The 107637-nt window shown below is 39.2% G+C and overlaps 2 protein-coding genes across 3 annotated transcripts in view; one reads left to right on the forward strand and one right to left on the reverse strand.

The window, feature by feature from the left end:
- Positions 1–3572: 3572 nt before the first annotated feature.
- On the reverse strand, positions 3573–70749 carry GAK (cyclin G associated kinase). 2 transcript variants are annotated; one of them, XM_058043481.1, is made up of 28 exons: positions 70467–70749; positions 64280–64341; positions 62800–62859; positions 60882–60996; positions 60307–60449; positions 57922–58047; positions 56707–56796; positions 50650–50785; positions 49926–50038; positions 49274–49385; positions 46953–47076; positions 39097–39146; positions 38862–39010; positions 35011–35133; positions 32120–32253; positions 30944–31138; positions 30271–30388; positions 27795–27874; positions 27259–27452; positions 25238–25396; positions 24002–24463; positions 21859–22029; positions 15054–15188; positions 14601–14720; positions 11817–12029; positions 10259–10407; positions 9034–9210; positions 3573–7468 (listed from the first exon to the last, which is right to left on the reverse strand). In XM_058043481.1, the coding sequence occupies exons 1-28, from the start codon at positions 70606–70608 to the stop codon at positions 7367–7369; spliced, it is 3954 nt and encodes a 1317-aa protein (XP_057899464.1). In that variant the 5' UTR covers positions 70609–70749; the 3' UTR covers positions 3573–7366. The 2 variants fall into 2 exon arrangements, with proteins under 2 accessions (XP_057899464.1, XP_057899463.1); XM_058043480.1 differs by having other exon boundaries at positions 24002–24466.
- Positions 70750–97671: 26922 nt separating this feature from the next.
- Positions 97672–107637, forward strand: part of TMEM175 (transmembrane protein 175) — a 12888-nt gene continuing 2922 nt past the window's right edge. Inside the window, exons 1-9 of the mRNA XM_058044242.1 lie at positions 97672–97778; positions 98108–98146; positions 99064–99161; positions 100249–100300; positions 101134–101169; positions 102573–102656; positions 103268–103432; positions 105191–105269; positions 107544–107637. The exon at positions 107544–107637 is cut by the window's right edge and continues 48 nt beyond it. Of these exons, the coding sequence (XP_057900225.1) occupies positions 97776–97778; positions 98108–98146; positions 99064–99161; positions 100249–100300; positions 101134–101169; positions 102573–102656; positions 103268–103432; positions 105191–105269; positions 107544–107637 (650 nt within the window). The 5' untranslated portion in view covers positions 97672–97775. The remainder of the gene's footprint in view (positions 97779–98107; positions 98147–99063; positions 99162–100248; positions 100301–101133; positions 101170–102572; positions 102657–103267; positions 103433–105190; positions 105270–107543) is intronic.

Consider the following 107637-nt stretch of genomic DNA (forward strand, 5'->3'; position numbering starts at 1 on the left):
TAGGAATGCTGTCAGCAGTGTTTTGGAACTTCATAATGAGACTGACAGTACTAGGCTAGCAGGGATCAGGAGAGGAGCAGACCCAGCAGGAGTACCAAATTCAACCCTTATGGAACACTCAGTGCTTCACAGCACACACAGCAACATCCCTGCAATGCAAACCAAGGCTTGTAATTTAAATCAGCTTCCTGAGCAAGCTGGATGAGCTTTCTTCACATTTCTTCTGGCACGTTAGAAGCACGCTGGACACATTGCACGTGGTCAGAGCTGCAGTGCACTGACAATCCCATCTCCTGCAGAGCAGTTGTGCTGTCCTGCTCCTCACCAGAGCCATGCACAAAGAAACAAGCACTGCAGTTCACCAGTTAATAATGGCTGGGTCTGCCAGCACCATTTTATCCCAGAAAACTTCACAGCCACTATTTTGTGTGTGTGTCCAGAGCTTTGACTAGGAGCTGAAGCCACTCCAGGAGAACAGCCAGCAGCTTTACCAATTAAGGATGAGGAGTTCCTTGTAAGTTTGTACTAGAAGGGATCCTTCTAGATCAAGTCTTCACCTACCTACATGCTTCATTTTCCCATTTTCAGTGTTTTTGCCCAAAAATCTACCAGAAGTCTTTCTCTTACCTCATAAGAGAGGCAGTGCTGAGGCAGGGCAAAAATCATATCCTCTCCAGCATTACAGTAACCAGGTCAGGTATCTACAATTGCAGACTTGGAAGGCTTTGATTGCTACAGGCTGCTCTGCACACTACAGTTCACAGAACATTTCTGCTGCCTTCTTTTAATCCTCATTCACTTTCTTTTGTGTGCTTTGCTTGATATTGAATTTGTGGCCATGCTAACTCTTTGTAATGCATTCTGCTTACCTGGTGTAATTACTGATGCTTGGTAGGTTGACTCTTCAGGATTTCTATTTGCTGTGTTCTCCCAACTCAAGTCTTTCTAAACTCGCATCAGAGTAGCCAGAAGCCTTGCATACGGCATAGAAAGATGCACTTGACTAACATTATCCTCCTTTGCTGCAGAGGTGAAGGACCAGAAGTAGGTATCAATACATTTTCAGCAACTTTGCATGTTTGGAATAAACTGATTAGCAGCAGAAGTTGTAGCATGTTTTGTAAGTGATACAAGGAGAAAGGTCTTTAAGCATTTTGGCACTGAGTAATCTATCATAAAGTCTTGTAAACCCATCAGATTATTCAAAGTAGTAAGCAGAATATGAAAAACGTTACTGGATAATTTGGTCATGCCTGTCCATTCTCTTATTTCCTCCAATGTTTACCCTTCTCCTTGGGGAGCACCAGTGGTATTCCTATACTTTTATGGTTTTAACTTTTAAAGAAACTTTCTCAATGTCACCGAGTGGCTTGTTCCCACCTATGAAAGATCCTGCTGGCCCATTCTTGTTGCAGAGTATGAAGTCAAGATGCTTCTGGGCACCTTGTCAGTATGCTCCCAGCAGAAGCTCACCCTTTGCCATGCCACATTCCCTCAGATTCCTGCCATCTGCAGTTCTTCATTACCAGATGTGTCCCTCCACCATCCCTACAGGCTGCTCATATTCCCCTCTCCTGCCTCAGTCCTGTCCATGTGCTCCTGTTCTCTTCCCTTTTGATCACTGCTACACACTTAGGCCAGCGCTTCCCTTGGGCAATGGAAAAGCACTGCAGCAGCTCCTGTGCAAGAACCCCCTCAAACCAACACTGCAACTGGAAAATGCAGCTGCCAAACCCCAGGGCACAGTGCAGCGAACCTCTCCAGCAGAAGAGACACTTCTCAAGAGCCACTCAGCTCCTAACACGTTCAGTCAACCTGAATACAACGAGAATCACTTCTCTAACATTTGCATACTGTTCTGGAAGACACAGTGGAAATACTTCAGGTGTTCAGGCCGTTTCTCTCTCGGTAAAGAAGGAAATAGACAAAGTTATTTTGTTTGTTTTAATTGATCACTGGTTAAATTGTAATACATTTCAAAGCAAAATATTCTGTTCAAGGACATTGTACTAAACATTAAATCTACTTTTAAACAAGGCTTAATTTGACTATTTTACCTTATATACATACAGGTATAAGTTTCATTTCACTAGTAGCAAAATTACACATTACATTGCATTTCCTGAAAGATGGCAAAACCAGGAATTGAGTGTCTATTCTGTCCTTCTACACACTCCAAATCAGAAAAAAACACAGATATTGAAAGTACAATCACAACTACAGGTAGATACAATAAGGACCTCAGAGCAAGCCAAGACCTTATGAGAGATGACAATCACTTCTAGAAATCTACATTGCAAATATACAGTACATTCGACTAGAGTTCTGGGAGCTCCCACAATGCCTCTTAATCCCCTTTTGGTAATAAAAGCTTCTATGACAACACGAATCCTTCATAAAAAGTACTGAATTCATATTTTTGGAGCATATGTTGGAAGCTTAATGCAGTCTAAGCTGCAGTCCACAATAAGCTCACCCAAAGAGAGAGTAAGCAAGCATTGCAAGATTCATCAAGTTCAGAACCAGAGCTCAGCTCCTCATCATCGAGCTTCTGGGTGCAAGAGCTGCTCTGCACCAGGGACAGGCTCAAAGGGTGGGAAATTATACATTCCTTTTACAGCTTTTGCAGGTCAATTACCTGCAAGTTCTTGACAGAAAATGTCAACTGAGTCATACAAGATTAATTTGAACTTATTTACAAAGCAGCTGTTACATTGCAATTGTTAGACAATTAAGGACACAGCTAAGGAGCAAAAAGGTTTCCACATTTATGTTATTCCTGAAAACACTTCTGTGAGCAGCAGTGAGTGCAGAGGCCAGTGAGTATGCAAACACACTGGCACTGCTGGGAAAACCACAGTCTGGCCTCGGGAAGTGGAATGGCGCACAGAACTCAGCAGCCCCAAAGGCCTGATGAGATTTCTGGAATGCTCAAACTCCTTTGCTTTGGTTTGTGCAAAAAATTGACCTTGTGCATGAAGCTTTCACAAACCAACTGTTGCTCTGTGCTTGGCAAGATAAAATGGGAGGAATTGTCCAGAACTACCAATGAAGGTAAACGAGGCATTTTTCATGAGCACTAATTACCCTCACAAGTACAACACCAAGGACTCTGCCACCGTTCCAAGAAAATGTACTTCATCAGCACTTCTGGAGGTTTTCTGTTCTGTACTTGATGGAGAAGCTACCACTAATTAGCAAAATAGCTGAACTTGACCCAACTAACCATGCTGAGGAAGTTTTCCTTCCAGGCTTTATGTCTAATTAACCACAAACACTCTTTGCTGCTCCTAAGGAACTCTGACAGCACTAGGAAACACCAAAAAGGCAAGCCTGAGGTTGAAGACACCAACTGACTTCGTTCCAGTTAAAATACATCACTTGCTTCTATTAGGCAGACTCCAGCCACACACTCTTAACACCAATTCTCCTTCACAGATCTCTGTTTTAAAAGTTATTTTGCTGGAATCCAGATCCAACAGCAATGTAACACAAGTAATTTGTAATTTAAAAAAAACTAGTGGAAACCTGCCCAAACATTGTAAAAACCTGCTTTATATGAACTTTGGGGGGAAGCTAAGGACTTGGTACTCCAACTTGTTACAGTCAGTCACCAGTGTTCTAAAAGGGATGGAAAGGAGGCTGCAAACCAAACCAGATTCTCTCTGCTAGTCTACACCTGTTTTTAGCAGAGGTAGGTAGCAATAGGTCAGTGGAGAGAGAATTAGAAAACAATATTTCAGAATTTCAGATGTACTTTAGAGCCCTGGTGTTTTTCTCTACTCTTCCTTTAATCTATCTTGTGCTGTTTTCTTTTTCTTGCACTAACCATCTCAGCCTACTTAGTTTTGTAAAGTGAGCCCTGGTAGGCTGCAAACAATATATGACATTAGTCAGATGTTGCTACAAGACAGAGGAACAACCAACACAGGCCAGCAGGTGCCATGACTTGCTGCAAGAGTCAAGGAGGTGCTTCATAAGAGAACCTCAAGTGCCTCATGCATATCCTTGGAGCACATGCATGCATGCATGCAGAGTATCAACCTGCAGGTAACACCTGGTGACCTCACCTTCAAGCTTCACAGCCAGCAGAAGCAAATATAAAGTTCAGCTTTCAGGTTGTGGCTTCAACATTTCAAAACTTAACTGTGCAATGAACAATTAACATGAATGGAAAATAAACATTTTAAGCAAAGAGAGAATCCAGCTAAGTCTCTGATTAATCATTTTTTTCTGAAGCCTGCTCTATAAAAGCTTTTCAATTTGTGGACACTAAGAATACAACTACAGTGAAATATGTGTGTTCTCATTTGAGTGCACTCCTAGTTCATACAGCAGACAGACAATTAACGACCAAGTACAAGTCAAAAGGTTGAAAAGCCCTAATTCCCAGATTGTCTACCATTCTTTATTACTGTTTTAAGATGCATTCATAAAAGTGGTGGACTTTTTTCTTCCAAATTACCATCTCGTATAAAAGCAACATTAATTCTCAATAACATTTATATGAAATATACTTTAACTTCTCTCTTCCCAGGTTCTTGTACTTAATATATACACCTTACACTAAGAAACACCTTTGGTGGTCATCATGCTGCTTTGTGTTGCACAGAAAACAAAACTTCCATTTATTATGTTCATATTCACCACTTGAACTTTTTTTAATTTCCAAATAACAGTTTGCTTACAGAACCTTAATGAAGTCCCCATTGTTTGCACATTCTTGTACGTAACACAGAGAAATGACACAATTACAAAAAACAAAACCAAAATCGAAACATCCCACCCAAAATAGTTTCATTGTCAAGATTTATCAGTTTCCCAAACCAAGCTTCTCCCAGATTCTTAGCAGCAAAATTGAATTACATAGAAAGGAGCAGGGCAGATAAATCAGCCAGTTCCCCCACAGAACGAGAGCTGACTAAGCCATAAAATAAGCTGAGCAGCTCTGTCAACCCAACTGAAGTTTCAGTAATTATGTAATGGCTCTTGGAAGAATCCACAGCCAAACTTCCTGAATTTCCGTAATTTTTAAAAGAGAGAGCTAATTTCAAGAGATCTTCAGTTCCAGGTAAAATACCTGCACTCATGTTTTCCCTGCTAACTTAAAATCACATCTAAGGTTCTTCTCTGGTGTTCCAAGAAAATTTTGCAAGCAAGAGTAGAGAAATTTTAAAAAGCTTAATGTAGACATCATCCAGAAAATGCTACCAAATACACAAAGCAGAGGAAGATATTTTCCTCCCAATTTTCGTGTTTTAATTTTTAAACATATATTTCAAGAAAAGAGCAATTAAAAATGTATGCTTTAAAATAAGTTGCCTATACATGCTGAATGAACATGGGTTTTTAAAGCAGTCCTTCCTTATTCTAAGCAGCCCCCTTAGAAATGCTTTATCTCTCAATTGTATATAGCACTACAGTCAAAGTCATATATATCTGTGTTTGTCTTTTGAAACCTATTCCTAGATAACATTTGCCCTAGAACTGTAAAAAGGTCTCCCACAAACCTATCCTACCAGCAGAAGCCTTTAATTTCCATGGTTGCAGAACACATACACAAGGAATTAATGAAGTATCCAAAGGAAAAAAGATTAACTCTTACTTTAAATCAGACAGCAAGTTACATACATTTATAAAGAAATCTACTGAGATTTAAGACTGCTTCAAAGCAGTAACTGAAATACAACAGCAGCTATGAATAATATATAACCTTCCTGATTCATAACTGATCCCAGCTTCATCTTAAAAAAAAAAAAGAAAAATCACAGCAGCTAAATATATATGCAAATATACACAAACAAAACCTTTGATCAGAGGTTAATAAGTAACTGTGTTATATCAGAGCTAGAGACTAGACATTGCGAGTGTTCAGCAGCCTCTAACCCACCAGCTCTTGGGCTGGTGCAGCAGTGGAAAATCTCATCCAATGCACCTTTCAGGTGGCATTAGCATCTCATGTTTCCTGTTCAGATGTTGCTCAGCTGAACAGTTACCTCTGCTAATAATACGGCTTCCCTCTCAGTTAAGCATGCAAAATGTATAAAAAGGCAAGTGGTCAAAATATCCCCTTGAATGCCCAACTGTCCAGTTTCAGGAGACTGCTGCTGAAGATTTAATAGCTAATTTTCAACATTTTCAAACTTGATATGAAAATTGCATTTTGTTATTACACAGAGTATAACAGTCATTAGTTGTTTGCATCATCCACCCCAGCACTAGTGAAAAAATGCCTTCTGAACAGGGAATGAGAAAACATGGTAAGTTTTGTTACCAAGCTGTGTCTCTACTCATCTTGCACTACGCAGCGCATGGAAATAGGTGAGCAGAAAATCAGCAGTACACCAAGACACACCATGTTTTCTCATGCACTGATGCCACGCATATCTCAAAAATACACAAGTTCAAACATGCAACAAAATGTTTGTTAAAGCACTTTAAATGCTCACCAGATGAAAATGAGTGATTTAATACTCAGACAAATCAAAGTACAGTTAAAAGGTTTGTGTTTACGCTTCAAGTTTCAGAGTAAAATTGTTTCTATCAGAGTATTTGAAGTGCAATGAAAGGAACGTTCCACAGAACTCAGAAACAAAAGACACCATTTAAAGAACTAGGAAAATAAGCACAGGTCAGACTACTGCAATAAATAAACAAAACAGCAGGAACATGCAGACCTCAGAGTCAAAATTTCTTTTTAGATTCATGATATGCTAAAAAAAAAAAAAGTGAAAAGAAAAAAAAAATCAAGAACAACCCTGTCTGACTTTCTCACATGTGCTGTCTTTTTGGCTAAACAACTGTTACTCTATTGTAAAGATATTACCAGAAAACATTATTTACAGAATGATTAACAGATTGATTATATAAAATAAAGAAGAAAATATACACCCTTAGGTTTGGGATAAGCCAAGCAAATTCACTGCTGCTAACTAAAGCACTTTGAAGAATGCGACAGGCACCAAATATCAAAATTGAATCACAAAACTACTCAAAGTAACAGACAAATTTGGGACGGTAGAGGTACAGCAAAGATCATTTAAGTTGGAATGATTTATAACTAATACTAGCCTATCACTTATTACTTAGCTTCATTCAAATTCTATTTTTCTTATACAAAACTGAAGAGAAATCTTTACTCCCTGTGATTTCTTCAATAGATTGTGATTTCTTCAGCAGCTTTTTTCTTAATGCATCTATGTAATGCTTTGTACTCTACATCTTACAAAATACATCCCCACATTTAAGTGCATAACTAGAAACTGTGCTGAAATCGTGGAAAAGCGCTTCATAAATCTCAGGCGCAATAAAGTCATAACAACGATCAGCTCCAGTTCCTGGAAGCAGTTCTGTGAAAGGTGAAGTTTCAGAAAAGGGACTTCGATCCCTGGTTTTCAAACTCTGACCATGCATCATTCAATTCCATGAAGATCATTTTGGCATATTGCTCGTAGGGCTGTCCCGTGGCCTGGAAACAAAGAGAATGCATCATAAGCACAAAAGCATTAGAAATTGGGTCTTTAGAAAAGATCCCATCCCTTTCATATTTGCTGTCTTATTCAACAGCTACAGACTGCTCTGTGAATATAATTTTACAGAGAACTCTCTCTAACCTTATCCATGAGTATTTTTTAAATAAATCCAAATCCTTGGTTTCCTTGTGTTACTTTCAAGCTTTCAGTTCAATTCATAAGTAATTAAAATTTAGCTAAAAACAATTTTCAAAGCTGTTCTTTTCATAAATAGTTTCACGTACTATTATTTACTGATAAAATTAAGCAATTTTTGGAATTGCTTCCTGAAAGATCTTGCAGTAGTCTACAGGGATAAAATCTGAGTCCTCTTTAAGACAACTTCTTTTGAATGAAATTCCCTGGAAAAAAATCTGTTGCTGGTTGTAAATGGCACTAAGACTCAGCATGACTGGCCTAGCTCTTCCTGTGTGTTTGCTTCCATACTCAAGGATACTCCTGATTCCCTGCCCATTTCACAGCTGCCCTGACTCTGGGCCAACACAACCCAACGCTTGTGGTTAATAAAGTCCAAAAATCCAGTCCCAAAAGATGGTTCTCTCCAATAAAAAGATAAGCCCCAGAGCCCCCTCCAGGATTCTTCCCCTTCTCCTGCTGCTTAGCTTTTGGCACCTGCAGTACTTTATCAACGCATAACAGGTAAGTGGCAAAATAAAACAACAAGGAAGACAAATATGCCCTTAACAGAGCTGTGTTCTGACACTGATGCATTAAGGGCCTTACAGATAACACCTAAAAACCACCACAAAGGTGGAAGAAGTCACATACCCAAGAACCCTGAAGGAGAGGGGAAACTAAAAAATCAAAAATTATCATGTTTGTTATGGACACAAGACAACATAGGATTTAGACTTGCTCCCTAAACCACCAGAGAATGCAAACCTGAAAATTCAAACCAGGTATATCCAGTGCTTCTCTTTCTATCTAATACAAGAGCTCAGAACAAGAAGTTATCTTGATACATTGGGATGCATTAAGCATTTTAAAAAAGACAGATGCAATGTAATACTCATTACATATTTTTCATCTGATAACTCGTTTATTCTACTAAGTTTTCTTTTTTTAGTAAAAATGGTTTAGTAAATGGTTCAGCAGGTTTTTCCTACCAGTTTTGCTGTGGCAGCCTCTGAGTCTCCACACTAGTTCTAAAAGACTTGAAGTATCAGATCACAGAAATGAAACAGATTCCACTAATCAGCATTAAATCTGCCATCTGTCAGTCAGAACCCAGCATGATTGACTCTGGTGCTCAGTACAGCCCTCACTGGATCTTTCATTTGTTAACCCTTCTCTGTTGAATTCTCTGCTGTGACAGGACAACAAGAATAACCCTGTACTACCGGAATGCAGTAGGACACCATATCCAGAAGACAATGGAAGCACAGTGAAGAACATCTAGGGTGCTGATTGTGAAGCAAGGCATTTGACAGTAACCTGTATGGTATGGTAAAAGCAGTTTGCATTCCTCCTATAATAAAGAAGATCAGAGGAAAACACTCACCTTATCAGGATGAACCACAAGCACTGCTTTCCTGTAGTACTTCTTTACTTGTTCAGGAGTTACTAAATCTGCCATGCTGACTGGTTTCCACTTATTTTCCCCTTCCCAAAGCACTGTATGTAGAGTGGATATTAATGCTCTGATATTTCTCTCCTTTCCTTCAATCCATTCAAGAATCTGGGAAAATCAGAATATATAGAACTGAATGCAGCACTGTAAGCATTCTCAGACTCCATAGACACAATCTTCACTCTAGGCAAGACCATATAATCATGACTCAAGTGCAGCTGTCCTATTGCACTCAGTCTCCAAATTCAACTGCCTTAGCCACGCAAAAAGGGATACTTTGCATCTATCACTGGAGACTAGCTCATTGTTACTAGTTTACTGCAGAAATTCAGTCATTGCAAGAGAAATGGTTAAAAACATATGTTATATTAATCTTATCCCTGTCAGGGCCCACAGACAAGTTATTATTTGATTTGTACAAAAGCGTAAATATATTTTAAAACTTCCATTATAAGCTTTGTACAACAGATAGTGTCTAGTAGTAATTCACGTTTACTTAAGCAACCTGCAGAAGTGCATAGACAAAAGTGCTCTTTGAGATGTCCCCAAAGTCAATAGGGGGATGTTGCTCAGACTTAAACAGAAATATTCAAGCCAATACATAGGGATACAGTGTTTCCATTGAACCCTTACTATCACCAGTGAGAATGGTAACTAAATATCTGTACTTATTTCCATTTGTGGTAATTTCTGTTAAAATGTGTCGGCGCACTCTCTCTTCAGAAAGGACACTTTGTGAAAACAAATTTCAGCATTCCTTCAAAGCTCATTTACTAACTTTTCTGAAGCACCATGAAGACTAAAAATCTGGAAGTGTATTAATATGTGAAGTTATCAATGACTAACGGGTCAAAAAAATCTGAACAACAAGGAACATATCCCAGACTAGTTATACATCCTGTCTCTGGAACTGCACCTTCTAGCAATTTCTTAGGACAGCGGCAGCACTTGTTAATCAGAAAATGAAAGTACATGATCACCCTGAAGACAGCTATTAATTTTTAAGGTGTATTTTTGTATTATCAGCTACATCCATATTTTCTAAACCATGAGCCTTTAGTTTCTCTGTTGGCCATTGTATCCTTCTGCTCTGTTATCAGCAGTTCTAAGCATAAGATCAGATCTTCACTTGAATTAAAATCACTGTTAAACAAACCTTGAGTTTCAAGGGGTCCATATCTTTAGACATCTCTTGTTTTCTCATCTCAGCAATTGTCTTTGGTCCCTTTTTATCAGATTTTGCTGAAAATCCTTGATTAGATAAGAGATCCTCAAAGTCATTTTCTGAAACTTTTGGCTTTTGACCTATGAAAAGAGAAAAAACATTAAATGAGAAGTCTCACTGGAGAATACATTAACAGGGGAAATATATTGCCCTTAGATACACCTGGATGGCATTTATCACTGCCATGATAAATATCCTTCAGTGACGCCAAAAGCCACAAAACTAAAAAGGATAAAAATAAAAGGGATCACTAACAAACTTTCAGTCCAGCAGAGCAGACAACCTAACATGCTAACCTCTGCCTAATACTTGCATGTCATACTTCTTAGAAAAGAAGAAAATTAGAAAAATGGAGTAGATTTGAGGGAATGCACATCTATCTACAATTTTGGAAATTACTCCATTTTTCCATAGTAAGTTAGTTTCAAATGCCACGCAGCAGTTTTTCAAGTAACCATATACTCAACAGTATCATTGAAAGCACGTAGTCAACACCTAAGCATGTTGAAACTTATCCAGAATAATGACCTGATAAAATACCAACATGAATATTCATTACATAACCAACAAATTTCAGAGAACTCTGAAAAGGCCTCTGGATGTTGTCTAGTCCAATCCCCATTCAAAGCAGGGACAACCAGGTACATTTGTTGGGCCTCTGTCCAGCTGAAGTCCATCTGTTTTTAAGCAAGAGGAATTACAACAACCTGTTTCAGCATTTCATCATGCCAATTGATTTTTTTGCCTTGTTCTACAGATTTTCCTGTGCTGCAACCTACACTCATTGCCTCTGCATCCTGACACTTTTTTCCAGATATAGACCAACAGAATAATTCCAACTTAAAAAAGTACCTGCTGTTCACTTATATGTCAGTTTAAGGGAAGAACAATCCTAATATCAACACACCAGAAAATAAAATTTTCCAATAAAGTTCATACAGAAGAGACCAAGCCTAACCCTATAACTCCAGGTTTGCCTACTCAGTTGGAATACATTAAAGAACTGTATGATTCCACCTGGTCCGGTCCCCATGTCTCTTTCAAGCACAAGAATTTTCAGTAATTTTACCTTGTCTTTCTCAAGACAAGCTACTCTTCTTCAGTTAGGAAAAACAGTGTATCCCTTTATCTTTGTATCACAAACAGACTAACCTGAAGCAACATTATCAACCATCTCTCCTCAGATGGATCAAATTTACCTTTCTAAACTCACTGATACTAAACTAGTTCCCATGTGGGTGAGTAATTACAGCCTTGAGACTTTATGCCCAAACTCGTGTACACCTTTGCTATCATCAGCTTGTCTGTTATGTACTGGGATAGGTTTGGAAAGGCAGGATACCAGATTTGGCAAGTGTTTTTCTGTTTTCTATCAGACACAACTTAAATGTGAAGAAAAATATGAAGGTAGAAGAGCTTCTGCAGGTAACAGCACACCCAACTAATTTCACATGGGACATTATAAATAATACACATTCAAAAAACTTACCAAAGCTTGGGGCTCTGACTCCTCTTTCTTCTCGTCCCCCAATAACACTGAAGTTTACTGTGTAGTTGGGCTTAGCTGGTGTGCTGGACTTAGTCTGGGACTGCCATGAAGTAGTTTGTGGTTTGGAGGATTTCTGCCACTGATTTCCTAGCTTCTGAGATGGAGCAGTCTTCTGACTAAATCCACTACCCAAGAGTCCACCAGCAGATGAACCTAACAAAAAAAAATACTCACTTAGTTGTTCAGTTAAGTACCTGACAAGTAAGATAGTTTGGTCCTGACATATAACCACACAGCTCACAGTGTAACAGGAAAGCTTGGGTAAAATGAAGTTAAGATCTCATTAAGAAGTAACTTGGATAGCAGGAGCTGGAGGCTTTACTGAAAGTCTTTTCTTACACAACTCAAGGTTTCAAATGTCAGTTTTAGCAAAAACATGCACCCTTATCTGAAGGGTCAGGCACGTGTCAGGCTAGGAGATAATATGGCTGTGACAGTAGTTCTGCTTCCCACTTCCACTAATATGCAGTGCATAATAAACAACTAATTACAAAAAATGGTAACAGACTGAGATGGTTTTCCAATGAATGCTTTCAAAGTCTCTAGTGGTTCCTTGCACTACTGTTTAAGGAAGATGAGGAGACCATTATTCTATAGAAGCATTACCAGGGAATATACTGCACATGAGTAAGAAAAGCACTGCAGCCTGCAGGAGATCCTGTAACCAGCCTCCTGTGGCATAGGCCAAGCCTGTCTGGGTAAACATAGCAATGCAAACTTGATTTGCTCTTTCAAAAATGGCTCCTCACACTTCAGCTCTCCTGATGCCTCCCTTTGGAAGTGGCTGCTCAGACCTCTAACTCGCACAAGAGAATGTCTCCCCAGGGCTATGACAGGATACCATACTATATCTTGAAATATCGCACCTGATAAAACCCAGTAATGCAATATAACACCCAGTAAAATCTAGGAATGCACTGCTTTTTCATTAAATCACTCAGCTGCAGTCAACTCAGTTTTCAGTCATTGACAACTTGTGAAATTTACAGAAAAAAAATTGTCACTAGTCAGAGCAAATCTGCATATTGAAAAATTATCTCTTTCACCTATTCTTTCAAAGCATTCTAGGTTTTCACCTATTCTTTCAAAGCGTTCTACGTTTACTATTGCAGTTTTCAAGGCCAACAAATTCTTCCTGTAGGACAAGTCAATGCCTCACTGCTCACAAAAACTTTTCAACACCACACTCCTACTTTCTGAAAGAAGACCACTCCTAAAGAAGAGTGTGATAACACCAACCAGCACATAAAACTATCGGTATCCTACCAGTATGCTAATACACCAGTATTCATTACTTTAGCTGCTATTTTTAGGGGTTTATATAGCATTCATATTTAAGCAGCTTGTACTCTCATAAATTGTCTTTCAGAACAGCATCTTGTATGTGAAAGCCAAAAAACTCCTATGAAAAATACAACAGAATGTCGTATTCCAGTTGTATTCCAGAACTGAATTCCAGTTCTTGTGATGCCCTGAAAATTCATTTCAAGCCTGGGAACATTAACTAGGACAGTGACATCTGGCTACTTCTTAATGCAGTCATTTTTCCTATTGAAAGCTAACTGAAAGAGTAATGAATTGACCCAAGTACTGCTAAAATTAGTTTGATTTCTTTCATCTGATTCAGTGTAGCCTATACCTACATCTTCAAGTCAAGAATAAAGTGACTATTTTTACTGTCACATTATCTGTGCATTAAATAATCCATGTTAACCTGAATTATTAAACTAGAAAATTTTGAACAATTTTTTTACATCAAAGCAGCCTCATTGGTACTGCTTCAACACCAGAATTTTGCAGTGCTTATGCCCAAGCAACATCAAGAAGTCAAACATTGCATGCTATCTGGTGTTTCTACAAGAATTCCACTCAATTCAATACACAGTGCTAACTGCCAAGGCAACAGGGTAAAACCTCCATCAGCTCCAAGCTAAGGGAAAAGCAGGTTTGCCCAATTCAGTGACACTAGGCTGTTCTGAATCATTCTGTGTACTCGGGGCAGCTGGTCACATTTGTTATGGCAGTGTTGGTTCTGAAATGCGAGGACTGCAGCTCTCTTGTGAGTGCTACAGGACTAAATTCCTGAGTTTCAGGCCAATAAAACACCTGGGAACAAAAGTTATTCTGCAATGTTTCTTATCTTCCAGAACTCCTTGTGCCCTTCACTGCAAACTGAATGCAAGCATTTATAGTGTTTTTGGTACTGGTTTGCAAAGTATGGCCCTTGATTTGTGCTTATCTTACAAACAGGGTAGATGTGAGTAGCAGAGCTATGAAAGTCTACTGAATTCAAAGGAAAGTACTGAATTAACTGTTACTTTGGAACTAAAAATAATTAACTAATTCAATCCTGCTTTCATTTTAAATCCTTCAAGAACAGTATTAATCAATGCTAGGTAAGAAACCTCATGCTCGGTTACTAAATCAGAGACTCCTGGTTTCTCTTACCATCTCAACTCTATTCTCAAGCATTAATTACTTTTACTGTTTTTATATCACAGCTGTAGTTATCTTCTGAAATACTACTCTGGATGTTTAAAAATATCTGGAAGATTCAATCTTTTCTTGTTACTCACCAGCTCTCAGCAAATATCTCAAGCTCGATGTTGACAATTAAAAAGAAACACTTCCTTTGATAGGCTGTGAAAACCATTTATAGGTACAAGAAGCAAATCAAACAGTAGAGGCCCTAAAAAACATAGCCTATCAAAAGTAAGATCTTACCTGGAAGACCAGATCCCAGATTGGCAAGATCAGCAAAAGGATCAAAGTTCTGAGCTTTCGCCTGGCTAAAAGACAAACCTGAAGACACACTGGACTGGCTTCCGGTGGTAAAAGCTTGGCCTGTATAATAAGAAGACACATCACATACCTAGTCTGTTTGGAAATTGAGTGAAAGAATAAAAATAGTATCGACACAACATCTCATGCAAACTTCCCCAAAATTCTACTTCACAACACCTTTTCCCATTACAAGAATCACCATTACTGTAGAGAATTGAAACAATTTAATTTCTGTGTCTTGAACTTTAATCTGAAAAACTACACAAGTGTCTTACTAAAGGAGCATTTAAGCAGCAAAGCAAAAACGCACGAAGACACGTTCAGCAGTTTCAGGTGATTAAACTGACACGGTCTGGAGTATTCCTCTAATGGAAAAATTTAATATCATAATACCTTCACAAACAGGCTTCAGCTGTGGTGATGCTACACTGCTGGTTGTTGAGGAATCTGCCCAAGAATCCCACCCACTTAAGAGATCTGGGTGGCTTGTAGATGATGATATTTTAGGTGGTTCTGGTGTCAAATTGCCTACAGAAGAAAAAGTAAATGTTTTCATGTTTAAGAAAACCACAATAATAGTATATATATTTGCCAATACGAACAGAATGTGTATCACATTGTCAGCTACACAGCTTGCTTAAATCTCTTGGTAACAATCTCAAACAGGACTCAGAAGGGTTGTACCACTGGAATTCTTCCATTTCTATTTTAAAACATCCCACACACTGCATAGGTAAGGTATTTTCATGCACAGGCAATGCTATGAATTCAACAGCTTAGGTCCCCTGACCGAAAGGACTAGCTCGGGTACAGATCTAAGGCATACTGCTGTTCCTGACAACACAGCTGGTAAGCAGAAAGCAGCAGTGCTCCATGAATGGTGCTCTTTATCACTCAGCAGTCTGGGTGTTACACAGGTGAAGCCAGGTCACTTCAAAATGCAGGTTTACCTAACTCAGCCTGCTTGTGACAAAGGGGCCTCTTGGCCAACTAATACACTCTTTGAGGTGTAACACACAAATGAATGCACACAATCGAAGAGCAGGATACAGGAAGAGTGATTTTTTTCTGGGAAGAGGTTAAGAATCTCTAGCTGCATGGATAAAAACCACTTTTCTATACACCATGACATCTAAATGAAATTGTCGTATTTAAAAGCATGCAAGAGTGCTGCCACCAACTCCTGGAAAATGTCATATCCCATTTAAAGGTATTATAACTGCCATCCCTGACACTTCTGAATTATTCCCCACTTACACACTCACACAAACTATGAGGTGAGCCATCCTCAGAATGAGAAATGCTATGCATGGAACACTCAAAACTGCATGCCAGCTCGGAGCATTCTCCTTAGCAGAGCTTGTGGATACTCATAGTGAAGCAGGACAGCTTTTGAATGTAACTACTTTAATGCTATAACAACTGTCAGTGCAACAGGGAGAGGGGATATTTCAGTAAAGCACATTTAGTGGTGTTCTAAGACATTTCACAGACATAGGGTCGACCCAGCCATCCTTACAAAAGCAGTAACATTCTGAGGCTTTGAAAATCTCAGCTACTACAGGACAGCCTTTCACTTGTCTCAGCACCTCAGCTTTACATTCTAAATATTAGTATCAAATCCTCTTAATTAAGGAAATAATTAGAAGCAAATTAAACACCCCTATAGTACCTCAAGCTACTAATATAATTTATAATTAGATCTCACAGCTGCAAAGTGAGCACATCAAATACTGTGCAACAAATATCTGCCAAAAGCCTGTATTACAGCACTACTCTCTGCTGCATGTGAGGGAAAACATCAGAATACAACACAAGACGTACCCACCATTTCCAGCCCTTTCTCCACACCCAAGCTTCATCTCCCTGCCTCTGAAACCATGGAAGAAACAATACATATTGGTGTCAATACTCGGGACCCCAGCTATCCACTAAACCACAGTGTCGCTGGCTACAAATCAGCACCTGTTCATCGGCTTAGAACTTTGTTGTACCATATTCCACTCCCAAAAGTTAAGCGGGCCTTCAACTACTACTAATATTGATTTTTAGGCCAGAAATTATTTTGTTCTACAGTCTCTGCTATTAAAGGTCTTTTTACAGGAGCATAATAAAATTAACACTATCATATGAAATTAACTACTATGAAAACAAATTGAGAGAAATAAGAACAAATTAAATTACAGATGAATGCATTTGAAGGATTGAGAACATACTATGGGAATGAGCTGTTTTATAACAGTTGGCTTAAGAGAAGTCAAGTTCATTGCCTCCCCCACGCTGAACTAAGCAGGAAGTAGCCTACTGCTACATACACCGGTAAATTCACTATTAATAGTAAAAGCTCATATACAACCACTACACTTAACAGAAAAATCTGAAACAATGCAATGTACAATATACTGAACAGATAACCCATTCCTCCTGAAACTGTTCTTATGCTATCTTCTTTTTAACTCTACAGTGTGGGCATTTTGTTGGATTTTAATATCAAGAAAAAGCATTATCAACTTTTTGACTTTGATATTTTGACTTCTACATATTCTGAAAAGGTATGATAAAACCATGCTGAATCTCTATTTTTGTAGCTGACACACTGCAATTCATACAAGCACACTAAGAGAAAGGAGCAGAACTCCTAAAGAAATGGTAAAACATGAACTATAGCTCAATATTCCAAAAATGGAAGCAATGAAGATGATGAACATGCAGACCCAAACCTGGTTGTCTCATATTGAAAATCCCTAGCCATACAGCAATGAACCACTGGAGGTCTCGGCAAAGAACGCTGTCCTTTACTGGCACTGCTCAAACCAAGCCAGGATGCAAGAATAAGTTCGTGGTAATCAGATCACACTTTCCAGCTTCCCAAAATAAGAGACCTGCATTTTACTACACAGAGCTTCACATAAGGTTTTCTTTATTTAACTTGTCATGTCTACAGGAAATCTTTTAATCACAGACAAAAGGATTTTCTGTGAACCAAGAGGCTGGTTTAGTATGATGCAAGGTTTTTTTAACCTTATCTAAAGTCTGTCTGAGAACTCAAGTTCACAGAAACTAACTTCTCCTCAGGAGAAAACTACACTGATCACTCAGGTTTCTTTTGACCACCTTCCAAATCTCCTGCTATCTTTGAGGGAAGTATATCTTGACTCAGCCTGCATTAAAGATGATCTGCTACTTAAAAAATACAGAAGAAAATTAAGTTACATTGTTAAAACACAGCTGTTTAGCAGCAACAGCACAACATTTTCCTATTACAGGATAGAATGACTTAAAAGACCAGATACTGTGTAAGAACTATCTTTCATTTTAAAACTGCTATGATTTAAATTTTAAGCCAACATCTGAGAAATACAAGGTTAAAGTTCCACGTCTTGAATTTGTGTTCACTGAAACATCTTTTCTCCTGGTACCTATAGTAGTTTAGTAATCATTTACTGACAAATAAAGCTTATCCATCACTAAAATTTCATTCTAGACACTTACAAGTGCTCCAACAGTAGAGTCATCAAATTTCATTACTGCAGCTTATTTTGAATGGTCACTGCCATTACTACTAATTTATTTTTAGTTTAAGAATTTTATCCCTTTTAATGATCTTATGTTTTCACATAAGATCACTTCTGCTCACTTAACACAGTTCTTCTGAGTATGTCAGTTGAGAACTGACATATGTTCTTATTTTTCCTTTTTTCTCCAGTTACTAGTGATCCTGTCCTTTCAGTAGTCAAAAAATCACATTAAGTGCAACATAATCATTAATATGCCTTACTTACTTGATAAAATTGATACCTGTAACTGGATAGAATGCTAAAGGCTCAAATACATACATCCTTCAGCTAAACACACATAGCAGCTCTCATTTGAAAGATAAACGTAAAGGAGTATGAAATGTTACCCCAGTTCCTCCACTTCCATACAGTTTTTAAAGACTGCATTTCAATAGAGAAATATAGGGAAATCAACGTAAAAGAGCAGGCTGAAGAGAAAATGGGTACATTTTAAGTATCTTTTCCTATGTTGACAGAAAGCTTCGGAAATTACATTAAAATAGCAGGTATCCTAATACAGTTACCAGGCTGCAAGTTATCAAATAAAATTAGGAGTAAGCACAAAACAATAAGCGTTGAAGTCAGATGTAAAAATATTCCTTTTTTTCCTCTACTTGCTCAAATGTTGTTAACAACTCACTATTGATGGTGATCTCCTTAAGGTTGCAGATAAACATTTAGTGAACAGAAATCCATATTTTATTTTTCCCACTTTAATTTAATACATAAAAGGTTTTTCTGTGTCCTCTCTGATAACAGGGTCTGGTACTATTCAACTTGGAGAAAAGAACCAGGAACATTCTTATAAATATGTAAAAATATTTAATGTGAAGAAACAAAAAAAGACTGAGACACACTCTTTCTCTGTGCTGCCCACTGGAAGGACAAGAGGCAATAGGGCACAAACTTAAACACAGGGAACTCCATTAAAAAATACTTTCTTTCGTCTAAGATCTCCCCAAACCTGGCATAGGTTGCCCAGCTGTGGAGTCTATAGTGTTGGAAATGCTAAAAACCAGAAATGAAATGACACAGTCCTGAACAGCCCACTCTATATGACATGCTTGGAGCACATCAGCTAGAGAATCTCCTCTTGAGAGGTCCTGCCCCACCAGTGAGGCAGATTTTGGCTAAGGTCATAAAATATGCTGAGCTACCAGGGAACCACAAGGATCACAGTGTCTAGCTTCTGGCTCTGCATGGGACAGCCCCAAGAATCACACCATGTGCCTGAGTGTGTTTTTCAAACATTTCTGGAACTCTTGTCAGGCTGGTGCTGTGAACACTTCCCACTGTTCCAGTGCTCAGCCAGCCTCTGGGAGAAAAACCTTTTCCTAATATCCAACCTAAATGTTCCCTAACGCAACTACAGGCCATTCCCTTGGGTCCTGTCACTGGTCACCACAGAGATCAGATCATTGCAGACCCCTCCTCTTTCCCTCACAAGGAAGTTGATGACTGCAATGAGGTTTGCCCACAGTTTCTTCTTCTCCAGGAGAAACAGACCAAGTGACCTCAGCTGCTCCTCATTAGCCTTCCCCTTAAGGCTCTTCACCATACTCATGGCCCTTCTTTGGACAGTCTCTAATGTCTTAGTGTCCATTTTTATATTGGGGCACCCAAAACTGCCCCCAGCACTCGAGGTGAGGCAGCCCCAGCACAGAGCAGAGTGGGACAATCCCCTCTGTAGCCTGGCTGCTGATGCTGAGCCTGATGCACCTAAGGACATGCTTGGCCCTCCTGGCTGCCAGGGAACTGCTGATTCATTCAGGCTGCCATCAACCAGAAACCCCAGGTCCCTTTCCATGGTGCTCCTCCCCAGCACTTCATTCCCCAGTCTGCCTGCATCCAGGTTTCCGCATCCCAGGTGCAGAATCTGGTGGAAATAATGCTCCACAGATCAGTATTGATCAGATCTTCTTTTGAGCAAAATATTTATCTTTGGTAACCTTACACAGGGACAGCAATAGTGGCATAAAGCTGACACTATACAAGTACACAACTGAAACACATGGCTCATTCTATCTACTGGAAAGAACAAAAACATTGCAAAGGAGGCAAGTGAAATCTTCTCAGCAGAATCAATCACAGCTGGAATATAATGATTAATAATATGATAGAGAGGGCAAGCAGCTGAGTAGCCTTTTATTTCAAAGAGGAAGCCCTTCTCTCAGTCAGACAAATGATGCATTTTTTTCTGTATAGTTTATCTGTATCTAACACTCAGACTGCATCACTCAGATGCAGGGTCAACTAGAGCAACTGCTAAACAAAGAGGGGCAAGTCAAAGCTACACGCAATAAGCCCTGGGAAGAAATCACTAGATTCAGGAAAAGGTGTGTGATACCACCATTCCTAGCTACTTGCATGTTGTAAGTAGGTGTCTGCATGAGAAGAGACCTGGGCTTTTCTGTGAGACACAGCTAGCTCCAACAGACTGATCACAAGCCACAGCTGAGCTTCCCAAACTAGATGTCTTTGGGAAAACATGTTTTCCCAAAAAATACAGCACAGCAGCTGTAAGAGAAGGGACAGATATGACAGAAACAGCTCTGCAGACGTTAAGGTAGGTGGAGAAGGAGGGGGAAGAGGTGCTCCAGATGCCAGAGCAGAGATTGCCCTGCAACACATATAAAAAACCTTAGAAGAACAAATATTCACACTGCAGCCTGTGGAGTACCCTACACAGGTGGATATGTCCTCGATGAAGCCACAACCATGGAGAGCAGCCCACACAGCAGCAGGTTCCTGGCAGGACCTGCATGCCTGGGAGAACCATATCCCTTATAGCAATCTCTTCCTAAAGGACTGCATCCTACACAGAGCTGTGCTCTTAAAAGACTGTATCCTATGGGAAGCACCTATACAGAAAGAGGGACTGAGAGTACAGCAGAGAAGAGCCCTCACAGACTGATCACAACCCATACCCCTATGGAGAGAACCCACACTTTTCTTTGGAAGTCATATTTTTAAAAACTTAAACACTAGTAGCTCTACCACTCCACCATTTCTGCAAATGTCTGTTTCTCCTTAAAGAATGATGGGAACACTGAATATATCACAAAGATTTTTGTTTAAAGATTAACAGATTTTAAAATAAATGCATGAGGAAAAGGCTTTGCCAAGAATATATCAGAGAAATGAAACAAATAAGATTAGAGTATTACATAATGTACTTTGTAAGTATATTAGCAGAATACATTCAGGTCAGGAAGGTGCATGTTAGCCTCAGCCTGCACTTTAGAACTGGCTATATTATAACTTGACTTGCTTATTTGTCTTCCAAGGTTTCCAGAAAATCTTTAAAACCTAAATACAGTCAACACAGCACACTATCCTCTACAAATTAAGCTTCCAGATATTTGGGTATCCTCAGTTATTAGATCATTGAGAGGACACTCCAACTCCTAACATATGGTTAGCAATTCTAGAAATCCTGTCACATCATAAATAATAGCATGACATTATATAGGAAACACCTGCTTCTTGGTGCATTTACATCTGTACTTCCAGAGTACAAAGCTAATTAAAACAGCAATCACAACAAGTGGATCTATCAAGACACTAATCCACTAAGCTGAAAGACAAATGCACAGAAGAGAAGAAACTGTTGAGAAACAGAACACCAGAAGCACACTTACCTAAATTTAAGAAATCTGAGCTGGAAGAAGGTGGAAGTGAACTTTGTGTGGAAGGAACTGTATTAGCTGTAGATGTTGAGGTTGGATGAAGGAAGTCCCCAAAGAGGTCTGGACCAGACAGGGCTTGATTCTCTGAGCTTGATGACATTGTGAATGGATCAAATGGATCGGCTAAAAAATAAGCAGAAAACAAAATTATCTCATGACAAACTGTAGAATAAATGAAGTTGAAAAAGCCTTACTCCTCAGATGGCACAGACAAGAAGCAAAGCTCATGCTAGTAACTGCAGCAGCCTTCAGACAATTTTGTGTGGCAAAGACTAACCACCCATTCCTTCCTCTAGACAAATGAACTTTCACATGGTACAAAAAGGGTCCCTCAGCCATACATAATATGAACAGCTACGTCTTCTAAAGCATCAAGACTCCATACAATTCAACAACATTGTTAATTTCATCCATTTAAGACACATCTTAAGTTTGTGTGACCAGCTGACACACAGAAGAATTACATTCATTAAATACTCTATAATGCCAAATCTGCAACTAGGTTTGAAGAGAACGGACTATTACACTATTAAAAAGAATATGAAGTAAAATGTTCATACTACCATTCAGACTTGAAGGCATTGGCGATTCTGGGGCAGAAAACACGTCAACCCAAGAATGAAAACCAACAGAAGTAAGACTTCCGCAGGTCTCTAGTGATCCCAGTGAAGAAAAAACTAACTGGAAGAGTATTTATAGTCAGCATGGAGTAACATGTGACAGTCAGCTGGAATCAGGGCTTTAGATATTCCTGTTTCTGCTGCCCTCTAGGGTCAAAACCCCTGAAGAGCCCAGGGAGTCCTGCCAGATTCACTCAGAAGCCGAAGAGAAGGAATAATCCTGCTGTAATACCCCAACACATCCTCAGGTAAGGACCACATTGTACAGGACTCAACAACATTTCAAGCAAATTTACTACAGCATCATACATAAACAAAACCTCAAGTTTGTTGTGCATGCCAAAATACAACAGTGGCCATATATTCTCACTTCTGCAAGTATCTCTCTTAATACAATTCAATGAAATACACTGAATGAAAATGACTACAAGAATGTGATATACACATGAACTACTGATAAAATGTTTCACACAACACCCATGGCTAAAGAAAGATAACGTAATCAAGGTTTTGTTTGATAGAATTCTACCTACGTAAAAATGGTAAATTACAATTATTCTTCCCTGACCACAGTAACAAAGTTCAATAGTGAAGTGCCTCAAAATAAAAAAACATCTTAAACCATCTAAATGCTCTGTGAAAAATACTTCTAGTTGTCTATAGATTAAAGCTTTTAGTACCTATGAATTATCTTTGTGCAAACAAACAAAACCTTGTAATGGTTTCCTAGATTATGTGAGTAATATTCCCAGAAATCTCACCATTAACTTTAGGCAGAGAATTGTTATTCCCAAAAAGTGACAAAGAGATGAGCATCCACTGGTGAGAGGAACAGAATCTCTGAACTAAAGCACCCTGCTTAAATACCAAATAGACAGCACTACGTAGCATTCTCTTTAAGGATACAGACTTGCCAACAACATCATTAAAACCAGCAAGAAAACATCTTTTAGCAGTATCATTATCCTACTGATTTGAACAATAATCTACAGGATTTACAGTTGCTCAGCAGTCTCATGTGATTAACACTTAAAAATCCCACGCAGACATTTGACCTAAGCAGCATAGTTCTGTACATCTAATGCCATTGCTTTACATAAAGTTCAAGTTATGACAAGTCTATGCCCTAACAAGGAAAGTTATGGATTTAGAAAAGGATCGAGCATGCAACATTCATATGGGAAAGCTAAGAATTCCTTAAGATACTGAGTTCCTTTGAAATGGAAAATTCGTTACTTTTCCATTTACAAAAGTTTAAAGTTAACAGGATACTGGCAACATAACAGAATAGCTGGGTAACGTACAGGAACTTCTTCATGCAGAAGTAACACCTGTTCTATTCATAGTCTTGCTACAGACTGATATGTCTTCACCATTCACCATCTTGAAACACAGTACTTATTTTCTAAGCACAATGCAAGCAGCAGTTTTCATGTGTTGCCCACGTGACAAGTGCTGATATTAAACTCACATACCTGAAGACACAGCTGCTGCTGAAGATGAACCCTGAGTAGCAGCTGGACGCTGACTGCTGAAAAAGAAATCTGTTCCTTGTCCAAGAAGATCTCCAGTGGGCTCATTTGAAACCTGTGACACACTGCTCACAAACAGATTATTCAACAAGTCAGCATTACTTGATGAAGAGTTTATTTCTGAGACAGGTTGTTTCTGTTCTGCTGAAATGTCAGAGTCTAGTCCCAGCAAGTCTACATTCTCTTCAGGAAGAGATTTTTGTAATGGTGCAGATGGAGATTCAAAACTGGCTTCAAAAAGCAACTCTCCTTCTGGAGTAGAGTCTTTCTCATCAACTGCACTTCCTTCATCTGGAAATGCTGGGAACTCCTCATCTGAAGGATCACTCTCTTCTCTGTCATCAGACAGCTGAACACAATCATTTTTAGATGAGCTGTCTTCTATTCCACTTTCTGGAGTTTTTCCTTCTTGAATAGGAAAAAAAAAAAAAGAGTAACATCTTTAAATAACCAGCATTATTCTTTTGACTCGGGTAAGAGAAACTTTCACTGTGACAGCATACAAAGTTAATTCCTAACTAACCAAAACTCATATAAGAACTGATGAAAAAGGAACTACATGCTCCTGCTACCTCTTTGTACAGGACAGACAAAGGAGCAGCTGACTACCATATCTGACACTCCACAGATAGGTATTACAAATTTTTTCAAAAAAAGACTGACTTGGACATTCACCTCAGATCACTATGTCTCTTAGAACTGACAAGATTTCTCAGTAACTGATGAACTCAATAAAACCATAAGGAGCTGCTGACATTTTTATCAACAAAGCAGCAACCAGAAAAGAGAGTTACACGTGTGCGATAAAATTACATTTTCTTAGTCCTACTTACTGATATGGACCCCACTGGCTAATCTACTTTGTTTCCTCTGTTCCTCAGCCAAAGTGGAGCTGTGTGAGTGAAAAGCTTCCTTGCAGATCTTTAAGGTTAAGATTTTTACAGAAAAAGAAAAATTTAGCTCACCATTTAAGTTATACTCAACACCAAACCCCTTTACTTGGTGTTTATCCAAATGAAGGAGAATAACCGCTTGTGATTCTACAAAGCTCACTCTTTAAATAGCTCTCCTCGTGGTTAGTGAATTAGAGACTTTTACTGCCTAAGAAGGCTTAAGCATTCACTGGAAGGCATACAAGACAAACATAAACCACACAGTACTTCAGAGGAAAACCTGTACCTTTCCAGTCCAGAGAGTGAAAGAAGTTGTTTGCATCAGTACTATTGCTGTGAGGGGATTCTGTATCAGTAGGTGCACTTTCTGAAGACTGCTCCAACTGGGATGCCTCTGCTTCATACTGTGCAGTTGAACCTGGCTGTCTAGGCAACTCTGGTTTCCCTATAAAACAGAATTTAAGGCAGAGCCCATAGAGAGAAACTTCTCAATCCTCCACATGGCAGCTGATACTTGTCTTTCAAGCTGACTGCTGTAGGAAGACAATTATTATCTCCAATCTATTGCTCTGCAATTGCAAACTCCTGCCCCCACCATCTCTGAAATTAGCATTAACTTCTTTTCAGCTGCAAAAACTGGCAAAACCCAGTTTTGAACTAGGACGTTAAATCAGAATCATAAAATAAATCTCAAGCATTCTATTTACATTTGTAGGAAAATGTAATTAACACCTCACTTGTACCAAGCATCCCCTAGAACATTCAAGAGCTATGAACAGTATCTGCAATAAGAGATAGAAAAACACAAATGCAGCTATGGAAAAACCCAGAATATGCAAAGCCAGTGAAGAACATGGACTAAAGACAACTAAAGAAGAACATGGATAAAAAAGGGGTGGTACACTGTATGATGATATTAACTGCTTCTTATATTTCTTATTTTACTGAAATCAGGTATCAAGTGATTCTTGTGTAATATTCAGTTGTGCTGTTACCTACTGCTGTATGACCTCTAAAAAACCCAAGTTTCTTCAAGACAAATGAAGAAGACTTCCTAAATTAGTTAATATTCATCCACTGTTTGAAAAAAATGGATGGACAGCTGGGATAAACCTATTTGTCTAAATTTAAATACACAACTGGGAGAGCACTTTTTCACTCTCCTTCCACATTCTCAGCAGTAGCTTAGAGATTCTGAAAACATATATGAAAGATCATAATTAATGGAAGAGTAAATTCAATTTTAATGGCAAGTATATTTAAAATCAGTTCACAGCACTTACTTTTGTCCTATTCCCTTTCCACCAATCTTAAGAAATACTTTCAGTGTAATTTGAAATCCTTACATTTCCTGTATCAATCAGAAAATGGAAGCGACTTAAGAAAATAACAGTAACTTTACAGAACCCCATCATCAATGATGATGTAAAGTTAAACACCTTAGCTTTAGAGATCTGATAATTGTGTTCACAGTAGGATTAAGCTAAGTTAAATAGAAAATTGCCTAAATCATAATACAAACAACACATATCCTGCTTGAAAGAAATAAAGGCCAGCAGCAACTATCTTGTATGAAAAAAATGTACTTGAGATGTACCATATTAACAGCACAGGGTGAGATCTCGTATCACTAAAATCACCACAGTAATTTTTGTCATGCTTCTTTATCCTCAAAACACAGAGAAGGCTTAAGAGCCTGAATGAAAATGTCAAAGCTAATCATTGATACCAGGAGAAGAAGAAAGATACTGAACAGCATTAACTGCAACTAATGCAGGCGTCTACAGATAAAGACAAACACAGATAATAAAATAGTGTCTGCTGGAACATATTAGGAAAAGTGCAGGAAACTAATTACAACATTACATGGCTATGCATAAGAATGTTGATAAAAACATTCTTACCTAAAACCATTTGTGAGGAATGCTCACATAATTTTAAGTGAAATGATACTGGTGCCAGTTTAGCCAAATAAACCCTCTTCAAGACATTGTGCCTACAAATACTGACTGTTACAATCCCATTTGCAAAAAGTCCCTCCTGCAAATGGCCTATTCATAGCTCTGTAAGCTATGAAACCAAGCACATGTAAGCACAGTAGAATTAAGACAAGCATAATTACAATCCTCATTACTGGAGGATAACCTAAGCTCCTCCATACAATGCATATTTTTAACTGATATTTACAAAAAAGACCCTTTCCGATTTCTTTCAATTAATGGAACATCAAAAATTAAACAAAAGCTTCAAACACTAAGTACATTGAAAACCTTCTCACATTCTCTAGTTTTTCAATGGATTCATTACCAAATTTTGACAAAATCTCTTGCTGTTCCTCTCGGGTGGAGAAGAGGATCTTGGGATTCAGTCCTTTTATATTCATGTTATCCCAAGGTGGCTGTTCACAGCTGGGCCTATCTCTGGGCTCCACCTCTACTTCCAGATTGACTTGAAACAAATCAGGGTATTTCTCTTGTATGTCACAGGCATCCAGATCATATCTGTAAAGACACAGACAAGAAGTTTCTTGATACTGATGGCTAACTGGATTAGATCTACTACAGTCCAAAACAAAACTCCAAAGCAATTAAGATAAGACATTAAAAATGCTGTATTTGTTAACTTTTCCCATCTTAAACAGGTGGTATTTTTGTACATTGTGTGTATAATGAACAATACATCTCGTTTCCTTAAGGTGAGTAAAAAAAGACTCTTATTGCAATCAAAGTCATCTACTTCCTGAACTGACTATATTTCCTCTCCCAGTATATGTTGATGTTTGGAAGGTTAAGCAGTTTCAAAGACAACTTCTTCCAGTCTCCTACAAAAAGATGTCAACATACTTGGCAAATTTCACTGTAGTGGCATTTCGGGGCACAAAGCCTGTATGGAACTGAATCTGAAACATCTTCATTGAAGCCATCTGTTGAAAACAAGAAACAGGAAACTGTATAAATCCACACGAACAGTATGTACAGTGTTCTGCCTTTAACATAATGCAAAGTATTATCAGTATTAAAATATTTTGAAGTACTTGCTTTGCTACAAAAAATTCCATTTAATTACAAGTATACTTTATCTTGAAAGATTTAAAGGCATTTGAGATAGAACATAAATAGATCTATTACCAGCATTAACAAACCAAAAGACCTTCAGTCAGGTATGTCTCATCACTAACCTCAAAACAGACTATCACAGTCTAAAGTATTTACAGATCCTGTTGTGGAGGCTAAAACTGTATAATCCTTGTTCCTTTTCTGAACAGCATATGCTCAGGAAAATCCATTGTGCAATATGCCAGCCAAGAAATACATGTACATCACATACAAAGGAATAGATTTAAAACAGTTTTAAATGTACCACATTTAAAAGGACACTTCAGAAGGCATTCAAGGAGGGTTTTTGGACAACTTCAAGTCAGCCATTCATTCCAGACAGAATTGTAGGGCTTTTGTCAACTGACTCATTTTAATCACTCAACTGTTTACAGATAAACTACTTTCCCATGCCTGATGGGAATATGAGTGTCCAGAAACATGCTACTATAGAATATTCAGGTAGCTCCTGATCTTGCACAAATCCAAATTACAGCTCACTGATCAATGCAGCCTGTATTTGTTTCCTAGCCTTAGTCGCATCATCTGTGATATAGCATTGCCAGTCCTTACAAAGAAGTCACACAGTAGTAGTCCTGAAAATGTTATAACAATACTGAATTATGAAAGCTTCCCTCGTAAATGAGTATTTCCTGAACATCACAACCAGAAACGAAATAATAGAAAAAGCATTGCCACAGATTAAGGACGATGATTCTTCCCCTCTATTCAGAACCAGTGAAGCCTCAGCTGTAATTGCAATGCCCAGTTCTGGGCTCCTTAGTACAGGAGAGACATGGACATACTGGAGAGACCTCCTCTGATTCATCCATCCCTACCATCATTTTCCTAGAAGTTAAACTGAACTCTCTCTCTCTCTAATTAGCTGTGAGAAAGTAGAAGACATTCATAACATCTAACTCTAAATATAGTAGAAATCTTGAAATGTGGTGGTTAATCTCTGAAATAGATCTGCAGAGAACTTTAGGGGGCAACTTACAGCACCATAAAACTAAGGACACATTGAATATTGTTCCATCAAACCTCCAAACCCAGATCATCACACACACTGTTGATGCATCATTTGTTACAGCTGACAGATAAGAAAGTTCTAGTCTTTTCTATCAGCGAATAAATGCCAGAGAAACCACATCAAAGAAACTCTATCATGAATAAAAGTGAGATGGTACAAGAAGTATAACCTAGCCTTGGCTAAATTTGGTCAGTTTTATGCCTTTCTCCTGATGACCTTGAACAATACAGTAGTTATTTCTGTGCATTAAGGAATCATTTCACTGATTTTAAGTCAGTGAAAGTCATTAATAATCATTTCATTTTAGTTTTAAGGTATTCTGGAAGATCTTGTTGAACATGACAAGATTCGATACCTTCCTACTCACAAAGCAGACAGAAAAAACCAGGAAGAAACCAATTTCAGTAAACACTAACTATGTATGAATACACATATATGTCCCACATGTACCAAAACTGGCTGAAAAATTGTCTTGTCAATTTCCAGAAACCTCCAAGCTCTAAACTTTGTGCTATCTGTCCTTATCTTTTACATGGATTTCTAAGTTTAATTGGGTTACTTATCTGGAAAAAAAAGAACATGGCTGTCTTTTAAAAAATTTGAAGACAGGCTTCATTAACAAGTTTTTTGTGATCTTGCAATACAGTTGCATCCATAGTTGAATTAAAAAAGGAAATATGCATTCTCCCTAGTAGAACAAAGACAAGTAAGAAAATCAGCTACAAAAATGGAATCTGACTTTAGAAATAGCCTATAAAACCACATGGATTTTTCTGCCTGTTCTGTACCGGCAATCTCTGGAATCCCACTTTTCTGCTGAGTGGTATATTTCCTTTGTTTGGAGTTTGTGTGCACAGAATTAAAAAGTTCTGGCTTGTTGTGCAACTTAATAGATAATAATTCCTGCCTCAAAAAAAACTGGCTGGGGAGTTTCCCTAGAAATATAACAATTATCAGTATTGAAGTACTTTCCGGAAATGCTTATAAAAGCATCTACATGTACAACATTGGGAGTGGACAGTCTCAGAAGGCCTGAAAAGGCTGAATTCACAAGTGAATGAAAACCTCAAACATTTTTCTGAACAAAGAATAGTAAATAAAGCAAAGCACTCAGTAGATAACTAGTAGGTTACAAAACTGCAACCAAAAAAAACCCACATCTTCCATTCAGGCTCTTAAATTCATCATTACCTTGGCTTGTAGTCGTCCTCCTAGAGTTGACCTGGCGTGATAGATCACAATGAGAACATCTCCTTGGACTGTTATACCCAATGGGATTACCGCTTTCCCATCTTCAATTTTAAACTCCCTAAAGGAGAAAAAAAACATAATCATAGCCAATTTATTTTAAAAAGAGATTAAATATTGTATTGCTTTAGATTTAGCCTGCTTTCTCCAAGGCCTTCAGTAGCTGGAAAGCTACAAGGACTTCAGTATTCTCTCAGTTTTCTTGTCTATGATTACCCACATGCAGCAGTGTTAGTACGATTTACAATTGTGCAGACACCAGAGCTGTACCGGGGCTTATAAGCAGTCACCTTGCAGCTGACATGCCTGGGGGATCCTTAAAGTTTCCATGACTGAGACATGATGTTATGCTCAGCACAAGTACATTATGGATCAATGTTCCCAGTCTTGCATCACATGGAGTGAGAAGAGAGTCTGGCTCAGTGCCTTGTAGTGCCCAGTGTGCCACCCCAGCATCAGCCCCACTGTTCTGCAAGACCAGCTGCTCTAACAAGCACATTCATGATTCACTTTCGAGACCAGCTAAAAGGGTACACAGGAATCTAGAAACACGTAAATGCTAGAATCCAGAAAACCATAACTTGCTGTTTCAGAGCAAGTCATAATCTGTACTTACTTCATTTTGTCATATTCCTGGGAGGTAGTGGCTACTCTCTCATCTCCCACATAAACCTCACAAAAAGGCCTGCAGCCATTACGCTGCTTACTGAAAAGCGGAACGGGAGTCATGACAATTGATCTGACCAGGATGGGCTTGCTGTGAGGAATAATGGGTTCTTCAGCCATCATGTCACACATGTACTCAATGTATCTGCCAAAACCAGAGGATACTCATTTAGTCAGAGCACAAAATTCTAAGAAATGGGTGAACACATAAGCAAGTTACATCTTACTCAGTCACTAAGCATTGTTAACAGTGAAACAGTGGGAACATTCACCACCACCTCCAGCAAACAGATTTTCAAATCTGAAAAAGGTTCTGTAGCTTTACACATAATGACTTGTAAAATAAACTAGTCACTATTTCAAAAGGTCTTAAAATGCTAATGTAGGAGAACTATTTATTTTGTATCTTATACATAATAGATCACTTAAATCTCCCTAAAGGGTTTAAATTTGTCCTGATTATTATGTCTTATTTTGTGGAGAACCCCTTAAGTATACATTAAGTAAATGTGTACAAAAACATAAGCTGTCCTTTATACTGAATTAATACTTTATTTCCCATCCTTCAAAATCTAATTGTTTTTTTAAGAAACAACCTTACTACCACTGTCACTTGTTATTCATACTTTACAGTTATAAGCTCTATCAAATTAAGTAAAATAAACAGTTTAAAACATTTGCCAAAGTATGTGCAAGTCGCCTCTGCAAGCACTCCCAAAAAAAAGGCACACTAGGCATTTTTACTGCATTGACAAAAATAATTTCTGGTATTCCCTCAGAGCTTGCAGTGCTGTGACATAATAAAACCTATTGTAATAAACTAGGAAACATGAAATAAGTCTTACACATGTGGAAGAGGATTTTATAATTAAGAAAGCATTCAAAAGCTCTGCACACCCATGTTTTCACTCCTAACATTTCTTCTCCACAGGGTATATTTGACCTATTTCTGATGGGTACTTACAGGCTCAGAAAATTCAGAACTCCCTTTAATTCACGATACAGCAAAGTATTTGGAAACACATGTTTGAACACAGACATTATTGAAATAATTTATCTTTCTAAAGACATCCTATACCATATTCAGAATTGAATAACTACTTGCTTCATGAGTGTCTTACAGTACCTTTTATGAGAAGGCCAAATGCCAGGTGGACAGCGTTTCATACTGAACATATAAACAGCAGCTTCAGCAGTAGTGAAGAGACGACAAAAACACAGAAAAGAACAGACTACAACAGCAGATGCTGCTCTTCCATCCTAGTAAAAAAAAAAAAAAAAAGTAGCTTTGTTAGTAAATCTAGTGGTAAAAGCATTATCCAAGTTACTGAAGAACATCCCATTATGTATCCCATATCCTATCATTATTTAATGTCATGATGTCCTAAGTCTAGTGCTGTTATTTGATTTGAAGTTTGTAGCTGAGTGTGAACTAATTTCCACACCATACAAAAGATATTACGTAATACTTTCTTGTTCAAATGTGAATAACTACTTTAGCTTAACACTATTTGAAATTTTCAGTTTATATTCTTTACCTTACTGTCACTAATACCCATTTTTTAGGTTTGTTTCCCGGCTGCTATCTGAAATCCCAGAACACTGCTATTTTTGACTGATAGACATGGACTACTGCTACAAGAAAAGTACAAAGGCTCAGAAGAACTAAACCACACTAAACTCTTTAGACTGCTGTCTAAAACTGTTAAGAAACAAAGAGAAAGAGATTAAAACTAGCTTCTTTCTGCAGGAATCCCCGCTACACACATATCCCAGATACATCCCTGTATTATAAAAGGCGGAAGATTTTTGGAAGAGATAATGGTTGACAGAAGAGGCCTTCTCCAGGTTCGTTGGCTGGCATCATGGAACAGAATTTTTATCATTCATTTCTTAAAGTTCTCGTGTACACTTTACATCACATCTGGCATAAAGCCATGTATATATATAAAAGTTTGCCTCACATATGAGGAAAAGAAATGAGTTAAGTACCTTGAACAAAACAACTCAAGGGAAAGATGTTACAGAAACTGGTGCTAAATCATCACACTTCCTCTTATCTACTCGACCAGCAATCGTGTGACACCGAGGTAGTACCACATTAATACAGAATTAGATGCCTAACCTCACAGCAGCACTGAAAATTATACTGGCTTTCAGGAGCTGACATCAACTGGCTTTTTACTTTCAAAACACTAGAAAACTCACAAATATGGTTTGTCAGATTAACAAATCCTGGGTTTGACTCTGATAGTGATATTCCCTATTGATGGCTATACAGAATCACAGAATTTCTAGGTTGGAAGAGACCTTCAAGATCATTGAGTCCAACCCATGTTCTAACACCTCAACTAGATCATGGCAGCAGGTGCCACATCCAGTCTTTTTTTAAACACATCGAGGGATGGTGACTCCACCACCTCCCTGGGTAGATGATTCCAGTATTTGACCACTCTTTCTGTAAAATACTTCCTCCTTAATTCTACCCTGTATCTCCCTTGGCACAAGCTTGAAACTGTGTCCTCTTGCTCTGTCTGTTGACCAACCCCCACCTGACCACAGCCACCTTTCAGGGAGTTGTAGAGAAGTTGTAAGGTCATCTCTGAATCTCCTTTTCTCCAGATGAAATAACCCCAGCTCCCTCAGCCATTCCTCCTAGGCCTGTTCCCAGCCCCACACCAGCCTTGTTGCCTCCTCTGGACACGCTCAAGTGTCTCAAGGTCCTTCCCAAACTGAGGGCCCAGAGCTGGACACAGCACTCCAGGTGTGGCCTCACCAGCGCCAGTACAGGGGCAGAATGACCTCCCTGCTCCTGCTGGCCACACTATTCCTGACACAGGCCAGGATGCCCTTGGCCTTCTTGGCCCCCAGGGCACACTGCTGGCTCATGTCCAGCTGGCTGCGGACCAGCACCCCCAGGTCCCTTTCTGCCTGGGCCCTGTCCAGCCACACCATCCCCAGCCTGTAATGCTGCAGGGGGTTATTGTGGCCAAAGTGCAGGACTCAGCACTTGGCCTTATTGAACTTCATCCCATTAGATTCTGCCCATCCATCCAACGATTCCAAGTCTCTCTGCAAAGCCCTCTGTCCCTCTAACAGATCAACACACACTCCCAGCTTAGTGTCATCTGCAAATTTGCTAATAAAGGACTCTAAACCCTCATCCATGTCATCAATAAAAATATTAAACAGAACTGGCCCCAGCACAGACCCCTGAGGGATACCACTGGTGACTGGCCCCAGCTGGATGCAGCACCATTCCCCAGAACTCTCTGGGCCCGGCCATCCAGCCAGACAGGTTTTGAATGCTTTCCAGCAGCATTGCAAGTATTGCCACATAGCCACATTTTGTTTTTTACTCTCCAGCAAAAGAAGAAGGTCAAAATTTCACCTGCAATTCTCTTAAACAAATGCAAGAGTGACCTAATTTTCAAATTCTGAGCAAAGCATTCTTTAAATTTATTCCTCCCCCTACCATGTTTAACATGAGGAGGCTCTATAGACAGTTTTATTGCTTTTTTTAGTTATATCAAAATTAATAATACTTTGGAGAATAGTGAAATCTACAGAGCAATCTGCTGTCAGCAAAAGCAGGTAGACCAGAAGTCTTACAGTCAGTTTCTGAAATTCTGTAGGTACAGATTACATTCTAAATGGACAATAATGGGATATGCAGTGTACACCCATCTATCACACAGAAAACAAAAAATGGAGCAAATACTGAAACACTAGAGTGGATTTTTTTTTTTCTTCCAAAGGATACTTTCCCTTAATACTGCCTGTATACTGCCTTCCACTCTAAATGCAAGTAAGCAATGGCTACATTAACATACCAATTTCCCTAAGGAGAAAATTGACGCAAGTAACTTCCCTACGAACACAGCAGGAAGGAGTTGACCCTGGGGCATCCAGTAAAGAAAGCCAGTAGCAATCACAAACTGAATGAATACCAGCATCCTTCTTCACAATTTAAAGCTCTATTGAATAAAGCACTTCAGACATAAACCAATTTCTTACAAGGCAATGCACAATGCAAACATTTTTCTGGTCTTGTTTCAGCCATAAATGCATGTTCTTGCATATGCTATAGAGATTCTGAAGATTTGGTGCTCGTCTTGCTGGCCAGCCACATTCAGAAACCTGCAGTGAGAGAGACAAGAGATGTGAGAAACAGTATAATATTGACACATATACACAGCCTGGGTTATGCAAATGTCTACAAGGCAATTTTACACTTGAATGCTACCTTCATGATGAAATTAAGAAAGACACTCAAGAAAAGCAGTGTTACACAGTGTAAACATCACAAAGAAGTGCAATAAAACTTCAGTTCTGTCTACAAATCTGCTGCACAAGAAGTATAAAGAACTCAGATTACTACCTGAAATATTCTCAGAGCAAGGAGTAAAATAAAACAGCTTTCAACTTAATTTGTGCACATACACTTAAGCAAATAAAAAGCAAAAAAAACCAACCAACCAACCAAAACAAAAACAAAAAAACAAAAACAAAAAAAACACCAAACCAACAATAAAAAAAAACCACCAAAAACCAAAAAAACCCCAACAACAGAAAGATTAGGCTTCTTATAATATTTGTCCTTTGTTCAAAGAGCTTGAGTGGTTCATTAATATTCCATTTACAATTACTGCTTCAAAACACTAATAAAAAATCAGCTTCACTGCTAAGAATCTATATCCTTAAAACTAACTGTCCAGTAAGGATATAGGATATAAAACTTGATTCTTGGGGCACTGGAAACACCTAAAGAGTTAGATATATTAAGAATTGAAAAGCAAGTTACAAATGAAGCTTTTTGTATTTGTTTTTAGTCTCAACCGCAATTGTCAGATATTGAAGACCAAGTTTTCCTATCAGCAGTATGTCTTCCTATCTAGATAAAGAGTTCAAGGGTTATTCTGATATAAATTACCTGAACTGATTATCACAAAAAACTGTGTTTGTGCCAAGCACAGGAAAAAAGATGGAAATAAACAGTGCAAGTCTCTTCATTGTACTCTTGTATTTTAATTTAAAAATAAGGCCATTTCAGAAAGAATCCCTTTGTAATTGATTTAAATTGCACATTCCTTTTTTAGTGCAAGCTTATGCAAAGTCACCAGTAAACAAAGAAAAGCTAAGGCAAAAAGTCCTTTATATCCCTGTTCACCACAGGATTCAATGTGGGCTTCAGTACATCTCAAATATTACAACAGTAGTGTGTGCAGGTTTCAGCTGGAGTAATTTTCTCCATAGCAACTAAATGAGGCTGTGTTTTGCGAGGGAACCAATTTGTATTTGTGACGGAACCTAGTGTTGATAACACAGGGATTTTTTTTTATTGGTAAGCACAGCTTAGATAGAGCTAATGTCTTGTCTGCCTCTCACATCAGCTCACCAACAAGCAGGCTTGGGATGCACAAGAGGGAGGGGACACAGCCGACAAGTGACCCCAGCTAACCAAAGGAATATTCCATAACATAGGACATCATGCTCAACCCATAAATCTGTGGGAAAAAGAATGGAAGGGGAAACATTCAGAGCGATGGCATTTGTCTTCCGAAGGAATTATAATGCATGATGGAGCCCTGTGTTCCTGTACACCTGCCTGCCCATGGGAAAAGGTGAATAAATTCCTTGTTTTGCTTTGCTTGTACCTGTGGGTTTTGCTTTACTTTTAAACTGCTTTTATTTCAACCTATGAGTTCTTACTTTCACCTTGTGATTCCCTCCCCATTTCTACCAGGGAGGAATAAGCAAGCAGCTTGGTTGCTGGCTCAAGTTAAATCACAACACTCCAAAAGAATCAAATTGAAGTGTTGCAGCTTCAGACCAGAACACAGCCTAAAATAAGTGTATTCAAAAATGCAAAAAGTACTGACTTTTTTCCTTTTAATCTACCATTTACTTTCCACTCAAACACTAGGTTTCCTACAAGATGTAACAAAAACAACATTACCTTCTGTTTCTTAGCTGTGTTTACAGCTCTAAATGTCCTGACAATTAGCAGAATTATGGATAGTGCCCAAACTCTCAGAGCAATCCATTCCAAAAAGGACTCAAAACTATCAGAGAAGCTAGTTTCAAAACTACCATTAATTTTAACTATGATTAAAGAAATTTGTAGAAGATCCATACAGATAGAAAACAGCAAGAAACTAGTAATACATAATTTCAGAAATACCTTCTAAGCAAAGTGTCATAATTAAGAATTTTAGAAGCTGCTCTCCTCTGATCACGTTTAAAGGCTTGCCATAATCATCTTTTGCCAGCATTAAAGTAAACCTAAGCTTCTTTAGGTTCCTACATGGCTGCTATCATCCAGCATTGAACAATCAAGTTAGTCAGCATTGCTAAACATCTCGATTTCAACAGGCAGGTAAGAGTTCCAAATACAATTAGAGTTTGTTTCCAAGTAAAATAACTGCCTTCCTAAATACTCCTAGACAAGAAAGTGATCATGAACCTGTAATCTTTCAACTAATTATGACCTCCTATGACTTCTGAACAAAACCAAGATCATATTACCATTCTTAGTATCAACACATCAGAAATACCAGGTGTACAGACACCTCAGACTTGCATATCTAAAAAAATCCATTGGTAAGCAAATTCCCAGTCACAGAATTTATCATTCCAGAAGCAGAGACTGATCACTTTGCAGGATGTGGAATAAATCAGTTCACCACACCAGTCTCTGACTTTCCAGCAATCTAGTGCTAAAAAGAATTGCCGAACATTTTGCTTTGAGGTACCTGCTACAAAAAATCATGCAGTAGATTTCCTGTGTAATCAAGCTTTTTTGCCTTCCATCTTGAATAGCCTCTACCTGAACTTCATATTGAACCAGATACACATAAAGAAGCTGATTGCATTCATCCAAAGAGGCAGTAATGGCTTCTTTCAGGTGTGACAATACTTTATCTTGTTTACAAGGAAACAAAAGAAAATGATAGCACTAGGAAGAATACTTTAAATATACCTCACCCCAACATTTTAAGTCAGCTCTGGTAACTGAAACAATGCTAAGGATGGCTCTGTATAATAAGGCCCAAAAAGCTTTATTACTCTGTAACTAATAATGGTTCTAGACTCTCTTCTTGGCAGACAGTATTGTGTGGAAGGGGCATGATCACTACAGACAGTTAAGGCACTGGACAACTCCCTACACAGTAACAGTCCCAACTGTTGAGCCAGGACAGTCAAGTTTTACTTAGGGGCAAACACTGAAGCCCAGAATCTTGGCACCAAACAAGATGCTCTCAATACCTTGTTGCTGAATGTGGCAAATGCCTTCATATTAGTATCAGAGAAATTGCCAGGAAGGATAATGGAGGCTCAGCTAAATTACAACAATACTGAAGATGGTGGGAATAATCAGTCAGCTACGGCTGAGTCATATGGGAGTCAAATAGTATGTAATGGGGCAAAGAGAAACTCCAGTGAACAGGTTATGCAAATCACTATGTCCTTGACAGAGGAAAATGGTAGAATATAGGAGAGATTGAAATTTTAGTAAGACTTTCATTACTTTAAGTATTCTCTATTTAAAGTACTTAAATGTGAAACACATAATGTACATGAGGCATGTTTTCAAAGATATTACTATCCTAGAAAAAACAGACTTTAGTCTGTTTAAGATTAGTAATATTTTTTAAGAATAAAGATTAGTCTGCTACCAGTTAAGTTTGGTTTTAAAGCAAGGACAAGGAAAACACAGGTAACTCTTTGACCTTGTGTTTGTACTTACTCTTTTGTCATCTTTTTGATTAACCTACTTTAACCTATTTTACAATAAAAATCTAAAGGTGTAATGAAAACATTATGTTTCAAGGCCTTTTAGAGAAATACACAAAAACGATACAAACCCTGTTATGGAATCTTGAAGGCCTGTATGTTCTTGGAGAGAGATTGTACACAGCATAATGGCCAGGATGTTTAGAGTCCAGACACAACCGCACATCTTCTATATTATTTTTGATGGCAGATTCCACACCTTCAGCTGGAAAGGACATCACTGAAGATAGAACAAACAGCGAGTGAATTTTTTCATGTATTAAGAGCAACGAAAAATTATGTTTAACAAAGATATAGATATCATACCAGCAATTCTGGAAGTGATATATGATATATCCAAGTCTCCTTTTGCATAACTGAAAGAAAACACATTGGTTTTAATACTGGGAAATATAACCATTCAAGCCGAAAGTCTAAAAGCCAGAGCTCTCCAGTGGCACCCACCACTATGAACAATGTTTCAATTCTTCCATCTGAGGCTCCTTACATTCACATTTCTAGAATTTCATAACACAGCTTTCAGAACAGATACTGTGTTTAAGCAGTTGCTCATTTAAATTAGTTGCACCAAAAGCATCTGTGGGTTTTCGTACAGATACCCTTAATCTTTAACTCACTCCTCTAGCCCCTGCTCTCACTGATAAAAATGCACTGAAGGGTGTCAGTTTGAAAACCTAATGATACATTAATGTCTTTAATGAAGAATATCTCAACACCTAAAAGAAAGACTACTAGCTGAACATCTAAGTTTAAATTACATAATGCTGGCATGTTACTATCTATCACAGATGGCCATGCTGCCCAATATCCAAATTCCATATGGGCAGTGTTAAGAACACTTCCCTGTCTAGCCATTCAGGAAGGACTCTGGCAGTCACACTTGAGCCACTGCCAGACCTGTTACTGCCAGGACTGAAGCCCCTTTGCAGCTGGAGAGCCAATGGGTGTCCCGCTGGACTCCTGCACACCCCGCACTCACACAGGCAGACCAGGTCTCCTTACCAGTCGGACCCCAGGCTTCCCATGGCAGAATCCCAGATCTATGGCTGCTTAAAGTCATTTAATCCTCCTGCAGCAACAGAGTAAGAGCTGGAGCTGCTGCCTCTCAGGAGGAACTCCCAAGAAAGGAAATAGTGAGCTTTTATACTCTCACAGTTTATGGGTGCCAAAGTCTGGGCTCTTCCTGCTGAGTCCTCGGCTCCTGCAGTGCCTCAGTGTCCGGTCACCCGGCTGGGTCACAGGCCCCCGTGTCCTTTGCCTTTCCAAACATTGGCAATTCCTGACCTCTTGCTGCAGGCTCCCAGCCAGAGCTCAACCTGCAGCTCCCACTGAGCTGCACCCTGAACTACCTGCACTCAACACAAAGAGTACAGAATCTCTTTCCTTGTTTAAATAATTCTTACAAAAATTCACTTCCAGAGCTCCCATAAGTGAGCAAGGCATTAGTCAGTACTCATCTCTCTCTCATACAACTGTGCACCATTTAAAAGTGCAGGCTTTTCAAAAAAAACCTCCCAGTAATACTTAGGTCAATTCCCTGCACCTTTACCTAATCATCCACACTATGTCAACAATTAACTAATTTAAGACCACTATTACATTTGTTTCCATGGTATCTGCTATGTAGCAGAATGAAATAGCAACAGAAAAAAACTGAAGAGAGTCAGTGTAGGCCAACAACCTCGAGTATAACTACACAAGTCTGCACTCCTGGACTGGAAAAAAAAAGAACAAAACTCATCAACAGAATTTGATTTAGACTAATAGATGAATTTGATTTACATTACCTTAAATATCTCAGTAGCCTATTAACTCCAGAATATTAAAATGTCATTAAAACACTGTGATGCATATTTAATTAATTCAGAGGCACTAACAAAACTTCTGTATCACAACAAAATTTCAAGACACTGCTTAGAAGAGCAAATCTAGGATACTACACTCAAATTTTTAAATATCTAGAAAGAACATGAAGTTTTGATTCTTTGCTGCTTGTTAGTAATGGTGGAGGTTAGAGGTACTGATTAAAAATACATATTGTATATATAAATATATATTTAATATTCAAGGATTGTAAGGAAGATTTTGAGATTGGAGAAGAAAAATCTCCTGTATGCAATGCCATTTAACAGTATTTATGCAGAATGGCATAATCAGTGTCCTAGCAATGATAACAACTCACTGTCTCAAACTAAAACCACAAGGGAGTTTGAGTCTCACTAGACATAGCACTAAAAAAAAAATATCAACAAAACCCTCAGCCTTGAGAAACCTTGCATAAGGACATACACAAATGGGCACAATTTCAAAAATTTTTGCACCTTTGGAAGGACATATTTCATCATGTAAGCTCAGGTGGTAATCCTGCTGCAGCCAAACCAATTAAGGCAGAAATTTACATTCAGAGCTAATAACGATTGCTTACTAAAACTTGTGATGGCTGTAGCCCTTTACAGAGATGAGAAGAGTCAAATGCTATTTCTGGATTAATCCAACAGTTTCAAGTAAGAAAACATGTAATCATTCTAATAGCAATATTTTTTTGGTATCAAGGTAAAGGGCCAACTAATACTGCAGCTGTAGAACACAGAACCATTATCCCTTCAACACTGTAACACCAAGGTTAAGCAGCAACTTGTAACATTGGCACAAAATTATTCAGAGCAAAAAACCAACAGTACTCACACCCATTCCCTTGGGAAGACTTTCAGATAATGACTTCTTACTAACAACACCACTCAACTGAGCTTTGGTTTTTACATTTGTCTAAATTAAAAAGCAACATTAGGAGCATAGATCTCATCGCACACACACAGATGTAAGAGCGCAATTTAGTATGTCAACAACAGAGCACAGCATAGTCAACTTAAGCTCTATATTTAGTAGGAGTATTCCAAGTATGTGACTATTACACTGAAAAAGCTTCAGAATTTCTGCATAATTTTAATTAAAATGAAGCTTCTTAACTGTAAAATTAACACAAGTCTCAAAAAAATCACTATATCCTTGAATTCACTGAACTTTATTCTGAAGATTTCACAGCTATTTCAGTGGTAAGACCTGAACACAAGGTACTCCGTTTTCAGCAGAGTGTTGTATGTCATAATGGTAACTGAGATTTCTTTAAACAGTAAGAAGGTGAAAAAAGCATGTATTCTTCACATTGTTTAAACATTCCTATGCATTTCAAGATAAAATTCTCTGACTAAAAATCACAAATAAGGTCTTTCCTTTCATACCCTTAACCCTTAAGCAAAAATTTCATTTAGATAGCAGTTTTGCTGGCAGGTTATAACAGAAGAAAAGCATGCAAACATAGACATACATGAAGTGTTTTCAGCCTGTGGTTCAATATGGGAAAAGTCTCTGTGTTTTTAAGGGTCTAATTAAACTCAAAAAAAAAAGTATGATATGACTCCAACATTTGGTACTTATTTGATGATACAGACTTCTTCAAAACTGGGTGTACTTCACTGTGGGACAGGACTAGACTAGTCTAGTCTCTGTATGGAGGCAGGGGGTTATTTCCTTACAATATCTGATGGAGGCCTCCAAGAAAGCTGGAGAGGGACTTTTTGCAAGGGCATGTAATGACAGCAGGATATGAAGGAATGGCATTAAACTGAAAGAGAGCAGATGGATACTAGTCTGGTCTAGTTGAAGGTGTGCTTCCCCACTGCTCAGGGGTTAGAATCAGATGCTGCTTTCACTCAAAACTACTGTTTGATTCTATGAAATGAAGCAAGTAAGACATGAATTCTGATTTTGCAGAATAAATACCAAAGCAAAAATAACAAGTTCTAACCACATGTTAAAAACTTCTCACTGTGTAAACGGTTGGCATTATCATTCTTGCCAGAGACTAGATGCACCTAAAGACCATAAGTAATAAACAAAAGACCATTCCAACAAATTAAAAACAATGGAAATAAATTAGCAACTAAACTCACAAAATAAACAAGATAACATACAGAACAAAATTCTACAATAGTACCATCTCTTTACTAACAACTGAAGATGATAAAGAACTAAGAATGACAGACTAACCAGCACAGCTACAATGTGAGCATATAAACCATTAAATTAAATACTGTCCTAACACTAAGCAATCTTCCTCCAGACATCTCTACACTTACAAGATGGAAAAAAATATCTATCCATCTTTTTTTCACTTTATTTTTTAAAATCTAGGAAGAAAAACAGCAATAAAATTCACATCAATCTGTTCCCACTTGGTTTTCCTTCATGAAACTGAATTAATCATGCAACTACCTAGTGCAATGCAAATATCCATGAAATAAAATATTAAACAAGAAACAAAATCACCTTAAAAGCCAAGAAAGCAAGCATAAAAGGTAGCTAATTGTTCCTAGATTGCTACATTATAATCTTTTCAGCAAAAGAGATTGTTCTGACAAAGCAAATGAATACTGATCACAAGTTTTGCCTGCTGTTTTCAATACCAGTGAAGATTTGATCCTTAAAACATTTAGCTATATTTTTTGTAACCTGTATGGATGCAGACCTCAATAAGCATAAAAACTGGTACCCAAAAAAAGAGCACATCAGCTAGATCGAGGCTCCTGTCTGTGCAGATGCTGCCACTTCACAAAGCAATGCATATCTTCTCCATCTCCACCCTGGTACTTGCTTTTAAGGCAGTTTGTAACAAGAGGGCTGAACCTCCATTGCTCTTTGTCCTCTCGCCTGTATCTATAAGCTGCTGCGTCTGCCTGACCTGAACCTGCAACAGAGGTTGTGACACTTGCAACTGAGGTGGACTATGGGACAATGAAGATAGTCCTTATTTACTCTCCTGTTCCAAGCACCCTGTAATGTGTTTCAGTTCTCAGATTTTATCATTTATTAGGACTAATAAGAGACCAAAATCAGAATCAAGCTAAAGACAGCTACAGAAAAGAAAAAAATAAGTTTTTTTCTCACACCAACAAAATACTTAAATCTTACACTGTAGTTTGGATTCAGCAAGATAGAAGTCTGTCTGCAGACAAAGGAAGTAATCCTGTAATTCAAAAAAGCAATGATAAGTAGGAAGGAGAGAGCCTACCTAATGAAATGATAGAATCCAAAAGTGATTAAGTGGGGTGAGGAAAATGCATGACAAAGAAGAGACATTTTAATTTTTCCAGAATGTCTGCTTCTTATGTTGGTTGAAGAGTTTTGGAAAGGCAGTCAAAGATGCAACAGCAGAAGAGGTATTCTCACATCGCCGATTGTACCAGCTATATCCGCAACACAAGTTTGTGAAGGCAGAGAATGAATATGACAGAAACAGACATACCCTATAGCAGATGCAAACAAAGAATTAACAATTCAGCTTGATTAAAACACAGTTTAAAAATGCACAAGCCCAGTGGTGGGACTCTCAGTAGAACAGTGAATTTCAAATGCTAGCAATGTTAAAATACTAAAGGACTTAAGTCTACCTTAGGCTCTACAGAACAGTAAGTATTGGTCATGTTAGTTCATATTTTACCATTTCACTGTTACATACAGCAAGGATTCAAAATAAAAGGCAATACAAAGAAGGAGAACTACACAACTCAAGGCTGTTAAATAATATTGGTAAATTAAAAGTGGAGAGAGTTTGTCTTTCAGTCACTGGAAAAATAAGTATTAAAGTAACTGATTCTCACTAGCAGAACTACATGCTTGGAGCATTTCCTCTTTTCTTCCCATTCCTCAGCCCAATGACTAAATCCACTCAGATAACACAGGAAAAGAACCGAGTTGTATGGAGACAGAGGGTGCTCCACAAAACCAAAATTTGCTTATGATAGTACAGAACTTAAACAAAAATTTGACCGTTTCACATATTGTGTCAAAGGCGATGGTCAATAGTCACCTAAACAAAACCCTAATTCAACCAACTGAGTCCAAAACATCTGAGAGGGACTGACCTCCTCATGATCAATCTTGGGACATAGCATACGCTGTCTGACAGCCCTCTGTCAACCCACCATAGTCCACGTAAATGTGTATTCCTCTGTAGCTCGAAAAGGTCTCTGGCTAATTGATCTTATTTGGATACGACAAAAGGCTATGTACCCTCCCATTAAAAGCTACAAACTAGTATGAGATCAAACAATTACATTTTCAAGATACTCAGTTCTAGTAAACATCTATATGTGACTTACTGTAATTTCAACAAATGAGGTAAAAGTAGTGAGTTCTCCTTTCACTAATATTTAGTAAATTCCACAAGCCATGCAGTAAGCTGTTGTGTTCAGCCACAGAACACTAACTAGCAACTAAGAAGAGGCATACTAAGTCTCAACAATAAGACAGATGCAAGACTTATTTTGGGCAGTCACCATAATCTAAACAAACAGTTGTAGAGAAGAGCATGAGAACTGAACAGAATCTTTTCAGACAGCAAGTACTCACTGTCCAGTACTTCAGAAGTTGCTAGATGAGCTCTGCAGATGTGGCTGGATGTACAGTTACTGTTTTATTCCTTGCCCACTACACTTACTATGGAAGCAAAGGAAATCACACAAAGCAAAAAGCTACACACATCTGTAAGGTAAGAGAAATAAAAATAAGGTGTAGGCACAGCATAAGCCACTCCACATTAAAAAGACAATTTTAGACAGTCCTAATCCATTGCTAGAAAAGGGAAAAACTGCGCAAGATGAAATTCAAAAAAGTGACTAAACTTACAGCCTTTAAGGAAGAAACCACTTGCAAGAGCAGGAAGAGAAAACTGCTTCAAACATAACTAAGTGATGAAGGTGCACCCAGAAAGTCATGTGGAGGCAAGAGAATAAGAAAATGAAGTGTAGTAGTACTTCAGATGGATGTAGTGTACAATAAAAACACAGTAAAATCTAACACACAGCCATGGGAAAGTAAGGCTTGTAACTTTGTCAAAACTGCTTTTCATCATGCAACAGCTTGTTCTCCTTGTACACCTCCCTGCCCTGTGTCTGTCCATGTGGTTTTTCCAGGGAGAAAAGTTTAATGCCACTGTCCCAGTTACTTCTATAGAATGCTTAAGGACAAACCACAGCAGTGCAGCTTTTGCAACTTTTAAGAAATAGAGGACCTGGCCTTCCTAAGCCATATTTAGAAGTTTTAACAGACTAAGCATAAGAGCCAACAGCTAAAAACACACTTGAAGTGGATACAGAGGTGCAGTATCTACAAATCTAACTTATCTGACCATTATAAATACTTTAGAGCAGTATTATGCACAAGTAACACTTGAATTTTGAAAAAAAACCTACATATGTAATCATATGAATAATGAATAATATATGAAGAAACATATTTCACAAGCTGTAACACAATATCTAAAGGAATACAAAGCCTACAGTGAGACTTATCGTTCAGTATTCTTTTGGAGGGTCTAATTCAAAGTATTCAGTAGTGACTTACCTGCTCTTACTTAGAACTCTTAGTTTCTTAAAACTAAGAAAATTTAGCTCTTAATTTCTTAGAACTAAGAAAACTCTTTAACACTGCATAGAATTTTATTATGAGCTAAAATGTATAAATTGTACAGACTGGTTAATATTGGTCATAAGGAGGTAATAGAATTATTTGAAATGGGACTGATAACCTGATCAGAAAAAAAAAAAAAAAATCACACAATACGAATCCGAAAACATATACCTCTAAACATGAGAGTATTCATACATGCAATACAGGGCACAGGAGACAAAGAGTGCCTCTCACACTGTCTTGAAGACATAGAATTCCACCTGGAAACCAAACTGATGAGCTTATTTCCCTGCAGGTATTTTCCCCTTCTCACATCTATTCTCTTGATTTGTACATTTCACCACTCCATCTTTTTAATTCCTCTTTTATTCATGAAGGCCCTATCTAATAATTCAATTCTCCATGCTGCTTCAGCCCCCACCTGCTCATGTCTCAAAAGTTTTCAGTATTTACAGTAGGGCAAGTAGTACTTACAGACAGGCTCTTTACTGCAACATTCTCAATTCTAGTACATGACTGTTGAAGTAACTTCTGTATTAATATCATACATAAAATCTCAGGGAGTAGCTATCAATTATAACAGCTCAAACTTGGACAAATATGCTGAATATACCATTTCTGGAGTAAACTCCGTGCCTTCATTTAGAACTCTTATCAGCACAATTTTTTATTTTTTGTATTTTTTTTTTACTCACTTGGCCACAGACTGGATAACTTTAGAAGATGTATCCTTAATATTAGTGAAAAATCGCTCTGTTCCACCCCTCAGAATATCAAAGAACCCTCCATAAGTCTGGTCACATTCCGCAACGGTCAGGCCTAGAGTAGTTGAATAAAAATAATTGTACTTTATTATGGAGCCCATTTCAGGATATGACTTAAACTATGTTGCCTATGAAGCTGGAAGGAAGTGAATGCACATACAGGCTACACCTTGCTGTAAGGCTCGCAGTTCTAAAGTTCTCCTTAACTATGACCTATGCAAAAAAAATAGCACTTCCAGCAGTCAGGAAGTACCAGTGATATACCTAACACATTGCTTAATTTGCTGTCTGTAGTTATGAGAAAACAAGGTAGAAAATTCTGGAAGTAAGGCATATGCTTCATAGCGTCAATGCAAACATTGCCTTTCTTTAGTACCAGTTTCTAAAGTGCAGCTTATCATAAGCAGATCTACTTAATCATCTCCAGTAGACACATTTTAATACAGGGCTTCAGAAGCAGCTGGCATAGTTAAGCTTAAGTTTTAAGCACAACATCCCAGATAGCACAATATCACAGCACAATATACCTATTAATATGATTGTATACAACAAACAGTAGGCATTCTTGCACAAAACAGATGGCCAGACAGAATTCTGATTTTAATTGCATTAGGATGTTGGATTCTATCCCAGAAATTGATATACACGTAACTAGTGCAATAAATGCTACCCAATTTTAACATTTCCCCTGGAAAATTAATATCCCTTGTCTCATTGACAGTTCATCATAATTAATATCAAGCAAGAAATATCAAGCTAGAAGGAAAACTGAATACAATATAGTTCCTTGATATCTTCTACACTAATTGAAGTGCTCCATATTCAGATATAATAGTTAATATGGGTGCAGAAAGAATAGTAGAAAACCAGATCTAAATAAGACTATTAAGCTTATTTTCTTTACTCTATTAAGCATTTTCAACTGAACATACTCTGGATTACCTATTTCTACAGACTAACTATGTCAGCTTTGAATTGTGTCATTTTGGAGACCTTTTTTTGATTCCATTTAGTTATGCTAATCCAACAACTGTTTTTCTCAGATGGAACCCCATCTCTTCCTCTTCACCACTGACATCCTACAGTGCAACCCTCTCCTGAAGTCTGGCCTGGATAATATTTCCATAATTAGCTGGATTCAAGGCAGCACCAGCTACAGCTGTTCCTGAAAGTACTGACTGGATACCCATTAGACTAAATGCTGCCTTTTTCCTTTGAGGCTGTCATACATGGTTCTTCTGGAAGTGAAAAACTAAATAGCTTTAGACTACTGTCACTGTCAGATGCACTTCAAAATATCGTGTGTTAGTTTCTTGATTAGATCGGGCTTCAAGGTCTTTTTGGGCAGGAGAGAAAACAAGACAGGTAGACCCAGGTGCTTATGGAAGTATTTCTTCCTCATACAGGCTTTTTGCAGCCTAAAATAAAGACATACGAGGTCAGCAAGTTCCAAGCATTACTGAACTACTGTGGTCCATAGCCAGAATATCCCTACAATTTCTCCTGCATTTCTTTATTAAGCTCTCTGTATTCAGCCAGACATTAAGCCCATTTTAACATAAAGTGATAAGAACACACCGCAAATAGCTGCTATCTTTTTATGTTATAACACGTCTGATGTTAAATAGTTCCTCTTGAAAAGCAGAGGCAACTGTCGCTTTTTTTACCTCAGAAATTCAGTGTAAAACACAAACTCAGGCTATGTCCTGATTTCAGTACCTTCTGCCACAAGGTAACAACATTTCAATTAAAATACAGAACCAAAGTTTAAATTCAAACTCCTATTAAACGTGGCTCTTTAGAGAATGCACTTTCAAATATCTTTACCTCATTTAATAAAAAAATTTCAGGGTACAAAATAAGCTATTTTCACCTGTTTGTCATAACCTGAAGACTCTTCCTCTACAGCTCTTATTTGTTAGATCATTACTGCTTCTCCTAACCACACTTTCATCAAGTTTTAGTTCGCTTATGTCAACACTCCTGCCTCTACGGGTCAATAGTGCACTTTAAATTGTTTTCCATAGGAAACATAATTTTTATCTTGCACAGCAATGAACTTGAGAAATTCATACTTGCATATCAACATAAAACAAACCTTGAAAAAAAAAATACAAGGCTAGAAGCAATGATATAAATACCAAATAGCTAGAACTAGAGCAAAATATCTAAAATCCCCAAATTACTTTTTTTCCCCCATGGAAGATATGCAATTGTCTTTATACTAAAATGACATCTCTTTTTGAACATACCTGCATTGTACATATTGTTGAGCTGCCCTGCAGGCTTGGAGCTCTGCGAAACAGATGTCACAGATGTCCGAGGCTGAGCATTGTTTCCATAGCCTCCATTCTGCTCCAGGAGCTGAGGAGAATAACACTCCAGATGAGAATTTTCTTGCTAATTTAGCCATCTTGCTATGCTTGGCAAATTACTGCTCCTTGGTGAGAACAAGCAAACTAAACCTCAGGACAAAGCCAAAGAAAGTTAAGATACACTAATTAATGCAAATTAAGCATTAAACAGGAGAGGCCTAAGTGGTTTCAAGTTAGTGTAAGAGGAGTCCTCATATACATAACTTTTCTGTGCAAGTTAATTATGATAGAACACAGCATGTCAAACAGAATGCTAGCGTACTAAAGATTAAACCAAGAGGATGAAAAGATTTTCAAAAAGCAGTAAGAAATACTAAATTTCTCTTAAGGTCTCTGTGCTTTAAAGGGAATATTTTCAAAGATCCTACGAGTGATACTGACCAATTCAACTGAACTTCAAAATAAATCAGTGCAAAGTTTTCAAAATATGAACAAACAGGGGACCTGCTCTGAAATCTTTTACTAAATGCACATACACTGCAGAGGACAAAAAGGAGGCCTAATCAATTATACTCCTTAGACATTTTACCTCTGTGATGGGGGATTTAGGATTGACATTCCTAGCTGCTGCAATCTCCTGCAGTTGGTTCACAAGTTCAGTGATTGACAATCTCTCCTCTGGGTTCACTTTCAGAGTAGAGCCTAAAAAAAAAGGAGATCCAGACAATGTATCAAACCCTTAAAAGCTTTTCTCCCAGCTGATAATAATTTTCAATACATTCCAGTGCAATAAGCAAACACCTGAACAGAGTGGAGAAACTACCAAATCAATATCCAAATGTATTTCTCATAATAGTATTCATGAGAAAAAACAACACTACATAGAATCAATAATATTTCAAAGAATACACCTTGGGATCAGTTAATAAAGAACATCAGAGGTAACTTTGTGTCTAATACTATTGCAGTCAGATACATTTCTGGAACAATAATTAGTATTTCCAGTAACCTATCTGAAACCTGAAGCAAACAATTTTCTAATCAAGTTCAAAGAAACCAAATCAAAACACCAGTTGTTTCAATAGACTAATTCAGATATCAGGCAAGACACTTAAAGGAAACTAAAAAAGTAACTTTCACATAAAATTTCATAATTTTTCTATAATCAATTAGGATTATTAGTAAAATAAGAAGTTGATGCAGTTTACCTTTTTCATCTTCACATATCAATAACATTCAACTATCAGTAAAACAACTGTTAATAACAACATGTATCCACAAAGACAACGAATAAAATAACACTGTAAACTTACGAATGAGATCATGAAACACAGAGTAGCGGGTGTCATTTTGTGGGATGACATATTTGCCATTGACTATGCGAAGTTTAGCTCCATCTTCAAATGGGTGTTGCCTAAAGCATAGCAAGTACAGGATACAGCCCAGAGCCTACAGAGGTAAACAGAAATACTGCATCATGGGGACCTTTAGGCTGGAGAAGATCTTGACAATCCTCAGTTGCAGAGGTTAACTCAGCACTGCCAAATCCACCACTGAACCATGTCCCTCAGTACCATATCTACACATCTTTTAAATGCCTCCATGGATGGCAACTCAAGCACTCAACCACTGCACTGGACAGCCTCTTCCAGTGCACAATAACCCTTACAGTGAAGAAATCTTTTCTAACATCCGACCTCAACATCCCCTTTGCAACTTGAGGCCATTTCCTCTTGTCCTATCACTTGTCATTTGGGAAAACTATTCTTGTCAATTTTTAAAAAATCATTTAGAAATCATTACAAGAAATTCATTTTATGAATTTCAAAGCATACAAAAATGAGTAGTCTTGCCATACTGAACATGTTCAAGAGCAGGATTATTCTTTCAAAAAAAGTTTCACCAGTTTTATTTCCTATCTCCATCCTGTGCTGCAAGGAGACACATTTTATTTGTCAAGACAGAATTTACTCTAACTTAGATATGTTGTTATGCAATACAGCCAGATGTAAAAAAGCCAGATGATTATGTAAGTGTTAAGCAAATTGCTTAAATAACTCTAGGGAGACAAACAACACTCTCTCTAAAACGCATCTTCTGATAAAGGTCTGAGGAAAATAAGCCAAAATGACAGTCCCTTTATTCCCTACAGTCAGATGGCTATTCAACTCTTGGAACAAATAAAATTTAAGATCATTTTATGACAAGTTTATTTAAGCCTCAAAAATCACAAAAGCTGGACTACTACATCCTGGGGACTTTCAAGTTCCTTCCTGTGTCCAACTTGAGATTTTTTTGTAACCTGAGAAGACAACAACTAACAAAGACAGAAGTCAGCTCTGAATTCTAATCTCTGAAAAATCCAGGTGTTAAGTACTGGCTAGCGTAACTGAAACTGTTACTGAAGTAAGTGTAAATTGATACATGTGTTTTCAAATCAATTAAGATATTAAATATGCTGGCAGAATTGTAATATCATAACAGAAACATGTTCCATTTGACCTATAAAAGTTTGATTATAAAGCGCCCAATGCCTCCACGTAACTGTTGGCACAATGAGTTGAAAAATTCCTCCTCTAAGTTTCTTCTGAACCCCAGTATGAATAGTTACTTAAGCATTTGAGCCTTTATAGCCCTCACAAATTAAGCAATCCATTGAAGATGTTCCCTAAGAAAACTGCCCAGTGCCTCTAGCCCTCTGTGTGCATGATCTCCAACTGCCTTTGGTTCTCAATTTATCCCAAGAGCTTCTAAGGTCTGAAAGTTATTCAAGTCTCTGAGGTGTAGGGATTTAGTTAATCCAAAATACTTTGAGGACCAGGACCAGAAATAAAGTACATATGTTAATTCTGTATATTCTTGCACATTTCTGTCAGGCTGTGGAAAAAAACTCTGTAATGTGTAGCATCATACAGTCCACACTAACTAATCAAGCAGGGCAGTACAGAACATACCATCTACTCTTCCACAAAACACTTGCTCACAAAGTAGATCATCATTCAGGTATAGGAATGAAAGTACTCCCTGTACTTTCTCCCAGAGAGTGTCTCCCAGAGAGTGTCTCCCAGAGAGTCGAAGACACTCTGCGCATCAGGAGAGAGCACCCACAGCCACACAGGAGAGAAAAGCTCCAAGGCAACCAGCTGAACACACAGGAAACAGACAGGCCACTCAGATTTGATTTTTGCTTCAATTGCTGGAGAATGTTTTTCATTTCCTCTGTTCTACCTGTAACTTAGGATTGTAACTGTGATAAATTTTGGCTGTTTTAAACACTGTCATTCAATTTGGATAGAAGGTAATCTCAGTTACAGCATTACAAGTCCTCAAAGCCAACATCATCCATACAGCCTCAGCACTGCTACACTTGACATAAGAGCCCATTCCCTTGGAACGTTGTCCCAAAGCTGCACAGCCCTTCTACAGAAGTTACCCAGATCCATCTGAACACTCATATGCCAGAAGGTAAAAAAGCAGAACAAGAAAGCAATCAAAAATAGCTAGGAGTAATTTTTTGACCTGCTACTGGTCCTTTACCAGCAACTAATTTAAATCTTCCTTAAGGTGAGAGTGGGGTTTTTAAAAATTTCAGATAGCGTTTGGGGACAAGGAAGGGGTAGGATTGTTTGGAACAAATGAAAATATTGTTATTTTTCCCCTAACTAGCTTCAGGCAACAAGCAGCACACTAAAGTTCTACAGTACAGCTGCAGGATGACACAGATATTAGACCAAAGTAAAATTAAGTCAAATTAAACTAAATGAAACCTGAAGAGATTGTTCAGCTCACATTGAATTAAAAGCTGCAGGATGCCTCGCATGGACCATTAAAAATTTTTAATTAGATATTGGTTAGGAGAACCCAGCTTTGAAATTTTGCTCCTTAACAAACATTTCCAAAGTCCACTCCTTTGCTTTTTCAGAAGTCTTTGAGAGTGAGAGGGTATGAAGGGCCTTCTAGCATGGAGAAAAATCACTTGACAAGGAACAGCCTGTCACTTAGTTGAATCTGAATTTAGGAATTCACATTAATTTTGAAAACAAGTAGCTAAAACATTTGGATTTAGTGTTTATTTTCTGATCTTTAGACTTAGGTGGGAAATGTACAGAAACCAGTCAGCCAAGTCTAAGAAACTCTGGACTTATAATGACACCTCACCACATTCCCATTGTGGAGTCAGTGTGGTTGATAATAACTTTTCATCAGTTCTACTGTTTTAAGACAGCATTACTTCCTTTGTTTTTAAGCTCACGCAATGATAAACACACAGACTCAAGAGTGTTAATCACTCTACTTGCTTTCTTTGAAAAATTGGTTTTTTTATCCTAAGCACAAAATACAAATCATTTATGCTTCCAGAGACAGGACCATATTCTACTGCCAAATACTTTTATATTTTTATTGAATCCAAAGCATAAAGGAAAAAATACAGAACAGTACGTTCCAACTCAGGTATGGTAAATGAAACAGGTCTTGCCAAAACAGGAGACCATGTTAACACTAACATATACAGAGTTATTAAAAAAAAAAAACAAACTGCAATTACCCTTTTGAGTGAGGCTTTTATTAAACACATTTCTAGTTTTGTTTTTGACTGGACATTAGTAAGACAAACCTGAATGGACAACAAGGTTTGGAAGGAACTTATGAATGAAAAGAGGATGTATCATCTTTGGAAGGAGGGTCAGGTGTCTCAGCAAGTATTTTAGGGGGTTGCTAGAGCATGTAGAAAAAAAGTTAGGGAGGGAAAAGTTCAGTTCGAAATTAGTTTGGCAACCACTACAAAGGACAATAAAAAATGTTTTTATAAATATATTAATGGCAAAAGGAAGGGTAAGACCAATCTTTGTTATCTACTGGATGTGGAAGGGAACTCAGTAACTGCAGATGAGGAGAAGGTGGAAGTGCTTAACACCTTCCTTGCTTTCATCTTTACAGGGAAGATGGCTTGTCCTCAGGACAACTGTCCCCCTGGGTTGGCAGATGGTGTCAGGGAGCAGAATAGTCCCCCTGTTGTCCAGGAGGACACCATGAGAGAACTGCTGAGCCACTGATGTTCATAAATCTATGGGCCCAGATGGGCCATCCCAGGGTGAGGAGGGAGCTGGCAGATGAGTTTGCAAAGCCTCTCCATCATTTACCATCAGTCCTGGCTCACTGGGGAGGTTCCAGATGGCTGGAAGCTGGCCAGTGTGACGCCCAATCACAAAAAAGGGTGGGAAGGAGGATCCTGGTAATTATAGGCCAGTTAGCCTGACCCCAGTACCTGGCAAGGTAATGGAACAGTTCATACTGAGTGTCATCATGCAGCATCTACAGGATGGCCAGGATATCAGACCCAGCCACATGGAGGGGTCATGTTTGACCAGCCTGGTCTCCTTTTATGACCAGGTGACCTGCCTGGTGGATGCAGGAAAGGCTGTGGATGTTGTCTGTTTGAACTTCAGCAAGGCCTTTGACACTGTGTCCCACAGCACATTACTGGACAAGCTGGCAGCCCAGGGCTTGGACAGGAGCACTCCTTGCTGGATTGGGAACTGGCTGCATGGCTGGGCCCAGAGAGTTCTGGGGAATGGTGCTGCATGCAGCTGGGGCCAGTCACCAGGGGTGTCCCTCAGGGGTCTGTGCTGGGGCCAGTCCTGTTCAATATTTTTACTGAGGACATGGATGAGGGTATTGAGTCTTTCATTAGCAAATTTGCAGATGACACTAAGCTGGGAGTGTGTGTGTATCCACTGGAAGGTGGGAGGGCTCTGAAGAGAGAGCTGGAACAGTTGGATGGATGGGCAGAGTCCAATAACATGAAGTTTAATAAGTCCAAGTGCCAAGTCCTGCACTTTGGCCACAATAACCCCCTGCAGCATTATAGGCTGGGGATGGTGTGGCTGGACAGGGCCCAGGCAGAAAGGGACCTGGGGGTGCTGATCCACAGCCGGCTGGACATGAGCCAGCAGTGTGCCCTGGGGGCCAGGAAGGCCAATGGCTCCTGGCCTGTGTCAGGAATAGTGTGGCCAGCAGGAGCAGGGAGGTCATTCTGCCCCTGTACTGGCGCTGGTGAGGCCACACCTCGAGTGCTGTGTCCAGCTCTGGGCCCTCAGTTTGGGAAGGACCTTGAGACACTTGAGCGTGTCCAGAGGAGGCAACAAGGCCGGTGTGGGGCTGGGAACAGGCCTAGGAGGAATGGCTGAGGGAGCTGGGGTTATTTCATCTGGAGAAAAGGAGATTCAGAGATGACCTTACAACTTCTCTACAACTCCCTGAAAGGTGCCTGTGGTCAGGTGGGGGTTGGTCTCTTTCTCCAGGCAGGAGCTGACAGAATCAGAGGACACAGTCTCAAGCTGCACCAAGCGCAGAAATGGTTTGCCCAGGGAGGTGGTGGAGTCACGATCCCTGGATGTGTTTAAAAAAAACTGGATGTGGCACTCAGTGCCATGGTTTAGTTGAGGTGTTAGGGCATGGGTTAGTTTTGATGATCTTGAAGGTCTCTTCCAACCTAGTGATTCTGTAATCCTGGCTCAGGCTGACAGTATTTAATGCACGTTAAGAGACCAAACAGTCAGAAAAAATGTGTTTCATTTGTGTTTCTTCACATGCCACAAGGACATCACCAACAGCTGTAGAAACTGAACAAGAGTTTCCACAACATCTTGCAACCAATTTAATACACTGAATGAAGTTCCAAGATTCCATAAATTTTTTTTTAAAGCACAAGAATTACATTTTCTCAATTTGTCTTTTGATACATTGCTGATACAGGTAAGAACTGAACAGCTTGACATATGCCTCTGCAAACTGAGTTGTTAAGCACTGCAGTACTGGAGAGTACTTCAGTACTGCAACATTATGCAGCTGAGGATTTAATATTTACCTCTAATTCTCACAACAGATTTTTTAGTGAATGTGAACAGCTTATCATCCATTCTGCAGAAAGCATGAATGATGCTTTCTGCAGAATGGATGATTGTTCTCATTCTTGATATCTGTCAGTATTTTAGCTACACTCCATACCTGGACATAACCATTTTGAACTCAGCCATAGGCTGTCCCAGGATTATATGCATGGCAGGGCACAAAAGGCAATTTGAATCTAAGGACCCTAAGTATTCTGGATTTATGGTGGCAAGCTCCACCTAGGCAACAGTTCTACCAAATGGGAGAGAGTTCAGCATTGTCTCTCAAATAGAAGTCAAGTTTGATCCAGGAAAAATCCTTGCACAGTACATCTCATTCGTTTAACATTTAGATACAGAATCCATACTAAAGTTTATTTTGATCTAAGACATCTAATCAAGAAACTAACACAATGCCTGCAAAATCAGTTTCACTGTGACATGAGCAACTATGATGAAGCAAGAAAAAAGACTTCTTACCCAAATGTCCTGCTTTTCACCAATTGGGAAATTTGAATACAAGTCTATCATTTCTGGTGTCCTGTACATTGGTGTTGTATTCCTTGTGATCTGGAGAAGACAGAATTTATTGAAACAATATTGAACAATGAGCTTTAACAGCATTCAACCAAGGAAACATCCCTCCATGTAGAATGGACAGTACATTTTTAAAAATTATGTAAATGGACATCATTTTTAAAACTCATTTCAGAAACACTTGTCATGGAAAAAGCCATCAATTGAATCCCGCAATAGCCGCAACAGCTTTGACATAAGGTCACATGAAGAGTAGGACTCAAATAACATTGCAATCATCAAGAGTCTTTCCAAACAGCAAAGCACATAAAGTGACTGTTCTACATGAGGCAAAAATGGACAGGAACACTAATGCCAAAAATAACAATAAGTCAATAAGTGAATTCACACTCCAGTGCATCTTTCTCACTTTCTCCGCACACTTAATCACAGGGCAGACACATCCAAAGAGAAAGTCTGGTCATAAGAATATCTGGGAAGACCTTTTCTACCATCTTTTTGCACAGACTATACAAGACAGTGGTACGACATCATCATTTCATCAGTGCAATGCTTTCCAAGAATACCAAATTGCAAAACAGGGGCTTGTGATGTCAGAAGCTGTACATATGAACTTAAGTGCATCTCTCCCGCTGATGTACTACACCAGATTTACTAGCATTACTCTCAAGTCTAAACTAACAACAAGTGCACTTTGCAAAAGCACATTGCAAGCTAGATTTGGTTACTGTAGTCCAAGGCACTGCAATACTGCCCGTTGCTATTCTGCAGAGCAGACTTGCCTCTCATTTACAGATCATTCAACTGAGGAAAAACAGATCAGAAGATGGACATCAGTGTGGCACAACCAATTTCTTGTCCAGTGCCATTAGAAGAAGCCCTAGCAACCATTTTAATTTTCACAGCAGATTGCAGAATGGGCACTGACTGTGCTGAAGTGTTTCCACATGTAGCTACTGAACACAAGGTATGACTGTAACTGCAGAGGGCTTTTGAACTCTAGCAAAACAAATACAAAACCAAAACTTAATAAAAACACTCTAACTGAAAAAATCTTCAGTTGTCTTAGATGTCTCATGAATTGATACTAGATTAATAGTAACAGTTAAATTATTCCACTGTTGATATTAGAATTAAATCACATTAAAATAGTCTCACCTCTTCTTCAACCACCGCTCTCTTCTGTGCAGACCAGTTGTAGTCAGGATAGTAAGCTATAGTTGTAGCACTACCAAAGTCACAAAGTTTAATTGTCCCCTGATTACTAATAAGCAAATTTTCCACCTTCAAAAAGATGTAGAGAAATAGATTAAAATACATGTCTTTTTTGCCCTAACACACATGCTTTTATACATATCATCTTACTTGTGCGTACATATAAAAACTAATGACCTCAGCCCAAAAAATCTGTTACAAGAAAACAAAGATTTCAGACATTACTGTAGTTTTATATGGTAGCAATATAGTCAAGTTTTGAAAGGAAGCACCAAGCACACCATGAACAAGAAACATTCCAGAGATCAAAAAATAAACCCCAGGGGAAAAAAACAAGTAGTTTCATTAGAGCCTAAGAAAAGGACAGTTTTTCAGATGAGAACTTGTAGAAACGGTGTCTTAGAATCCAAACATTTTCAGGCATAAAACCAAGTACTGTTAGCTCAGCCGCAGTGGGATGAAGGCTAGGACTCCTACAGGCAAAAACAAGGAGGTTCTAGTAGAGAAGGAGGCTGCCAGGGGACACCCATAAAGAAGCAGCTGTGACCCTGTGCAGAGACAGAAAACAGCTACTTGAGAAACATGTGCTCCCTGGATAGCTCATCATCCATTATCCCTGCCTTTTTCTTCTTCATAAATTCCAACTGTCCTATATTGTTAACTGAAATGTGGAAGAAACTTGAGGAAAGAGTAGAAGTATTGGGAAGATGTACTTGGAGTCTTAATCACAAAAGGACCAAAAAATAAAATTGGTACGTCTGTATAAAGTTACGAAAAGGTGTCAAAGTTAATTGGCCCAAAACTCTGACTTACAGTTTTCTATGCTGCTGACCTTAGCTTAGACTGCTAAAAAGGGTAGCACAGTTAAACGATCCCTACTTGGCTCCTGGCTGTAGTAAGGCCACTGCCTCCTGCAGCACAACAATCATTTAATCTTGTTCTTCAGCCTCTGCAACATGAGACCAGCATAAACCAAATTCCTGTCTTTTCCCATGTTTTAGCTCTGTCAGGAAGATACATTCCTCGAGAATAAAAAAGGTGGTTCTGAACTACAGCATCAGCTCAATGTCTATGCAGCTGGCTATGAAAGAAATGGTGTATTTATTTGTAAATAGGTTTTTTACTTTTTTTTTTTTTTTCAGAAGAGAGATGCAGCTTTTCTACAAAAGCTAGGGGCTGGCATATGGAAATTTCAGTGAAGAATGGTTAACATGTCTTTGACAGAACCTAAAAGCCTGTTCTATGGTACCAAGTGAAAAAAACAGAAAGGGAGTGCTGTCACCAAAGCTAGGTTTATATTTATGAGCTATACTAATAGCTAACATCAAAGCGTTCATCAAGAGTGTTGAAAATAATTAACACACTTACTTCTAGAAGCGGTCTTATTTTCCTTTCCCCAAAGTAACTGAGTACATGAAAAAATTTTCCTATTTTTATATCAAATGAAATCACATCAGGCTGGATAGACATGTGTGAAATTTAGACACTATTCCAAGAATAAGAATCTCCTCTGTCTTATTTTTTTATGCTAAGGAAAATTCAAATATATTCATAGCACAGCAGAATCTCACTGATGATGAGGGCTTTTTCATCTAAGGCATATTGGGCAGGTCAAGGTGAACTCCTGTCTTGAAAATACAAAATTCAAACCCAAAGCTCCTAAAGGTAGAACACTTTCTACAGCATAAGCCTATAGAATCCAGGTAAAGGCTAATTAATTAAAAAAAAAAAAAAAAAAAAAAAAAAAAAAAAAAAACCAAAAAAAAACAAAAAACAAACCACACAACACCCAACCAAACAATCCCCTAATAAACAAAATCTAACCTGAATTATGCCTACCAAATTTTACAATTCAAATTAAAAACAAGCACTAAAGTACAATGCAAGTTACCAATTCTAAAACTAACAGGTTACTACACATTCTCAATGGCAATGTAATCCCTCACAAATAATTCAAAATTCTTCTCCTTCAAAGCTTTACCTATTCTATTAAGGCACCTACTTAACCAGAACTGCACTTCCTTAGTTGTAACTGTAGATTTTATCAAAAACAAAATACTTGGGCTAACTCAATAAGCAAAACATGATACACTTCTTTTCTGCCAGCTTGTTTCAGATAGATTACAAGCAGTTTCTAAACAGCAAGCACAAGTAGAAGAAGTTGTTTGAAGAGGCGTAAGTATTTCAGTGATGACCTTCGCAATCAACACTTATGGCAAGGCAATAGATCTAAGCACTATGCTCAAGAATCGTTTTTAACATTGATCCATCCCAACAGGCTCCTCTGCTGTTCAGAAGTTCAGCCTTTATTTAAATATTGTAACATACCTTTAAGTCTCTATGAATAATAGGAGGCTTCTGCTTATGCATATGCTGCACTGCTCTGCAGGTCTGATAAAAGATCTTCAAAACTGTGTCACAAGAGATAGGTCCTTTGGATTCTACTTTCTTTAAGAATTCCACCAGCTGTCCTGCAGGAAGTGAGAGAAATTCGCATAAGCACACAGAGAACACTGCAAATTCTGAAAGCTTGACACAAATAGACCCTTCTCAAAAAAGGCTTACAATCTTGAGTTGTATTAAATAGATTTTCTGAAAATGGCAAGTCCACACTGACTGCAATGACAAAAGAAAGAGTGCTCTAAGGAACTACTTCTACATTCTTTCCTTCTCTGATTAGTCTCAAACACAAAAAACTTAATCATTACCTCGTATTTAAGACAAGGTTAAACTGTAGTCTAAAAAAACCATGATCTTTATCCTAGAAAAGAAAAGTTTGAACTCTAGCTCCACTGAACCATGCTACCTACTACAATCATTTCAAGCTTTTAAGTTAACGAGCAACCTGCGCAAAACAGCTGCCAGAAGGAGTGTGCACTAGTTGGAAAAGAAATAAAATTTACCTTTACACAGCTCTGTAAGCAGAAGAAACTCTCCCTGCCCTGTGTCTGATTCTTCTTTTCCTATAGATGCTGCAGAGCAAAACTGGACAATGTTGGGATGACCTGAAAGTTTTTTCTGGAGACAACACATTCAAGGAAGATGACTCCCAAGTTCATTGATACTATTGCCTCCAGTAGTTCATTTGAAATATTAGATTAAAACCACAGAAAGCATAGTAGCTGCAATCAATACCCTAAGTAACACAGGGAAATACATGTCTCAGGTGTAAGAAATCTGAGAAAAGAATCTAAGGTAATGTAATAAAAAGAAAAAATATTTAGAAATCCTTATGATTATGGTTCAGAAGAAACTAGACTCAGTAACAGGGCTAGTTCTTTTTGTCTTTTGACAATGGCTGCCTAGCAGGAGTAGCAGGGACATCTAATTATCAGCTGCTTCTCTAGATGGGTGATCAAGAAAGGGCTATGGTATCCTCACATTTCTTTCCCAAAGAAGTATTAAGTATGCCATGCTTCAATTTTAAGTAATTAAGTTCAAAACAATTAGAGGTCTAAAAGGGCAAGGAACTCCCATCATTAGTAAAAATTTTTCATGCTAAAACCTTTATCGTTTTTCACTCTCAGTTCAAAATTTGAGGTATCATTTTTGAGCTATGTAAAGGGGAGTGCAGTGTAAGTGATCCCAGCTCCTGCCAGTGGAAGTTACGCTGCATTATGTCTGTCTGTGCATACACTAAGACTTGTGCCTGTGAGACAATCTATTTACAGGATTCATTCACCAAGTCTGAAGAGAGAAAAGCAAAGACTTTGTAAGTAGAACAAAGCTATTAAAAAGGGGAATTGGATCCACACAATTCACATTAATCTGATCTTATGCATCTCTCCACAACCCTCTATTCAAAGCTGCAGGAATTAATTGCATTTCACAGTCTTATCTCAGAAAGTTAGCAACAAGTAATCCTTCATCAGGTTGTACACTACAAACCGTGTTAGTGACCCTAAGCTGTGAAAAACATCCAAAAAACATCGAGCTCTTTACTCTTGGCAAGATAATGCCAGAGTAGATAGAAAATGTTTGGTGCTATGGTACTCTGTCTTGGAAGTGTACTTCTCATAAGTGGTGTTTAAGCTAAGATTTTGCCAAGCATATCAGCAATCATAAAAAGAAATGTTTGGGTAGCTTAAATTAGGTTCAGTGGGTTTGCCTGCTAATTCAAAATGAGGCTGAACACTTAGAAGGGAACACATCAGCGTACCACAGCTGAATAGCTGACTCTTGAAACAAACTGAGGGTTCAAGACAAGTCAGGCCAGGAAGAAAATATTGAATTTACTAAAATCAAGGATTTAAAGAGATTACAGTATACCCTACTATCTGACATCACTGAAAATAAAGAGGATGGCAAGGACACTGAGAAACATCTGCTTGTTTCCGATGCACATGGTCTACTGAAATGTCTTCCTTAAAAGCTAACACTACTTCTTAGAGCCAGATGCATCCAAAGCAGAAATTATTAAACATTGAGAGTAAAAGCAAAGAGCAAAAAATCCAGTGCATGTGGAATTCTATTTAAAATCTAAGTATCATGTGAAATCAAAAGGTCTCTTGACGACATTCACAGACTGCAAGAAAGCCCAAGTAACAATCTCACTTCTTGCTAGAAGTACATGGCAAATTCTACACTAGCTACAAAAATTATTTGCACACACTGTATTACTGTAATTTTTGAAGAACTGAACTTTCTGCGTGATTCATGATACCAATTCATGACAAACCACGAACCCAGACCTGCAGAATGTCAGTCCTCCTAGGTAGCGTATGGCAGTGTATGAAGAAAAACAGAATCTGTTTTTCAGATTCAGCAATCTTTTGTGACTCAGAAATCTCAGGCAGTTAAACATGTTACAGAAAAGGATACCATAAAACAAACTTCCTGAATGATGGCTTTGTTCTTCTCCTCTTCATTAGACAACAATCGCTGTTAAAAGAACCAAAACAATTGAGAAGATATAGTTACTGAGACTTACAGAGTAACAATGCATAGATTTTTTTTTCCACAGAATATGAAGGATAAACTACAGTCAAAAACCTAAGGAACTGTAATGAGGCACTAAACAAAACTGGCTTATTGTACGTTTTGACATTCTGTCATAATACCCAGTTTTCCAGTTACCTGGACTATTCAGGTTTAGTGATAATTGAGCAGCTGTAACTTTTGACACACTTTAAAGTAACTGTTCCGATAGTTCTGATATATAAAGCACTAAAGTCTCCTGGCTGCAGCACTGTGGACTAACAAGGAAAGATTCACCTTCTGTCTGAAATATTCAACAACAACCTTCAACTTATTCCAGACTAACTCCTCCAGATTATGTAGCCAGGCCTTTTAAATGGTACTTGTATAATCAGTAACAAAATTAAGCATTACTGTTTCCAGTATTACCTGTAGTCAGCATTTGACTACAAGCAGCCTGAGCCTTCGCTACAAAAGTACCAGTTTTACAGAACAGAGGAAATATAGTAATGGTTCACCTTTCATCTGTTATTTTTTCATGGGACTACTTCTAGAGGACCTTTTGAACACATATAGTATACGGCTTTAGTCACATATTTTGTTACTGTAGGATGTGGAATTAAATGGAAAAAGCCAAAGTTATTACTGGCGGCATAATGCCAACTTACCTCTCCCACCCCTCCTGCAAATACCCTGCTTACAGCTGATTACTAGAAGCCTCTAGAAACCAAGAATGCAGAGAAGTGTCTCTAAGAAGTACCAGGCCAAATTTTTAAACAATGAGTCAAAGTGTGGAACATTGTTGTATTCATATTGTTGCTATCATATTTCTAGAGCCCCATACCTTCTGAGTGGTTTTCTCACACGCAGCTCTTCGCAGCAGTGTAGTTCCTGCTTCTACATCAAGACTCCTCCAAGGCTCTCCCTGACTGGCCAACCCACCCTCTGTTATCCCAGTTACCGTCATTAGCCACAGCTGCCGCCCAATTAAGGACATCACAGCTGCAGCCCATTTAAAACAACTAGGATCAGGGCAAGGCCACTTATACAACACATATATTTTACTAGGACTCCTACTATAGAACATTGTTTTCAATACTAAGGAAATTTACTCTTAAAGTAAGAAGATAGGCTAAATCTGCTTCTGACAAGTGAAAAAGATTCCTGTACTCCACTTCAGGTAACTATGAAATATTCTTTTTACCCATGCATCAAAATGTTTTGGACTGGATCATGATTCTCTACACCAAATAAAAAAAACAAAGACCAGCAGCACCTAAAAGACCAATTCCCCTGTTTGTCACCTAAGTATGAAGTGAAGGGTTCTAACTGGAATAACCATTCTATATAGTGGGCTACAAACACCACTAATAATTTATATTACCTTCAAAGCATAATCTTTGCCACTTCCAAGATCTTGAGCTTCATAGACAAAAGCAAAACCCCCTACAAGAAGAAGGCACAATACATCAGTTTTAATTTCAATATTCAGGTACAACATTCCTTTTAGTCTAAGATAATCAATACATGAATTTAGATACCTTTCTAAATGTACCGAGCACACATTTTTCAGCATCTGGTCAAGACTACTGATATTCAGCAAGAGGTCAGATATTCTATTCCTTTCTTGTACATAAGCAAAGAGCACACTGATTTTGTTACTTTCCTGTATTTTGTTAAGTCTGCCTATGCAGATTTCTCATGAAGCCATTTTTTAAAAGGTTCTTATAAAACCAAAATGCAGTACAGCAAATATTACCTGATAAATTCAATAAAATGTTTTGGTATTACACTGCTAACATTTTGTGTAAAAAACAACAATAACTAAGGAAGATAACTGCTAAACATACATCTCCTGTTTTTAAGATAACTGCCATATTAGAAAGCATTTTCAAGCACTGAAGCACATATAAAAATAATGGTAATATTGTTACCAAATTGCAACATGTTATTTCATAAAATATTTCTCTTCCAACTCCTTTTGTCAAGCTATTTACTCAAGAGCACTGTGCAGACCTCATTGAGATAGCAGAAGTTTGAGAGTAAATAACTAGCTTAAAATACGCATTTCTACTTCAGTGATTGCACCTTATTATCAAGTACTGAAATGCTAAACAGAACAGAGTTCATTAAACTTTCCAGATCTTCAGAGAAAAGCCAGTGGTATCATGCCTGGTTAATTCCTACTTCATTGCACCTGCCTCATAGAGAATCCAACTGCTGTGGCCTACAAGCTCACCTTTTATAACTATGTCCCTCTCAAAACATCAGCTTCCAGTAAGTTTCCCATTCTGTCATTTTCACTCTTTCACCTGAACACATTTCAGCTCCATACATCTCAGATCATTACATGTAGTGTTTGGTTTACTACTACTGCAGCTCCATAGCAGAAACCATGTTTAATTCCATGGGTTTTCTGGGACACCAAAGGAGTTAGAGCATGTTGTAAAGGTACTTCTAATTTTTTTTTAAGCCATCTGCTGTTATTGAAAACAATTCTTAAACAAAAAGTAAAACTAGTCCTACTGTGTCATTCTTAAAAGTAGTTTCATTTACAGTTTGATGCTGGCTCCCTTGAAAAAGTTTTAATAAAAGTATTAAAGCAGTTTTAATATACCCTCAGTAGGGTCAAGTTTACTGGCAAAACTTTTCCTCTGCTATAACAGTTTACTCCAAGCCACCCAAACAATATATTCTGCAAACATTCAGAAAAAATAATTTCAAAAGCACTTTCAACAAACACCCATACAGCAGATTGAACAGAGGCAAATGGTAAAATGGAAGTTAAGTGAAGAACAACTTCTAGGGGTGCTAAAGAATGTATTGGGGTGTTTTCACTCATTTTTTTAAACTCATGTAAATGCTTGTACATGTTTTCAAGACAGTTTTCTGAGGATTTCTGTATCAGTGCAATCATCTTAGTATTCCCCCATATTGATCACTCGTGTAGAGATATGTACACACCCACCCCAGTTATTGCCCAGTGAGACAGGTTTTGCATTGCAGAGGCATTCCAGAGCCCCATTCTCAGAAGGCAGCCCAAGCCCTCCAAGATCATCTCAGGTAGTATTTTCAAGTTCAGAAATTACAGCAGAAGAAAACTGGGTTTACTTCTTTTCCACAGACAAGAAGCTCTCACCCACCAAGGCTCACTACAGAGCACTACACCATCTCATGAAAATCAGGAACTAACTCTACCTCATTTGCTTTATTTATTAGCAAGCACTCTAAACTTATCCTTGCACCACCACAGGCCTCAGGCAGTGCTCCTGTCAGTACTTCATCACTCTTACAGAGATTTGAAGACACTTGCTTTTCCAACCAAGAGATCTGGATTCTCCCTCGAGTCAAACCTAGGGATCACATAATACTGAAGAACTTCACTGTATTTATACAAAAAGTTGGATTTTAAACTGCTTTTTTATATCCCTGTTTTACACATCTTCCCAAATTATTTTTTCAGATAAGCGGCTTCAGTAAAATGACAGCTAGAGAAGTATCAAAATAAGAAACATTAAGCACATCATAACAGTGCTTGCTACTGTAATTCACTCACTATTAACTAGTCATGAGAAAGTGAGGGCGTGAGTAGCTTCCTGTTTGTAACTATTTGATAAGACTTGCCTACTCCCCTCCCAAATACTGACCAAATTCGTTTCCACAGCAACTTCCAGTGGTTTATGTTTCAACCATAGTTTGATTGAAACAGTGTAATTCTAGCCTGGAATGTAAGTTACAATGCATTTTAACTGAAAGCTTCTCTATCAGAGTATCAAACCAGAAAAGATGCTCTGTAAATTATTGCCAAGCATTGATTCACAAAGTGGTTTTTTTGGTTTTTTTTTTTGTTTTTTTGAAGTCCAGTCATGTATTTCTGTCCACTGCAAGTCCTAGTAACATGCTGAAATTGCCTCAAGAATGAAGGATGGCCCAAACTTAAAGATGTGTACATTTTCCCACACCCTTGAGAGGCAGAGAGGTATAATGGCTTCAAACTTTGAGAGCTCCCCTGCAAGCAGGAATTGCTACAGCCAAGAAACAACAGCTTTACAAAATAGAACTGTTCTGCACCATGTTGAAAACATTGTCTATGTTTACTGTAAAGAGAATGGAAGCTGGACAGCTGCTAGGTCAGGTGGTTTAGTTGTTCTTTAGGAATCATCTTTTTTCCCCTATCTGTCAGCAAATAAAACTAACAATGTTCACAGAAACTTGGTATTAAGCATTCAGTAGGCCTCTGCTACTAGAGGTTTACAAAATAAATCCACCCAAAAACCTGGACTTAATTAGGTTATCATTATCCTCTGAATTCAGTAGCTGCAGAAACCACAGAATTGTTCCTATAAGTTTGGCAAACTGTAATACTGTCTGTTCACACTCAAAATACTGAAGAAGCCCTGAAGCAAAGAAAAAAAAAAGTTGCTTTAATTGCAGAAGTTTCACCTTAACAGAAAACAGCTTGTAACAAGTCACTGACCTATGCAGCTTCAAGTTATGACATCTATTTTTAAACTCAAAAAAAATACTAATGTCTGCACCCATTTAAGTCTGTAGCCTATTGCTATCTTTCTGACTAAGGAATTATTTTTTCATTATTTTAAAAGCTTTAGATTTAGATCAAACAGATTGAATAATGAATTCTTTTTGTCATCATGTTCCTCTTCTTGTGCGCTTTTTTGTCAATGTTTGTTACTCAAAGGAAGCATAAGATTTCAGTACATGTGAAGAATGGCTGTTAAACGTGTGCTACAGAACTTGCTTGTTCCCAGTTTTTCCACACAGTCTGGTTTATTGTAAATTGTTCGGTCTCATATATAAAAGAAGCAACAGTATTAGGAAGGAAATCTGTGACTATTTTATTGAAGTAAAATTGTGTGGGGGTCCGTGCACTTAAGAGGATGATCCAAGAGAGCCATGACACCTGAAGCCACCCTCATAACAAGAGCAAGTACAGAATACATGCAAAGGCCCCCACCAAAGTCCTCTAAAATCTTATCTGCAGTGAGCTACTAAAATGTCCAAGCAGGGAAAAAAACAGGATACCATATTCCAGAAGTGCTCAGTCCAGTGACACTGTGACACACTTGGTTCTTGCATTTAGAGGTAGTATCAGCCAAAGAGATCATCACCAGCTCATGCCCCACTGGTTGCTGTCAGCCTCCTGCAGCAGCACACTACATTATCAATCAGCCCAGTCCCACCCCAGCACGACACCTCTGTGAAACAACCAGGAAACTGCATCCAAACGACCTGTGCAACAAGTCTCAGCCTGGAGCACAGCCTAACATGGATTTGCACCAGCACTGGCGCACACTACAGAGATGGAAGGAGCTGTGGGCTGGGGGAACAACAGAACCTGCGGTGCCACATGACAGCGTGCAATGTTAAACCACAGGCACTGCTCACTCCAGCTACAAAGCCGAGCGCACGAGCCCACAGAAAAGACTGCACTGGCCGACGACACACAGCTCACTATGGATTTGAAATCCAGACTCAGAAAGCAGCACTTGACTTTCCAGAAGGGAATCTGGCATGAAAGAACTGATAAAACAGATCCCATATTTGTAACCATGGAAGGGAATACATGTAAGCAACAGTTGTGGATCTATGTATCAGAAGGTATCACAACATGTCCAGAGTTGAAAGATACATGCAATTTGAGCAGCAAAATAAACTATACACTACAGACAAATTCAAGTCTGAAGACTGCAGGAGAGGCTGGGATTTCTGTATTTCACATCTATTTTACCTTTATATTCAATACACTGCAAGGGCTCTTTTAGATGGTCTACATTGGCTAGAAAATTATATTTTCCAGAAAAAGCAAGCAGCTAGCCCAACTTCAGTAAGCAAAATAAGGAAAGAAACACCATAAAATAAAACCATAACACTGAGATCAACATGGAACACAAAGCAATGATTACAGAGAAATTGTAAAGAACTGTAGAGTTGAAGAATGTCTCCATGTGCTTTAAGTCATCTAACTTGGCATCTTTCCCCTGACATTTTACAATGCCTGTCTCATATTCTGGAAAACAGTAGGCTGGTGTCAAAGTAAAGCATTAAAATACCTGCTCCAGAACCAAGAACCAAATAGTATATATGCCTCAAAAATAGCTTCCTGCCCTAACTTTGCTTTGTCCTTCAGTAACTGCTGTGGTCACTGCTGGCAAGAATTTTACAGTATCAGCAGCACAGACAGGTCTTTTAGCATTGACATCCTACTCAGTGCTTACATTTCAGTCACAACACTGACCGTAAAGAAGCTGTAAGTCAAGGCTGAAAGCAGAACAGGAGGACATGACATCTAGTACTGTTTAAAATGTAACTTACTACATAAGAAACTGCCAGGTTTTCTCTAAGATCATACGCTGAAAGTGCTTGAGCTTTCAAGTAACAAATTATTACCCTTAAGAAGATAAAGCAGTGAAGACCTAGTTGTTGTTGTTTTACAGCTCAAAATTTTGTAAGTAGACTGCAAGTGTTTTGAATTAGCTAATTTTAACCAAATTTTTCTTCTATGCTGATCAGCGAGATCTCAACAGAAAACTACTTAGTATCACATAATTACAACAAGAAACTACAGAAAGAAACTCCAACAATCAAAAGGAGCTCTAAATAGAGTTTTGAAGTATTTAACATAAATAACATCAACCATCTCTACAAAGCTATCAGAACATTTAACTGCAGTAGTACATAGAAAAGTCCACATTTTAGTCTTCTGAGAGTAGCCTTCAATGGTTCTTCTACTGGAGGAATAAAGTATTTTCTCTGATCACAAGCATTAAGACAATCCAAATTTCTTCTAATATCTAAGTAATTTGCATCTATCAAACATATATTTTCTAAAACTGATTAACAAGCTGTGTTCCAGGCTACCTACCCAAAGTTTTACTAAAACTAGAAACTGCACAGATGTTTAATTCCCTGTACTCTACCAAAGTCTATGTGCACAGCAACACCAGCCTCCTGACACACGTGTTTGATGCAAACACATTTCCTGCATTCCTTAGTCTTCCAATCAACCCCAAACAACAGAGACAACCTTGCATGTTTGGCATAATATTATACATTGTCACTTAAAGAAAGAAAAAAAAACCCAACAAACAAAAAAACCCCTCGCAAACCAGAATTTTCATTAGGTCCTTGGTAGGTTATAAAGACCGTGACAGACAACAAACTCCTCTGAGTTCTGTTATGTGGTGAAGGCATTTTAAACCACGAAGCAAGCGAAGAAACGTCCACACAGCACAGCGGCACTCCCTGGCTATTCCTGAGGCGGGACAGTAACACCAAGCACAGCTGCGACTCCCGGGCCTGGGGACACGGTCTCGGCTCGTCGCGGAGCGGGCGGCCCGGGCACCGCCAGCCCTTCTCCGGAGGCCGGAACCGCCGCCCCGGCCGCCGCCCGCCCGCCCCCACCCGGGCGCGGCCTGCCAAGGAGGAAACCCTCCCGGTGTAGGAATAGGAGACGGGGAAAACGGGAGCGGGAGGCCCGCGGGGAAGCCGATCCCAGCCCCGCAGCGCCGGGGTCCGCCCCGCACGGCCCGGGCCCTGACGCCCGCTCTTACCCTCGGCGATGACCCGCTTGATGCGCAGCTTCATGTCGCCCATCTCCACCGTCTGCCCCACGAAATCGTTCTGGTCACGGCTGGCGGCTCCCAGCGAGCCGGGGCCCGCCAGGAAGTCCAGGGCGGACTGGAAGAGCGACATGGCTCCCAACAAGCAATGCAATTGACTGGGACGGGAAGGGATGCAAGCAGAGTGGGATGGAGCTGGTGGGCTCCGCCGAGCCTCCGACAGCCGCGGGGAGAGCCCGCCTGCCTCCCCTACCGTCTGCTCAGCCGCTCTTCCCTCAGCTCCGGGTAGCTTCCGGGAACGCTGCGTCACTTACGCGCTCCCGGCGCGGCCCGCCCGCCGCAGCCCGGCCGGCCGCGGCCCCGCCCCGCGGGAGGAGCTCCGGCTCCCGCCCGGCTCCGCTCCTGCAGCGTCCCTTCCCCGACCGGCTCCTGCTCCCGGCTCCCGCCCGGCTCCGCTCCTGAAACGTCCCTTCACCGACCGACTCCTGCTCCCGGCTCCCGCCCGGCTCCGCTCCTGCAGCGTCCCTTCACCGACCGGCTCCTGCTCCCGGCTCCCGCCCGGCTCCGCTCCTGCAGCGTCCCTTCACCGACCGGCTCCTGCTCCCGGCTCCCGCCTGGATGCGCTCCTGCAGCGTCCCTTCGCTGACTGCTGTTCCCGGCTCCCGCCCGGCTTCGCTCTTGCAGCGTCTCTTCACGGACTTTCGCTCTCGCCCTTGCTCCCGCTCCTGCTGGCCGCGGGGGACGCGCGGCGCTTTCCCCCTGGAAGGGTCGCCGTTCCCCAAGCAGCGGTGTGTTTCCACAGTTTAACACTTTGGTTGGCAGCCGGCGAGAGATAAATGTTCTCCTGTCCGCCGGCACCGCTGGCGCTTGGGCAGCACCTGCGCTCTTCTCGCAGAGCATTGCTGCCATCCTTTCCCTGTTCCGTCTGTCCTCGGGATCTCCCCACGCCTGTCACTTTTCCCCGCAACCCCCGTGACGGGCCCTCCGCCGCCCTCCCTGCACCCCCACTGCCAGCCCCGGTGGGGGAGCGGTGGGGAGCGCTCTCCGTGTGTCGCACTGTCGTGGTTTAACAGCGTGGGTGCCAAGTGCCAGGCGCTCACCAGAGCCGCTCACTCACCCTCCTCTGCTACGGCTGGGCAGAGGAGAGAAAAATTTAACGTAGGGTTCATGATCTGAGATAAGAACCAGGAGAAAATACTCCAAGGGCAAAACAGGCTCAACTTAGAGATACAAAGTGAGTTTATTATTAACAAAATCGGAGGAGGATAACGAGAAGTAAAATAGGCCCTTAAAAATAAGCCCCTTCCTTCCCCCAACCGCTCCCTCCTCTCTACTGACAGCAGGGAGACAGGGCACGGGGGCTTTGGTCATTTCATCACCCGAGGTTTTCTTCTGCTGCACAGGGAGAGGAATCCTTCCCCTGTGAGACCATGGGGTCGCTTCCCACGGGAGACAGTTCTCCGTGAACTTCTGCAGCATGGCTCCGAATCTCAGGAGCAGAAGTCCTCCCAAAACTGCAACGTGACTCCCTCCCCGAACTGCTGTGCATGGGTCACTCTTCCACGGGGTGCAGTTCTCCAAGGACAGGCTGCTCCAGCCTGGAATCAGGGACCCCTCTCTCCACTGGGTCTCCCTCAGCCTCCTCCAGTGGGCTGTGGGTGGATCTGTGCATCCCCCATGGATCCTCATGGGCTGCAGGGGCACAGCTGCTTCACCGTGGTCTCCCCACGGCCTGCAGGGGAATCTCGGCTCCAGTGCCTGGAGCACCTCCTGCCCCTCCTTCTCCATGTTCCCACATGTTCCCACCTCATCTTTTTCCCTGGCTAGAATTAAAACTGCACCCCTACTTTTAATGTCTTCTTAAATATGTTATCACAGAGGCATTATTACCATCATCTCTAGTTGGCTCAGCCTTGTCCAGCAGCATGTCCATCTTCAGAGCCATCAGGGATTGGCTCTGCCAGATATGGTGGAAGGTTCTAGAAGCTTCTCACAGAAGTCATCTCCATGCCCCCTGCTGCTACCAAAGACCAGGCCATGCAAAACTAGCACACACACAAATGTTGGGAATAGCCATATCCACAGGCAGTGTCAGCATGTGTTTTTACAGGCTAGGGTGACTCCTCCTTGTGTGTTTGGCAGATCCCAAACTAGTCAGTCCATTTCCAGAATACTACCTATGACCTGAGACAGCAGATCACTAGAAAAAAGGCTTGCCTCCAAACCTTATGCTTCAGAAATAACACCAATCGTCAAGATTCTCTTTCAGAAGTTTAGTCTGTACTGACTCCACCTTGCCAGCAGCCATCCTTTTGAGACAATCCCAGACATCTCCAAATTCTGTAAGATTTCAGGTGGCCATGGCTACTTTCTCCTGCACAGATGACTGGTTCAGTTTTTTGAAGTCATATTTGTCAGTCAGCTTCCATAAACTAAGAACTTGCTCTTCTTCATGCAGTGTGTAGATTACAGGGGCGTGGCCTCTTGTGATTCCCACACTGTTCTGTAATGCTTGATCAGTCAAGAAGTGTGGTCTTAAAGGCAAGTAGATTTATATGAAGATCCCACATTTTCATACCTTTAATTTAAAAAAAATTATCAAATATTATAATAGAGAACTTCTATCTGCAGCAGAGGCCAGCTGCTGTTTTTCTTTCAATTCTCGCTGTGAGAAAACTTCTTTTGTTACAGTAATTCACACCAGCATAACTTCCTTGCAGGAGCATCTTACCTTCAGTCCTGCTTTGGTTTCTGACTTTCCTGATTATTTTTGTTCAGGCAAATGCTGTAATTATATTTTTACAATCACACACTGCTAGTTAGGCTTGCTACACCATATTGTTCTACTCACTGTCCCTTGTATCATTCACCTGCACCTTCCCCTTCAAAGACCCATTAATAAAAGGCCACTGGAAAAAGGACAGGAATTTCTGTAAGGAACCACAGAAGATATCTTTCTGGTTTTGAAGGTCTAGGTTTTATTTCAGTAGCTTTCTTGTTCCCAAATGGAAGACTCTGATGTAGAAGGAATATGAGGCAACTGCTTCATATTTGTTCAGCAGAAATGAAGACTAAGGTTTCTGATGTAACTTCAGTAACACACTGAGTGACCTGGGCTAAAATAACCTCTTTTGGATGTTTAGGTTTTTGTGGGTTTTTTTGCTAACTAGCTTTAATGCCATGCTAAAATTCCCTGGCTATTCCACTGCTAAGCCTCACATTTATCTCAGCTCAGAAGAGATGTCCCAAAGTCAGAAGAAACAGATAAGGATGACATGGCAGCAGGACTTCATTTCAGCAGCAGCATGCCTGATTGAAATGCCATAAAATGTGTTTCTGAGAATCTTGTTTCTCTATCAATGTGTACCTTTTTAATGTATAAAAATTAATAAATAAAATTCCATCCATGAAAACTGATTATATTTAAAACTTTATGGTTTTCCTGCTTATGCAAGAGATGAACTGTTGGGAAAGATTATTTACAGAAATAATCAAAATTCCAGTTAAAAAATTATATGCAGGTAGGCACCAAGTGTGAGGTTTGATAATAAAATCTCAACCAATTGTTGCTTGAAATTGCTCAGATAGATCAGTCATAGCTTACAGTGGGAGCTTGTTCTCAGAAAGATTGCATGAGGAGTAACTATGTTAAACATGAAGGAGGTATAAGAAAAAATTTAGGATAGTCAGCAGGAATGTTACACTTGAAAAAATCAGGATGAATTTGTCACTGCAACTTACTGAAAGTAAGATAGAAAAGCCTTAATATGATTGCAGCTTTTCTGGATTAAAAAGGTTTAAAAGAATACTTGGGTAATGTTTTACTGACCTGTGGTTTTAAATACCCAACAAAATACTGGAGAGGTCAAGCAGATCATTCAGTGAGTCCAGAAGGCTCTGCAGTGGTGGGAGCTGACCCCATTTTCATTTATTGCTGAGGCAAAAGTGGGATAAAATGCTACCAAGTTTTTAAGAATACTTGGTCAGAAAAAAGTATTCTTTTTATTTATGCAGCTTGAGAGGCCTATGGGGTTTTTTTAATTGCTAAAGGTGGTAAGGCTTATCCATTTATATGTTGGCACAGTTCCTGTTGAAAAGCAGAGGAAAACAAGGTTGTGCCATCTGTTACTAGTCTGCATCCCAGTTCTGACAACCACACTGTACTTCCAGTGGGATGCTTGAGCTTCTGATTAAAATGCTCTCCTCAAGACTTCCCCTTACAGCTCTCACACAGTCTTCTTTCTTCTACAGCATCACCCAGAAAGTACTACAAATCATTCTGGCCAAAAATCTTGGGTGGGGAAGGTGGTAAGGAAGAATTTCCTCTTGTGTCATAAGGCCAAGGCAGGGTAGAACCATAAATTCAGGAATTGTTAAATGAAAAGTTCCTTTTTTCTATTACCATGTAGTAAAGATAGCACTTTAATTTTCATTCCAGTAATTGCTTTCAGCTTCTTAGGGATTAAATTAATTAAACAGCAATGAATTAGCATTCTACTTTGCATTTCTCTATATAACCCTTAATCAAAATATAACTAGAAAATAGCACACATAATAATGTCTCTGTAGATCTAGATAGGGTTCATTAGGTTCAGCACAGCTGAAAATCTATTTTAGAAGAACATCTCAGAAGAAAGATTAAATACTTCTCAATGTTTGTACTTTTTATTGCAATTGCTCTTGTGATGTAGTCCAAAAGAATGAGTCATAAATCTAATCCTCACACAAAGCAAACACAAAAGGCTTGACCATTCTTAATTTGATATCTTTGATTTGCATGCAGAGAACCTCCATTTCTTCTCAGATCACAAATATACCAAAGGCACATTTAAAGCCAAGCTGGACCTTCTGACCAGTCATTTTCTTTCCTAATTGGCTAGCCTAGGTTTGAGTGAAACTGCACCCTTTTGAAAGATTTAGGCTTAGTTCTGCCTCACACAATCCAGCAAAAATCAGCAGATTTGGGAAGTGAACAGCCAGTAGTACCTCTATGTTACACCCAGGTAATTTTGTGCAGCACACATTTTTTGTTCATGTTACTTTTTGTATTTGTTGCAATACAAATGAAGTGTTGTGTTCTTCTGATGTACTTTTTTTTCTTATGCAGATTATCACCTGCTATATGTTGGGAGATTTTTATAATGTGCTCTAGCCACATATTTCAAATAAGAGTCTGTTCATTTGATATTAAAGTAATGAAGTTAATAAAGCAGTATTTGAAACATTTGGAAATAGAGATATTTCAATTAATCTCTATGTATGAATGCTACATTCTAATTTCACTATATAACTGCTGTTATTGATTTGGGAACCCTTTATTTATAGCTGAGTTTCCAGTTTAAGTTATTCTTTTCTGATAACAGGAAAATATGCCAATGATTCAAAAAAAATTACTTCACTGGTTTTATGGAGCAATAGTTTTGTCTCTAGCTTTGGAACAGACAAATTAAGCAGATGTATCTTTTCTCTGTTTGCTGGCTTCAAACAAGGCATCTTTATCCTTTTGCTCTTCTTTAGAAAAATTTTATATAGGGCAAATTAGCTACCCTGTATACATAAAATTAATTTACTGGTTATTAGAAAACTTGCTGAAATTTATGGGTATGGTCTCTGGAGATTGAATGTACACTATACCTGTTCCAGTCTATAGTTAGGGATTTCTTCTGCAGTTGGTGCTTCTGACTTCCTTAAAACACCAAGTAATGACAAGGGAAAGAAAGATTTGGAGTCTATCCAATTCCTTGAAGAAAAGGTCTTTAACTTTGAAGCCAGAAAGGCAAGTGAAAGAAGTATTTCAGGCATGTGTTCTTACTGTCTGAAATACACTGTTGGTTTTTTGGGTGGTGTTGCTTTACTTGTTTGTTTGTTTGATGATAAGCCATGATTAACAGATATCTCAATTGAACAAATAATTTCTTTATGAAATTTAACATAAGACTTTTAATCAAAATGGTCTTCTTGTATGAGAACCAAAGCATCACTGTTTCACTTTGGAAGGGTGAAGTATTACGACAGTAAAATTGATACCAGCTGTAATTGACACAGCTGTAAAATTGAGACTATAAGCCCATTTACTGAACTCTCTTTCAAAAGGTCATTATAGTCATTTTACTGTGCGGTCATTTCTGCAATCCTGTGCCATTTAAACATTGTACCCCTACATTATTAAAAGTAGAAGTTACTCTGACATTTCAGAATTACCTAGCTACATTACCATTTCTTAGGCAATACCATTTTGAACAAATTTTAATGAAGGTTGATTATAGATTTTTATGCCAATGTGGTCATATGCAAAATAAACTAGATTTTTTTCAGACAATTATAGTGTCCAGGATCCTGTGATGAAAAGCAAAACTTGTAATTAAATTTAAAAAAATGCAAAATTGCCCGCAAAAGAATTACAGAAATTAGTTTTGTGAAACTAAAAGAAAAACGTGCCTCATGTATAGGTCACAAGGACTGACTGCAGCACTCCTGTGCTAGATCAAGTTAACTGTACCAGGACAGGAAAGGTGCAGGTACAGATGTATGGTGACCTCACTTGAGCTCTGGTCTATCAAGGGAGCAGGAGATTGATCAGTTTTTGCAAAGGAAGAAGCTTTTAAAAACTTGCTTGAGACTAAGAATATAATCAGCTACTTGCATTTGATTAGACTTACCACAGGAGCCTTTATCTTTCTGTTAACAGGGGCAAGGTATCCGTATTGCTTAGTTGTTTATTAAAATTTCCTGGTATTACAGCAGTCATAGCATTCCAACATTGTGCCTTAGTTACCAATTAAATGATAAATTTGCTTGCCAGAATTGCTATTTTTGATATTCAAGCATTTTCATCCTCTCTAGTCCTTAAAGAGAAGCTAAATGATTTTGAATGCCCTCTCAGTATTTTCAGCATTCAGCCAGAAAAGTAAAATGAAAATCACGTTCTCCAAGTGTTTTTTACATTTTATTACAATTCAAAATTGGCCAAAATAAACTTAATTAAAAATTTATATAACCAATTTCAATTCATGGAAAATTCAAGTTTAAGAGAATGACTATAAATGAATAAAAGATTCACAACATAGGAGTTCATCAATTTTCAATGATACAACTACAAAATTATAATGTTCAAAGCAAACAAATAACACTGCATAAGAGCTAGGTAGATGTGGGTTACAATGACCAATGTTCAGAAATGGGTGTTTCTACTGCTTTGTTTAAATGTAACTGAAGCACCTTAACTAAAGCTGTCATCATGGAAGTTCTGGCTGAAATAATTACAGCAATTTGTGCAATTTCTGCTCTCCTCTCACAGGGAGCTCCTAAAGCTGCCTCACCCACTTCATCCACTTCAGTACGAAGTTAATTGAGTAAGCAATAGTGGACTTCCCCAGCAGAATAGAAATGGCATCAATATCCACAACCATTTTAATGTCTGATCATGTCAAAGGCCTAAATTATTCACGTTACCCATGTTTTGCGGAGGAAAGAAGAAACCTCACAACTTCATGAAAGTTGTAAAGCCCGGTATGTTTATTTACGGCCGGACGCATACGGAGAAAATTCTCCTCAAAAGGCATGCGTGTCCCTGAAGATCTCAGGTCTCCTTTTATCCCCCCTTCCAAATGCATATGCATACAGTTTCACAATAGGCTCATACATATTCATTCCGCGTGACATTTATCTCCAGTTCTCCTTTATCAAAGGAATTCTTAGGTCGGGGGCAAATTGACCTTGTGTTCATTTCTGTTTTTCTTTCTCTGTCGTCTTGCGGTCTCCGGCATCTGACTTTTCCTTCAGCTTTGGCCTCACAGACTTTTCACCTCTCTTAGACACTTCACCTTATTCGGAATGGATCTCTACTCTGTCTCACCCAATCAAAGCTGATTTAATTGTGAATATCTCCTAGACAGAGCTGCATGCATTAAAACTGTAAGGAGACAGTAAGGAAAGTTAAAAATCAAATACAAGTACTTATCACAATGTGGTTGCTCCCTTAAAAGTGGAAAGAGACAGTGTTTCTCTTCGTTACTCAAGTATTTCAAAAAATGTCTAAGAGGTTCAGGTCTATCGGGTTTGGTGAAAATCAGCAAAGAGATTAGGAAGTTACTCAGGACGGAGAAGATGAACCTGTACCCTTAGGTCTCAGGAAGCCATACTACAAAAAGACAAGAAGTTCTGTTGCCTTGAAGTTTACATTAAAAATCATATGTTAGTTACAAATGAGAGAAAAATAGTGAAAAATTCTAGGGTCAAATTACAGCTCACTGGATTGTAAATTGGTAGATGCTGATAAGGACAGGTACTGATCTGCTCTTCGCCTCCAGTCCTTTCTTCTCTCAAAGAAAAGAGTAATTCCCATGCTACTTTAAATGTAAGGGTTGTATTTGTCTAAAAGACCTGCTATTTCAGGCCCAGAAGTATTCCAGAAATGGTGGGCTGCAAAAGGCAGTGTTAATAAGTTTGGGATCGCATGTTCTGTCTTGTTGCATGGTAGCCTCAGTGAAACTTCTGATCACAAGTGAATTTTGACTTCAAGAACATTCATTTCATGGCTGACCTTGTTCTGGTTTTTAAATTTATACAGTAGCTCAGTTACAATAGTTTCATTACAGTGGTCTAGACCTTAAGAGAGCATTTAAGAAACATGGATTCCTTTTTAGTTAAGTTTTGTTGACTCCAAACTGTGACACGAAGCACCAAAGCCTTTCAGCTGTCTCACAAGTTGTTTCCACCTGAATTTCAAAGGTGCCAAGACCAACATTTCTTTCAGCAAGAGCCAATGTTTCTGTTGCACTTCACATAAGGCAGAGATTTGGAGCCTTACACACCCTGTAAACAGACTGGAAAGCCTAACTGTGTCTAATGTTAAATTTGAATTCTTCTTCACCAGGCTCATTACCACCTGGCTAATGAAATGCAACAGCTCACTACTAGGGTTACTGGTAGATATACATGATGTAATTTAGGCTGGTCCTAACTTACTTAAGTTACTTAGAGCACTTTGTGACCCAATGTATCAATTGGTTCTTGTATATTGTACTGGGTGCATGAATGAGGGAAGAGCAAAAATTATATCAATTAGAGATTTATGATGAAGGTGACTTTCTTGAGGTTATAAGCCAGATAACTAAACTGTAACAGAGAGCATTAAAAATTATTCCATACAGCAAATACTAACATTACACAAACCTTATCATAGCTCCAAGATATAGATCAATGTTTTTATGGACAATTTCAAGCAATTCTTTTTCAGATTTACCTGGTGATTATGTTTTCCACACAGCCTGGTCAAATATCAGACATAGGTGATACTCCTTTAAAACAAAACAGAGACTTTCTGTCATCCTCAGTTACTGCTACTCTTCATCCTTCAGTTTCATCTAGACACAAGGATTTAATGCCTTAAAGATTGGAGACTCTGAATTCTACAAATATTTATGGCTTGGTTTTGGTTTTTTCCTTTTGTTTTGGTTTACAGAAACTGTTCTAATTGTGATTATCTTCCCCTTAGCTGATTGTGAGATTATGACATCCATTTGCCATTAACAAATAAGCTGACAATTCTTTGCAACACTAAATAATATTGTGTTAATATTCATCTAATTAGACAGTAGTTACCTCTGTTATCAAATTTTTTCTTTTGTTGTGAGAGATGCTTAACATGAAATAACATCCATAGGACAGCCAGCTTAGTTGTCAGCCTCAGTGAAGGCTGGCAAGGTTTCAGTGTAGCACACAAATAGTAATGGGCTGAAATAAATTTTACATTTCCATTTCACACATTATTCCTTCTGTTAATCTTTTATCTAGCCTTTGAAAACTTCAAGGGACATTGGCTTTTTTGGTCTCCTGTCTTCCCATTTATCTTCTTTGCTAGTATCTGAGATCTCCATAATTTGCTGTTAAAAATATCACTCGTTTCTTATCTAGAGACTGGTTCAGGTATTTAAAGAGAGACTTTGAGAATTACTGGAATAACAACATTCCCACCTAACTCAAAAATAAGTGATGTAGGTGTTCAAAAATTACTCTCAAAATGTGTATACAAGGAGATCAGCAGCTTGTATTCTTTCCCTCGGAAAAAAAATTGTCAAAAATTTTATAACCAAAACTCATTTGTGCTTGATTTATTCCCAATCTACCCTTTTATTGACTAACTGCAAACTATCAGGTGTCAAACACATGCACAACATCTGAAGCAAGAAGGCTTGTTGCTAATTGAAATATCTGGATACTACATTGTAGATCATAATCACATGCAGTGGTTATGAGAAAGCAAAAAGATTTAAACACACCACTGCAGCAAAACATTGGCTAGATTGCTGCTACATTTTACTAACTTAGGATATAGCAGCTACTCAGAACAAGTATTTATAGAAACTAGTATTGCAAACTGCCTAGACAAATGTCGCTTTAATAGTCACATTCTGTTCATGTGAAAGTGTCAAAGTGTCAGTAAAATATCTCTTTCTACTTCTTTGACTTAGTTATCAAAAATTTCATGCACAAGGAAGTGCACTGGTTTTTGTCTGAGCATATAGGACTAATGGAAGTTGTTCTTGTCTTAAACTCTAAAACAGTTGAATTTTGCTCTTAGTCACACCCTGTACCAGAGGAGAATACTAGGAACAAATTAAGGTAATTGCAAGTGCACTTTAAAACAAATTAGTTACATCCAATATGACCATACTGCAAGTTGCAAGTTGAACAGCTACATCTAGGAAGTTCTCCCATGACTGTAATGTGCTGCGCAGCCAGGCTGGGGTGCTGGGCATGCAGGTGTGTGCAGAACAGCTAAAATGCAAGGATGATGCAAAGAAGTACCTGGACCTGGGATGACAAAGGAGTTGGAGAAAGAACATTACTGAGAACACAGTCTTTGTTTCAGGACCATCCTGACCCATGTCTTTGGCTTCCCTCATAAGGTTCCTAAAAAATTCCAGGAGCCTCATTCTATTATGAGAAAAGATTTCTGAAACTGGAGAGAGGCTGTGATGGTAATATATACTCTGAGACAGAATGTGTGTTTCAGAATTTTGGTGTATTGCTTTTACAGTTGCTCTTATCTGGGTTTATACTCTTCGACAGAGACCAGCTTTGTCCAGAGATTTTGCAATCCAGCAGGCTGCATATGCTGCAGAACTATCCACTTGGAAGGGATCTTTTCCAGAGAATGCGCCTCCACCATGGACTCCCAGCATCCGTACCTATCAAGAATGAGCTTCTGGTCAGTCAGTCCAGCATCAGCCTGATGGACAAATAACTAAATTTATTCACAAGACAAACAGCTCATCCAATCCCATACTAGGTTATTTAGATTTATGATGAAGATGACTTCATCTCAATCTCAATAACAGCTTTCTTTTCTATTTGTCATGTATATGAGAATGTTCACATTCCCATGCAACTGCTTAATGAAAGAGTTCACTAGGTGGCTGGAGTACTCTTCAGAAATGTACTGAGTCATCTGTGCTGCAGTCACTTTTGAAAACTTTTAACAAGCTGCACAACTGTAAAAATGTAAAAAGAATGTTTCCTTCAAATCAGCAATTATGAAATGCTCTCTCTGGGTTATTGGTCAATGTCTTCACTCAGCACCATTTTGATGAAGGCCAAGAGCTTAGAGAGACAAAAACAGATCACATACAATCTAGAAGGTGAACAAACTTCACCTAGATACACATACTAAATGGGAAGCAGGGGCTTAATGAAACTGCAGCTCAATGTTTTCAGCCCAAGAGTACTGAGAAATTCTAGCTTAGTTCACATTAATTGTTCCGTGGTGACACAAGTGATACTACACTTCTTTCTTCTTTCTTCCTTCCTGTGCCCCTGATAATGGTCCCAAATTCTCACATAGGTTTCGTCTGCCTCCTACAACTTTATGGGTTGATCCAACTTACTCAACCGAGAGAAATATACTGCCTCTCTGTCAGATTAGTAAAGCTGACAACTGCATGCTGATAAATGAACTCTAGAGTGCTGAGATATTCCATCCTGAAAGAGGATAAATGTCATTAATCCATTTTTTTTAAATCTCCAAGCAAGCAGCATGGGAGCAAAGCCAACATTTATTTCTCATTTAATGTGGTATCCCTTCATTATTTCAGTGTGATTAAAAGCACACCTCATAGTTTTAATCCTTTTGAACTCTTTACACAAACAGTTTTGTGTAACATAACTTTTTACAATTTCATAGCAGTGGCTTTCTTATCTAATGCCAACACCTGGAAAGCAGAACATATGTTAAATTCTAGTGACTATTGATACTTATTATATTAAGTATCCCTTGAAATTCATTCAGCTTTGTGAGTAATTTCAGTATAGATATCAGATTGATTGTTATTTCTGGTTTTGATTTTTATTGTGGAAGTGAAGAGACACTGCCAGACAGCTACTTTAGCACAAAACTTAACAATTGGGTTTTCCTTATTTAAAATACTTTCTGGAAGCAAGACAAAGATCCAGGAATGTGTACATGTGGCTCTCCAAGCAGGTATAGCTTCAGTTTAGCTTTCCAGTAGGAAAGCTCCAGTAGAAATAACTGAAGCTTCCTTAAAAATGCAAAGACTTTTTGGTTAAACATCATACATTTCAAGAGAACATTTACAAGCATGTGGTGGAGTCCAAGTCTGCATAGGCTGTTGTTTATCAAAGTACCATACCTTAGGACCACCTTCTACAAATTTTCACTTGGAAGGGCCTAGTGAGGAAAAAAAAAAAGGACGATGAACACTCAGGGCCAAAAGCACCTTTCTGCAAGGTGAACCTCATAGTTATTTTCTGCAGCTAAATGTAAATAGATGAAAGGACATGGGCTGAAAAATGATGGATTGTTGTCAATGCTTAAACTCACTGTGGGAAAGTAAAAACACTTCCAAAGGGTTAACAACAGGGTATTGCATGCATTGCCACAGAGAAGTAAAATAACAACAGGAAAGCTACAAAATCCTTTGATTTTAGCAGCTGATGCTAATCAATCTGTTTTGCTATGTTAACATAACTTCAAAGTGTGAATTAGCAATAAATTTTGGAGAGCCCTGCTAAAATGAACAACTGTAGATCATATGATAGGCTGTACCCTTTGCTCTCTTCTACATGGTTTTTATGCACATGCAAGTATAAACTGGCATTGCTCCATCCTTAGTACCCGTTTTCTTACAAACTAAAGTGGTCTCTCTATTTTCCTATTTTTCAAACATGCTTGAATAGATATATCCTATATCTAACAATTGAACATTAACCATCTAACAATTAAACTATTAAACATCACCAGACCCAATACCAACCTCTGACGAACACCACTTGTCACCAGGCTGTTGACCACAACTATTTGAGTGCAACCATCCAACCAGCTCTTTAAACGCTTACTGATTAATCCATTTGTTAAACCCATGTCTTCAGCTTAGAGACAAAGATGTCTTGAGGGAGAGTGTCAAATTTTTTGTACAAGTTTAAGTAGATGACCTCAACTGCTTTTCCCTTGTCCACCATTGCTGTAATCCCATTGTGGAAGGACACCACATTTTGTACAAGTTTAAGTAGATGCCTGTTGGCTTGTTCTGTACAATCCTAACAAGAGGCAGGGTCACAATCCATGTGGTATTGCAACAACAGCAGCAATACATTAAGTGCACTTGGTGAACTTAATCCACACTAAATTACAGAAATTAGGAGTAGAACATTTTGCTGTTCTGGAAACAGCACATGTATGCTTTGCCTTTCCAGTCCTGCAGGTTTCACAGCCCAGAAAACAGAGAACTTACTGTCTTTGAAACAGCTGAAGTGCATCACTCTTACAGTAGGCTCGGTGACTAATCCACTGGGTGCAGCAACACAGCTGTCAGCAGCTGGTAATTATTCAGAAAAAAACCGAAACCTGATTGTTGGTAATTTGTTAATGTTCCTTATCTCCAGGGGAAGACAAGGAAAATAGAAGTATTGTTTTGAAGAGACCTGCTCAGACAGTGATAGAGTAAACAAACATATCTGCTATATCCAAACATACCTTGTGAAACTCACGTCACCTTGGAACACAAGAATGATCCCACCATTTTTGACAAACATAAATTCTAATATAGTAGCAGACAGGGTAAATGACTTCTGCTGCTTCTCACCTTTACAACGTGAGTTGTAATATGCATACGGTACAAACCTGTGTTTTCCCATCTGGTCTGGCCCATGTTCCATTCCATTCCAGAGCCCTTATGCTTGCAATCCGTTTGTGTGCTCGGAGACTGCTAAAGACATACATTACCTCAGTTTCATCAGTGGCATAGCCTAACATCAAACCCTGCATTAAAAACTGGGGAACTGCATGGAAAAATGGGGAAATAAGCCACCCATTTCCATGTTCTCTTTCCATTCTGCACCTGTCTTTGTCTCATAGTACTTCAGAATCACCCAAGCCTAGCAAGAGACAGCAGTAATATCCAGAGTTCATATCTTTCACATTCAACCAGCTCAAAATTACATTTATGTGCAAAAATTACAGCCACAACAGGGTCTGGTTCCCCAGAATGGCTCTGCCTTACACATCTGTAAGATCCCACTGTAAAGGCTTCATTAATATAAAGCTCATCAAGACTGCTCTGTCTTATGGCCACAAATGACATAGAAATTTTTGCCAGGCTAAAGGACCTGAAAGATCAGAAACTTGCTGTCTGACCTTAATTGTAGCTCTATCCTGTTAAGGCCACTGAATATGAGAAAGCCACTTGCCTTGACACTGGTGAAAGATGTGTTCACACTTTTAATGATTAAGAGAGTGCACAGTGCTCAACTGCTGATCCTTGCAATTTGCACAGTGGTTTTTAAAGAAAGGCTCCAGTCCATTGCAATTTTAACTCCTTGTGCTTAAACTAGATGTAAGTACCTGGAATTACCTGGTGCCCTGCTCCAAATGTCATCATTAGTCTTGCCATGGCAGACAGCTTTCTTGATTTCTTTACACTGTTGTTCTAGGGTCTGTGCAAGTCTTATAGTCCAGTAAAGTTAGCTCATATATTCCTGAGAGTTCCCAAATTGGTAGAGAAGTTTTTAAGTAATATCTTGTTATCTTGGCTAAAACTTTTAAAATTCTATGCATGTAAGTTTCCTATACTACATTTTTATTGCTAACAGAAGCAATCAGCACATTTATTTAACAGTTTTAGGGTGTGGGTAGGTTAGTGCTATTAAGCCAAACTTGAATTTTTAAAACTGATAGGATACATGTAATTCTACAAGATACCTGCCAAAGCTTGTTATGCTTATTAGGCTATTGTTAGTTATGACATTGCTTATTTTGACTAGGGTTCAAACCCTTTGGTTACTAAACCTGGGAGAGGAGTTTGGAAAATGTTACCAGAAACTGGTATTCAGTTTTTCTTGTACTATGTTGTAGAATTCAATTGAATTAGAGGAAAAGGGAAGACTGAAGGGGAGTAGTGATGTATCATACATGAAAAGGGAAGACTGAAGGGGAGTAGTGATGTAAGTAGTTCTGCTGCTGGAGGGAAACTCCTTCAGGATGCATATAAATAATAGATGAAGAATTCCTTTGGTGCGAACTTCCAATGTCACAGGCTTGTGCACCCCAAGCACAAGGAACGTCAGTGTTAAAGCTTTCATTGTACAAAGCTACAGATGTAACCACCTTCTGACATTTGGCCAAATACTAGCTCTTCTGCATCACAAAATCAAGAGATTTTCAAGACACTTTCAAGAATAAGTCTTCTACAAACATGCCACCTTAAAATAGCTCCATCAATATAATCAGTGAGAAATACATATCAACAACAGTTGTGAGTCTTCTCCCAGGCCTGAATACACATATCATTTTATTCTTCAGAAGACCAAAAAACAATACTTTGGCCACATACAGAACAGACCCATGGATGAGCACATGCAGAATCCCATTGGGGAATCACAGAGAATCACAGAATATTCTGAGTTGGAAGTGACCCGCAAGGATCATTAAGTCCAATTCTTAAGTGAATGGTCCATTAAAATACTAATTTTAATCCACAATTAGTATTATCAGCACCATGCTTCTCACTCATCTTTGGAAGAGTCATGATATGCTATCTTCTTAAGGGTCCTTCTTACAATTTGTTGATAATCTACTATAGCCTGGGATGTGATCCCTCCACAGAGCAAAATCATTCCAGTTTTTGCCACATACTCTGGAGAAAATATGTCAGTAAAATCTCAGAAATTAATGTATGTTATTTTACAGAGAGATCCTGAAGATTATTCTGGGAACAAAGGATTAATCACAGGGGAAACTCAAAGTAAAGCCTTAGCACACTTATGGGTCTTTGTGCAATGACTCCTCTCTTCAGGTGATATGAACATTTAAAAGCTGCATGCATTCAGGGTCTGTCATAGCCAATTATCCTATCTTCACATTGGCCAGAAGCAGATGTCGATAAGAGCAGATCAAGTATGTAGGGCTTTTTCTCCAAATACAAGAATTTCAGCTCAGTGTTTTCTTGAAGCAAAAGGAACATAATTTATTAACAGATGGTGTTACCAGTCTTTGATATATTTTTATTGCAGTAATTCACCCAGTTGTCCTTGGCAACCACAAAAACTTTTAGCTTTGTGAAGATCCTGGAGGAAGAAGCTATGCAACTTCATTAGAGATTTGTGCAGAATCATTTAATATTTTATTTTGTTGTTTGTTTCAGGAGTCCATCTGGTGTGCAAACCTTTCTGTGTTATGTAAAAACATATAGCAGACAATAACAAACAAAGTTGGTACAACAATATGATCTACTAGGTCTATGTCATCATGTCACACCTGTTTCTCACATCTCTTACACAATTTTTTCCTGGACGTTTTTGCAGCATTCCTTTGTTACCATCTTCAACTTTTCAGCAGTTTTAGAAGCATAACTGCCTGAAGTACTGAAATACAAACTTGATCAAGTCTAACACATATGATAAACCCTCTCCTCACATCTCACTTCTCACATCTGTGCACCAACATGAGATGTTTCAGATGAAAAATATTAGATCATTGTGCTCATGAAATGCAGCTAGTCCTCTGTGCTGTAACTATGGCCTTGGAGGCTTGTTCTAGAAATAAAATCACTGCATTTGGAAAGCTCTTTAGGTACATTCCCTTTCTATGTTTATTTTCTCTGGCAATCAGCTCATTCCAATTTGACAACATGTTCATAGCTTCTATTGCAAGTGACAACACCCGTGCATAGTCCTCATGGAAAGTCTCACAAAATAGCAAGCCACCTTGATCAGAATCACATTCAAATGATCTTATCCTTCTGTAAACAAAGGGCTGTGCCCCAGCTACTCTGTGAAGACATGCGCTTTGGCATACATCCTTCCACACTTCACTTTTCCCATGATTTTCTTAGATTCCTGAGTAACATCCACCCTGACAAATCTACTTGTCCATGATATCGCCTAGTGTACTTCTTACATTTCATAATTTTTAGTTTGCACTGGAGTACTATGTCTTTCCTTTATTCTGTTTATTTTTTGCAGTTTTGTCCTCCTTTTCCTTCTCTTCTGAATCAGAGTGCCACAGCTGAGTTCTTTGCTGGCTGTGAAAGTCTTGACTGGCAGTCAGCTATTGGAGGAATTCTGGAACAAAAAACATTATATCAACATTTATTACATGTTGTACTTCATTAATCTGTTTTTCTGTCCGTATTGTACTTACCACAGGCAACCTTGTCATCTGGATCAATTCTGAGATGAGTATCTAGAACAGCATCATTTATCTGATAAAATAGCTCATCTAGAAGATAAGACTAAGACAGATATCACATTTCTTTCTTGTGATCAAAAAAAAAAAGTTCTTAATAAAATGTAATTTCCTGTGATTTAGAGACTTATGGTTTTTGGACATCAGCCAAGAAGCAATTTTATCAACTTACATCTTGAAAGGTAAGTCTTACCCTGTTGTCATTTCTTGCCTTAAGTCAGTTCTGACATTTTACTATCACCTGCACAGGCCAGCAGCCTCCTTGGTGAGGGGACAATGAAAAATACCTGCAAAGGCATCTGAAATAATCAGTATAATTTCAAGAGAATGAAATACTCTTGCAGTAATTTTGGAAGAAGTATTTAAGCTAAGACCTTTCTTTTGCAGTTTTGCATTCTTCTCCTCTTTTATTTTAAACTTTGTGTTGCATTTTTGGTGTGCATTACCTGTTTTCATCTGCATCTTATAACTGTCAGATGTCTGCACTTCTGCAGGTGTTTATCCCTTCTGTACCTGCAGTGTGGACCTCTGAAATACCATGTGTCAGTTTTTGGGGATGACAAGAGGAATTGCTATCCCTACAAAAGGGTACATTATATTGAAGTCTGCTCCTGCAATTATGCAATGCTATCTGGCTCGTTCAGGTTCAGAAAAGCTTCTGCAAACATTTTCTCAGGGTCAGGCATTGCCCCCTCATCATGTTTTAGTTACATTTCTGAAGTGCTGGTCTTTCTGTTTTGGGAAAAAAAAACACGGGAGAAAAAAGGTTTTACCCATACGTCTTTAGCACCTATGACCTATCTTCCACATGAGACCTGAGTATATCAAATGCATTTGGTTTGTTAAAAGTTAATTAACAATTTCGGGGACAAATTTGGATTGTCTCATCAGGATGACTGAACCAGTACAAGCAATCCATGTTATTACTTCAAAACTACAAGTTCAGAGAGGCAGCATATCTGCAAAACCCACATGAGGTATACGAATTAATTTTCACTCACCATTATTACAAAAAAAGCCATCCAAAATATGTTCAGCCACACAGGCACACAGCTGGATCTGCAGCTGGATCTCTGTATTAGTGAGCCAGATGCCCACATAGTTGGTAACAGTCATATTATTACACATGTAATTGCCAGTTGAAAATAGCATGTCTTGAGGGCCTACAGAGAAAATTAATGAAGAGGCATAACTGAATATCCACTTTAAACTACTTATTTACTTTTACAGATAATCTGGCCCAGGAAGCACACAAACATCAGGATGAAATTATAAATCAAGAGTAGAGTTATTCAGCATTCCAAAAGATCTGTAATTCAATGCAGGGTTTAAGTATAAATAGAAGTTTAGTATGAGAACGGTAATTATCATTCATCACAATCTAAAAGCAAGGAAATGCTAGCAGGTAGTTTTGATGAACCATTTTGCCATACATACCACCACACTCAAGTACAAAGTATAACCAGAAGCAAAGCCTGAGTGCTAAAAAAAAATGAGGTCCTTTTATCCACATAGGCTACAGTGGTCTCAATGTCTTCACGAGATTTCCTTATGGAAATGCACAGGTTGCTTTTTGACTGACATAATTTTCACAACATGAATCAGCAATTTCTGTAATTTTTACATTTTATTTCTAGCATTTTTCCCAAGAAAGTTAATGGTAAGCATGCAACTGCATTTCTTAAACATTTGCAAAGTTAGTCTAACCATTTAGATGCTTGGAAATGAGCAAAACAAAAACCCCACCATCTTGATAGCTGTAAATCCTGTATTCAGCTCTTTGTGCTGCATTATTTCCCACCTAGAGCATTATCTTCCTGGAATTTATTGCTACTCAAAGGTTAAGAATTCTGATCAATTCCATAAGTTATATTTCACCTTCACTGATAAAAATGCTTCCCTGCTTGAAGAAACAAGGACATAAGATGAAAGGCAGAAACAACATGTAGTCATAATTTCAGACCCAGAAGTCATTTGAGCAAGCAAGCATAAAATCAGGAATGCCACGTCATCTGGCCAGGTTGATACCCTGAGGTAAGCTGAGTTCTGAAGACTGAGAAGCTCATTCCCACCAAAGGGTGCAAGGCTCAAGCAGGAACAGCATAATCTTTAACCACGGGTAAGTTTTATTGCCCATGTGCACCATTACAACATGCAGTGTGCTGTTTTACGGCAAACGAGGGCTAGCTCAAGGTATAGATATGGTGCCATGTGCTGCAGAAGTCAGAGCTAGGAGGCTGTTCATCAGGGGCAGGGCAGACCAGCTAATATAGCTGGTCTCACATTGTACCATTCCCCTCTAATGAGTAAGAATATGGATACACAAGAAGAAGTCACCACAAACCTTTAGTGTTTGATACCTTGATACCACTCTCTGTTTATCACCAATTATCTTTTTTTTTTTTTTTTTTTGCATTTCTTCTATTATGGAAAAAGTAAGATGTTATGTTAGCTTTACTCTTAACATTAAAATGCTCAATTTGAAAGCACTACCTCTACTATAAATTTGAGTCATTACCATGTGTTTTGGAGGCCCAAACTTCCTCCAGTGACTCAGTTACCACAGCTTCTAGATAAATATTATTGCAAACAAAGCTGTATGACAGATAGCTGAATTTAGTGAGCAACAAGAGTTCAAGACCTGGAAAATACAATGGTTTTATACATCCTAAACTTGTTGTAAACTTGTGTTACCAAAAACATGACAAATAGACATACGCAGTATTATAACAATATCTGGAATGCAGTTCTGATGTGAACTAATGCTTAATATTCCAAACATTCCAGAGAATCAAAGATCACCTATAATATACTTGCGTATAAAATACTTTCTTTTTCATTAAGTGATTTTTTTTATTACAGAATAAATAAAATGAAATCAGATTACATTGCCTGCTAAACAAATAAGACCAATTCTAGTCAAGCAAACAAAGACACTAATCCAAAGTCTATTCAAAATAAACAATTTGTCTTTTCTTTTCTCCATTGGAGGAGATACCACTGAACTTTCATCAGACAGCATTCTTCTCTGTGAGCATCAATAAAAGCAAAGATACAATCAGCATTTTTACTTACCAGAGTGTCCTTCAGCAACAGATTCTTAAGTAAAAAGAAATAGTTTTTCTTTTTTTTTTTGACATGTTTCAATATCTTTACCAGGCCTGCAAATGAGAAAGAATCAAAGCAACTGGACTACAGAAGAAACACAGGCAGAAGGTGAAGTGGAAAGGTTAATGTCTTAATGCAAACAGCTGATGTCATTGCTCCTCCTGTTTGTTTCCCAAAGGTTCAATAGGTAATACTGTTTGGTGGCTTTTTGTAAGGTGGCTTATTGTAAGGTGGCTTTTATATGCACTGCTACAGAGACTTCTTTCCTAAGACTTTGGTGTGGGTAACCTCCGACACTGTGCAGAAATGTATCATTATGAAAGAAATGTGAACATAGGTAATCCAAAGAGCAGTGCTCTTGCAGACTTCCCTGAGCCTCCATTCTTACTCCTTATTCTAAGTGCTAACAAAAGAGCATTTTAAGATATTAACACAGAACACAAATTTTATTTGAATTTGTAGGAATAAATGATGTTTTCAACTAGGCATAATATCCATACTTTTTACTCAGCTGCAGCAGTGAGCTGTGCAGAAATGTATCTCTCTTTATGTGAGAACAAATGTTCAATACAGCTCCAGGTGTAAGAACTGGTCTCTTCTTCCACAATACTGTGGCTAAGTCAGGAGCTGTAGAGCAACAAAATAGCACTCTCTGCAGAAACAGGGATGAAGACAGTGGGTTCATTACAAGTTCATTACATTGAATTCTGAAATTGAAAGCTATACCCTAGCTCAATAAATTTTTGATTTGTTAATGGTCAGGCTCTCACGATTCATTTTAAAGACTCATACTTTTTGTCTTGATGGACACACACTAGTAGGAAGCAGATAGACTCAAGTATCCAAACTAAGCAAAGAAGTGCAGTCTATTTGGAAGCACTTTTTCCCTTTGGCTTGTTTCAGAACATAGGGCAACAACACACTGGAACACCTGAACCCAGCAGTGTCAAAAAGCTGCCTAGGAATAACAACAGTTGTATCTGGTCTTAAAAAACCTTGTCCTTCTGAGCAGCCCTACACTGCTGCTGTACATCATGGTGAGCTCAGCTTCTCTAAATCATTTATCGCTTCTGAAAATGATGCTCCAAAACCTAAGCATGTTAAACAGCAGCAAGAGTGGTAGTGAAACACAGGTGCAACTTCGCTGACAACAGAAGAATTTACAACCGTCCATCATGAGTAAACTACATTCCTTACCAGGCCATCAGCAAACATCTCACAAGAGATGTGTGTTCATTCTGAAGTCTTCAATGCTAGGAAGAGGCATGACTTCACCTTAGGAGACTTCCCAGTAGTGAGGTACATGAGGTAATAAAATCAGTAATGAAGGCAGAGCACTTAAATAAATGAGACAAAGCCAACCCTCCAAAAATAAAGCAAAATAATATCTCAGATGCAATGACTGGAGAAGGTACGGCCTGTGGCAATGCAAGTGATAGCTAGTGTGCTGCAACAGGCCAGTCACTAACAGGGAAAACCACCCCTCTGGAAAGTGATATGTGTAGAGGACTTAGTTGAAGGAAAAAGATCATCTTCACCTTTTTTGATTTTGTCTTGCCTTTTTTTTTTCCTTTAAATCCTAGAAACAAAAGTTTTCAGCACATAACACCAAAAACCACCAGTTTTCCAGAAAACAACGGTTGCTTAAGTGTTTGTAGAGAAGTGCAATATAGAGGAAGACTTTAAACTGTGTTGATAAATATCACAAATGCCCTGTGAAATCTACTAGCTATTTCATTGCCTTTCTTTAGTTTCAGAATTTATTATAATATAGTAGAAAATTATACTAGCTATACAGAGAGTTGTGTGCCTGGAAATATTTCAATTCTGTGTAACAAACACATGGCGAGCTCAAGTTACATCTTGACATAAAATACTTCATACAAAGCATGGGAAAACATTTGAATGAATGATTTCAGTCTCCTCCATCAGGAATTCGTGTTATGCTGCATTCTAAAATACTTGTGCTTTACATTGTTCCATGTGAAGAGGTGATGGAATGGCTCATCCTGAAGGATACCTCTATCCAAATGGATGACAAGAAGATGATCAGGACTATTTAGCAAGGATTCACTAAAGGAAAATCATGCTTGACCAACCTGATTGCCTCCTACAATGGGACAACTACCTGGACAGAAGAGAGCAGCGGATATTTCCTACCATGACTTCAGCAAGGATTTCAATAATCTCTGATGGACTCATCGGTAAGCTCAGGAAATGGAAGATGGATGGATGGATGGATGGATGGATGGATGGATGGATGGATGGATGGATGGATGGATGGATCTGCAATTTCAATCTTGAATGTAAAAGGGGAAAAATACATACAAAGAAAAGTAAATTTTTCTGAGTGCTGCATCAAGATTATAGAAATATAGCAAAAAAAAACCCCCTCTGGCATTCCAGCTGGTCCTGGGAGACCAGAGGGGCGGAGTGCATCTGGGCTTCATTTCTGATTGTAAACAACCAGGCACTGTGAGTCTGGTGATGCTCAGTGAGATCCCAGGTGCAGAGATAGCGAGGGTTACACCAGAAACCCGGCCACACTAGCGGTGCCAGATTCACGAACAGTGTGGTTCATGAATTCAGTGCTGGAAGTTTGGTCGAGCTCAAAAAGAACTTCCACAAACACAGATGAACCAATAGTGTGGTTCATAGAAACAATGGTGTTCTGGTTCCAGCCCAAATCAGCAGGAGGGGGCATGGCCAGGAATCATGTTATTTGGTACCACTTTATGTCACTGCCTGCAGTGGGGAAAAGGGACTTTCTCACTTCCAGAGGAAGGGCATCTGTTTTTGGAGGAACAAAAAGTATGGTGGTGTGGGGAATCTGTCACGCATTGTTCATTCTCCCAGTTCATGGTGAGCATTTTTGCATGCAAATTATTATCTTTTCTTTATACTTTTTTTTTTACTATTGTTGCTGTGAGTGTTCATTATCATACCTTATCTCATTGCTGTTTCCAGCGAATTAGTCTTGTCTCAATGCAATTTTCACCTTTTGTGCCTTCAATTCTCAACTCCATTCCCAGAGGGGTAAAAGGGAGGAGAAGCCAAGCAAACTGCATGTGGTTTGGAAGAGTCTGTAGGGGGAAACTGAGTTAGGAAGTACCATTTCTAGACCACAACAAACAGGTTGAGATTCCTGTTAGATTGCTGGGGATAAAGGCAGTAGACCTGGAAAATACAAGTGCACAGGCTACGTACAAGTGTTCCAGGTGCTCCTGGATGCATGCTCTGATACAGCGAGGCAGGTATCTCACTAAAGAGGTGTTCTTCTTGGGAAGAAGAGCCAGTTCATAGACTGGTCTGCATGGCAGAGGATTTCAAATGCCCATTTCCACTTTTGGGAGAACTGGGGGTGAGACTGTAGTCAAGTATCCTGTTGCTTTTGTCTTAAATGGTGGGGGAGGGCAAACACTTAATATATAAATCAAGGGACATTAGCAATTACAAAGAGAAAAACTGTGGGGTTTAAGCAAAATGGAACAGAACCAGTAGCATCACTCCGTCTTCCACTGCTGATTGCAGCGATAATGGTCATCCAGCAATAAAAGTCACCCAGCCTAGTGACATATCACTCCCATCAGGCACCTATCACACCCACATAATCCCTTCACTGAATATCTCCCATCATATCTCAGGGTTTTAGGTCTCATTCCTACATTATTTGTGCCATGGTTGCAGTCACACCTTCAACTCAGGGCCTCCATCACACCTGTACACAATCAATTTTTTGGGGTTTCCCTATAGGGCAATTCCTTATCCCTCTCCTGAACACCTTCCATTTCCATCCACCCAGATGTTATGTGTAGCTGATGGATTATTACACGTGATTTTACATAACTGCCTATTATTAAAGCAAAGCAGTCAATATTTAAAGAACCACAGGGTGAAACAGTCTACTAAAAATTTCCACAGCAATGAGTGACCATTTGAAAAGGGTGTCCCATCACTGATGCTCTCCATCCTTCTTCCAAGACACCTTGTAGTATTTCATCTGTATTATGATGGACAGTGATCAGAGCCTTTTATCCATTTTCATGAGTCTGTTTTAATGGTTGTTGTAAATCATCAGGTCATAACAACATGTGACAGGACATGGATAATTAAGGACACAATTCTAACAAAAATACAAGCATGAATTCAAGTGATTAATTTTATTTCTGGTAATATTATCTACAAATACATGATCACAAAGGGTTCACACAGAAATGCATTCTTTTCCAATATGTCCAAATATAGTATCAGAAGTTATCATGGATATCCATCGGGACTTTGAGCCATTGACCATGCAGAAGGTAGTGGTCAATGTCTCAGAGTCCTGATGGACATTAGAGACAAGTGGTGTCCTCTGGGGTCCATACTGGGACCAGTATTATCCAATATCTTCATCAGTGATACAGATGAAGGGATTGTGTGCACTCTCACCAAATTTTCAGATCATATCCAGGTGAGTGATGTGGTTGACACACCTGGAAGTCTTCCAGAGGGACCTGGGCACACTGGAGAATTGGGCCTATAGGAATCTTGTGAGGTTTAACAATCCCAAGTGCAGGGTTCTCCACCTGGATCTGGACAATTATGGTGAATGAGAGGCTGGACATGAGCCAGCCCTGGGCACTCCCAGCCCAGAGAGCCAAACGTGTCCTGGGCTGCATCCAGAGCAGCGTGGGCAGCAGGGGAGGGAGGGGATTCTGCCCCTCTGCTCTGCTCTGGGGAGAGCCCACCTGGAACCTGCATCCAGCTCTGGGCTCCCAGCACAGGGAGGACATGGAACTGCAGGAGTGAGTCCAGAGGAGGGCCACTAAGATGGTGAGAGAGATGGGGCACCTCTCCTATGGGGAAAGGTTGAGAAAATTGGGATAGTTCAGCCTGGAAAAGAGAAAGTGGGCTTCCAGCACCTAAAAAGAGAATACAAGGAAGATGGAGACTTTGGGCAAGACCATGTAGTGACAGGTCAAGAGCGAATGGCTCTAAGCCAAAGGAGGGGTAGGTTCAGGTTAGGTATTAGGAAGTAGTTCTTTACTATAAAGGTGGTAAGGCACTGGAACAGGTTGCCCAGAAGCTGTGGATGCCCCATGCCTGACCTGTTCAAGGCCAGGTTGGATGTGGCTTTGAACAATTGGTCTAGTGAAAGGTGTCCCTGCCCACTGCAGCGGGGTTGGAGCAGTCAATCTTTAATGTCCTTTCCAACCCAATCCATTGGGTGCAAATGCTTTGCACAAGACCATGCAGATGATGTCAGCTCTCCTCTCAATGACCACCTCTATAACCCCATTGCAGAGGGCCACAACACTTGGCAGGCATAATTTGCCCTTAATGAAGCCACACTGGCTGTCACTAACCATTTTCCATTTTCCTTATTTTCCATATGCCTTACTATAGTTTCCATGGGGATTTCACCAGGCACAGAGGTGAAACTGACTGGCTTGTAGTTCCACAGGTCCTTATTTCACAAGATCACAGAATCACAAAATGGCTAAGGTTGGAAGGAATCTCGGCAGGTCATTTTGATCCAACCTCCCAGTTTAAGCAGGATTATTCTAGACCCCATGGCACAAGATTGCATCCAGATGGTTCTTGAGTATTTTCACCGAAGGAGACCCAATAATCTCACTGTTCCTCTTTGTGATCAGCCACACAGTAAAGAAGCCCTTCCCATACTGAGGTGCAGCTTTTCTGCTTGCTGTATTGCTTGGCACCACTGCAGTAGAAGAGCCTATGTCCATCGTCTCGGCACCAACCCATTAGGTATTTATAGACATTCCTGAGGCTCCCTTCTCAGTTGCCTCTTCTCAAGGCTGAACAGGCCCACCTCCTTCAGCTCTTCCTGGTGAGAGAGATGTTCCAGTCCCCTCATCATCTTTGTTGCCCTCCACTGTACGGGCTCCGGGAGCTCCATGTCTCTCTTGTACCAAGAGGCTCAGACTGGGACACAGCACTCCAGATGTGCCTCACCAGGCCTGAGGAAAGGGACAGGATTACCTCCCTCAATTGCTGAAATTCCCATTTTAAAAAGGGAATTTGTTTGAGGAATATAAATTGCCTCTCTAAGAGCGATGCTTTCCTTTGCCTCTTCTGTTGATGTTTCCTGACCAGTCCTGTGTAGAACACACTGTCAGTGTCACTGGATTCAGGATGTTGTTATGGAAAACGGAGAGGTGAACTGGAACGCCTTTTAAAGGCGGGGTTGCTGCTTCAGCCGCTGTGCGCCCGGCAGCGGCTCGGCCACTCAGGGACATGTACCGCATCGCTTCCGAGAGCAGCCTTCCTCCGCCCCGCAGGGGCAGCGGCCGGCTCCCGCCCCTCTGAGGGGAGGGAAGCGCCGCCCCCGCCGCCGCCGCCGAGCGCACGGGGCCATGTCGGCTCCGCGGGCTGCGGCGCGGGAGCGCGGCCCGGGCCCGGGCCCGGAGCCGGGCGGCAGCACGCAGACATCGCACCGGCTGCTGGCCTACAGCGACGCGCTGCTGTCCATCATCGCCACCGTGATGGTGAGCGCCCGGCGGCGGGAGGCGGGGAGGGAGGCAGGGAGGGAGAAGCTTGGGGTAGCCGCGGCCGGTCCCGGCTTTCCGGGGGGCGCCCGTGCCTGCCCGGCCCGGCCGGCTCCGCGCCCGCCCCGCTGTCGCCGTGTGTCGGGGCCGTCCCGGAGAGGTGTGGGCTGTGCCGCCGCGGCGGGCCGGGCCGTGGCCAGGGAACGGCTGTGACTTCCAGAGCTGCTCCTGGTTACGCGATCCGCTGGCCCCTGAGGGTTGTGTGGTTTTAGGGAAGTGCTCAACAAGGAAAAGAACGTCATGTGCTAATAAACATTTTGTTATTTCAGATTTTGCCGGTGGCTCACACAAAAATACATCCTGACCAGGTATCACGTGCCGTTTGTTGTTTCTTGTGTCCTCGCAAGTAGATGTAACACCCTCGTTTAGCACGTAACATCCTCGCCATAGATTATAATTACTTTTCTATGAGACATGAATTGCCCATTTAGCCAAAACATCTTTCAAAAAGGATCTGGTCTTCTTGGTAATAAACCATCACTGAGAGAAGCTTACATAGCACAATCTGAATGCTAGTTTTAAAGTCAGGTTCATAATAAATGTAATTTGAATAAACAAAGGTGGAGAAAGAAGACTACCGGAAAGAAATTAATTCTGAGAATACCCAGGAATTTTAGGAAACAATAATTTGAGAAATTTACAGGTTTTTTCTTTTGTTGCTATTTATTTTTCTACTCTTAAATAGACATAAATCTTAGTTTAAGAAGTTCAGATAAGATTTGTATTGCAGCAAATATACTATATGAGTCTGTTTAAGCCACTGTGGTCGTATTTGGAAAATTTGCTGAGATTAAGCCCTCTCCTTACTGCTTTTTAACAATGGTCACATGAAACCTCTTCAATGCTTCTACTACAGAATTCAGTGCTGTGAAAGTAAAAGAGGCATATTGTGTCCAGTCCTCTGAAATGCATTATTATAATAACAGTGATGAGAGAATGCATAAATGAGTAACAAGGTGAATAGAGCATTGGGAAGCCCTTTTTTTTTACAGATTGATGAGATGTGTTGATTCATCAAATGCCATTATTTCAGCCTATTTACAAGTTCCTAATAAACTCTGTTCTCTGCAATGTACTAACGAGTTTGTTGAATGGGAACTGCATTTTTGGGAGGCATTTTTCAAAAATACATTATATTGTTGTACATCTCTTTTTCAGATGTTGGTAATAATTTTGTAACATAACATTTATATTTTGTTTCCTTGGGTGTCACTTTCTGTTTCAGAAATTAGGTGAAAGTGTTCAGCAACTTCTTCTAGCAAAAATTGCCGTTTACTTGATGACCTTTTTAATAGTCACAGTGGCATGGGCAGCTCATGTAAGGTAGGAACCTGATGTTTAAATCTAAAGTTAAAAGCTGGAAAGTGCAGGAGATAACCATGTCTCTGATGTATTTCTGTCTTGCTGCCAGACTTCTGAGTTGTCTTTTGTTGAATAATATTAGAAAACCATTGTAAAGAAATGTTACTCTTAGCAGTGAAAAGCTACTTTACACCACTGCCATAGTCATACAGAGTAAAACAAGCATTATGTATCTTTTAGAGTTACTTTTCTTCTTACCTTGAAGGCTAGATGGAATTAGACTTCTAATTCTGCTGAAAAGAACGTGAATTTGTAACTTGCATGCTCCACAACAAAGGAACTGATATAGTACAGCTGGCCTAAAACTCATCTCATCTGTGCTCAGCAGTAGTTGTTGCAAAGTCAGTTGTAATGTTGCAGATTCTGTACTTCACAGAGCTGTGGACACTCCCACCTGCCATGTCTTGGTGGTTAAAAAGAAATTGGCACGCAGGCATCGTGCTGGAGCTAGAGCAGTTTTTGTTTGGATTTTGAAATTTACAAATGTCGCTATGCAAGTAGATTGGCTGCATTCCAATAAAGGCGTGAAACCTGTAATTCAGTATTTGAAGCTGAATCCCCACATCCATTCCTTTACTCCAGTGCTTTTCTTTGCTTGTATAAGTAAATGCTGAGGTACAGTCTCAGGGTTTTGTGGAGGGTGATGGGTCCTGTTTATTCTAAGTGATAGTTTTGTGAATGAGGAGTTTCATTAACAAAATCTGGGGACATTTGCAAGGAAAGCTTTTTCTTTGTGCGCTGTCTCTTCAGGAGAAATTATTCTAAGCCTTAAAATTTTGAAAATACTCTGCCATTCAAATAGAAACCAGGTTCTTAATAATTGCTCCATGATTGAATTTCATTGTATCTCACTTTTAAGACTTTTCTAACAAATTACTCTCACATTTGAGCCTCATGAGTTTTGGTGGCACCTGGAATACTTGTATTAATTCTGTAGAGAAGGAAATTGGGTTCCCTCATACTACCATAAATGTACAATTTATATGTAGTGTTGTAGAATATATTTTGTGAGTTGGCTTGTTCATGATACTTTGCCTTGCCTTGACAGGTTGTTTCAGGTGATAGAACATATAGATGATGTCCTGGCTCTTCTAAATCTGGTGAGTGTTGTCATAGAAGCTGGATGGTTAACAAGCAGATACAGGTCACTTAAGTGTCTGTGAATATCCAAAAGTTTCTACATTAAATAGCATAACTTTGACATATTTCCAGGAAAATACAAAGATCTTTAGTTTCACTGTGACTGATTGATAAATAACTTGCTTTTAACTTGCAAATGTTTTACTGTAAACCAAAAGAAGCTCTGCAGCAGGTTAGTCTGAAGTTCATCTGGGGGAACTGAGTATTTTGCAATGTTGTTTCAAACTCTGTTCTCTGAAAGTATGCAGTTATTCTAATTTTGTTGATAAAAGCACTGTTGGAGCTCCATGAGATAAAACTAGAGGAAATTATTTTAGAAGAATAGCCTAAGGCATCTAATTCTTACCTAATGTAGCTTTCAAAGCAATGTGTTTCTTTATGCTTTTGTTTGCTGGGTTGGGTTTTTTGATTTTGCATTTTAGATGCGAAATAGTTACGATCAGCTATTAATGTTCTTGACAAATCAGAAACAACTGTTTAGAGAGTGTGGTAAATTTAGCATTTAGAAAGAAGTCTCTTAAAAACCATAGCAAAACTTTTACCTGGGGTATTGGTAACACAGGAAACTGTAGTGTTTTCTACAACAAGCTTGTACAATTTGCCTAGAGAACATGGAAGATGTGTACAAAAGCAGCCATTTGCTGTCAAAACTTAGCAACTTCAGAAATATGGGTACTTTTCATTATGCAGCACAAACATCTGATCTCCTTGTAAAATACAAAGCAAGCAATGCCCTCATTAAAGATGTGTCCAGAAAATACATACTGTTTCAAAATGCTTTTTTCTGTTTTAGGCTTGTATGATGATCATAACCTTCTTGCCATATACAGTAAGTAATTTTCTAAAATCTGAAATTTGTTTAATTACATTGTTTGTTTCTTCATTTATTTGGAAAGACTTTACCAAAGTATTCAGAAACATAGGAAAGTGTTGTTATAATATAAACCCTCAATCCATTGTCATCATTAACTGTTGCGTCTTTAAAATTCATGAAGCTATTTTATGACCTTCAAATACTTCATGTTCTAGACCTGGCAGAAAATGGGTATTCTAGCAACAAAACTTACAGTTATGGGAAGTCATAGTATCATAGAATAGTTCAGGCTGGGAGAGGCCATTGAAGGTCCTATAGTCCAACCCCTGCAAAGATCAGGAACATCTTCAACTAGATGAAGTTTCTCAAAGCCCCATCCAACCTCACCTTGTACATCTCCAGGGATTGGGCAACTGTGCCAATGTTTTACCACCCTCATGGTAAAAAATTTTCCATGATTTCTTTTAAAAAAGCAGCTGTATTGAAGAAGGTCCATGTTATCTGATAAGAATTTTGGTAAGATAAATAAAACTCTGTGTTTCAAACTTCTCCTTATATGGCAGGACATTTTCCTTTTGTAATTTAGACCAAGTTTGTGATATCACTTCTGATTTGCTCTGCAAGGTTGATTCTGGCAGCTGAGGGTTTATGTTTAAAATCTGCACAATTTTTGGTCATATGACCTTAAAAGAATATTTGCAAATGAATACTATATTAACAGAACAAAACAGTTGATTAAAATGCATCTTGACAGTTGTATGTGTAAGTAGGACAGGCACCTGTTTCTATGTGGGTATGTATGTCTTATCTGTAGTCTGCAAAAAATGAGGCTGTGGTCACTAAGACGATGTTTATCAGCAAGAGAACATACTTTTCATACATTTTGCCTTGAAGCAGGAATTTTTTTTAGAAAGCTGTCCATGTTACTTTAACACTACACCCTGCTTTTCTTCTTTTCCTTTTTTTAATTTTTTTTTCCTTTTTCATCCTCCTCTAAAGAAGCTGCAAAAATTAATACAACAGGGAGCCATGGAGGTAGACAAAATAAAGGATTCAAAAAGGTATCCTAATATCAAGAATTTTCACAGCTATGATGTCATGTCAACCAAAACCAGTTAAGCTTTATGCTCAAGTACAAGCCACTCTGGAGGCTCTTTATTATGGAGGCACAGTGCCAGAATGGCTAAGGTTTAGCACTGTCACTGTCAGAGCAGAACCATCTCTCCAGATGCCTTTGGTTGGGATGCCTGCATGTATTTGTGGCTAGAAATAGCATTTAATGGAATTATGATGAAATGCAAATTATTATGTAGATTTATGAATATTTTCAATATTGAATGAAGAGTGCTTCCGTTTCTCTACTGTTATTCTTGCATTGCTTCTTAACTAAATATATGATCTTGTTGATTTTTTTCCAGTTTTCCTTAATGGCCTCCTTTCCAGGGGTACCTTTTGGCATCTTCCTGTTCAGTGTTTGTGCTGTTGTCATTGGCCTTATACAGGTATTGGAGCTCTCCATTAGCATTTTCACTTTTACATAGACTTTCTTGTGTAGAACTGAAATTAAGCTTCTTAGTGAGTGGCATAAATTGCTAAATATGTTATTTGTATAGCATTCTTTTTCAAAGTTATGCCCATTATGATAATACAGTACCTGTATGTAAAACAGAAGTTCCCTGTCCCATTAAGCTGTTTTATGCAACTAAATCAGCTGATCTCAGTGTTCACAGAATTCCTTTCCCACTCTTTGCAAAAATGCCTTGAGGAAAGAACAGTTGAGTTTTCCATGCAGCAGTGGGTGACGGAACACAGGTTTTCAGTCTGAAGTCCAGCAGCATTCTTCCTCCTGTGCAGTGCTTTGTTGCTTTCAGTTCCTCATTACAGAGGTCTTCATTCCCCTTCATCAAGGATCAAAGGAGGAGACTAAAATCTTCACATAAATCTTTGAGTGTGTTGTCAAATCTCAGAGTTTCTAGGACCAACTTTCCATATGGGAGTGAAGAATAAGCTTGCAAGTGTTTCAGAATGTGTTGATTTATAGTTCTATGTCTTATGTTTGAAATCCTTCATATATTTATATGTAATAAGTTCAGTAATGCTCTTTTCCTTGCAGGCTGTGATAGTAGCATATGGATTCTATCACCCACACTTACTGAATCAACAGATACAGGAATCTGAAAATCAGAATTTCTATAAACGCCATATCTTAAAGATTATCCTGAGAGGACCAATTTTATGCTTTTTAGCAGCCATCTTTTCTTTTTTTTTTATTCCTTTGGTAAGTTCTCTCGGTTGACAGAAAACTTTGATGCAGCAGTTTGTATTAGCTGTCTTTAGGACTGTGTATGAAAACAGTGATGTCTGTGTTAATTAAGCACACTTTCTTCATTGCTAGTTCTGGTATAATAAAGCCTTGATCTTGGCTTTATTATGGAGCGATGCAAGGACCTGGGAGCCCCGTCCCTGTGGGAGGCAGAGAGCCCAAATGCCCAGGCAGCTCGCAGCCGTGGCTACCCTTGGCAAGCCCAGTGATTGTCAGCTCTTTAGCGATTATCAGCTCTCTTAGGGTCTCAGCTCTTTGCTTGCTTGCTGGGGTGCCCTTGGCTGAGGCTTGAGGCAGACGCGAGAGAGGAGAAGTCCTGGTGTTCCACAGCAATGGTTTATTGGGGAGTCTGTGAAGGGTCCAGTGACGGCTCTTCTTCTGTCTAATGGGCTAAAACAGCCCCTTTTTATAGCATAAAGGGGGATCCAAATATGTCCAATAGTGGGGGTTAGGGAAAAGTGGCCCATGGGGTTACAGAGATAAGCTTTGGGGCGCAGGGTCAGAGACAGGAACTTATTTTGCTGTCTCATCAAGACTCAGAATTTCCTACTGTTAAGCCTCAATCCTCCATGGAGCTTTCCCAACCTCTATGGAGTCTGCTACATTCTAGGGTGTTGTTTTTTGCATTGAATGTATTTAATCACATATATCAACCTGTAACGTGATCCATGAGTTTGTATAGTGTAGAAAGAATATTCTGCTAAATTATTACTTGCTGTGCCTACATTTTTGTTTTAGCAGATCTTCCAAACTCTATGTTAGTATCTTGTGCATCAGAAGTAGTTGAGGAAATTTATGTGAAATGAACACCACATTGCACAAACTGAAGAAAAGTGAATGCAATTGCTGCACTAACTTAGAGTGTAAGAGCAAACAGAGAAGGGAGACCAGTTAGGCCACCTGCCTGTCAAGGACTGCTTTTACATAGCCTTTTTCTCTTCCATCTTTAGTTGATGTCAGTGAGTTGCTCCTACTTATTAATACAACTTTAACTCTTTTCTGGAACCCCTACTCAGAACTGAAATCTAGTTTTTGAATGTACACTGAGCTTCCATTCCTCTTGTTCTTTAGGAAAAGATGGATTTTGAGAAAGATTCCACAGGAATTGGCAGTATTTAAATAATCCCTAAGTTTGTGAGAAATCAGGTTGCTCTTGATGAAAGGGTCAGTTATAAGTCTAAACATGAAAAGGCCTAGTTTTGTCTGAAAATATGTTTTCCTCTTCTTCCTCACTCCGTTCACTGTAGTTTGGTTTTTGTTTTTAATATTAGCAATGGTGAAATTACTCTCCAAGTTGCTCCTATGCTTAGACCTGTGCAAAACCTGTGAACCAATGTGTTTTTGTGACACAAATAGTAGAATCTTAAAGCATCATGAATTGGAAGAACCCATAAAGGATTATGTGGGATAATTCTTCAACTTCCAAAGTAGTTATTCCTGCACTTTTTGTCAGCAGAATTATTTCCCTCCCTGTTTTAGTTTGCTTCATTACTGGTACTAAATTAGGTAGGAAAAAGCAGTATTTGGTTCCAAATACATTATTCAGGAAGTGAATGAGCATTTCAGCTGAGCCTTTTTCTTTTTGAAAGTCAAGATTTCTTTTTCTCAGTGTTATTAGTGATAAGATTGAGAGTTATAGTTTCATACTAAATCTGGAAGGTAATTTATATTTTTGATAACTATATTTAAACTGTTCATTTTCTTCTCCGACAGTCTTATGTACTTCTTGGACTTGTAATCATTTTTCCGCATCTCAGTCGATTAATTACATGGTGTAAAAACAAAATTCTTGGTAAGTAACAAAATTCCTAGGCATATGTTCAGATTAGGTTGTCAACCTGGTATGCAGACAGCCTAGAATGAAGTAATTTCAGTTCTGCTTTCATTTTCAGTCTCGGAACATAGTGATTTTAGGGTTTATTGATGTGCTTCTAAACAGTGTCTCCCTTGCTCCCTAATTTCCCCTCATTCCCATGCAATGAGATTTGTGTAAGGCACAACACATTGTAAGATCATTTTTCCAGTGCAAAACCTTTCTTTTTTGTCCTGATAGTGCTAGTGCATACGGACACACTATGTATGAATGACAGTGACAGGCCATCTATCCCTTTTCCCTCCTCAAGAGGGAGCATGAAGATGTATTGGAAAAAAGGCTCCCAATATTACCAGTTAGATTGTGCCTGGGCCAGTCTGACCCTCGCTGCCGGGCCAAAGGCAGCAACTGCGGTGTATCACCCCAGAGATACCTTGGCTTGCTGGTGGTTGCAGCTGGGCACTGAACAAGTCCAGGCTTGTTAGGAACCCCGTTTACCTCAGGAGGAATAGCTTCAGGCAATGGTGAAGAGAAAAAGGAGATGGATTCTGCTGGAGGGTTTAATGTCCAGAGGTTTATTCCATGGTTACAGAGGTCTGAACGTGAGGAACTGCTCCAACAGAACTACTGGCCGCATGGTCTCATTCACCTTTTAAGCTCAGGGACAGGGGGAGGGGAGGTACAGGTGAGCCACCAACCAGGTGAGAGGGGCAGGGTCTCAGGGGAAGATGACACCCAGAAAGGCCAATGACCTCTGGGCATAGGGGCATCCTTTGAACTTGACCAACCACACGACGCCTTGCTGGAATGTTGAGCCTGATTGACAGGACTCACTCAGCATGGGGGCAAGGGGGAAGGGAGAGAGTATAGGCACACCTGGGAAAGTGACCTGGAAGGCCAAAATGGGACATTACAGCACACCACAACAGAGATGGAAGAACATAAGGAAGAAAGCTCTGTGCCTTTACCGCTTCCTTCCTCGCAATGCTGAATAGTCACACATTTTCAAACAGGCAAGAACTGCACCTGTAAATCAAACTTTCTCACAATAGTTAACTGTTCAGGGTATTACTAATTACTCATTAATCTAACTGCTGTAATCTAAAGATGTGCCTTCACACAAGTCTCAACCTAAACTCATGATTCCTTCCCTCATGTGCTTTCTGCCCTCCTTGTGTCAGGAGTAACAACTGCACAACCATAGCAACCTGAGCTACCCTTAAATCCTGCTGAGAAAGAGGTTGGCATTGCTAAAATAAAAGGAGCAGGGGATATCGTGCAACCTACTTAGCTGAAAGGTGCAGTGTCCCTCTGAGAGAGACCACAAAACCACTGAAGAGATAATGTCTTTGTTACTGACACTCCCAAGCTGGGGCAGAAGAATAACACCTTTGTACTTCTACTGTTGCTGTTCAGACTAGTACAAGTCTGTCTGCTTCCAGTGCAAGTGTGAGCATACTCTTCAGTCCCCATGTGGCAGCAATAACAGGCAGAAATGTTCTAAAAGGATGAACTCAGAGCCTAGAATAAACACATACAAATACTGTCCATGCTTATTGTGATGGGGCCAGTGTGGTTTGCAGTCAGGTCACATATCCACCTCACCCTATCAGATGGCTGAAATACTGCTTTACTGAATTTCTTGTGAATACACCTGCTTTGCATTCCTGTGGAGCCTTAAACTTCTATATATATGCCTGAAGCAGTGTATTTTCGCTAGCTAGGCACTTCTGAGTTCACTCTTTAGAGATGTGTTCAACATTTCCTATAAAAACTACACCTTTTGACAAAAGGCTTGAATTATTTTAAGTGTGTTCAATATCCTTGTTCAGCCCCCATGATTTTTTTCAAGACAGGTTTTTACTACCATGTAGTCTAAGTTCTCCAAGCTGTCATAGCAGCCCTAGAGCCCTAGAGCTATTAGGCCTTCCTGAAGTACAGCATCTGATTTGTTCAATTACAGCTTTGAGTCATTACTGATGGCTTGCCGTACAGTTTAAAGGAAAGAGCTTTTTTTTTTTTTTTTTTTTTTAGTTCCTGAAGCACTTGTCTTGAAAGAAACATAAATTTCAGGGAGAGGCACATATGCCAAAAAAAGTAGAGTGACTGACATCCTTTTGTCAGTAGAGTGACTGGCATTCTTTTGTCTAAAGAAAAGTTTAGGCAGATAGGGAAAAAAGGTGGTCACAGTAGGTTGTTGAACTACCTTATTTTATACTTGTTTTCATGATTAAGCCTCTGGATTGTTTCCAGGTCAGAGAGGTGAAGAGGAGGAACCTCATAGCTTAGAAACCTTCACTTTTTACCTCAGTGAGCCTCTGAGTAAGGAACGAGTAGAAGCATTCAG

Source organism: Melospiza georgiana, chromosome Z (assembly GCF_028018845.1).
Source record: "Melospiza georgiana isolate bMelGeo1 chromosome Z, bMelGeo1.pri, whole genome shotgun sequence".
Taxonomy (NCBI): domain Eukaryota; kingdom Metazoa; phylum Chordata; class Aves; order Passeriformes; family Passerellidae; genus Melospiza; species Melospiza georgiana.

Coding starts and splice junctions, on each gene's coding strand:
- GAK (XM_058043480.1), bottom strand. CDS start 70,608: ATGTCGCTCTTCCAGTCCGCCCTGGACTTCCTGGCGGGCCCCGGCTCG. Junction 27,453..27,794: donor ACTACAGTGAAATTTGCCAA/GTATGTTGACAT, acceptor GTGTCTTTACAG/ATATGATCTGGATGCCTGTG. Junction 22,030..24,001: donor AGCAGCAGCTGTGTCTTCAG/GTATGTGAGTTT, acceptor CTTATTTTTTAG/CCGATCCATTTGATCCATTC.